The sequence below is a fragment of the Archocentrus centrarchus genome, chromosome 5 (assembly GCF_007364275.1).
Source record: "Archocentrus centrarchus isolate MPI-CPG fArcCen1 chromosome 5, fArcCen1, whole genome shotgun sequence".
NCBI classification, from domain to species: Eukaryota; Metazoa; Chordata; class Actinopteri; order Cichliformes; family Cichlidae; genus Archocentrus; species Archocentrus centrarchus.
In genome coordinates, this window is record NC_044350.1 from 21,671,483 (window position 1) to 21,782,447 (window position 110,965).

At 40.1% G+C, this 110,965-nt stretch overlaps 12 protein-coding genes across 22 annotated transcripts; 3 read left to right on the forward strand and 9 right to left on the reverse strand.

The window, feature by feature from the left end:
• Window positions 1-8,956: 8,956 nt before the first annotated feature.
• LOC115780856 (hyaluronidase-2-like) lies at window positions 8,957-13,690 on the reverse strand. Of its 2 annotated transcripts, XM_030730274.1 has the most exons (4): window positions 13,516-13,690; window positions 11,596-12,568; window positions 11,048-11,137; window positions 8,957-9,704 (listed from the first exon to the last, which is right to left on the reverse strand). In XM_030730274.1, the coding sequence occupies exons 2-4, from the start codon at window positions 12,523-12,525 to the stop codon at window positions 9,312-9,314; spliced, it is 1,413 nt and encodes a 470-aa protein (XP_030586134.1). In that variant the 5' UTR covers window positions 12,526-12,568; window positions 13,516-13,690; the 3' UTR covers window positions 8,957-9,311. The 2 variants fall into 2 exon arrangements, with proteins under 2 accessions (XP_030586134.1, XP_030586135.1); XM_030730275.1 differs by lacking the exon at window positions 13,516-13,690 and having other exon boundaries at window positions 11,596-12,588.
• A 6,149-nt stretch (window positions 13,691-19,839) lies between these two features.
• On the reverse strand, window positions 19,840-24,865 carry tusc2a (tumor suppressor 2, mitochondrial calcium regulator a). The gene is made up of 4 exons (XM_030730276.1): window positions 24,724-24,865; window positions 23,910-24,141; window positions 20,604-20,724; window positions 19,840-20,511 (listed from the first exon to the last, which is right to left on the reverse strand). The coding sequence occupies exons 2-4, from the start codon at window positions 24,050-24,052 to the stop codon at window positions 20,446-20,448; spliced, it is 330 nt and encodes a 109-aa protein (XP_030586136.1). The 5' UTR covers window positions 24,053-24,141; window positions 24,724-24,865; the 3' UTR covers window positions 19,840-20,445.
• A 1,534-nt stretch (window positions 24,866-26,399) lies between these two features.
• On the reverse strand, window positions 26,400-39,833 carry LOC115780923 (ras association domain-containing protein 1). Of its 3 annotated transcripts, none has more exons than XM_030730370.1 (7): window positions 39,541-39,833; window positions 37,822-38,196; window positions 36,628-36,752; window positions 28,118-28,222; window positions 27,733-28,018; window positions 27,523-27,638; window positions 26,400-27,429 (listed from the first exon to the last, which is right to left on the reverse strand). In XM_030730370.1, exons 2-7 carry the CDS (start codon window positions 38,138-38,140, stop codon window positions 27,283-27,285), a joined length of 1,098 nt encoding a protein of 365 aa, XP_030586230.1. In that variant the 5' UTR covers window positions 38,141-38,196; window positions 39,541-39,833; the 3' UTR covers window positions 26,400-27,282. The 3 variants fall into 3 exon arrangements, with proteins under 3 accessions (XP_030586230.1, XP_030586229.1, XP_030586231.1); XM_030730369.1 differs by having other exon boundaries at window positions 37,822-38,180; window positions 39,541-39,832; XM_030730371.1 differs by lacking the exons at window positions 36,628-36,752; window positions 37,822-38,196; window positions 39,541-39,833 and adding an exon at window positions 30,349-30,834.
• A 489-nt stretch (window positions 39,834-40,322) lies between these two features.
• On the reverse strand, window positions 40,323-48,233 carry zmynd10 (zinc finger, MYND-type containing 10). Its single transcript, XM_030730105.1, has 12 exons — window positions 48,034-48,233; window positions 45,110-45,218; window positions 44,883-44,999; window positions 44,751-44,804; window positions 44,447-44,584; window positions 44,259-44,347; window positions 44,059-44,153; window positions 42,871-43,043; window positions 42,341-42,466; window positions 42,132-42,253; window positions 41,920-42,045; window positions 40,323-40,583 (listed from the first exon to the last, which is right to left on the reverse strand). Exons 1-12 carry the CDS (start codon window positions 48,120-48,122, stop codon window positions 40,484-40,486), a joined length of 1,338 nt encoding a protein of 445 aa, XP_030585965.1. The 5' UTR covers window positions 48,123-48,233; the 3' UTR covers window positions 40,323-40,483.
• Window positions 48,234-50,621: 2,388 nt separating this feature from the next.
• On the reverse strand, window positions 50,622-57,666 carry nprl2 (NPR2 like, GATOR1 complex subunit). The gene is made up of 11 exons (XM_030729515.1): window positions 57,254-57,666; window positions 56,935-57,026; window positions 56,647-56,815; window positions 56,458-56,566; window positions 54,380-54,516; window positions 53,984-54,081; window positions 52,560-52,596; window positions 51,838-51,931; window positions 51,631-51,748; window positions 51,393-51,535; window positions 50,622-51,304 (listed from the first exon to the last, which is right to left on the reverse strand). Exons 1-11 carry the CDS (start codon window positions 57,347-57,349, stop codon window positions 51,237-51,239), a joined length of 1,161 nt encoding a protein of 386 aa, XP_030585375.1. The 5' UTR covers window positions 57,350-57,666; the 3' UTR covers window positions 50,622-51,236.
• Window positions 57,667-58,063: 397 nt separating this feature from the next.
• Window positions 58,064-68,827, forward strand: hemk1 (HemK methyltransferase family member 1). Its single transcript, XM_030729717.1, has 11 exons — window positions 58,064-58,349; window positions 59,181-59,354; window positions 59,441-59,532; window positions 59,618-59,711; window positions 59,823-59,951; window positions 64,310-64,374; window positions 64,504-64,553; window positions 64,638-64,743; window positions 67,418-67,513; window positions 67,807-67,917; window positions 68,077-68,827. Exons 1-11 carry the CDS (start codon window positions 58,284-58,286, stop codon window positions 68,105-68,107), a joined length of 1,014 nt encoding a protein of 337 aa, XP_030585577.1. The 5' UTR covers window positions 58,064-58,283; the 3' UTR covers window positions 68,108-68,827.
• A 181-nt stretch (window positions 68,828-69,008) lies between these two features.
• On the reverse strand, window positions 69,009-71,281 carry cisha (cytokine inducible SH2-containing protein a). The gene is made up of 4 exons (XM_030729718.1): window positions 70,952-71,281; window positions 70,633-70,694; window positions 70,002-70,165; window positions 69,009-69,777 (listed from the first exon to the last, which is right to left on the reverse strand). Exons 2-4 carry the CDS (start codon window positions 70,650-70,652, stop codon window positions 69,281-69,283), a joined length of 681 nt encoding a protein of 226 aa, XP_030585578.1. The 5' UTR covers window positions 70,653-70,694; window positions 70,952-71,281; the 3' UTR covers window positions 69,009-69,280.
• A 6,739-nt stretch (window positions 71,282-78,020) lies between these two features.
• twf2 (twinfilin actin binding protein 2) lies at window positions 78,021-84,025 on the reverse strand. 2 transcript variants are annotated; one of them, XM_030729740.1, is made up of 9 exons: window positions 83,687-84,023; window positions 81,069-81,247; window positions 80,264-80,359; window positions 80,042-80,146; window positions 79,886-79,900; window positions 79,580-79,705; window positions 79,329-79,479; window positions 78,963-79,084; window positions 78,026-78,577 (listed from the first exon to the last, which is right to left on the reverse strand). In XM_030729740.1, exons 1-9 carry the CDS (start codon window positions 83,781-83,783, stop codon window positions 78,410-78,412), a joined length of 1,059 nt encoding a protein of 352 aa, XP_030585600.1. In that variant the 5' UTR covers window positions 83,784-84,023; the 3' UTR covers window positions 78,026-78,409. The 2 variants fall into 2 exon arrangements, with proteins under 2 accessions (XP_030585601.1, XP_030585600.1); XM_030729741.1 differs by lacking the exon at window positions 79,886-79,900 and having other exon boundaries at window positions 78,021-78,577; window positions 83,687-84,025.
• A 1,867-nt stretch (window positions 84,026-85,892) lies between these two features.
• Window positions 85,893-91,955, reverse strand: wdr82 (WD repeat domain 82). The gene is made up of 9 exons (XM_030729744.1): window positions 91,518-91,955; window positions 90,434-90,531; window positions 89,865-89,931; window positions 89,670-89,769; window positions 89,415-89,531; window positions 88,730-88,885; window positions 88,496-88,565; window positions 86,381-86,523; window positions 85,893-86,099 (listed from the first exon to the last, which is right to left on the reverse strand). Exons 1-9 carry the CDS (start codon window positions 91,676-91,678, stop codon window positions 86,070-86,072), a joined length of 942 nt encoding a protein of 313 aa, XP_030585604.1. The 5' UTR covers window positions 91,679-91,955; the 3' UTR covers window positions 85,893-86,069.
• Window positions 91,956-91,997: 42 nt separating this feature from the next.
• glyctk (glycerate kinase) lies at window positions 91,998-97,206 on the forward strand. Of its 3 annotated transcripts, XM_030729738.1 has the most exons (6): window positions 91,998-92,331; window positions 92,439-92,658; window positions 93,960-94,346; window positions 94,436-94,587; window positions 94,671-94,846; window positions 94,928-97,206. In XM_030729738.1, exons 3-6 carry the CDS (start codon window positions 93,991-93,993, stop codon window positions 95,816-95,818), a joined length of 1,575 nt encoding a protein of 524 aa, XP_030585598.1. In that variant the 5' UTR covers window positions 91,998-92,331; window positions 92,439-92,658; window positions 93,960-93,990; the 3' UTR covers window positions 95,819-97,206. The 3 variants fall into 3 exon arrangements, with proteins under 3 accessions (XP_030585598.1, XP_030585599.1, XP_030585597.1); XM_030729739.1 differs by having other exon boundaries at window positions 91,998-92,658; XM_030729737.1 differs by lacking the exons at window positions 91,998-92,331; window positions 92,439-92,658 and adding an exon at window positions 92,903-93,658.
• On the reverse strand, window positions 96,330-99,296 carry tcta (T cell leukemia translocation altered). Of its 2 annotated transcripts, none has more exons than XM_030729745.1 (3): window positions 98,934-99,296; window positions 98,797-98,848; window positions 96,330-97,753 (listed from the first exon to the last, which is right to left on the reverse strand). In XM_030729745.1, exons 1-3 carry the CDS (start codon window positions 99,142-99,144, stop codon window positions 97,711-97,713), a joined length of 306 nt encoding a protein of 101 aa, XP_030585605.1. In that variant the 5' UTR covers window positions 99,145-99,296; the 3' UTR covers window positions 96,330-97,710. The 2 variants fall into 2 exon arrangements, with proteins under 2 accessions (XP_030585605.1, XP_030585606.1); XM_030729746.1 differs by having other exon boundaries at window positions 98,759-98,848.
• Window positions 99,297-99,337: 41 nt separating this feature from the next.
• Window positions 99,338-106,548, forward strand: mon1bb (MON1 secretory trafficking family member Bb). Of its 4 annotated transcripts, none has more exons than XM_030729736.1 (6): window positions 99,338-99,356; window positions 101,785-101,879; window positions 101,974-102,570; window positions 102,923-103,715; window positions 104,111-104,258; window positions 105,346-105,573. In XM_030729736.1, the coding sequence occupies exons 2-6, from the start codon at window positions 101,801-101,803 to the stop codon at window positions 105,571-105,573; spliced, it is 1,845 nt and encodes a 614-aa protein (XP_030585596.1). In that variant the 5' UTR covers window positions 99,338-99,356; window positions 101,785-101,800. The 4 variants fall into 4 exon arrangements, with proteins under 4 accessions (XP_030585596.1, XP_030585595.1, XP_030585593.1 ...); XM_030729735.1 differs by lacking the exon at window positions 99,338-99,356 and adding an exon at window positions 101,070-101,174; XM_030729733.1 differs by lacking the exon at window positions 99,338-99,356 and adding an exon at window positions 101,164-101,292 and having other exon boundaries at window positions 105,346-106,548.
• The last annotated feature ends 4,417 nt before the right edge of the window (window positions 106,549-110,965 follow it).

Sequence of the window (110,965 nt, forward strand, 5' to 3'; positions counted from 1 at the left end):
GCTGGGATAGTAAGCTGGCCAAACAGGTGACAAAAGCCACTGACATCAAGACAAGAAAGCTCCTTACCATACATGGAGCATGTCACCCCAAATCTGGCACCCTGAGACGTTAAGCGGAAGGAAGGAGGCTGATCACTAATGAGTGTCGGAACCACTATCCTGGATGAAACAACAAAGATTCATGAGTACATCAGGAAGATGGCTACAACTGCTTAGTGAATACCTCAGGCAGCAGAACCCCAAGAAAGAAGAGGAGCAAGAACAGGAGCCATCATGGAAGGACGGGCCTTGCACGGCATGTACCACTGGCAGATAGAAGAAGAAGCTGATAGTGAAAAATCCTACCAATGGCTGTTCAAAGCTGGGCTGAAAGACAGTACAGAGGCGCTAATGGTGGCAGCACAGGAACAAGCTCTAAGCACAAAATCGATGTAGGTTGGGGTCTATCACACCAGGCAGGATCCCAGGTTCAGGCTGTGCAGAGATGCCCATGAGACAATCCAGCACATAACAGCAGGGTGCAAGATGCTAGCAGGCAGGGCATATATGGAATGTCATAACCAAGTGGCTAGCATAGTATACAGGATCATCTGTGTCAAGGGTGGCTGAGAATGACCAAGCCAAGTTCCTGTGGAACTTCCACATACAGATGGACAAATTGGTGATGGCTAACCACCAGAGGATTCATAAGTAGCAGCATTGTTTCAACCTGCTGTGTGGGACCATTTTGGGATTTAGTGCTACCTTGATGACGGTGGTAGGAAAGTGGTGGATAAAACTGCAATGGTGTGTAAGCATGTATTGCTTATGCTAGCGGCAGCATGTCCAATGTGTTCGCTCAACTATGGAGACATCATCCCTATGCTTCAATTGACACTGCAAGGAAGAGAGTGAGGTAGGAAAGAACAACTTCTAATCCCAACAGCTTTTAAACAGCCTCTCAGGGAAAAGTCAGACAGGGTAAAAGCCATAATGAAAGCACTGGGAAGTTTCATAGTTAAAGATATGCAACCTTATGCCGTGGTAGAGGATGCAGGATTTCAGTATATCATTGAAGTACTCGAGCTACACTTTTCATAATAAATAGCCACATTTCTTTGATTGCATTTCAAATATTGCACTCCTCTTAAGTGGGAAAACAGTTTTTCTATTAAGAGCTATCAGAGAACTGAACAATTTTTTTCTGTGTTTATTTTGAAGAAAGGAAAGTATTATGCGGGTTGATCTTATTCTTCACGTTATGTTGATGGCCTTTGTCTATGATGTGGTCATAAAAATAGCAAAGTTAAAGTTTTTTTGTTTGTACAAATTTAGTGGTGATGGCTTTAAGCACCATCGTCCTCTTTTATTTAATCAGAAAATATTTGTAAGAACCACAGTAAAGTTAACTGATTAATCTAGAATCTAAATTTCAGTCAGACAGTGCAGTCTTTATGTTCTGAACGTGAACAAAAGGTCTTAAAGTTGGCAGTAACATTGAATCTTAGCATCAAGAAAATATTTATTTTTTAGTTAAGATCTGACAGTAAATAACTATTTATGTACTTAGTAGGGATTTAGGGAAAGCAGCACATTTTGGGGCTAAATAAATTAAAAGCATTTTGAAATCAGCAATGTCTCCACTTATTGTACAAAAATCTCACCTTGATTCGACCAAAGACTGTCACAATGATGTGCCTCATTCTTTCAGTTTTTGCATGGCTACATGACATGTCCTTGAAAGTAACTGATGTTTTAAACACTGTAAATGTTGGATTATCTGTTGTTGATGTATGGTATTTCTGGAGTGTTGGCAAATTTCCAACCTATTTAAACCGAACCAAACCCAAAACCGTGACCCCAAAAGCGTGATACGAACCGAACCATTCCACCCCTAATATGTGCGTAAAATTATAAACACAGGTCTTTTGGTTCAGTTGAAGTGCTTTGTAATCATCACGCTGATATTTAAGTAAAGAACTTTAAAGTTTCTTTCCACTCATGCACTGAACACACTTCAGAAAGTGGGCATAAAGCATCTGGCATGCAGATTTCACTACTGCCTGGAGCATGTGACGACAGCTACTGGCAATGGCTTAGCAAAGGAACCAAGTACCACATACTGTCATGTTGACAAGTACAGTAGATATGACAGTGAAGAGGAGATGGTAGAGGCCATGGTAGAGGCCAATTAATTTAACAACCAGAAGTGGATTGGAAAAACTGAGAAATCCAAATGTGAGTTGTTCTTGAAAGTGCTTTTGTGATTACTGTTAAAACTGTTGCTTACATCTTTAGTCCATGAGAGAATTCTGAAACACAGCATTCCTGGAAAAGTTAGTGTTTTCTTTAACAGATACGTGTGAACTGAAAGATGCCTGAGCACATGACTGGGAATAGGTGGGGGCCCTGGAAATCTGCTGATTTCCTGTGACAAAATACATTCCGTTTGTTTTGTTTCTGAGCTTTGCTGACTCACCTCACCATGTCATCAGTTTCTCTGCAGAGTGCTTAAAGAAAAAGTGGACAAATCTATGTGAATGAAAAGAGAGGGAAAGGAACAAAGGAATTGCTTCATTTCCATCTACTCTCGGCTTCCCGTTGACCTTTGCCTCCTGAACGTTACATCAGTTGAAGTCACGAATCATCAGGAAGCAAAAACAATGGCAGGGAAACTGGAAAAACACCCTGCCATCTTCACTTTGTGTCCTAAACCCTTCATGGATTGTGATACATTTGGGTAATCCTCTGACTTGGTAAATTTGGACTGAGGAATTTGGATTGAGGCACAAAAAATTCATTTAATGTGGCTGTACTTGCAAACAAACAAGATCCAAACATCCAGTTTATATGAGAATACAGTTAAAGCTACATCTAAAGTCTCACACTGATGCAAAGTCTGAAACTGTGGAGTGCATACACGTTGCCATTTGCAACTATAAGCTTATTTTTGTGGCTGTATTCCCTGATTAAAAAAAACAGGAGAGTACCATCAATTTCCCTTAACTTATTTGTGATGAATGCACATGATCACACTATAACATGGTCAAATGTAATATAATCCATGTGAGAACTTGCATAAAAGTGGCTACAATAAGAAGCTTTGTTTTTACTTTAAACTGCTAGAGTTTGATAAATTACTCCCATATAAACAATATATTTATAATATAATATATTTATATATATAAAAAAAAAAAAAAAAAAAATAAAAAAAAAAACAATATATTGCTTTTACTGTTCATATTTCAAAGCATGGTTTAGTTCTATTTTAAGGCTGCTGATAATTTAAAATGACTGCCTCTCTCAACCTCAGCCCCATGGACAACGTTTCCCTCTATAAACACATTGCATACATTAGAAAACACATTGTACAGATCAGAGCAGTCCTATTTGGTGTCATATTCATGATCTTAGTGCATTTTTATGGCTTTACAGGAAAACGTTCATCCTTTAAGAAAACTTCAAAGACCAGTGGAAAGAAAACACATCAAAGGGACTGACCTTTGGCCCTGAAACACTCCCAACCACATTCCACACAATTACAGACACCAGAGAATGCCTGCAAAGGAAGCCCTACCCATTTACTGCGGGGATTTGTTATCTGAGCACAGTGAAATATGTTTACATTGCCATAACAGGTTGATACTAAGCCAGCTAGCAAAAATGACCAAAACTTGTCACGATCTGAGGCTGAGTTTTTACCCCAGACAATACTTAATTTAATCTTTATCTATTTGGGAAGGCAAACCCCACAGAAAGGAGTCAATGTGTATGATTTAAAAAGTTAAAGCAGGTATAGTTTTCTGCTGCCATCTAGAGGTCATTTGCTTTTTAAGTTATTGAAGTTTTGAGTTTAAAATGTAGCCTAATTTTTACAAAATTAGAGAAAAACAAAAGCAATGGAAAAAAAAAATTTTTGTTTGAACTGCACAAGCAGCCTCACAGCACAACCAGACAGAAATTCAAGAAGGCGACAAAGAAAATCTAAAAATAAGTCAGAATCTGGAGATGCCAGGGTTATGCTTGCAGCTGTTTCAAAAGTACAGGGATCGCTGACCCCGTCTTCAAAAGTCTCCATTTGGTTGAATGCAATGTACACTCATCCATTCACTTATGGCAAGCATACAGCCAATAGCTCTTCAGTCTAATATCTTTTGAATAGTTGGCTACTCAAAGGATTTCTTGTATAAGAGTTGTTTTGATCCCATCTGCATCTTCCCCAGCTAAAAATAAAAATGTGTTAGTTTTAAAAGTTCACAAATAGCACAACATTTTTGTCTTACTTGCTTTCTTGGGGAGCCCAGTGTCCAAAGGTGGCAAAAACTTTATTACTGTAGTGGGAAGCACTAGATGTCTCACACTTCACAGTCACTACCAGATATCAAGTTACCACATCAGACTCATATAACACTTACATGGACTCATGGTTGCCTAATCATGGAAATGATTTAGTGACTTAAATGTGGTGTAATTCAAGATTTTTGAAGTACACCACATTTCTTTATATTTTTGCTTCCACTGAACCAGACTTTAAAAGTGATCTTGAGTAGTAGTTCTCCAGTCTTTCAAAGTGTTTCTTTGGACAGCAGCTTTCATTGATAGCAGAGGGAGACAGGAAACAGGGAGAAGATACAGGGGAAGACACACGGGCAAGCTGGCGACAGGCCGAGACTCGAACCGTCGCCGCCCGCACCACGGCATTTATATGTGGTCACCTGCTCCACCACTGAGCTACCCGGGCACCCTGGACATTTTATTTTATTTTCAGAGGCATGTTTGTTTGTTTGTTGAATCACTTATCACTGATCTATGAGTTGTTCAAGAATAAAAAGGAAACCGGACAAGTGGAGGACAAAAGAAGAAGTGGCAGACCTAACAGTATCTGAAAGTCATGTCATTAAGAAATAGGAAAAGATCCAGCAAAGACCTGATACAGGACCAGAGAGATGTATCTGGCCCTTCAGTTGATCCATCTCTTGTTCATTGAAGCCTCATCAGGGGAAGGGCAGCTGTCGAGAAGCTATTCTTAAGGAAGGGAATCAGGAAGAAAAGGCTGAGGTATGCCAAATTACACCAAGAACTGGACTGAAAATAACAGGTCTTATGGACCGATTAATCCAAATTTGCTTTTTTTTTTTTTTTTAAGTCAGATTGTTAATATGTCAGTATGTATGGAGGTTAAAAGAGAGGTGCAACAGTGTCATGGATTGGACCTCAACATTACTGAAGCAGTGTGGGATCATCTTGACAAACCTTCAAGAAGCCTGGACAACTATTCCTGAAGAGTACTTAAAGAAATGACAAGAAAGCTGCCAAAGAGAGTTCAGGCTGTGTTAAAGAATAAGGCTGGTCATACCAAATATTGACTTTCAAATTCATTAGAATTGTGCAAACTCTGTTTTAGTTGTATTTCCATGTGTGTTTGCATGTTCCAATAAATCGCTGCACCTATTTTACATTTTCCTAGAAAAATATTTTTAAAAAATGAGGGGTTACTCAAGACAGTGCTGTACATCCACGACTTAAACTCAGATTTAGGAGGAAAAAACTTCACCTCCTCATGAGATAACACAGCCTTCCGGTGTCAAACTTATTACTCTGCACTGTAAGGTCAAACTCCCAGTGAAGTAACAACAAACAAAATGGATTGTACCAGGAAGCTGCAGCCAGTTTGAGAAAAGCTTTCTTGAGTCGTGACTCTGCTCAGTAAACCATTTATTCAAGTATTTTCAACTAAGAAATCTGACTTCATTTACAATACATTATGCTCACTAGTGCAGGTCCGAGCGCCAATAACTGAGACCAACTCAGACGTGACAATACAGAACATGAGTGTATATACAATAAATTCCACAATCCTTTATCATTTCCACCCTGTAACTACATCTTGCATCCATAGTTCACACATGCACCCAAATAAAACTAGCACATGTACAAAAACACAGAGTGTACATCTCACAGAAGGCATGAACCATTAAAGCCTTTTCACATCAAGGATGTTTTTCCCTGCAAAAAACTGAACAAGAGAAACACGACTTCATCTGAAGTATTCTCTAAGACTGCTTACATATCAGCTGGGTAGTAGAAACACAACTTTTAGCATCACTACTTTTGTGAATGTCAAAGGACTTATTGAATTCAAATGTATAACATTTAATTCAATACATCATGTTTCATATGACAGTTTGAATTTTCCTTTTAATCTTCAGTGCAGCTGAGCCACATAGTTTCAGCTTCATGTACTTATTAATGTACATTTTTAGCTTGTTTGGGTTTTCAAGTGTAATAACAATATTTACTGAATTATTTTCTTGTTTCATGAATGTTTAGTCCCACTAGGAATCAAGTTATTACCCTTGAAATCAAGAATAATCTAGAGACTTTACTGTGGACAATTTAAAGTGGGACGTTTTCTCGGCCTGTGAAACCGTAAAGGACAAAGCTACTGTGGCAAACAAAAAGTAGCATGTGGTCAACTGGCAGCCCGTGGGCCACATCTGGCCTGCCAGAGCTTTTCATCTGACCCCTGAATATTGCTGAAATCAAGACTAGCCTAGGGGAAAAAATATGAGTTCAGATGCAAAAGCCGCTGTTCTCCACCTCCGTCAAACATGAGATAATGATATTTTTGCCAATATCACTATAAAGTACCTTTTGGTGTCCTCATCAGAATCAATTAATTATTATTAATGTGTTACAAAATAATGAAAAATTTAGGTATCATTACAAATGTGGATACACTGCCACAAAAATCAGTACAAGGACAGGTTTCTTAATATGAATTTCACTGATTTTATACCATTTCCTTTGTTGGATGTGTCTGCATTTGCTGTCCCACACACTGGTCTGATGCTTTCAAGCAGTTTAATAAGGCAGTAAATGGCACAAAATGAAAATACTTTTTAAATGTTCTTATTACACTTACCAAATTCTTGGGTAAATCAAACCACTTTGGGGGGTTTTTTGCCTCTATTTTTTATTATTTTATTGAACATTTTGTGCACGTCCATAACATTACTGTCCACCCTGTCTTCATGGGGTAATTGCCCCTTTAAGAAACCAACAAATGAAATCAGTAACATTAACACCCTGAATTTGTCTTTCAAACAGTTGAAACAACTGCAGCAACTACAATGAGTAGCTACATGTCCACTTCGTCACAGGAAAAGCTGATTAAGAGAAAAACTTTTTAGAAAGTCAAAATAGATTTTGAAAACAGCAGCATGTGGTCTCCTTCAACAATCAATAACTTTGCTAGCTGACGGTCCCCCATGTGCTTCTTAGATACTAAATTAATCCAAAAATGTCCACCCTGTTATTGTCCACCCTATCACCAAACCATGCATGACAGGGTGGACTTTGTATTGTATAGTTGGGATTTTTTTTTTTTTTAACACATATTTTGATGAGATGGTGATAATTTTACAGTTCTTTGAACTTTTTTCTCAAATAAGCCTCATACTGCTAAAAAGGGTTAATCATTGATGAGTTTTGTATTGTGTTTTTAGAGCAATGAGTCCAGATGGAGCGGAGACAGCAAAGCAATATTGGGAACACCATGATGCTGCCCGACAGAGGAAGAGATGGCATAAAGACAGAAACACTGGAAAGAAGAAGGGTATCCCTGAGCTCAGTGAGACAGAGAAGGGGCAAAATGAAAAAAAAAAAAAAAGAGTGCGAGAAAGAGCGAGTCGAGTATCCTGCTGCGTTAACTTACCGTGGGAGAAAGTGCATCAGTGCAATTGAGATTTTTATTTTTTTTTAAAGTAACATCCTTGTTTCTACAAGATTATATTAGTCAAATGGCAACTGGACCCAAGCAAACAGCCACACAACTTGAGAAAAAAAAAAATGCATGAGAGTTTGCTTACGATACAACGAAGAACTTAATGTAGAAAGTGTCTCTCAGAGGAGCTCAGCAATTTCTCATACACTTCTTTCTGCCACCTTAGACCCTATTATATGTCTTGATTGTGATGCAAGAAGCTTATGAATGTTCATAATTGTTTTGGAATGTTCATCTTTGTTGACAAAGCGCTTAATAAATCTACTCATGTCAGTAGTTAACACATTTTTGTCCACCCTGTAATTTCTCATTGTTTTGAAAATAATCAAGTTATCACAACATTTTCCTAATAAACTAATCACTGCCAAATAATATTGTTTGAAAAACTGATCAGATCGCAGTTTTTAGAGATTTAGAAAGGAAAACACAACTATCAGATTCTTTGAAGACACAAGCAATTTGCAATTATTTCACTATTTTCAAAAGCCTTCTTTTATCAAATAAACATTATTACTGAGCAAGGGACAAACTAGCTATCTGAAAATGTGCATTTCATAATCACGTCACAGCCAAAGGCACAGCAAAGGTGAACCCAAATGCAGTCATGGAAAGAGGCAAGTCTATAGAGTGAAGCAATTTATTGTACAAAACAAAAATAAAATAAACAATGGTTTGGCTCTCTGGGGTTTTCCTAAAGCTGTACTCCAAATCCTTACAAGCAGCAGGAGGGTGCGTAAATGGAGAGGAGCCAATCTAGACAGAGGGAGAAGGAGAGATGAGTTATGGGCTGAAGTGAGCATAACATAAAGGTACGTAGGGAAGCAGCGCAGGTGGCAGTTTACGTGAGGAGTAGTAATGGAAATGTCCAGAGAGAGAGGCAGGTGGCTGGGTTGGTGTGACGCTTCTTCCATCAGGGCGGGCAGGCTACTTCTGTTAGAAGCTGGCTGGAAGACACTTTACCACAGGCTTTCACAGACACTCTGGCGAAGTCAAGAGGCTAGAGCAAACCCTTAAATACCGTAGTAATGAATGATAACTCGCTGCAGGTGTGCAGGCCCTCCAGCCCCGCCCTACAGAGGACGAGGAACCAGCCTGCCAGCCCTCTGAAACAAAGCAGAGAATAGAAAAACACAACCACAGCACACCGATGCATGACACCACATTGTTATAAAAATTTATTTTCATTTGACTTTGTCCTTGACAGAGTGGACATAGTTTACAATGTGCTCATTTTTTTATCTGCTTGCAGTAAATTCATAAAAAAGCGTGGGAGCTTGACCACCATGCATTTACAATAGCCTAAGCTCAACTTGATACAATGGATATGAAATTAGTTGGGAAACTGTAACTTTAGGGGGCACAAATTATGATGTCCCAAAGGCACTTTTGGGTGATATTGACCCAGGTTGCAATTTCCACAGCGGTTCTTACAACATTTCAATTTGCATCATCCATATTTTGCAGTAACTGAAACAAAAGACAAACACCTATCTTCCCTTCACCTCTCCTTTTGTGCTCTTATTTTAGACTTTTACAGTAATGTGTATTAACAGAGGAGCAGACAGACAGTCAGTAATATCAAACACTGCAGTGCTGATGCTGTGGCTCGAGCTGCCATCCCTTTTTGTTGTAGAGGGTCTTTTTGGTCGCAGAGCTCCCCCTGATAGCCGCTGTAGCACTGACACTGAAAGTCTGCTTGAAAACTCATCTCATCCGCTTTGCCGAGCTCGCCGGTGACTGCCAGTTTGCCGCTTTTCTCAGTGATACTGTGGGTGAGGGGATTCAGATGCAGGTAAACATCACTGTTTGGATTTTTTCGCAGACATCGGCCGTGAGAATCGCAGAGGGTCTGGCTGCACAGTTCTGCTGCCGTGGAGACGTTGAGGAGGTATCGGCTCAGTGTTCCCCGCACATATTTATCCAGGTTGGAGCAGGTGGTCTAGGACAAAAAATAAATAGATTGAATCTTCAAAACTCTCTGTATTTTACTTTTCTCAGATGTAAGTTTTTATTATTCAGAAAAGAAACTACAGCTATCTGTTTGATGTAGGCATTTTTTTAAATTTAAATGTGGTTATGACCAATTTTTATGCACCAGTTTGGTCTTATTACTCAAAACTGAGGGACACATACAAAGGTATAGAAATAAAATTAAAAAAAAATAAAAAATAAAAAAAAAACAGAATGGATATTACTGGTAAGGTCTGACTGCTGTTCTCATAAAAAAAAAAAATTCATTTATCAGACGCTGAATAAGTTACACATCCACTGGAAAAAATGGCAAAAATAACCCTAAAGAATTATTGACTTATTTTAACAACACTGTCTTAAAGATTCTTACACGTGAACATAACACTACAGTATCTAAAAAAAAAACATGGACTGAGCTTATGTTAAGGCTAAGCTAACCACAGCTCTGCAGCATCATTTTAGGTCACAGTCACACAGGCCTAAAGACCTAGCAGGGGAAATATGACTGTTCCCTGACCAAGACTGGAGGTGAGATTGGTCACAAAGAGGTACACCGTGCTGCACCAGAAACCTCTTTGTGATGACTTTGGTCTCTAGCAGACTGCCACTGTCATTTGTGAGGAATAAAGCCAACTTGTCTGCAAACACTCATCGCTATTTCCCAAGCTGCAGTGAAACTGTGAAAAGTGCAATGCAAAACAGAATTGGTGTACTGCTCTGCGAGTAGTTGGCGAGTATTTGCAAGTCATATCTCCCACGCAAACTACGGGCGACCACAGCAATCTGCTAGCGACTGAAGCAATTGGAAGCACGTTTTTGGTGCAGCACCCTCTTTGTAGCTGATTTCACTTAGCAACTGCAAAGAGCCGAACTGGATTCACACACTGAAGCCCCTTTGGCATGAATGAAGAACTGAATTTGTCATGTTTCCTCTAACTTGTTATATTTGAAGCATCTTTATGCTTGGACATTTTTGTACTTTTAATTTTTAATGTGTATTGCTTTATTATTTGTAAAATTTTAAGGTAACTAAAACACCTGTTTCCAAAATAAAGACAAACACAGGAAGACTAAAATGCCTTTTTGTCAGATACTTTACTCAAATGCTCCAAAAACATAATATAAGGATTGAATATTTCCAATCAAACTGGTCAACTGTTGCTGCAAAACATCCCCATTTTGCTGATTCTTGATTTCAAGATTTTGGATCAAATGGCCAAAATGGGATCAAAAATCCCTGTCAGTGTATATGTGACAACCAATGCCTTAGTATCTGTTTGTTGCATTATTAATATTGGTGTTGATGCTTACTTTGTTGTGTGCATAAGCTTTATCTCCCCACATGATAATTCCAGCTGCTCCCAGAGCCACACTCTCCCCGATGGTGGACACAAGATCAGTCTGTAAAAGATTACAGGTCAAACAAAAGGAAAACAGTCAATTAAGTTTCAGAGGTTCCGGCTACATTAAGTGAAGTGCAGCACAAGATCTACTGTGTTTATTCTCCTATAAAGAAATGGTCTACAGGGGGTTTAGACTGACTTTTAACTTGACCAACACCCATCCTGCCTACTCTGCACAAATGAAAGGTACTGGGATCCTTGAATGCCAACAGGACAGGAAAGGACTGCAGCTGCAGATAAGAAGCAAACTATGCAGCATGCACTGATATAAAGGGCTTAGTGATAGTTCTATATGTTAGACTTCGATTGAGAATTAATGTGAAAAAGACAAAAGGACAAAATGTGCATAATGTCTGCTTAAGAAATGTTTAGCATCATAGTCAGTAACACAGTCAGTTCAAAACTTCAGTGTGGCAACGGAAAAAGCAGAGGAACCAAATTCATCACTAGCGTCACCTCGGTCAGCTGTTCCAGGGAGTTGGTGTAGGTGGGCCGTGTGTACACAAAAACAGGACGTGCCAACCCATCACCTGATGAGGCCAAATGCATCCCCTCTTTTACGCGGTTCCGCACAAACTGACGTCCGGAGGCTGAGGAACGCAGCAAGCTGCTCATGTAGATAGAAGGGAAGAGGGCTGTGCTCTCAGTCCACAACCATTTCAGCTGGTCATTGCGGGTCACCTCCACATCAGGACAGTGACCCGTGTAGCTCTCCAGAGTGCGCCTGTAATCGTGGTTGTAGCAGTCAGGGAACAGGTAAAAACCCCACAGCTGGTTGGGCCTCAGGTTCTTAGCATTCTTCAGTGTTTCTAGCATGAACTTCTTGGCAGACATCTCAAACTCCTGCTGGGCCACTCTTGTCACCTCTTCATGAGGCCAGGTTGGGTTCTTCTGGTGCACCAGCTGACGAGAAAGTCTCCGGTAAACATCTTTGGTATCCCAGTTACGTATCCAGAGGGGACGCCACTCCTCCCAGTCAATAACAGCTAAACCTGTGGCCCATTTTTCCTGTATGTACTTCTCAACACCGCTTGCCATTTGGTCCAGGTGCTGGTCGAGATTAGCCACCTGTGGGAGCCCCCCATTCACTGGTGTTTCATCTGCCTCAAAATAGGGGTACAAGCCCATGCGCTCCTTGTAGAAGATGGTCAGATTCTGATTGACAAATCCCTCAGTGGGTGAGGCCACAATCTGGAACTGGGCCAGCTGAAAATGAATGTTATGCCGTGGGGCACAGTCCTCAATCAGGGCATTCCAAGCCAGGAGCAGAGGCTTTTGAGAATACAGCGGCCATCTCGTGGGTTTCAGTCCCAAGGCACAGAGGCAGTCCCATTGCAGGACAATCAGCAGCAGAGCCTTCGAGGCTGACAGAGTCCCGTACAACATGTCTTCAGATATGGATGGACAGAAAAGACTGCCACACTCTGCTCTACAATTCACAGAGGAGAATGGCATTTTAGTTTTCTGAATATACTATTTCAGAAAGAGATGTTTTCTTTGCAGTAAATTCACAATCACTCTCTGTGGGCATGTGTAACAAAAAAAATCAATGCTATCAATGCTAAGAAAAAAAAGTAACAAGCATCTTTCCATAGTCACTACAGTTACTGGTGCATATTTACATGCCTCCCCTGTCATCATGACAAGTAAAATACTAACAATGATAACAGAAAATACATTTGACCAATTGACTGTTCTATAAAACTGTTTTCTGAATTATTTCAACACTTTAATGGTCAAAATCGCGGAATTTATGCATTGCCTGTTCAAGGAAGAAATGCTTGGTGAGCCAGTGCAGTGCTGTGTCTCAACTCTGGTGGCGCTGTGTCACATACAATAAATGAAGCAAGCAGTTTGCGCATTCCCATTGCTGTCTCTCTTTATATCGCCAATATACACGTTTGGTTACAGATGTGCTACACATGCTGATGTTCCACAGTTTGTCTAACATATTTGTGATCGGTCATAAATGCATGGCGCATGGACCTCATCTTCAAATAAAGCTAATATATTTTTTTTAATTTTTTTTTTTAAAAAGAGAGACCCCCCCCCCCCCCCCCCCCCAAAAAAAAAAAAAAAAAAAAAAAGTTTGACCTTACATTAAAAATGGTTTTTTGGCATTATTGTGTAACAGTGTGAAGTTGATCAAAGCATAATTAATCATTAGCATAAGACTGAAATATAAGCTTCTATTTTGGGTTCATATATGTGAAGGGTCAGTGCCGCACCCGTCTCAAACCTCACCGCACGTCACTGCATCCAACACGCAAATAACATAAAGGAACTTCAATATAATTACAGTTTGCAGCTCTTTTATTAGCAATGACAAAAGGCAAAGTTAATCAACTTCAGTCTCCCTACATATGGATACTTTACCTTTACTGGCAGACTGAGGAAGTGTTCCCAAAAAAAGAAAAAAGAAGTCTGCAACTTCACTCTGCGTTTTTGCGTTGCTTTGAAAACAAACAAACAAACAAACAAACAAAAAAAATCAAAGCACTTAAGTGTAAGAAAATGACGACATGCAGGTGTGTTGTGTCTTGTAACCTCGGCTCCGCAGCTCCTTGCGGTCCGTAAAATATAGTGCAGTGGCCCCCGCGATGTTGTCATCATTAGCAACTCGTTCGGTCCGGGGTGCCAAACCACTCTCAGGATGTTCCATTCCATTTTTAGAAAAAGGGAACTGGGGGAACGGAGAAACAACCCGGACATCCTAAAAACTCTATCAGCGGCTCTAATGCGCTTCGGCGACGTGTTTCTTCACTTCAAATTTTCAAACTTCAAGTATCAGTTTAGTGAGACGTGCTTTGATTGCGTCCCGTTCTCTTTTTTCACAAGGGTAAACTTCATGACCCGATTTAGCGCCTGAATGAGTCGGTCCAATAAAGTTCGCCTCCACTCCTCCACTCTCTAGGGTATTGAGAAATGTGGAGAGTTTTATTTATTTGTTTTTGGTTTAAAACAGCATTTTTCTCTTTAAAACGAGTAAAATAACAACACTCAAACAAAACTAAAGCAAACTAAATCACCCAGACACGGGACAACCACACCCTTGAGTGAAGACCTCAATCCCAGGAAAACACAGCAAACATGAAGACAAAGGGTAGGGGGAAACCACCACCTAAGCCACCAGTACTGCCACCACCACAGCCGCCAACAACTGAAAAACAATCAATGAAAAATAAAAACCCATTAATGAACAGAAAATAAACACAACCAAATGAACAAAAATGGGGACAGTAACAACCCCCCCCCCCCCCTCCCCCCGCCCACACACACACACACACACACACACACACACACACACACGTAGCCTATATGGACGCCAAGAGCTACAAGTACCTTGAAATCCCACAGGCAAATGGGAACCACGAAGAGGCCACTAGGAAAGCTGCAACCAAAAATTGCCTGCAGAGAGTAAGGCAAGTCCTGAGGAGTCAGCTGAATGGGAAGAACAAGATCCAGGCAATCAACACCTATGTCCTGCCGGTCGTTAGATACACCGCTGGGATAATAAGCTGGCCAAAGGAGGCGATAGAAGCCACTGACATCAAGACAAGAAAGTTCCGTACCATGCATGGAGTGTGTCACCCCAAATCCAGCACCCTGAGACTGTACATTAAGCGGAAGGAAGGAGGCCGAGGATTAGTGAGTGTCAGAACCACTATCCTGGATGAAACAACAAAGATTCATGACTACATCAGGTACAACTGCTTAGTGAATACCTCAGTCAGTAGACCCCAGAGAACAAAGAGGAGCAAGAACAGGAACCCTCATGGAAGGCCCTTGCAGGGCATGTACCACTGGCAGATAGAAGAAGAAGCTAATACTGAAAAATCCTACCAATGGCTGGACAACGCTAGGCTGAAAGACAGCACACAGGCGCTGATGGTGGCAGCACAGAGACAAGCTCTAAGCACAAGATCGATATAGGCTGGGGTCTACCATACCAGGCAAGATCCCAGGTTCAGGCTCTGCAGAGATGCCCTTAAGACAATCCAGCACATAACAACAGGGTGCAAGATGCTAGCAGGCAGGGCATATATAGAACGCCATAACCAAGTGGCTGGAATAGTACAGGTGCTGGTCATAAAATTAGAATATCATGAAAAAGTTGATTTGTTTCAGTAATTACATTCAAAAAATGAAACTTGTATTATATTCATTAATTACACATAGACTGATATATTTCAAATGTTTATTTCTTTTAATTTTGATGATTATAACTGACAACTAATGAAAACCCCAAATTCAGTATCTCAGAAAATCAGAATATTACTTAAGACCAATACAAAAAAAGGATTTTTAGAAATGTTGACCAACTGAAAAGTATGAACATGAAAAGTATGAGCATGTACAGCACTCAATACTTAGTTGGGGCTCCTTTTGCCTGGATTACTGCAGTAATGTGGCGTGGCATGGAGTCGATCAGTCTGTGGCACTGCTCAGGCGTTATGAGAGCCCAGGTTGCTCTGATAGTGGCCTTCAGCTCTTCTGAATAGTTGAGGCTGGCGTATCACATCTTCCTCTTCACAGTACCCCATAGATTTTCTATGGAGTTAAGGTCAGGCAAGTTTGCTGGCCAATTAAGAACAGGGGTACCATGGTCCTTAAACCAGGTACTGGTAGCTTTGGCACTGTGTGCAGGTGCCAAGTCCTGTTGGAAAATGAAATCTGCATCTCCATAAAGTTGGTCAGCAGCAGGAAGCATGAAGTGCTCTAAAACTTCCTGGTAGACGGCTGTGTTGACCTTAGACCTCAGAAAACACAGTGGACCAACACCAGCAGATGACATGGCACCACAAACCATCACAGACTGTGGAAACTTTGCACTGGACCTCAAGCAACGTGGATTCTGTGCCTCTCCTCTCTTCCTCCAGACTCTGGGACCTTGATTTCCAAAGGAAATGCAAAATTTACTTTGATCAGAGAACATAACTTTGGAGCACTCAGCAGCAGTCCAGTCCTTTTTGTCTTTAGCCCAGGCGAGATGCTTCTGATGCCGTCTCTTGTTCAAGAGTGGCTTGACACAAGGACTGTGACAGCTGAAACCCATGTCTGCATATGTCTGTGTGTGGTGGTTCTTGAAGCACTGACTCCAGCTGCAGTCCACTCTTTGTGAATCTCCCCCACATTTTTGAATGGGTTTTGTTTCACAATCCTCTCCAGGGTGCAGTTATTCCTACTGCTTGTACACTTTTTCTACCACATCTTTTCCTTCCCTTCTCTATTAATGTGCTTGGACACAGAGCTCTGTGAACAGCCAGCCTCTTTAGCAATGACCTTTTGTGTCTTGCCCTCCTTGTTCAAGGTGTCAGTGGTCGTCTTTTGGACAACTGTCAAGTCAGCAGTCTTCCCCATGATTGTGTAGCCTACAGAACTAGACTGAGAGACAATTTAAAGGCCTTTGCAGGTGTTTTGAGTTAATTAGCTGATTAGAGTGTGGCACCAATATTCAATATTGAACCTTTTCACAATATTCTAATTTTCTGAGATACTGAATTTGGGGTTTTCATTAGCTGTCAATTATAATCATCATAATTAAAAGAAACAAACATTTGAAATATATCAGTCTATGCGTAATGAATGAATATGTCAAGGATCAGCTGTGTGGCAGGCAGGAAGGGGACCCCAATGCAGACGAGGTAGGTGGATAAACAGTCTTTATTTGGGTGAATGCAGAATGGAACCAGGACCATAACCAGAACTGAAACCAAGAATAAAGGGAACCACAGAGAAACACGGAAGGGCCACAGCAGGGGAGCGGAGGACGACGACGCGACAACAGGCAGCGAAAACACGGGACTTAAATACACAGGATAACAGGGGGAGTTGGAACAGCTGGGAGACATATAATATACAAGTATATAATATACAAGTTTCACTTTTTGACTAGAATTACTGAAATAAATCAACTTTTTCATGATATTCTAATTTTATGACTAGCACCTGTATACAGGAACATCTGTCCCAAGGGTGGTTGAGAATGACCAAGCCAAAATCCAGTGGGACTTCCAGATACAGATGGCTAACCACCAGAGGATGCATCAGTAGCAACATTGTTTCAACCTGCTGTGTGGGACCATTTTAGTGCTACCTTGATGACAGCGATAGGAAAGTGGTGGATAAAACTGCAATGCATGTAAGCATGTGTTGCTTATGCTAGCGGCAGCACATCCAATATGTTGGCTTATTTATGGAGACATCATCCCTATGTGTCAGTTGACACTGCAAGGAAGAGAGTGAGGTAAGAAAGAACAACTTCTAATCCCCACAGCTTTTAAACAGCCTCTTGGTGAAAAGTCAGACAGGGTAAAAGCCATAATGAAAGCACTGGGAAGTTTCATAGTTAAAGATATGCAACCTTATGCCGTGGTAGAGGATGCGGGATTTCAGTATATCATTAAAGTACTCAAGCCACACTTTAACTTTTGATAATAAATAGCCACATTTCTTTGATTGCATTTCAAATATTGCACTCCTCTTAAGTGGGAAAACAATTTTTCTATTAAGAGCTATCAGAGAACTGAACAATTTTTTTCTGTGTTTATTTTGAAGAAAGGAAAGTATTATGCTGGTTGACGTTATTCTTCACTTTATGTTGATGGCCTTTGTCTATGATGTGGTCATAAAAATAGCAAAGTTAAAGTTTTTTGTTTGTACAAATATAGTGGTGATGGCTTTAAGCACCATCTTCCGCTTTTATTTAATCAGAAAATATTTGTAAGAACCACAGTAAAGTTAACTGATTAATCTAGAATCTAAATTTCAGTCAGACAGTGCAGTCTTTATGTTCTGAACGTGAACAAAAGGTCTTAAAAGAAAATACATTTCTTTTAGTTAAGATTCGAAAGTAAATAACTATTTTTGTACTTAGGGATTTAAGGAAAGCAGCAAATTTTGGGGCTAAATCAAAAGCATTTTTAAATCAGCAATGTCTCCACTTACTGTACAAAAATCTCACCTTGCTTCGACCTAAGACTGTCACAATGATGTGCCTCATTCTTTCAGTTTTTGCATGGCTACATGACATGTCCTTGAAAGTAACTGATGTTTTAAACACTGTAAATGTTGGATTATCTGTTGCTGATGTATGGTATTTCTGGAGTGTTGGCAAATTTCCAACCTATTTAAACCGAACCAAACCCAAAACCGTGACCCCAAAAGCGTGATACGAACCGAACCATTCCACCCCTAATATGTGCGTAAAATTATAAACACAGGTCTTTTGGTTCAGTTGAAGTGCTTTGTAATCATCACGCTGATATTTAAGTAAAGAACTTTAAAGTTTCTTTCCACTCATGCACTGAACACACTTCAGAAAGTGGGCATAAAGCATCTGGCATGCAGATTTCACTACTGCCTGGAGCATGTGATGACAGCTACTGGCAATGGCTTAGCAAAGGAACCAAGTACCACATACTGTCATGTTGCCAAGAACAGTAGATGTGACAGTGAAGAGGAGATGATAGAGGCCATGGTAGAGGCCAATTAATTTAACAACCAGAAGTGGATTGGAAAAACTGAGAAATCCAAATGTGAGTTGTTCTTGAAAGTGCTTTTGTGATTACTGTTAAAACTGTTGCTTACATCTTTAGTCCGTGAGAAAATTCTGAAACACAGCATTCCTGGAAAAGTTAGTGTTTTCTTTAACAGATACATGTGAACTGAAAGATGCCTGAGCACATGACTGGGAATAGGTGGGGGCCCTGGAAATCTGCTGATTTCCTGTGACAAAATCCATTCCGTTTGTTTTGTTTCTGAGCTTTGCTGACTCACCTCACCATGTCATCAGTTTCTCTGCAGAGTGCTTAAGGAAAAAGTGGACAAATCCATGTGAATGAAAAGAGAGGGAAAGGAACAAAGGAATTGCTTCATTTCCATCTACTCTCGGCTTTCCGTTGACTTTTGCCTACCGAACATAACATCAGTTGAAGTCACGAATAATCAGGAAGCAAAAACAACATCAGGGAAACTGGAAAAACACCCTGCCATCTTCACTTTGTGTCCTAAACCCTTCATGGGTACCAACTTAATATCAGTACCACCATGCAATATAATACCATCTGAAAAGCATCTGATTGGCAACAGCTTCATTATTCAACAATAATCCCAAACACCCTGCTAATGCAGTAAAAGCATACCTTGATAGAAGAACACACAGTGGAAGACCACCTTTAATGGATTAGTCTTCCCAGAGCCCGGACCTCAACATTACTGAAGCAGTGTGGGATCATCTTGACAAACCTTCAAGAAGCCTGGACAACTGTTCCTGAAGAGTACTTAAAGAAATGACAAGAAAGATGCCTAAAAATGCTCAGGCTGTGTTAAAGAATAAGGCTGGTCATACCAAATACTGACTTTCAAATTCATTAGAATTGTACAAACTCTGTTTTAGTTGTATTTCCATGTATGTTTGCATGTTTCAATAAATCGCTGCACCTATTTTACATTTTCCTAGAAAAATATTTTTTAAAAATGAGGGGTTACTCAAGACAGTGCTGTACATCCAGGACTTAAACTCAGATTAAAGAGGAAAAACTTCACCTCCTCATGAGATAACACAGCCTTCCAGTGTCAAACTTATTACTCTGCACTGTAAGGTCAAACTCCCAGTGAAGTAACAACAAACAAAATGGATTGCACCAGGAAGCTGCAGCCAGTTTGAGAAAAGCTTTCTTGAGTCGTGACTCTGCTCAGTAAACCATTTATTCAAGTATTTTCAACTAAGAAATCTGACTTCATTTACAATACATTATGCTCACTAGTGCAGGTCCGAGCGCCAATAACTGAGACCAACTCAGACGTGACAATACAGAACATGAGTGTATATACAATAAATTCCACAATCCTTTATCATTTCCACCCTGTAACTACATCTTGCATCCATAGTTCACACATGCACCCAAATAAAACTAGCACATGTACAAAAACACAGAGTGTACATCTCACAGAAGGCATGAACCATTAAAGCCTTTTCACATCAAGGATGTTTTTCCCTGCAAAAAACTGAACAAGAGAAACACGACTTCATCTGAAGTATTCTCTAAGACTGCTTACATATCAGCTGGGTAGTAGAAACACAACTTGTAGCATCACTACTTTTGTGAATGTCAAAGGACTTATTGAATTCAAATGTATAACATTTAATTCAATACATCATGTTTCATATGACAGTTTGAATTTTCCTTTTTAACTGGAGACCGCAGGTCCAGGTCTTGACTGCAGCTCTCTGGACTGGAACCAAGACTGTGAGAAGAGGACCTGTGGCTGCACCTCATGGCAGATGAGTCACTGTGCAACTTGTCACACCTCACAGAGGACGATGGGGAAATCGACATGAATACACGGGTGCTCAAGCTTCACAATTCCCTGAGAAACAAAGCAGACAATTTTCACATTCAAAAGAACTGATGGTGACGATACCCCCCCCCCATCACTGCCACAGCGTGTTCCTGGCTTACCTGCGGAATCAGATTTTTCTGAATCCTCTTCAACTTGGACTTCTTTCTGCCATTTTTTGTCACGACGGTCTCCTCGTAGAATTCATGGGCAAGGTCACCATCTTCATCATAGTACAAAGAACTGCAGACAGACAATCCTGTCAGACTGAACATCGGGGTGGGGGTGGGGGGGTGTAGCCTTTACCTCCCTACTAGTAATCGTATCTTAAATGGTTGTCTCACTGAAAACAAAAAATGTCTCACTCCCCTTCAGTGCAACTGAGCCGCACAGTTTCAGCTTCATGTACTTATTAATGTACATTTTTAGCTTGTTTGGGTTTTCAAGCGTAATAACAATATTTGCTAATATTTCAATATTATTTTCTTTTGTCATGAATCTTTAGTCCCACTAGGAATCAAGTTATTACCCTTGAAATCAAGAATAATTTAGAGACTTTACTGTGGACAGTTTAAAGTGGGGCATTTTTTCGGCCTGTGAAACCGTAAATGACAAAACTACTGTGGCAAACAAAAAGTAGCATGTGGTCAACTGGCGGTCCGTGGGCCACATCTGGCCCGCCAGAACTTTCCATCCAGATCCCCCCCGAATATTGCTGAAATCAAGACTAGCCTAGTGAGGAAAAAATATGATGAGTTCAGATGCAAAAGCCGCTGTTCTCCACCTCTGTCAAAAATAAGATAATATATTTACGGAATCCTTTCCATATGTACTGTACACCAATCAACCATGTCACATCATAACCCATTAAATACCCGTCTCTGACTAGTATAAATTATTAAAAGCCTCAAAATGCCACTTCCCATTGCCCGCAAAAGCCTCCATGCCTGTAAAATGAAATTACTGAACTTTACCATAAGAAAAAAAAAAAAAAAACTCTTTTAAAAGAAAAGCATCCAGGCAGATTTAGAGGGTTTTGCATCTGAACTCTTCACGTTCCTATATGCATTTAAAAAAACAAAACAAAAAAAACCAAACAACAAAAACACCTTCGGAAAAGTTGATTGTGCATAGATAAACTCATTGCTCTCATTTTATTGTTTCCTGTGCTCATTATATGTATAATGAGAACAGCTGCACACAATTGCAGCATTTCCATAACAACCGTCAACATAAAGAAGAACATGTAAGTGCAAGAATTGCACATCATATCATTAAAAATAGTTTAAATTTGAACGGAAAATCAAATAAGAATGTATCACTGTTATGTATAATGTATACAATATTAATTTTATTGTACTTTATGAGAGCATCTGGCCCTCACACTGTCCGATGAGAAAAATTTCGGCCCTTGGACAAATGTAGTTGATGGCCCCTGCTCTACTGCATTTGAATCGGTGAGCAGATAAGGCTCATTCTACAATTGGAGGACAATTTAGGCTTCAAAATTTATGTAAAATGTATAATCGATCTATAATTTTCTGTTATGTATTTAAGAAAAACAAATAATAAAACTAAAAAATAAAGATCTGCCCAGCTCAGGCATCAAAGGTACACTTTTTATGAGATATTGTATTCATTGTGTGCTACGCTTGGTGCAGCCCTGTTTACAATACTCCCAACCTGAAAAAGTAGACGTTCAAAATATTGTTTAATAAAGTTTTGACCATTAAGTTAGACAGTCCCCCTCATAATAAATACTCATTCGATTTCAGATAAGACTTAATTTATATTAATTTAAGCAACCTTCAAAATCTACCTTGCCCAACTTTTCAATCATCACTGTTTTTTTTTTTTTTTTTTAGTAATTTTAGTATTTTCATTTATGATTATTTTATTAAAAATTTTATGGTAATAACTCCACACAGAAAGGCCCTGGACCTTCTTGCTGTGAGGCACCAGTGCTAACCACCACACCACCGTGCTACCCCTCCACAAATTGTGCCAACATTCCCACATTTGACGAATTCACAATTTGCTCCCTGAGTCTGTGTGGGTTCTCACCAGGTACTCCGGCTTCCTCCCACAGCCCAGAGACATACAGTTAGTGGGGTTAGGTTAACTAGTGATTCTAAATTGCCCATAGGTGTGAATGTGAGTGCGAATGGTTGTCTGTCTTTTTGCGTTAGCCTTGTGACAGACTGGCAACCTGTCCGGGGTGTACCTTGAAATGGATAAGCGGAAGAAATGGATATGCTAACAGGATTGCACAATATAACCGGGTCGAATGGAAAAATTGTAAGAAGATCTGAGCTGTGGAATGTAATGGAGTGTGAAAGTCAAGGATAAATGTAGTTACATAAATAAAGGAAGGAAACTTTATTTTCTTTTGGTAATGTGGGTTAACAGGGCTGCCTTGGTTAGAGTGATGCACTCAAACTAGTCAAAAAAGACTGGAAAAATACCCATAGTGTTAGCACGTGACGCATGTCCTCTCACTCTCATGATTCCAGGCTAAATAGGTTTCAGTGACAGAGCTGTACATATGTTGTAGGCCACAACTTGCAGTGCATAATTCCTGTTCTTTAAAATATGTTGATAACTAAAAAAACAAAAAATCATTTACCAATTATAAGAGACGTGTCAACAAACATCAAATCAAAAGAAAAAAATGGCTGTTAAAAATGAACTGTTATATCTGACATGAAGTTTGATTATGTCTTGTGGAGGAGGGATGTCTCAAGTAGGGCTGTTATTGTCAACATTGTCGACAATAACAACATTGAAAATAGTTGATGACGAATTTAATTGTCGATAATAGTCGTTTTTTTATTACTGATGATTTTTTTTTTAACGGAGTGAGACGTCTTCCTGTTTCGGCGGCATGTTTAGTCACCGGCTACTGGTGAAACTGTGCCAACTTTGTTTTACAGGGAAGAAAAAGTACTATATATTTTTTTTTATGATTGGAAAAATGGACCGTTAAATTTATATCACCAGCAAACCTGATTCAAGTTTTTGAATGAAGTATCCATCTTCCGTGTGTTTACTAGCACATTTTAAATAACCTTATGCTAAATATAAAAGCTGATAGCTAAATAAGTGCCATTTCATAATTATGTGATTCATAATCTGATTAGTCAACTAATCGTTTCAATAGTCGATGACTAATCGACTATCAAAATAGTCATTAGTTGCAGCCCTAGTCTCAAGAGCTATTTTGTAAATTAAATAATATTTTGGAAACGCTTTTTCAACAACATGGTTTACGTTTCATCTCGGGGAAAGTATTTACACAGCAAACGTATGTTTTAGTATTCCATGCATGGATTGTTTTCAAATTCATGGGTGGGACAGAAAATGTCATCTAATTGTGAATAGCCCATAAAACCACACTCAACATCATATCATTTGCATTATTTATTTACCTCCTCCTGGTAAAAACAAACGGTGTTGCATTCTTAGAGCCTTTCAGCCGGGCCAGGGACTGCTCATTCCCATCGCTTCCTGAATCGCCTCCACTGCCTGAGAAAGGCCAGACACCTTTGGCTTTGGATCCACTTCCTCCCATTCTCAGAGATAAGGCATAGTTAGTCTCAATTTAGAGCATTCAGTCTGCTTGGTGGCCAGATGCTCTTAATAGCTTACCAAGGTCAGAACCTGAAAAGTGAAAGTACACAAATAAGTACATTTCACCGCCTGGTGGCCGAGTGAACGGTTTACTCAGCTGTCAGCTGAAGGCATCGTTTGTTTACTGACTGCTGGCTCTGTTTTAATAAGCATAACACAGGGTTCACCGCAGGGACTCAATTAAACCAAACCCACGGGAACGCCTAACTGTAATAATAATTCATTTGTGTGTGCGTTTTATATCATTAGGCTACACTACTTTAGCTTCAACATAAGCTAACCAACTGGGCCACAAAAAAAAGCCGAACCTAAACGCAACATATGTGACTAATAACACTTGACACCTTACCACAGTCAGTTAAAAACACAGCCACGGTTTCCTACCATAGCTTGCACCTTCTATATTTTACACACGCACCCGTTTGATGTGCGGTGACCTACATTTGGCTAATAACTACCCGCTAACAGCACCTGCAGTGCTGGTTGAGGTGAGCTAACAGGCTGTTAGCTTCGACCACTGACGCAGGTTAAACAATAGGAACCTGGAAAAATCACAGACAGGTCTGCAAATACGCTTCTGCCTCACAAACGGGCTTATGGTAAATATCTTACCTCATCGTACACTAAACCGGCATGTCCTGTCATAACTTTTACTACTAGCTATGTTTAGCTAGCACGGGGTGTTGCTGTCCGAGAGATGATGATGATGATGGGATCAGCTGATCTGACCAATCGTTAAAGCAAAAAAACATCCACAATATTTAACTAAATATTAGGTCGTAAAGGTGCGTTAAATTAGGAGTCTTTTTATGTGTCAAGTGCATGTTCATACTGACATCTAAATTAAAAAGTTAAATATGATGCATACAGTACTATGAGAAAGTGTGAACTGATTCCTTATTTTTTTCCCCATATTTCGCACATTTATACGTTCATATAATCAAATAAATGTTAATATTAGACAAAGATAGCCCGAGTAAATACGAAGTGCAGTTTTTAAATGAGAATTTCATTCATTACGGGAAATCCTTAAATGAAACCTAGGACCAAACCTACCTGGGCCTGTGTGAAAAAGTAATTACCCACTCTTGTTAAATCATGAATTAACTGTGATTAACCACGTTTGTTTTTCGGAAAGCTGGGTTTAATTTCACTAGCCACACCCAGGCCTGATTACTGTCAGATCTGTTGAATGAAAAAAAAAAAAAAAATCCCTTAAAGAAAACCCATCTAACAACATGAAATAGGCTTAAAGATCTCAAAAGGCAACACATGCCACAATCTAAAGAAACAAGAACAGACGAGAAACAAAGTCAGTGATATCTCAGTCTGTAAAGGGTTACAGAGTCATTTCTAATGCTTTGGGACACCAGTGAACCACAGTGAGAGGCATTGTCCAGAAATGGAGAAAACTTGGAACAGTGCTGAAGCTTCCCAGAAGTGGCCAGCCCACCAAAATTACTCCAAGAGCACATCGAAGACTCATCCAGGAGGTCACCAAAGAACCCAGAACAACATTTAAAGTGCTGCAGGCCTCACTTATCTCAGTTAAGATCAGACTTCATGATTTAACGATAAGAAAGAGACTGGGCAGAAATGGCATCCATGGGAGAGTTCCAAGGAGAAAATCACTGCTGACCAAAAAGAACACAAAGGCTCATCTCACACTTGACAAAAAGCATCTTGATGATCTCTGAGACTTTTGGGAAAATATTTGTGGACAAAAGTGGAAATTTTTTGGAATGTTTGCATCCCATTACATCTGGGATAAAACTAACAGCATTTCATTAAAAAAAAAAATCATACCAACAGTCAAAATATTGTGCTGGTAGTGTGATGGTGTGATGCTGCTTTGCAGCTTCAGGACCTGAACAACTTCCTGCAATTGATGGAACAATGAATTTTGCTCTCTACCAGAAAATCCAACCATCAGTTCATGCCCTGAAGCTCAAGTGCAATTGGATTACGCGGCAGGACAATGATCTAAAACACCTCTGATCCTGCATTTCTCACTGCTAAGAGTGGTACAGTCAGTTATTAGGTTTATGGGGCAATTACTTTTTCACACAGGGCCAGGTAGGTTTGGATAACTTTTTTCCCTTAACCCTTTAAATCAAACCATAATTTTAAAACTGCAGTTTGGATTTACTTGTGTTATCTTTGTCTAATATTAATATTTGATGATCTTAAAGTGTGACAAAAAGAACAAACAAGATGGGGCAAATACTTTTTCACAGCACCTAACCTGTAAAAAAAACAAACAAACAAACAAACAAACAAAAACTTAATAGTTTTGATAAATCTTTACTAAACGCAGTGCACATCTGTCACAACATTCTTCAGATTGCTACAACATATAAATTTGTGCATAGACTTACATACAGTGAAAGTGAGCTGAGTGACAAAAGACAAACATTTTGTTTAAAGGACAGAAAAAACAAAGATATAAAGGAATGACAGGCAATGTCCAGTTAATCAGATGCATAGCAATATTCATTCAAGATTCCAGTCAACATAGAGTGACTTGGGCACTGTTCTCACAGACATTCATAGTCGCATACAAATGTCCATACATCAGTCACACTCACAAATTGTCAGTGAAATTCAGAGTTGCACCCATCAGGGGTGTAAAAGAGGTCATGGCAGACTCAGAGCTCGGGTCACATGAAAATCCTACCTTTCAGCAACAGATGTCTGTTTAACTCAAGGGTGAGAAGGGCTACGTAGGTTGTTGAGTGCAGGTAAACGGGATTAATGCATTATTTTAGATATCACCAATTTTGTTTTCTGGAAAAATAACAGGAATTTTTAATGACAAGTTAAAGTGACACAGCTGAGGTACAGGACAGCCACATGATACCCGGTAGCTAAAGACATTAACTGTCTCATCTGCCAGTCTCCAATTCTCTCAACTCATTCTCTCAGGCACATCAGACTCTCCAGGTGTAAGGCACGTCTCATCTCTCGCATCATCTCACACGCACATTCGCGCTAGCGCTCTCTCTCGCTCTCTCTCTCTCTCATAGTCTTGCGCCCTGTCTCACACTCTCGTTCACCAAGAGGCGTTTGGAGTTGGATTCTCTGGGATCTTTGGATGCAGCGATGACCGGTCATCTTCTGGTGATTGTCCAGCCAAAGGGTGCATGCTAAAACCCCCGGAGCATGGGCATCTCAGCCGGGAGTCGAGCCAGTCAGAGCCTCCTGCATTCTAGTGCGAGCCAGAGCATACCGCTGCACTATCTGCTTGATGTGTTCCTCCTCTTCACGCTGCAGAATCCGCAGGAAGTTCTTTAACTCGGGCATGGAGAAGGCATGCCACTGCAAATGAGAGTGGGAGAGAAGTTAAGTTAGTATATGTCAATAAGAACCATCCATTTATGTGGGATCTAGATGTGTTCATGTTTTACTCACATTGACTTCACCAGTTTCGTTCTCTTTGAGCACAAAGCTGAGGACTTTCTCATTCGGCCCAGCGCACAGACGCAGACGGAGGGGATGCTCAGTATCAGACAGCTTACGAATATAAACTGAAAGAGAAAGAATCCACTTAGTGAACACCAAACACTTTCAATTCTTTTAAAAAAGAGAAAGAAATCAGGATTTAATGTTAAAGCAGAATACCTTGGTCATGCCGCTCACTGCGCTCAAACAGAGCAAACTTGCCAGGATTGTCCACAACAGTGAACTTCTTCAATAAAGCCTCGATGACCTCGCGAGCCGAAGTACGAGAACTTATGTGCAAATGCTTGGATGCGTCCTTCGGCAGGTAGAAAGAGGTGCGCCGCTTCACTCCGCTGGCCCTCCTCCCCCCTGCATCATTACCCCCTTTCTTTGGGGTTGGAACAGACACGGGGCGGGCCAGCTTAAACTGCACCTTGATGAAGCCAGTGTAGGACCCATCCTTGTTCTGTTAAGGTAAAAAACAAAAAAACATTAAACTAAAAGATAAAACTTTTACACTGAAAGGTGGGGATTTGTTGTGGAAAAAAAAAAAATCATTGCTCACCATGTTCATGAAGAGATTGCTGTTGATCTGAGCATTGTATTCTTTCACTTTCTGCTGAGTGTCTGCTGTTGTGAGCTCCTGCTTACTCCATTCAATCTGCTCATCCTGGATGGAACAGAAGAGTTACAGTCTTTAACCACCAGGTGTCAGTGCTCCCCTCCAACAAATGACAGGAACAGGCCAGAAACAGCACAACCCACAGATTAATGCAGGAAAGCCCCCTTTTATGACCATGTCTTAGAACATTACAGGGATTTTCCCGCTCAAAATGAGCCTTTGAGGGGTGACTACACAAGTCCATGTCTGCATATCTATCTTTGCCCAGATACAGTTAAGGCAAAGAGTCTGTGGCACCTTACTCAAGAGAAGTCTAAGCATTTTCCTGCCCTTTTTTTGGCCATAACTAAAATGTTATCTTGAGTAAATAAAACCCCACTTAAAAAACAGCTGGTTTAAAAATCATAGTCCTAGTGGTTTCCCATCAGTGGAAGGCCAAAACATCTTTGATCAATGTGAAACTTTATTTATATGCAGGAAAAACCTGTGCATTAGTGTTGAATGAAAACACTGCCTGCCTTCAACGTGTTCATTTTTACAGAGGGTGTTTCTACTGTAGAATCATAAGGCCATTAATATGTAATGTGAGTAAAATTTGATTGCTGCGGGTTCTTCTACCAACAATACTGCTGGAACAAGAGTGTGACACACATCGGTAAAGGTGTTTTTAATTGATGTTCTGCATTTCTACATTTCTAACAGCGAGCACCAGTTGCATCAGACTCCCAACTTCCGGACAACGCAGCAAAAGAGGCGAACACAATGATGTCAGCTCTGTCCAATCCAGTCCAGCGACTCTGATGCCTCCATGTAGGAGGGCTAAAGGGAGGAGGGAGTGAGGGAGGAAGAGGAAGGGGGGGCAACTTGCAGCTGTTTGCAATGATGACTGTGGCCAACGGCTCCACACTGCATTCCTCAACTTGGTATTCATGTAAAAATAGCCACCCCTCATTGGCTCTTGCAAGCAGGGAGAGACAATGCCCTCCTCTGTTTTGCAGTCGCATCCTGTGAAGTCAGCTGCCTCATCAACCGCAAACTCCCAGTCATGTTTCAGTCATGCACACTTGGCCCCCAGCAGATGCAGGACTGTTACCTTAAAACTCAGGCTTTTCCTTGCATCTTCCAATTGAGTTCTGAGGCAGTGCAAATTCAGTGTTCACTGTATAATTATTCATGGTAGAAGCAGGGGTTTCCTCAGGAGCAGTAGCCAATATTTCAGATGTAGCCAGGACTGTCACTTAAGAGGAGATTAAATACTAAAATTTAATTCCTTATAGGCTACCTGTCATTTAAAAAAATCTGTTGAACCACAAACTACCTAAGAAAAATAGAGATGCAGGATGGAAATATTCATAGCCGTAATCCTTAGTGAGATCAATAAGGCTTCTGAGTTAATATGCTGCTGTTAAACAAATCAATAAATCAATATGTGGTGGGAGAAAATTATGCACACATAAACATTGTGTACTGTGTGGCAAGAACATACAAAAATACCTTTACACAGAGGATAGTTTATGGTAAATATTTCTACATTAATCTGCTTTCGTTTCCCACAGTAAAGAAACCTGATACCCATGTGGGTGTGTGTATGACTAAAGACCAAAAAAAAAATGTAAAAATGAAGAAATCCAAAACACCCCATGACTCATGTGCGATTGAGAAATTAATGTGAAAAACTTGAGAGACACAATGAATGGTGGGTGTTTGGCTGGAAACCTGAGAAGCGAGGTGCGTCACTAGAGCATTAGTTCAGCCGTGGGTCTGTGCTTGTTACAACAAGATAGATACACCCGTGTGTGAGTATGTGTGTTTGTATTCAAGAATTAACTACGGTTGATTTGCATTTTATAAGGTTCACACAAGTCTTTAATCTGTTTACTTAAAACTAGAAGAGCCACAACTCCACCCTTGAGTCTGCAGGGTTGACAACCATCTAGTCTGCTGGGGTTCCTTTGAGCAAAACAACTAATTTCCCTGCAGCATCTACAAAGAAGGCTGCCCAGCAACTCATCCCAGAAGTAAATAACTCAATCATAAACCAAACACTGATGAACAGAAATGGGGAAATAACGCGAGAACACAGTTCTGCTTTTGAACACCCACGGATTCACTTCCCTTTTATAGTTAAGAACTTTTATTAAAACCTAAAGTGTTTTTAAAATCATATTTCTCACCTGCTTAACTGCGGGACTGACGTTATCTTTACGGACTTTGGGGAAGAAAGATGTCCGGGCGGTGAAGTACTGCTCGAACTCGGAGTCCGAGTCCGAGTCGCTGCAGTAGCCGCTGCTGGTGGAGCTGCCCCAGGTCATCTCAAAGGAGGGAGTTTTGTCCGAGCTACTAGCCGCGGTTGTCATGCTGACTACTGTTTTAATATCCACTACCAAAGTCAAGAACCGTAACTTAACTTTAAACCACAAAACCCGTAAAAACGAATCGCTTTCGGGTGAGGTTATTTGAGATTCTCAGCTATGTCTAAAAAAAAAAAGAAGTCCTAATCGGCAAATGGTCGCTACCCTGAACGGTTATGTTAAAATATCTCGCAGACGACAAAATATCGCTAAAAAACGTCAACAACTATCAACAAGATTTCACTAATCTCCTCGAACTCAGCCTACCGGCCACGTTCCCACTGTACAAACTGTGTGAAACAGGATGTGTTCACGTCCCCGCCCTACAAGCCCCGCTTCCTTCCCCCCCGATGAAGCCCCACCCAGGTCGTCTGAGTTTGGAAATACACACAAACCGCCGCAGCCGGCAGTGATTGGACACAGAAAGGAAATACCAAATCCTTCTCCACTCAGCGGCACTCCTTCACCCCCTTCTTTCTCTCCCTTTTCCCGAGGAGGGGGGATGCTGCTGCTGCTGCTGTTCCTTCCCCTTCCCCTTCCCCACGGACCGCCGACCTATTCACGTGTTGCAGGGGCCCGCTGGTCCCACCGCACACAGCACACGGTCAGGAAGTGTGGGACAATTTTGAGTTTCCCAGCATGCGGAGTGTGCACGTTAAACTTTTTAACTTATATACACTAAACATAAACTTTAAAACTTGTATAATTTACCATACCAATATAACCTAACAATTATGTAGCTTGGATTATGTTTTTTACACAATGTCTTGATCAATTAAAATTAAATGCTGCTCTGTTGTTTTATTTGACTTTCTTAGAAATATAGGATCCACAGTGAAGTGGAAGATCTAGCCCCCATAACATGGGAGCCTACAACTAGCCTTAATGCAACTCACGTGCTACTGAACTGTTTGGTCTCATTGTGCTGCTGGCAAACTAATATACTTAGTCCCATTGAGAAAAGCAAAGAAAGTAGAGGTGGTAGATCAAAACAAATATGAGACTGACTGTATGTTTATATACAGCAAAATGTATTTATATCTATGCATGATTAAGAGACCATGTAAACGGTCCATTCTCTAAAAACATAGGTGTAGACTAATCAACCAGACACACTCATTAAGTGTATAATGAAAAACTGGTTGTTGTGAAAAATACACTCATTGTGGACATGAATGTTATGGTAATTTGGGGCTTTTAATGATTTCTGTGAACTGTTGTTTTTCCAGGGTAAAACGATTGTACAGCATACATCTTTAATGAGTTTAAAAAACAAGAATTGGTGCACAAGTCTGAATTTATTTGGGATTTTTTTTCTAATCCACACAGGGTCAAAAGTAGACATACAATATGAAATATATACATACACTCACTTAAATCTTAAATTCACTTAACTTCACAAGGCCAAGTCTTATTAACTTCTCATTACTGATCATTACTGACTACAGCTGGTAGTGTCTCTTTGCTGGCATAAAAAGGATTTGTTTGACAGCACTCACTGGATTGACCCATACTCAGAACAATGGGAAAGACCAAGGAACTCAGTGAAGATCTAAGAAGGAGAACTGTAGATTTACACAAACTGAGAACATCTCTTGGAGCCATTTCTAAACAACATCATCAATTTAAATAACCTCTACAGATTCTGATAATATCCAGTCAGAATTATGCCAGAAGCTTGTTGATGGCTACCAAAAACATCTGGTGCAACTTGTTAGGGAAATTGACCAGAAGGCTCAGATTTTTTTTTTTTTTGAAAGCACGGCAGGATGCAGGTCCCCTTCTTATCTTTTCTTTTTATTATTATTCTTATGTTATATTTATATTTAGTCTTCTTTAATATCCTGAAAAATGTCATGACCTAAGGACAGAATTTTGTTCCACTGCATGTAAATGTGATGCGAATGACAATAAAGAATCCTTGAATTCTTGAAGTTAGTTAAAAGAGACGTGCCTCAAAATAAAGCAAATATGAGATGGGTCCTCTCAAGAACTCACAATGGGAATCTTTCTTGTCTCCACTTCCCATCCCCCCCAGTAAATGCAGAATTAGACCCTGTCTTGAGTGTCCACTTCCTGCAACATCTCATTTCTAACACAGACTTTCTGTCTCTTCTGTCTGAGTTGTTTGTCTAAACTCAGGCTGAGATAAGCCGAGCTAATTTCCTCAAACCTCCCTTAGCATCAGACTGTACAGTTGTTACAAGCTATGCAACTGTCCACATGATGAGGGCATTAAACATCACGTGAAAAAAATGTGATACTTTAATTAGGTCATCCATCTTCTTAACAGCTCGTCCAACTTAAGGTCACGGGGGGTGCTGGAGCCTACCTCAGCTGACACAGAGTGAAAAGCCTGTTTTAACTGTTTCAGAAAATTCCATTTCATATTATTTTCTTATTTTTTTCATATAAATATAATATTTTGGAGTCTTCAGAAAATACAAGCCATTTGAATATATTACAGTGGGCTGAGATATTGCAATGGGAGCTTCTCCCAAAAATGGAGCGACAGAACATGTATGTATCATGTACCGTACACTGTACCATACTGTGGCAAATCAGCACAAAATACAGCTTCTTGTTCAGTGTTGCTGTAAAATCCTGGGTTTGTGTAACCAGCAGGACCAACGGCTAAATCAGTTTGTAGTGTCACAACAGTTCCTGGGCTCATATTAAGTAATTTGTGAAAAATGCAGCTCTGTGTTAGATTACTAATCAAAAGAGAAAAAAAAAACTGTTGCAGCTGCAGCCCAGATTTTAAGTATTCTTGTGCAGCAATGGAAACACTTCCTGAGCCACCAGGGGAACTGTTACTATGATGTGACTAAAGACAAAAAGTAATTCAAAGGTTTGCAGATTCTGTGGCTAGAATCATGCTATCAAAAAGCTAAAATCAGACATGCTGACAAAATTGTAATTTTTGCTACAAAATAACTGGCATTTAAAGCTGCAACACAAGTGTTTTTTATTCCAGCATCTATCATTTGTGATAAATAAACTGTGCCCTTTACCTCTGTTCATCTCAAACATCAAATCCATAATGTGTAGTTTTCATAGACTCAAGTAATAACACTGTAAAGAACCTCTATCCAAGAGCAAAGATCACAGTGGTGTAGTATTTCCAAATGGCTTCATCTATTTTCCTACAGGCTGAGGAGCTGGCAGCATCCTTCTGCATTTAGAGATCACTGATGTGAGGGTAAATATTAGCAGATATATATTAGTAAGGAATACTTGGAAGCCTGCTAGTGTGAACTAATTAGTTTTCTGATGCTACACCCAGAAATCCTCCATAATGTTCTGACATCCAGCAGGCCAGGACTGGATTAAAAAACAATATGGGGTGCATCTGAAATTAGTAGTGGTGCACTGGTACAGACACTTAAAATCTGCCAAAACAGATTATTAATCAGCTGTTTTTATCTGGATCAAACAGCCATCATCCACAAATAAATATACTTTTATGCCCAAAGTATGCACGGTTATAGCACAGGTCACAAGTATTATTCAAATTTTAACTAACTGTGCAAAATATTCAACTGAGCAGCCCACTCTTATTGAGCCATGAGTGAAACAGTTGAATGCTAAAAAGCTCACAGAGGGTAGTATTACAAGTTGGTTTTTTTTCAATGCTCTGAACTTGACTGTTAATTTCCTGGCAGCAAGTAGTTTTTCTAATGTGTACAAGTATACATGTACACTTGCAAGTATGCACACCAAAGCTCAAATACCAATATCAAATACAAATACCAAATACCAAAGCTCAAATTTTTTTTTTTTTTTTCTTACTTCCGGCGCCGCGCGAGCAGGCAGCCAGTTTCAGCAGCTCCGCACTAATTTACAGACTGCTGCATCCTAACTGCACAAAGGAGCGTTACCGCAGATCCTTCCTCCCAGCAGCTGTAAGACTTTATAACCATCACTGCTCCCAACAAAAACCACAATAGCCTACACAATGTAGGATAATATATAATATACTGTAAATAGTCCGGCCTGTTAAGGTTCAACACACAGGCACATCATGTACATTGTATATAGTGTTATTATTATTAGTAGTATTAAGGTTAATATTGTTTGTTGATTTTATATATATTCTTTTCTTAATAGTGTGAATTATTATATCTTTATTTATATTTATAATAACTGCGGCTGCTGTTACACCCAAATTTCCCCTCTGTGGGACAATAAAGGCTGTTTCTTCTTCTTCTTCTTCTTCTTCATTTTCCAGCAATGCTTTCATGGCAGCTTGTTATATTCTTTTGATAAGGAACAGGCGCTTTATAGAGTGAAGAATGCCAACTCACAAGATCTAAACATACTCTGTTGAATATCTACTGCGCTGGAGAGTTCCCACTATGGTGGTCCAAAGCAACTTTAGTGAGGGGTTTTCTTCTACTGATGTATATAGAGCAACCGAGACTTGCCTTGAATTCAGGTGAAAAATCACTCAAAACAGAATATAGGATATTTTCTGATTCACTGATTACTGGTATATCCTACTTTTCTGCAAGAGAAACTTAAATAGTTTTGCTGCTTGTTCTGTGTTTACAGTTGTGTTAAAAAGGAAAGTTTTCACTGGACTCTATGCGTGCCTGTGAAAAGCCAAGCACACCCTTACTGCTGCCATAGAAATTAGGATGCTAAATAGCAGCCAGGTGCTGCCAATCAAATACATTTGATTAACTGATCACAAGCAAATGTGATTGCCTCTCTAAAGGCAGAAGATTTGGTAGTTTTCTGGTCTGGAGCATTCAGGTCTGTATTAACATACTGCCACAATCTTCCAAACAAATTCAACACAGCCATTCTGTGTAAGGCTCTGAGAAACTGCAAAACACCCAAGAGCTACCTCTCAGACTCTGTAGGCCTCGGTTAGCATGTTAAATGTTAATGTTCATGACAAAACATTTAGAAAAAACTAAACACCTTGCAGTCACTAAGTCAACCATGAACTGTATACCAAAGTATCCTAGAGTCAAATATGAGGCCATCTGTCCAACAGCTAAAGCTTGGCTGACATTGGGTCACACAACAGAACAATGATCCCAAGCATAGCAGCAAATCTGCAAAAGAATGGCTGAAAATAATCAAGATGTTGCAATGGCCGAGTCCAACTCAAGACTTCAAACCTGACTGAAGCACTGTGGTCTGACGTTACGCCAACTGCATATAAACGAATGCCCACAAACCTCAACTGTGTGAAGCAACACTGTAAAGACAAGTGGATCAAAATTCCTCCACAATGACGTGAGAGACTGATAAAGTCATACAGAAAACAGTTACGCAAGTTATTTCTGCCGAAGAGGTGGTTCTACAAGCTCCACAAGCTACGGAATCATGGGGTGTACTTATTTTTTCACATGACTGCACAGAGTACTGTGAAAAATGTCTTGTTCACATGACTGCATATTTTACTAGCAAAGACTGATCTAAGACATAAAACTCTTGCTATTGCTGGGACAATACCCATCTATATTTATACACACTTCAGTCTTTACTGTCTCAACTGAGTACACATTAGGATAATGAAAGGTGATGACTCTTATCAAATTTTGTTGCTGTAGTGTTTTTTTCTTGAATGTGTCATACTCAAATATGGGTTTTAATGTACAAATCACACCTTATAAATGGTGTTACAGTTACATTTTTTTGTTCCTCAGTAAACAAACTTCCCCTCTGAATGACTTAACTTCCCCTTAAAAATATCATATTTTTAATGTCTGTCCTATCAGGAATTGCAATGTAGGCCAATGCTAACAGCAAATATAACTAAATCTGAAAGGGTGGTGCAACCGTTAGTTAATCCTGTGCAGTTAGTGAATGGGTGTGAACTGTGTGCATTTATTGCTGGGTTAACACGGTTCCTGTTTTCACCATAAAGCAATTAATTTCTTCCCTGAAACACTCGAGCACAGCTAACATGCAGTCTAAACAGTCAGTGCATTAAGTAACGAGCACAATTCAGAGGTCTCAAAAAGTGCATATTATGTGCCATTGACGATGGCATAAAAAGCAAGTGGAACCAACTAGTAATGCAGCTGATTAAGAGCAAAGGTGGCTGTGAAGTTATAAAGGATGCCGAGTCAGCTGTGCTCTTACCACATTTGTATCCGTTTCTATGGTGTGCTCCACGACATATGTGGGGTCAGCCGCGGAGCCTCGTTCCCAGATGCAGTCCAGCTGAATCAGGGCACGGCATCGGTAGTGACATGTGAATTTACAATCTGAAAATTCAGAAAGTCAGTTTAGACTGATGCTGCCAGACATGTGCACGATTAAAAAAAACATTGTGTAAGTGTGATGGCCTCTCGTCTGCTGGATGTTAAAGGTCACTACAGTTACTGTAATTTGGCTTTTACTTGCAGTTTTTGTTTATAGCACAATAAAAATGAATAAAACTATATTGGCAGGTCAGGTGGTAGAGTGAGTCATCTACTACCTGGCAGGTCGGTGGCTTGATTCCCTGCTTGCTCTGATCTGTGTCCTTGAGCAAGATACTGAACCCTGAATTTCCCCACAGCATTGATTGGAGCGTTAGGCTAAAAGTGCTTAGGCATACAAAAAGCATGCACATGAATGAGAAAGTGCTTAAATAGAGTAGAAAATTAGTATGTAAGCACCAGTCCATATTATTAGACACATATAAAATGAATAAAATATTTGATTGAAGAAATTGAAATGGCAATCTCCACTCAGTTAAGCTATGAAAAGATATTGCCAGCTGGAAGACTCACAGTATTTGTCTTTGCAAAGACTTGAATTCTGTGTGTTCTGTATTAATCAGTTTAAGAGTGTGACAATATTTCATATTCAGATTATACTTAAGAGACACTTTGCCCCCCCATGCTTTGCACAAACCACAGCTCTTTATTTAGGTGGGTTTCAGTCAATGGAAAGGAAGTTAGAGACTGAGAAATTTCTGAGTATGACTGTAGCTGAAACTCAGCCTAGATGATGACCAAACCACCAAGTGTATGCATGTCAGATCCTGGGTACATCTAAATAATAAAAAAAACTGTATAGTACTGACATTTATCCTGACCTAAAGGTCACAATTCTCTTTATTTTCCCAAAATGGTAACATGGAGAACATTTATGCTTATTTAGTATAAAGTCTTGTATAAGTCATCAAGCTGGGAAGATTGTCTGGGCTTGCAGGTACTCTGGTGGTTGCCTCTTCCTCTGTGTTAGTAAATTTCCTTTTTCTGTCAGTAGGCGCATTTCATGCATATGCACAAAAGTTTTGACACATGCACACACCCATGCACAAAGAGTATATATGAGCCAACTCACTGACACACCGCAGGCTCTGCTTGTAAAGTCCCCAGATGAAGTCTCCACACAGGTCACACCACGTGGGCTGAGTGTGGCTACAGGGTTGGAAGTTGTGCCCCTCTCCCTTCTCCTCTGTGAGCGGGGGGTCCTGGCTGCTGCTCAGTACTCTGATGATGCCCACACGGCTCAGCAGGTCGGGGACCTTTCCCGGGCTGATCCTCAGGGCGTTAGTTCTCTCCAGGCGCGGAGGTGAGCACGGAGCACGTGTACCTGTCAGCTCTATCTGCTCTTTGCTCGATCTGAGGTCACGGAGTTCGATGAACTCCTCCCAAGACATTGTGTCACTCAGTGCAGGGTTTCCTCCATTTTATCAGTAACTGACGGAAAAACAGACTATATATAATAAGAGTACAACATGGTAAACACACACACACACACAAAAATGTCCTTAACCTTTTAACTTGTGTCACTTTGTGAGTTCATTAGAAATCATCAAGTTAGTGTTAATGCTTTCATTTTCATTTAGTCACAAATTCTGAATGTTGGGCCTCATCTACCAGGGAACTAAACTCTATTAAAAAATATTTTAAAAAATATATTTAGTTGAGAAAAAGTAGCAATGCCACAATTTCAAACAAAATACATCTAGTAATGGATAATATATAAGCCCTGAACTTTCTTATTAGGTAATATCAGCTTAAGGTACTTAAGTATCAAATGTGAAAGTACTTTTGATACAGGAGAATACCCCATTTCCCCATTTACATATGATATTATTAGATTAAACACATAAACAGCATATTAATGTTATATAATGTCAATGTCCAGCATCTTGATAGTGATTTAATCTTAATTACATCTCACTAACATCACATCCTAAATTATACACTCATTGTTTTGTATGTAAAATCTCACGTCTACAAATTCAAACGAATAAAAGATAATGCCCCTTTGACAGGTAGTGAAGTATAAACATGAAACTGCACGAATAAAAGCATAAATGTGGCATTGTTCTTTACTGCTAACTCTCAGTATAATAAAACATAATAGTGACAGTAATCACACTGCCTTTTGTTGGCTCCATCACCTCATGGTTGTTTCAGTGCTGTGATCTAGTTGTTATGGTGCGGCCACATCTCCTGATACATTTTCAGGATGGATGGAAGTCTGCGTGTCCACAAAATCATTCAAACTCACGTAACTATCAACCAGTTTACAAGCTGTTTGGCTTGGTGTTTATTTTGAACTCCTGAGGGGACCCTCTTGCCTGTTTGTTTAAAAAAAATAAATAAATAACAATTCTGGAAACGCCCCGGAGTACAAATACCTTAAAACTTTATTAAAATACAAAACAAGAGCAAATAAACCAAATGTGTACTCTGGCACTAAGCAGGCCTCACATACTGTTGCTTTCTTCTTATGTATTCCCCCCCCCCTGCGGCTATTTTCACGTAGACAAATGTATGTTTGTCTGGAGGTTCGTAATGTAAGCAATCTGTACGCTAACATCTGCTAAAGGAGACAATAATCTAAAAAATAAGAAGCTGCTGCCACATGTTAAACTATGACACGGACCGTTCAATATTTTTTTTCACGAGAAATAAATCAGTTCGATCCTCATGTAAAAATACGCGGGGGGGTAATTTAAGCCTTAATTCCCAAACAGCTCCGTATTAAACGAATCACTTTTGAAAAAATAAAGGCAAATTAAAATCTAGTGTTTTAAGTCTAACTTACCAAAACACGGGTGAAAACAGCCCCGTGGCAGCCGCTTTGTCTCAAAACTTCTTCCATCCGAAGAGGAAAACTTTCCGCTGAAATTTCTGAAGGTTTCCAAATAACGGAGGTGTGCAGTTTCGGCTACATCGCTGGAAATAATCTCTCATCACCGGCCGCTCACAGCGAACGAAACGCCAGGCCCTACTTTTAACGGTAACATCAGAGTATTAAGAGCAGAGCCAGAGCACGTCTTTCAAGATGTTACCCATCTGTTGAGTCGGGCTGCGCCGCAGGAGGAAGCGGCCTATCATGAAAAAGAGAGAGTGAGATGAGACTGAGCTGCACCGACATCCGGAATGTTTTCGTGTAGGGGGTGCTTCTGAGTCCCGAGCGCAGCTGAGCGGGCGTGCAAACTCCCCACCACCACTAAGACCACTATCACAAAACATCACAGATCTGGGCTTTATCTGCCACACCACTAATAACTTCAAAGATATAAATAAATTCTAATTTAGTAAAATGCTCGATCCTTCAAGATTTCCAGAGTGCAAAAAGTCAACAATCCAACATTCAGAGTGAAGTCTGCATAACAAGAATATGAACTTAGAAAGAGGCATCTCTACTGCAACTGGGTGACTCTACCTGAACGCAGTTTGAAAGGGAGTTTTTTTTATGTGCAGCTTTCTGCCTCCTTTGTGTCGCAAAGGTCAAAGGGGTGTTGATGGTGAAAGAGAAGGTGCAGAGCTTCCTTGGCATTTTCATGAAACAGGTAAATGCAGAAGCATACAGGTTTAAAGCTTTATTGCAGTTTGATTACAATAAACTAACTTCTTGCACGGTGCATCGAGATTTTTAGTAATAAAAGAAAGAAGAGTCTGAGTATAAATGTGTCTGTGTACTACAGGAGCAGATTGCTCTCTTCTTATTGGCTCCCATCAGCCTCCAGTCCATACAGTCTCCCTTAGGTGTCAATGTGCAGGTCCCTGTGGAGCTTCTCTGTGGCCTCTGCAATGAGCCGGCAGGCTTGCTTGTGTTTTGGCCAGTGCTTCACCTGACACTCTCTGAAAAAAATGCATAATCAGGAAAATAACACACACATTTAATGTATGTTATAAACAAAATATGCCATTTGTACCCATTATTGAATAATGTAGCCTTGTGTTCTCCATTTGTTTCACCTACGAAATGACTGTCTGGAGCTCATGTTGACTTTATCAAAACCTTAGGAGTGACACGCAAGAGTGGGTAACTACTGAGCCGCTCCCACACGTGAACTTTGGACATTTTTGAAAGAGAAGCAGCAAGTTTCTTTTTTTTCTCACTAGTGGTTAACAGCAGGAATCATTCCCCTTCAGACATGTTTGCAGTACTGGAAGTACTCTGTGTGGCTTAGGCGAGAATGCAGCAGCACATATGAAGCTCCCCCACTCAATACCAGTGAAGGAAATCAATGTAATCCAGCATCCCACAGGCTGTGTAGTTGAGAGCAGGCAGGTTAAACCTAATGCTCATGCCAGTGCTGGACATTTGCTTCTGGGGGGAAACCTCTGGAGCTGAAGAATTGAAGCCAGTACAGCAACTGGCAAAAACTGCAGTTCTACTGGGTGCCACTTGGCTCCAGTAGGGAGTCAGTCCACACAGGCTTTATGTTAAAAACTACCAACTTTACAGCATGGTAAATGGACTAGTTCTTACATAGCACTTTATACAACACGTTTTGCATTTACCCATTTATACAAGCACTTTCTTCTACAGCTACATGCTCTAACATTCACACATTCACTCCGACGGTTGCATCAGAGAGTAACTTGTTTTTGAAGTCTTAAAGAAAATATGTCAAATCTCTGCAAAGCTGTCTACCTTAGGTTCAGCAAGAACTTCAAGAATCTGACTTGTCTTCCATGAGAAAAAGGAAGCGGTTTAACACAGCTAAACGGATATTACTGAGACACTGGGGGAGTAAGCACCCACCTCTGTATGGAGAATGAATAACAACAATGGCACAGTTGGCTGCCTGTGAGGCTGTTACAGTTTACTGGATAAGCTTCATGAATGCATGCTGACCTGGAACCCTTTTACCAGGTGGCTCTCTACAACTTAAAGAAATAAAATGGAAAGAAATACATGGGTACTACATCCTCTCATCCATATGAGGTCACTTCTGGCTTGGGGGCCAGAAGTGACCTCATATGGATGGTGGTGACCAGACACTAACGCTGAAGCTGCAAAATGCAGAGTCCAAATCCACTGAGTGACCTAAAGGTGGTCACGTCCATCTTTTATGCTGCTACTGATTCTTAGATGCGTCTCTGTTGGGTAAGTCTTAGAAAAGTGCAGGACTGCTGCACAAGCATGAAAACAGCTTTGTTTTCAGGCTGAGCTCAGGGTCTGTCTTACCTGTGACAGTACCACTCTCCCTGGCAGCGAGAGCATCTCTTTGTGGCCTCTCTCCCACAAGATCCACACTTGGGTTTCTCAGGGAGTAAACTCTCCATCACATCCAAGTCGTATGTCTGGGCCAGCCTAATTAAAATACACACTGATTATTCACAGCGCCTGAGTCATCTCTCTGGCCCTTCACTGATCAGTGACTGTGTTTTCAGTGTTACCTCTGGGCCTGTTGTCTCAAGTCACTTTCAGATGGGCTAAATGTTTCTTTGACTTGATACTTTGCTATTGCCTTCCACTTCCCAGAATTCTCACTGACAATGTGGTTCCACATTTCTGGGATCTATAAATAGAGAAAAGCTGAGGGTAAATGGACAGGGGCATTGTTTTAGACACAGAGATATGTGAACATTTGCGAGTGTGACTGCACCTGCTCCAAAATGAGCCCTTTTTTCGGAGGGGCTGGATCTGTAACAGCAAGATGAGCCAGGAAACGCTGCAGATCCACCAGGTTTGGCAACTGATCGATCAAGATGTCCGTCAAGAAACCTCTGAGCTGTGGTGCATGAAGGACAGTAAATACAGTGAAGCAAGAATAACAATGTCAGAATCATCAGTTTACACATACTGCACAAGAATAAAATGTGATTACAATAGGACACACGTGCTGTCTGGTTATGTAATTAATGAAGCAGGAAGAGGATGAGAAAGCTTATAATAGGAGGAAACATCTTGGTCAAAACAACCCTTGGAAACTGAATGTGTGCTCCAGCAAGGGAGGAGATGAGATAAGATGCTGGAGGACAATAATCCAGTGCTCACACGCTTCCTAAACACCAGTTTACAGCTAATATCCAGCAGCCATTTGGATGGAGGAGGTGATGCGATTTAAAATCAGTACAGACACGAGCAGCGCATCTAAAGCAATGATAAAATAAGTCTGAATCATCCACAGCATACCTTCAGAAGCTGACTCTTGTTGAAACTGCTGAAGTCGTACTTTCTTTGGCATTGCTCTTTGAGCAGCAGATTGTAAAGGGAAAGCCAGACCTGACCATCAAGTTTGGTCATCTTCAACTGATCCTCTACAGGTATCTTCTGCCACTTGCCATCAATGTACTTTTGTGCTTCACCTACAGTGGGAGACGCAATGAACAGGTTATTCAATGGTAAGACATTTAAGAACAGGCATGAGACTCACTCAAAAAAAAAAAGACTAAAAAGCTTTAAGACACAATTTGGTTGGATCTGAAAGAACCTGGGGGTCTTTTTACAGCTTTTTTACAGTTCACTTTTTAGATCTACCTCCAAATAATATACAAGTGAAGTCTTTGACCCCCACAAAGTACAAAACTCTCAGCATGTCTTCATCCTCTTCATGTTTCCATTGCCACTGTCAATGTTTTTATCTTGCTCATACCATTTTTCTTTTGGTTTCAATTAGCTGGGCAGCTTTTTTTTTTTTTTTTTTTTTTGACTTTTGACTTTTTTTCCTTCTCAGTCTGCCTTCTGGCATAGGCAAGCCTTGCCTTCTCTTCTGCAGCCTGTGTTAACATCTTTGTCTGTGCAGCCTTTGACCTTTGACTCACAGTGTAACTTTAAGAGAACATCCAAACAACACTTTCTCTTTCAGTCTTGTTTGGTGGCTCACGTTGTCGCAAATGATCCCACAATCCCGACAGAAGTGTAACGGGATGAAATTTCACCCGCCAATCAGGTGCCATGTTGCAAATCAAGCCGCTCGACAACGCCGCACTACCGTAACAACTACCGTAAGACAAGACCCACACCTGCTGCCGGCTAGTCAGATGTAATGAAGCACAGGAGCATAGGCATGAAAAACAGAAAAAGACAGAAGAAAAACAAACAGGTGGATTACTGATAAAAAAAAAAAAGATGGAAATCCAACAAAAGATGGGCAACGCTCATGCCTGTAACAAACAAAAATTCATAGCATAAATAGCATGGCCTTTTAGATAAAACACTTGTTTCCCTAGTGAGTTAGATTAGCAGATCAGCACCACTCTCATGATTGTGATAATTAAGCAGCTGTGGTAAACAACACAGTCAAGCTCTCTATTAATTGCACTTTTTTTTTAATAAACACAAAAAGCAATGTGACTGGTTTCCTTATTTTCTTTACGATACCTTCTCTAGAGCGACTCCAGGGGCAGCGGTCAATCAGCTGAACCAGCACACAAGGCAGGTTATGTATGCACAGCATCCGATTGATAACGCTGATGCTGCAAAGACACAGAAAACACATTCATTTTGTCAGCTGCAGTCTGTTTCTCAGTGCAATACTGTGCTCATTCCCTCTAAAACAAGTAAATCCCCAGGCGCCGTACCTCTCGGCGTGGTCTGTAATGTAGCGCAGCACTGACACAGCTTTCAGGGAGATTTCAAACTCCAAAGCTGAACTCTGCACCTGCAGCTCCTTCAAAAAAACAAAACAAACAGCGTGTGTAATCACTGTCAATTCGAGAAAGACATCTGCAAATGTGTCAAACTGAAAAAAACCCCTACAAACTCTCACCTCTATAGAGCGTATTTGTTTGACTTGGTCATAGGTCACAGAAACATCCCTGATCGCTTCGCTTGCCAGCAGGGTGAGTTTACGGTGGCAGTAATCCACCAAATCGAGAACAGAGTCATCAGCTGCATCACATGAATCCTGCACAACAAGACACAACCTCCTCAACCTTTTTAATGATGCTTAATTTACAACGATGTTTGGAGAGAACAGAGTCTGTGCTGTTATGCTGTGTGAAATGTTATAAGAAACTTAAAACATTAATAAAAATATATAAAAAATTGGGGATATTTGAGTTCTTACTGACCTTGTGAAACATTATGGTTTCAAGTAGGTTTATGATTGTGGCTTCATGGTGGATCTAGAAAGGAGATATAACAGAACACATGAAAAAAAGACCAATGCGAGCTGATCATTTAATATCTCATGGAACACTCACCACCATGTAAAGAGGAAAAGTGTTGTCGGGATTGAAGTCCTGCAGCTGGCATAAGATGGGAAACACTTTTTGCTTCCACACCTCGACAAGGATCATCTCATGGACCAGGACGGGAATCTACAAAGGGAACGGAATCGCTCACTTCAAGACAGTTCGCACACAACTGCAGGGCTTGTCTAAAAGCCCCTGACATTTTAGTATCGTGTATGTGCAGTGGTGACAGTCACCTTTCCAAATGACACCAGGAGGTCCTTGACAAACTCATCGTGCATGGCAGAGGCATTCAGTATTGCCTGTATGTTAAGTTTCTCAATATATTCATGCTGCCTGAACCACCTATTAACACACAAAGAGAAAAAAAAAAAATCATTACAGAACACAGAGTTTGGGTATGTTTTGTGATTGGCTCCATTATGAACCACCCAGACCTCTCAGGCGGTCTAATATCTGTCCTTAGCGACTTATTTAAACATGAAGCTTCACCAGATATTGTCAGAACATAATGAGGAGAGGACCCAAAAGCAGGACGCACAATCTCTGTGTGCAAAACAAGCTTTATTGATTAATAAAAATGTGAACAAAAGGTGCAGCACAAAGCCCAGTGATCCAACTAAAGACACCAAACTGATGGATAAGGAAACCGACAAGTGAAAAGCTGGACATGAGCTGGTACAGGTGGGCAAACGAGGATAGAAGAAAAATGAGAAGAAAGAATAAACCAAAACAGGAACCAAAACTAAATGAAATAGAATCCCAGGACCATGACAAACATCTTAAGTTTGCTCTAAAAAAAGTCAGCTCTGACTCTCAGTTCCTTTAAATTGAGGCCCAAAACCTTTATTATAATGAACTATAAACTACTGATTTAAATGTTTTTCATACAGTTTCTTATCAGTCTGAACTGCATTGTCTCATCCTAAAGAGATGATGCAGTCCAGACATCAAGTATTTGAAAAGACACATATTATTGGGCTCTCTGCTTCAATGCATTCGATTTGAAACAAAAGATACTACACCGAAGCGCCGCCAATTACAAAAATTATAGTCTCAGTTTTGATCTGTGTTGGTTTTAATCTGTATTATTTCAAGAACTGTGTTGCAAACTGAGCTCTTCTGACACCATAACTTCCAAGGCTCAAAGGTAATTGGCAGCTCAGTGTGTTTTTGGCAGATGTGTCCTTTTTGAAAGCCAGTCAAGAACAAAATGTCTTAAGACTTAATATGAGGAGTAAAAAAGTGATCATGCAAGTGAAGAATATAATAATGTGGGTAAAAAATAAAAGTCTATCAGACTGATATCAGTGGTAGGTGGCTGAACAGTTACAGGATACAGATGTACATGCTTCCTTATTAAAGATCAAGAGATGACTACAAGATCAGAGCATCAGGGGATTCACCAAAAGATGCAAACCACTGAAAAGGCCAGTTTTCTATTCATAAAAAAAGGAGAAAGAAACCATAAAAAACAAGCAGAATTGAGGAACAAAGTTCTGACAGCAAATCCACCTCTATCAAAATGATGGAAAGAGGAAGTGCAGAAAATAGGAACAGGTCATGAGTCGTAGCATCCTAAATGTGATTCTTTTTCGACTCGACTACACTGACATTTACTGGCAAGTTTCTTCATATGGGAAGATTTTGGGGGGAAGACAAGGGACCCACACACATTTTCACACAGACAAAGAGTGTTGTGACCTCAGTCAGCAAGTGCATAGCCTCTCTTATAGCGCCATACACAGGCAGATAGGCTGATAACCACAAAGGAGCCAAAAGGGGAAAAGGAGGAGGAAGTCAGGCTATGGGGCACTAAGTCAGCTTTACTTGCTGTCTGAAACAAAGCAGAAAACTTGTGTGTGTTCTTGTGTGTGTATTGACTCTATGAGGATAATATTAATATTAATGAATTAAGCTAAACAATAAGTGTTTGAAAATAATAAAGAATAGCTGAGAGTCTTATTGTATTATATTCCAATTTATCTGGGCTGGATTATCCAATGGGGATGGGCCCAGGGGTCCATACCACTTGGGGGCCCATCCAAGTTGCACTTGAAATCTTGACACTATTTTACAATAAAATATATGATATATTTGATTGAATACAGTAGGCTTATGAAAGGAGAAAAAAAAGGAGGAGAGGAGGAGAAGCAGACAGACACTCAGAACCCACTGTAGATCAAAGGATGATGACAAGACAGCATGAGACAGGAAGGAGATCACAGCAGGGAGACCGCACAGCTGTGATGCCTTAGTGTCACAGGGTCTTTACTGGAAACAGCCTAGACTACCTACAACCAGCACTTGGCTGAAGCTGGGAAGCTGCAGGGCTTAAAGCTCGTTGCTTTTGCCTGGCCATACAAATCCTGTTGTACATACCAGGTACTTCATTTAAGTAATTAAAAAAAGCTCTAGCTGCTACATTTTCCATTTAATATTAAATCCTTTAAGGTTGGACTTGTATTGTGATGGTTACTTGTCATTTCCTAGTGACATACATAGTAATTTTTGATTTTGTATATGTCCAGGGGGTCTGTACCTTGATGATCCAGTACATAGGCTGAATTGTTACCTGATGCCTGATTTAGAAATTGATGCCTGATTTAGAAACTGATGCAGAAAATGTACCAACTGATGGACAAAACCATCAGCATAAAGCAGGAAGTATCTGAAGCTTGAAATGACCTGGGTAATTGCCCCCTCCAATGCTCAAGCCTGCACTCTGCATGGGTTCACAGCAAAAATGTTATCGGCCTAATTTAGTAATCATGCAGATGCAGACATTATGTCTGCATCTGAAGTGCTGATCTATTTCAGCTGTTTAATTTGTAGTATTGAGAGCTTTGATCTGAGCTTTTTTGCTATATTTTAGAGAGGATTCCTTTCAGTAAGTTCCTTTAAAGATCACTTACAAGCTAAAAATAAACATTAAAGTGTTTAAAACATACACAGTATATAATGTACTGTGTAAGTAAGAAAGGATGTTTCAACTTCTTAAATCATCTCTGGTAAAACAGCATATATCCTGCTTCTAAATTCATAATAATGCCTGTTGAAAAACCATCGAATGTAGTCTCTACTAATCTATAACACATAATCGATCACGTTACAACTGGCTCTACTAGCTACCCTAACTCAGTTAGCTGGGTCATCTCACCTGTCTGAGCCCACTTTCTTGAGGGAGAAAGGTTCCAGACTCTGGATAAAGCCCTCTGCTTCGACGGGAAGAATTACCGATGTATCCATTATGGTCGAGATGTAATAAATAATTTTCCCTGTCGATTCAATAAACCGATTAGTGTTGTTAACAGTTCGATGTTAGACACGTCGAGTGTTTTCGACCGTTGTCAATGGTTACGAAGGGGTCACGCACAGAGTGCAGTTTGTGTTTGCCGCCATAGAGGGGCAGTAGAGCCTCAAATAGACACAAAGCAACACAGCTGTTTTTCTGGCACGCACATGCACTCATTAAAATTGTTTTGAAATCAGTTATAACAATAAAGACGATCCATATATAATGACCTATTTAATGAAATAGGTCAGTATGACGCATGAGACATTTTTTCCCCTACAAACATCCATTCAACTTAAAGTAATGGAGCTAAAGTAATTAACTAAAACAAAATAAACTACAACTATAGTAATATAATAATAATAACAATAACAACAATAATAATAACAACAACAACAACAACAACAACAATAATAATAATAATAATAATAATAATAATAATAATAATAATAATACAAACATTTTTAACAATAAAACTAAACTGAATGGAAAACAAAAAATTCTGAACAAAAAAAAAAGAGTAAAAAATAATGCAAAATTAAAAAAAACTGTAATAACTGATCACAGCTTCACCCAAGTGAAGTGAGTTTTTAGTGTAGCTAGTTCCTATGGCTGTTTTCATCATACTCCAGTTTCAGCTTTTTGGTGACTCGGAATTTCCCCTTTATTCAAACTCCAGGGTGGGCAGCAAAAGAGAGATGTGCTAACCTGCGAATATCCTCGTGATGACAGTCTTTCCTGCTTTCCTCAGAGTCAGTGGATGAAAACTTGCCTTTAGTAAAGTGTCTGTCCTTCAGAGCTGACTTTTGAAAGGTAAAGCCAGCATGCTGTGCAGTCCCACTTGTATGCAATATCTTCATGGCAAAAGTATGAATTTAAAAATATACGATCCATAGTATTTGGAGGAATTAATATGTAATAACAGCTTTCACGTTGTTGGTCAAAACTGCCATCCATCCATCCATCCATCTATTTATTGATTTATTTATCCGGGGCAGGATAGTGGGGGCAACAGCCTAAGCAGAGAAACCCAGACCTGCCTCTCTCCAACCACATCCCCCAACTTATTCTGGGCCTCCTCCCAGTAGGACATACCCGAACACCTCACCCAGGAGGCGCCCAGGAGTATCGGGCGACAGCCAAGGGCCGAAGCCCGGCGGACCAATCCCCAGCTATCAAGGCTGGCGATTGGGACAAAACTGTGCCATTTTATGTATTGCTGTATTGTAATAATATAGGCCAGACATTCGTTTTATACATATATTTTAAATGGATGAAATCCTAAAGTTGTCAAATCACTAGACACTTCATTAAGTACACCTTACTAGTTCTGGGTTGACCCATCTTTTACCTTCATGGCACAGATTCAACAAGCTGCTGGAAACATTCCTCAGAGATTTTGGTCCATATAGACATGACAGCGTCACACAGTTGCTGCAGATTTGTCAGCTGCACATCCGTGATGAGAATCTCCCGTTCCACTCCATCCCAAAGGTGCTTTACTGGATTGAGATCTGGTGACTGTGGAGGCCATTTGAGTACAGTGAGCTCATTGCCATGTTCAACAAACCAGTTTGAGATGATTTGAGTTTTGTGGCATGGTGAGTTACCTTGCTGGAAGTAGCCATCAGAAGATGGGTACTGTGGTCATAAATAGATGGACATGGTTAGCGGGAATACTCAGTAGTGTTTAAATGATGCTCAACAATGCTAAGGGGCCCAAATTATGCCAAGAAAATATTCCCCATACCATTACGCCGTCACCAACACCAGCCTCAACCACTGATGCAAAGCAGGATGTTTTCAAGTTGTTTATTGTCCAGTTTTGGTGAGCCTGTGTTAATTGTAGCCTCAGTTTCCTGTTCTTATCTGACAGGGGTGGCACCACGTGTGGTCTTCTGCTGCTCCTTTATCTGCTTCAAGGTTTGTGTGTTAAGAGATACTCTTCTGCATAGCTTGGCTGTAACAAGTGATTACTTGTGTTACTGTTGCCCTCATATTAGCTCAAAGCAGTCTGGATATTCTGCTCTGAACTCTGACATCAAAAAGAGAACTGCAGCTCACTGGATATTTTTTGGAGACGGTTGTGTAGGAAAATCCCAGAAGATCAGCAGTTTCCCAAATACTCAGACTGGCCCGCCTGGCACCAACAACCATGTCACGATCAAAATCACTTAAATCACATTTCTTCCTTATTCTGATGCTTGATTTGAACTTCAGCTGGTCGGCTTGATCATGTCTACATGCCAAAAACCCTCTGGGTTGCTACCCTGTGACTGTTAATGCAAATATCTGATCAGCCAAACAGTTTAACAGGTGTACTTAAGTGAGTGTATATAGAGTAAAAAGCACTCTAAATCATAAATATAAAACTTAAACACTCCGGTTAAATAAACATACATAAAATCTGTATTAAAAAGTCATTGATGCCAGTATCATTTAAAGCATTTTATTTCAAACATTTGACTGTATCTGCTTGTTCCACAGATTCTTTCCCCACCTTTATTTTTATGGCAGCACAATTATATTGAAAAGTTACATTTGAAAGGTTTTGACTATTTTGTAAACACTTATATGTAATACAGTTTGTCACAGACTAATCCGAAGGTTGGTGGCTCTCTGAGTCGACGCGTTTGAGTGTCCCCAGGCAAAAATACTGAACCTCAAACTGCCCCTGATGTGCATGTGAACGTGCCTTGCTGTTGGTATGTTAGTCGGAATGTTGGTTATGCAGTAGCAATTAGATGAATTTAGGTTATTAGTAGAGTCAAAGCATTAAAGACAGTAAAACTGAGTATGAAACCAACATAAATATTTTTGCTTTTGTTCCATTTAATAAATGACTGCATAGCCACATAATGAAGGAGATTAAACTGTTTAGTAATCTTAGATTTTCACTTGATTCAAACAGATGTTGATCCCAGTTCTTTGTGAAAAGAAGGTGAAACCTTTAAGAAAACTAAGCAAAGAAAATTACAAAACACTACTCATTTTCTAATTCGAGGAACCTCCTTCTCTTGTTCAAGGCACTATTGGCTGCTTAGGCACTGAAGTATCCTTCTGTCCCATCACTTCCAGCACACAACAATATTGGGATCATTTTCCAAACGTTCATCCAGTTCCTGGTAGCTTATCCCTGTAAAATCAGCACATTGTAAACAGACTTGCTTCCCACCATCAGTTCTTACTTTTGTCAGACAATCAAGGAGAGCTTCAAAACCTGCCTGTTTTGCAGCAGATCTCATCGTAACTATGACAACCGGTATAGAGTCGAGGAGGCCTGCTTCTCTCATCTCGGATAACCTTCACGGGATACTTCTGCAGCCGTCGAATAAGAGATTTCATTAGTCCAAACTGGATCAGCCTCCTGAGCAGAAACAAGTGACGTGACACACATGTGAGTCAGTGTCACTCTGACCTGAATAAGTCTTTTCAGGAACTGATAATGTGAGTGACAATGACCTCTCATCAACCCTTTGAAGCTGTTGCGAGTAACGTGAGCAAAGGTCTCGAACTGTTGTTCCTGGACTCAGACCACAATAGAGCTGGAACACATCTCTCAGACTGGCACGTTTCTGACCTGACAGTGACAGGGCAAAGCTGTGAAGTTAATGTCACAAAATAAATAAAGATTAACACTTGTGTTAAATGGTCATGACCCCAACTAACCCTGCTTAGTGACGTAGTTAAGGCACTCCTCTTGAATGGATTTGTCATCTATGAGGCTCTGGACTTTGGGGGTGGTGCAGTACACATTAGAATACTAGAGGAAGACACAAAACAACCACCAGACAGAACATCAAAATTCTTCAGGAGATAAATTTATTTGATAAAATAAACACTGTGAGGAGAAGTCTCTCACTGGTTGCTTACTGAATCACTGTTATAGTTTCATGTAGGAATGTAATGTCTTGGTGTCTGTGTTGAGATACCAATGACCTACATAGCTCCTCTTCCCAACATTTAAAAGAAAGGCCCTGCATAGTTAACATGCCTTCTGTCACTTGTAAAACCCGCCATAACAGCTTGTATTCAGAGTGGTGCATGGAAAAGAATGTGCAATACATATAAACGGCTTACTTTAGGAGTAAATGCACCCTTTTATCACAAAGGCCTTCAGAGCTTAAGCTTGCTTTACATGTTTCAACTTGTACTGTCGCACTCTATTCTGTGCAAAAAAGAGCATTTCTGCATAAGTCTCCTGAATGTTTTTCTTGCACAAGTCTGATTTCACAAGAACAAAACATAAAAAACTTTCCCGAGTAAAGAAGAAATAATATGAAAAGAAAGCCAAAATTTCAATTAAAACTAACATCCCATAGGTGGCTGCAATGGTCATTAATAAAAGACACTACACTGCATATATGTGTGGCTTGAGATTAGTTGGGTACCTGGAATATTGACACCAGAGTCACGACACCATAGTACCTGTGAAGTTAAAAATAGAGTAAGTACAGCTTTTTGAAGTGTTTTTTGAATTAAGTACATGCCATGATTCAGTAGCTTGAAGAACCATCTTTAACTGCAATAACTTCAAGTAATCACTGTCTGTATGACTTTATCAGTCTCTCACATTATTGTGTTACAATGTTTCAGTTCACTGAGTTTTGCAGGCATTCATATGTGCACAGCTCTCTGAAGGTGCCACCAGAGGACTTCAGGTACTGTAGAGGGCCATTGCGATACCTTGACTCTTTTCTTTTCAGCCATTCTGTTGTAGATTTGGGCAGACTTTAGCTGTTGGACAGATGGACTCACATTTGAATCTAGAATACTTTGATATACAGAGGAGCTCATGGATGAGTCCATGACTGCAAGGTGTTTCAGTTTTTCTTTCTTAAGAAATTTACAAAAATTTCTACATTTCTGTTTTTTTTTCTGTCAAGATGGGGTGCTGAGTGTACATTAATGAGAAATAAAATGAACTTTTTTGACTTTAGCAAATGGCTGCAATGAACCAAAGAGTGAAACATTTAAAGGGGTCTGAATACTTTCCGTATCCACTGTACTTGTTCAGTCTTTTTATAGATTAAGATTAAGATTAAGATAGTGTTTATTTGGCACAGTTATACACAGTACAATGCACAGTGAAATGTATTTTGTACCTGCAGCCATATATACACACACATATAAATAAGAAGAATAAAAATAAAAATAAGTAATTCACACTATACACTATACACACTTTTACATGGAATTATAGATTATAATATTTACACTGTGCAATAATAGTACTGACATGATCTTTAACATTTAACCTTCTAGCTAAAGCCTGTTTACTCTAAGGTATAGCTTTTGGGTTTTTTGCAGTTCCTCTGAGCATTGCACGTCTGACCTTAGAGTTAATTTCCTGGGACTTTTGACCTACAAAAGGTCCTGGGAAGATAATTGGATTGTGTTAACACACACCTGAATGCTCCAGACTAGCTAACTATCAAAACCTTTGCTTTTATAGAGGTGCTCACAGTTGCTGATGATCAATCAGTCAGCACTTGGCTGCTACTTACCCTCTTAATTCCTATGGAAGGGGTAAGTAAGGGAATACTTAGTTTTTCAGAAGAATGCACAAACTCCTGTAAAAACTCTTTTTCACATGACTGCAAGTCTTTTCACATTAAAGAACATCTTACAGCAGTTGTGTCAAGAAGCAGTGCATCATGTCAAAAGAGCGAATGGATCACAAACTGCAGCCCCCTGAAGAGCTGGTGCTCTTCTTAAAATAGAAATAAGGTAGCAGGTGATTCTGGTGCCTTAATTTTTAAACTGTGTGTGAGCTTACTGTAGTATACAATTTTATTTACTAAAAAATACTCACAGGAGATTTTGCACTGCAATACGAACGAGATTCAGCTCCACATCTGCTTCAGCGGAGATTTTCTGGATGTGTCTAAATCCATCAATGTAGGGAAGAATCTGCAGTTAGCAAAAAAATAGAAAAGGGTTAAAGGCATGTAGGAGCTATTTGCATTATTGTGTAACAGAACATTTAAACATGTTAACTTATAAAAGCAATAAAACATTACTGTACCAATAAATGGCACTTTCTCCTACACTAACGCCTTCAAATCATAAAACAAAGGATGTGTATATCACTCCAAGCATGGTTGATAACAAGTGTTTGAACACTGATCTTTCTCCTAGTGCTTCCTAGAGCATTATCTCAACGTCTGTTAGGAGCGGCAGCCACATGTTGTTGACAGTGAAAGCCTACCTGTTGAGTGGTGAGATCCCACTGAGATTTGATAAAATGGTCTTTGCACTGGGTAAAGACTGGCACGTCATATTCCTGGACTATTGGGGGGTCCTTCCGCAGCTGGATCAACTTTAGGTGAATGGTGTTAGACTCATCTTAAAATGGATACAACAAACAAGAGTAAGAGTAGTTTAAAAATAGCCTGATAAGCACTGTTGCTGCCAACCAACCTTTGAATGCTGCCTGGTAAATTATTACATCAAAACTTGACTCAAACATTAGCTAACCATGCCTATCTCTGAACTTCTAAAACAACAAAATGTGTTTTGCAGCACAGACAGAGCAAAGCTGCCTGCACTGTTTTGTCTCGACTTACATGTACTAATCAATCCAAACAACCATAAAATTTCACTCTGGATCAGAGCCCAGCCAATATATTTGTTAGATGACATTGGGTTATAACAAATATCAAAAAACAGATTATTACAGAACATAATGTGTAACAAATATGCTTGGGTTCATTTATTAATACTATAATCACATGATTTGTCTAGCAGAGCATCTGCAGGTCTATAGTTCACAATACTCTCGGTCTGTAACACAGTAGCAGAGTACACGTCACAGCTGAGCAGGCGGGGGTGTGGAGTCATAGGGTTTGTTATTATTAAGCTGCTAACTTGGAAAATAATTTACTGGAAAGTTATTAAGCAATGATCCCATTATTTGTGTTTTCCAATGATTTTTTCAACTCCCTAAAAATTCAATATTAGCATCAGCCCCAAAAGTTCAGCACTGATCAGGCTCGATGATGAGCCTCTTTTATTCAGTGGCTTTAAGAACCATATCAGCATCTTACAAACTGGTTGGAACAAAGTGAGAAGCTAAACAACATGTTTCTACACTACAAAATCAGGGCTGTTTCCTATAACACACACCATTTGACCTTCATCACCTCCTTTGGTATGTACTGTTGTGGTCAGAAGTTCACATATTCTTTATCATGGGCATGAGTGTCATGGTAATTTCAGGATTTTAATTATTTCTTTGAATTGTCTTTTGATTTCAGGTGAAGTTGAAAAATTTGGAGGCAGACCTCCTTCATTATTCCATCCACTTTGTACAATGTACCAGTACCACTGGCAGAAAAACAGCCCGAGAGCATGATGCTACCACCACCATGCTTGACAGCCGAAAGCCTCACATTTACTCCGCCAAACATACCTCTTATCATTGTGGCAAAAATAGCTCAATCTTTGTCTTGTCTCACCATAAAACTTTTCTCCAGAAGGGATTTGGCTCATCCACGTGGGCAACTGCAAATTTCAGTCGAGCTTGAAGATTTTGATTTTGGAGCAGGGGCTTTTTCTTGGTCGGCACCCTCTCGGTCGATGGCGATGTAAAACTGGCTTCACTGTGGTCAGTGATGCTGGTGTTCCAGCAGTTTACAGTTCATGGCAGGCTTGATCCTTGGTGGTTCCTGAACATCTTACCCTCAGATGAGAGGTAATTGGTTGACAGTTTGGGTCTTTTTCCAGACCTTGGCAAAGTAACTACTAAACTACAATTGTTTGAACGGATGATCTTGGAATCTGCTGTTGTTTGAAATGGCTCCAAGAGACCTTCCCAACTTGTGTAAGACTACAGAACTTTCCCAATGTTCTGAGTATTGTTGAATTCAGTGAGTGCTGTCAAACAAACCATTTTTATACTGGTAAAGAAAAACTACCTTTTGAAGTCAACCGTGATCACTAACAAGCAAAAGACACTGTAGAACCTTCAGCACTGCCTATTAAACAATTTAACCTCTTTGTTAAGTGAGTGTATGTACATATTTGAGCCTGTTTGGATTAGAGAAAATCCAAAGGAAATTCAAATTTGTGCACCTAATTCTTGTTTTTCAAGTCATTAAAGATGCATGCTGTACAATCATTCCACCACTGAAAAAGAACTGTTCAAACAAATCCCAGAAAGCCCCAAATTACCACGACATTCATCCCTATGATGTAAACTTCAGTCCACAGCAATATGTTAATAAGGTAGATGGCTGCTTGCCACAGATAAAACTTAAACATAACCAGTAAGATACCAAATATTACCAATGGGTAGGGTGCAGGCTCCTGTGGCATTAAGATCTTCTAACAAAGTCGACATGATGGGTAAAAGCTTCTGTTTGCTTTCCTCATTAGATATAAAGCCACTCTCCAGCTGCAACACAAGACAGAAAAATACTGGATCATCCCTAAGAAAGCAATCCCTTCAACATTTGAAAATTCATTGCTCCCTACCTCCAGAGTTGTAAGGTACCCAGACAGCTTCTTGACAATAGGCTCAAGGGCACAAGTGTTGGTCTGGGCATCACAAACGAAGCCGAGGTTAAACAGGAGGGCATTTCGGCTATACTTTTTATGTTCGATGCACACGGGGCAGCCAATTAACTTTTTTCCCATTGCAGTGCTACAACAGATATGATATTGAAAAAAACAGAGACTAATTACATTAATGCACAACATTATTTATATATTAAGGACTTCAATCAAGGCAAGGAGAAAGAAGAGCAGTTTAAGATTACATACACTGTTATTAATTTGTTTTGTAGTTCTGGCTTGGTGATGATATAAACCTGAACAGTGTCAAAGAGCTCTCGTGAGATGTACTCCTCTGGGACCTGACAAGAGAGGACACAGTATGACAAACTATATCCAATAAGATACAGGAGGTTAGGGGGATTATGCAGAGCACGTCAATGCCAAAAACTATCAAGGATTAAAAACACATACACTCAAGCACAAACAAGGTCACAACTAGAACAGTTATAAAGATAATCATAACAACAGTAATTGTAATTTTTATTTTTTTAAACTACTTTATCAGACTTATTATCCGCACACTTACCTGATATGTTATTTTGGGGCCCAGAGTAGGGTGAAACTCACTGAAAAATATGCATTCTATTCGAGTGGGCATGCCCATAACAGACTTTGTCTTCATGGAGAATTAACCCAGAGGTTTGAAAACCTGTTCACCTCTTTAAACCCACCCCAAATGGAGTTAACAAGGTCTCTTGTGTGTCTCCTGTGGGTCTTCCCTGTCCTCTCTGTAACAGCAGCAGCAGCTAGCATGTAGCTTCAACGTTTAAAGACAAGCTAGTGACATTTAAAATATTTTTAAACGGTTCTAAAGTTAAAAGACGTCCTAGAAACTCTGATATTAGTGCATTAAGCAAATGTTATGGTCAACTGGTTATCAAAATATTTAATAACTCGACACATACATGCAAACACATAACAGGGAAGAACGACAATAAAGTCGCCTTCAGGGACTCCCAGTAAATTATCCTTCCTCCCCCCCAAAAAAACGGACTTCGTAAACACTGTGTAGGTTACATAAGATAGAAGAAGTCGTAGCGTATGCAGCAGCAATAACGTTTTTAAATTAATATAAAAATAACATGATTTAATTTGTATAAAAACGTTTTAAAGTTTGGGGCTATGAGCAATCGCTCAATACTTTAAAGGTTGCTAAAAGTAGTATTGACCATCAGGGGTTAATAATATTTACAATTACTTATCTTAATGCAAGAATTTAGCTTATGTGTGTTATATTTATCAACGCTATATTTCATCCTACTCTAGAGATTATCATATTTTTTACAGTCCGTAAAGGCAATGTTATTCAGTAGAGTCAGCGCTGCGCATACTGCGTCGCAGGCTGAGGGGCTTTCTTTGCCATGTGTAAGAATCATTGTGAGTCCTGCCGGTTAGCTTGTTTATCGCCCACAGAAAATGTTTAAATTTCATACAGGACGATGATAGTGTGGTATGCTGTGCTTAATAGACTATTGCCACGATCCAGCGAGTACAACCTGAGAGCGTACAGGCTCAGGAAACTCAGTGAATAACGATACAAAGACTTAATATCAGCCATGTGGACAAGGTTGCTGAGTACGAGCTACTACAGATGTTTTGAGTGCAGGAGTGGTGGACCAAAGGTAACTGCTTTTTATTTTCCCGGAAGTCTGCGCACTGCATGCAATGTGTTGAACAAACAAAAGGCACGAGAGTATCACGGGGTGCCAACCAACAGTCATAACCTGTTCCTGCTTTCTACTACAAATATTCATATTACAAACTGTTGCACAAATCAGGCTAAATTGCTCATTTAAAAGTTGATCTGCATTAACTCAAGTGGACCAAAGTTTGTATTTTGTTGTTGTTTTAATAAAGTGTAAAATAAGGTGCCAAACACACCCCACAGAGGTAGCAGAGCCCATTCTCCCTCAGAATTACTCAACCCTTCAGGAAGTCTTTCCTACCTTTCTCTAAATTAGCTCTCCTGTTTGTGACAGGTAAGCACACCTGTCCACAGACCGTTCTTTATCAAACCTTCCTCCTGTTGTCTCTTAGATTTGTATTCATTAAGGACACTTGCATTACTGTTTGCTAGATTTTTTAGATTTATCTATCTATCTTGACCTTGAAAGAAGCAGAAGATAAGTTAAGAAGCTCTGTATCACACTTTTCATAGGCACACTTGGAAAAAATAGGATTATCTTCCATATACAACTTAGAGATTACAGCTTAACCCCGCCGTTATGAGGAGGAAGTGAAAATTATTTATGATCTGTCAGTCAGACATGTGTCATAAGTAATAGTCTGTCAGTGGTGTCTGAGGTTTGTTCTAAAATAAACTGTAATGATTTACAGGCCAGAAATTTCCCTGACCAAATGCTGAATGGGAAATCAACAACAGTGTTCAAAAATCGCAGTTGGTTTCTGTATACTTAGAGACTTTACTTAAACATTAAACATTATGCTTTTAGGGAATTTGGAGGTCCCGTGCTGTCCATACATGCAGCACTCCAGCTTTACCTGCAGGCAAGATCACACCACTTCAGGCGGTGAGCTTATGGAAGAGGCACTTTGAGGAGAACGGTGTGACGGAGCCTGAACAGTCCAGCCAGTACATCATTGCTCATCTGCTCGGAGCCAAAACTGTAATTTGATAAATCTACATTGCCTTAACGCTTGCAGTGGCATGTAATACATTTGGATAAAATTCACATAGCATTTCTTTATCCAGATAGAAAGTCTTGAGCAGGAGAGGTTAACGCAGTTTCTCAGCCGAGAACAAACAGAGCAGATATGGAAGCTCTGCACCAGACGTCTCTCCAGGTGAGTTTAGGTGTAGGTCTCTCTGGTTATTTGATTTATATGATTTTCAGTAAAAAATATTAACACAGTTACGTGTTTGGTGTAGAATGCCAGTGCAATATGTGATTGAGGAGTGGGACTTCAGGGACCTGATTCTGAAGATGAGGCCTCCTGTGTTCATACCACGACCTGAAACTGAGGTTAAAAAAAACAACAACAAAAAAAAAGGCAGCGTATGTTCACACTGAAGACCCAGCGATTGATCGCACATAACCAGAAATGTGTCTTTTATTTCATCTTTGCTGTTGCAGGAGTTGGTTGAGCTTGTGCTCACTGATCTGCAGATGAAGAATGTGTCTGCAGATGCTCAGCATACATGCCTGGAAGTGGGATGTGGATCTGGTGCCATTTCTCTTAGTCTGCTGAAGAGTCTGCCTCAGGTGAAATTTCTCTTTGTCATAAGAAATAGACCAGTGGATGTACAATTATAGACCTCAGAGGAAAAAGCTGTTTGAATTATTAATGAATTATTAATTACCCCTTTCTTTGGGTCTTTGGGTCACCAGTTATTATTATTTCTATCTAATTATTTCACTAATCCGGTTAAATATATACAGTTAAGGTGTCTCATGTAACTTTGCTCAAGATTTGCCCACCATATTGGATGTGATACAGCCACTGTTTGGCAGTAGGGCTGCAACGATTCATTGAATAACTCAATTATAAACAATCCTCGACACAGTTTTTTTTTTTTGCTTCGATGCATCATTTAATTCACAAGTCTGCGCCATGAAAGCACGAGCGTTTTGCCCACGTTTGCAAGTAAAAACAGTCCTGCAATAGAAATGTATGTAGGAGCATGTGTGTGAATAAAAAGTATTACAACATTAAGTCCATGCACAACAGCAGCAGAGGTGATGCTTGCACAGTGTAACATGGAGTCTGTCTGCACGCAGACTGGGAAAAAGCTGGCAGGAGTCCTTTATCCAACTACCTGTTCAACAAGCTCCAACATGAAGTAAAGTTTGCAGCTTTTTCCATCCACCACCGTTTGTTTTACATAGTGAAAATCTGCAGTAAAGATACAGCAGTTACATTAAAGTATGCAGGTCAAGTGTTAACTTAGTCTGATATGATATTTAAATCAGGCAGCTTACTGAAAGCTTACTTGCAGCAAGCAGGGTTGAGTCTAAAGGGGGCCATTGGGTGTACAAGACCATATTTATTTCAAGGCTTTAGTAACATTATTTTGCAGATTAAGATTAATATAAAATATAAGTAAATTATTACATCAATTAAATAGTATTAAGATTTTAAAATGTAAAAATAAAAGCTTTTTATTTTGTAGGCCAGAAAAAATATGCCTGGGCCGGTAAAACTGTGAGCCACTGACCTGGGGCTGGTGGGTTGGGCATCAAATTATTATTGACGGTTATTAACATCTACACCATCCGAGCGTCTGTTTTCTGCAGCAGGAAACGTTGCATCAAAGCACAGGACAAACCTGAGAATGCTAATATGCTCACTTTTCTTCATTGCAGCCACAACGTGCTCCTTGAAAGGGTTACAACCACTCACTCATTCATTAGCACACCTAAACACGCAGGTGCAGACAAGCACGCACAAAACACACGCCCATGATCTCAAACAAATCTACATCATGTAGGAGATACACTGTTATTGCCAAAAGTATTCACTGACCCATCCAAACCAGTGAATTCAGGTGTTCCAATCACTTCCATGGCCACAGGTATATAAAACCAAGCACCTAGGCATTTGACATTACTTGTGATTATTTATTTATTTTTGCATTTAATAAAATGTTTTTTTTTTTAAAAACATTTTATTATGGCACATAAATACATAAATACAGTGATAGAGTTTAGTTGATTTGACAGATGTTTTATGCAGTTACACTATTAAAAACTGCAGTTACAATTTCTAAAATGGAAACCAACGAGCAGTTAATTAATTAATTAAAAAATTTTTTTTCTTTTTCATTAATTAAACAAAAGTATTTCTTATTCTGTTTCTCGATTAATTGACAGAATAATCGATAAAGCACTCAATTACTAAAATAATCAATAGCTGTGGCCCTATTTGGCAGTGGTTGCTGACTCTTGCTGGGTGGAAAAAAAAACCCTCCCTGTGATTGCGTTGGCTGATTGCCACTTGAAACTTGAAAAAGTGTGTCTCATTTTTCAGTTTCACTACTGCTTGGAAAGTAGCTGGCCAGTGTTTGAAGATAAGTCCATCACTTCCATTCAGACTATGACTGCAGCAATATGCTAGCAACCAGAGCAATCACAAGGAGTTTTTTGCCAACCAGTTGGGGAGTGCACATTTTCCCCTTCATGACCCGTGGTTACCAGATGGTCACTGACCAGTCTCAAAAGCCTGTGTGACTGAGGCCTTATTTACTTGATTTAACACCATCACCATGATTGCCACACGTCCAAAGTAGCTGATGTCGTGTGGTTAGTGTTCGTGCGGCTGCAAAATTTTAATACCTAGACATCTTTTTGTTCCTCATCTATGTATGTCAAATAAGGTTGTATTTAGAACATTTGTGGTTTTGAGTGCAATTGTTAACATTGACTTTCATGTTGACTTTCTTTAGGAAGACATTTTCCTGTAGCAGCAAACATTTTCAAAATTAATGATATATAACAAGCAAATGTCAGCTTGCTTGCCTGCTGAAGTAAGATGCTGAGCACGATGAATAAGTTATATTAAAAAAAAGACAAATTAAGAAAAAGAGCAATATAAGTTGTTGGGCTGCCATGTGTTGCCAGAACAGTTTCAGTGCATCCTGGCATTAATCGTAATTAATAAATTGTTGAAACTCTTCTGGAGAGATGGAGCACCATGCTCACCACATGAACATCAGGTAGTGACAACAGTAAATGGCATTTTTGCTGATAAATAAGCATGTTAGCATTGCCTTTATGAGCATTTTGCAATGCTGACATTATTTCACAGGTTTAGCAGTGCTTTCCTACAATGCGGTCAGACACTTGATGGTCATTTTCTTTTTTATTCTAATTACACGCTGCACTTTTAAGGTGTAGTCTAAGACTCAAAGTTTTAATCAAAGTGCTTCTCTAACTTTTGTTCATCATAGCTTTCGTGTAAAATTTGCAGTGTTAGATTTTAACATGTAATCGTTTCTTATACTCTATTAAGTGCATCCTGCAAGAATGAGCAGTTGAACATGTGTACCTAATGAAGTTTACTGTTGACTGCATAATAAATAAGTCAAAGAAGGCAAGCTGTGTGTCACTTTTTTCACACTTGATGATAAACAAAGGTTAGGGAAGTGGTGTTAGGTAGGTGAGGGAATCCTTAATATTTATTTTTGCAGTGTAGTGGGAGAAAATGAGTCACCTCAAATTACCAGATTTATTTTTACTGTGACCTCGCTTACACTCAAACTGCTTTTACTGCTTTTCGGTCCGTGTTAATGTCCTGGGTTTTGGATTTAGTTTTTTTTCAGTTTGTGGACTTTTGAATTCTTTGTTATTTTTTAATGTTCCATTTGGTTCTTTTTTTATTCTTGGTTGGCGCTTGCTTAAGTATCTTAAATCTTGGTTCTTGTTTCAGTTACTGACTATTTCAGTTAGCATTCTGCTTAGAGTTATCTAAGCTATCTTGTTATTTTTGTTATTTTTGTATTCAAAGCCTCAGTTTGCTTGTGTTCTTCATCGTGTCAAACTCACTGCCAGGTCTGTCTTTTTTCTTTCTTTCTTTCCCATTTGGATTTTTTGGACTTCTTCTAGACCCCAAATAAAGGTTTGTTTGCTGTTTGTTAATGCTGTCATCTGAGTTTGCATTTTGGGTAAAAAAATGCCCAAAAAAATTAAAGTCTTTTTTTTTTTAGTGACAGTATATTATCAAGTTAATTAAACTTCTGGGATATTGATCTGTTAAGTTGAGTAGCAGAGGGGGTTGTTAATCAATTTTAGCTGGTTTGGCATTAATGAAATTAATAACAGCTGCACTAGAGGTACAACCCTCAAAACAGGAATGATTTTACAGGTGGAGGCCACTGACATTTTCCCCTTCCTCATCTTTTCTGACTGTTTTTTTTTCTCTTCTCACTAGTTTTACATTGGGCTAGGGCTAGGGCAGGGGTCGGCAACCCATGGCTCCGGAGCCACATGCATGTTCGTGCCAAAGTGACCAACACAACCACATTGGCTGACTTGCAATAAATGCTGGTTGAAGAATGGGATGCCATCCCACAGCAGTGTGCAACCAAGCTGCTAACCCGCATGAGGAGGAGATGTCAGGCTCTTGTGCATGGTTCTTCCACATTCTACTGAACCCCCTGTTAAATGAATAAATTGTTAAGTTGCTAATATGTCTTGTTTCTTCAAACGTCAATCATCCAATCCAATAAATGACATAAGGGAGGTTACAAGAGTCAATAGCAGAATAAACTGTTTGACATTGGTAGATATGGCAGGTTTTTCATGGGCATAGCCCACATACTCCACTCTGCTGCTCAACCTACAAATGCATTTTCCTTACATTTAAGGGGAAATAAACGTGCTTTCCAACAGTATAAGATTTATTACCAAGATCATTTGAACATGTAACTCTGTTGTTCAAACATACACGCTACTCTCCAGCTGTATTGTGATATTATGTCTGGTTTTTTCACTCTCTTCTGTTAACGGAGTATAATGTAGTAAAAATGTCCCAATTTTCCCCTGCACACAAATACAGGAAAACAGAGATCTTCTGCGTAAGGTTAGGTTGTGTTTATTAATGTGTGTTTTGTTTTGCTTTCCAGCTCAAAGCTATTGCCTTGGATCAAAGCCAGGATGCAGTGGATTTAACAAGGGAGAATGCGCTAAGGTAATTGCAGCATAACCCATGAAAACTATCTTGTAAATGTCCTTCAGCATTGATTTATTCTTATTATAAAGATTGTATTCCATTATTATACATATTTCATAAAAACTGTAAAAGGATTTTCTTCTGCAGGTTGGGACTTCAGGATAGATTACAGATTCATCATATTGATGTAATAAAAGGTCAGTGGAAGTTGTGCCGACATAATAAATAAATAATAAAACCTAATCTCTCTGGTGATAAAGTTTTATTTTGTGTTTTGGCAGATGCAGAAACTCTTCTGAGAATTATTAAGCCTGTTTCAGCTTTGGTCAGTAACCCTCCATACCTGTTTTCAGAAGACATGGCATCCCTAGAACCTGAAATTTTTAGGTGACTAAAAATACAGTCAGTCTTTCTCAATTTATTTATTTTTTAAAAATCTGTAATTGTTAACATGCTTTATTAAACTAGAACTAGACTAGTCCAATAAAAAATAACACAGCATGTACAAATCTTTACAGTGGGTTGTAATGGTTGTGTTGTTCAAATAATTCACAGGTGGATTCAAACTGATAAGATACAACAATCATGAATAATTACAATATATCATTAAGCATTCGTAAACGAGCTTTATAGGAGAAGTTACAAATATGAAGTTATACTTACATATACTTAGGTATGTATATACAGGTGCTGGTCATAAAATTAGAATATCATGAAAAAGTTGATTAATTTCAGTAATTCAGTTCAAAAAGTGAAACTTGTATATTATATTCATTAATTACACACAGACTGATATATTCCAAATGTTTATTTCTTTTAATTTTGATGATTATAACTGACAACTAATGAAAACTCCAAATTCAGTATCTCAGAAAATTAAAATATTACTTAAGACCAATACAAAAAAAGATTTTTAGAAATTTTGGCCAACTGAAAAGTATGAACATGAAAAGTATGAGCATGTACAGCACTCAGTACCTATTTGGGCTCCTTTTGCCTGGATTACTGCAGCATTGCAGCGTGGCATGGAGTTGATCAGTCTGTGGCACTGCTCAGGTATTATGAGAGCCCAGGTTGCTCTGATAGTGACCTTCAACTCTTCTGAATAGTTGAGGCTGGCGTATCACATCTTCCTCTTCACAATAGCCCATAGATTTTCTATGGAGTTAAGGTCAGGCAAGTTTGGTGGCCAATTAACAGGGATACCATGATCCTTAAAGCAGGTACTGGTAGCTTTGGCACTGTGTGCAGGTGCCAAGTCCTGGAAAATGAAATCTGCATCTCCATAAAGTTGGTCAGCAGCAGGAAGCATGAAGTGCTCTAAAACTTCCTGGTAGACGGCTGTGTTGACCTTGGACCTCAGATAACACAGTGGACCAACACCAGCAGATGACATGGCACCCCAAACCATCACAGACTGTGGAAACTTTGCACTGGACCTCAAGCAACGTGGATTCTGTGCCTCTCCTCTCTTCCTCCAGACTCTGGGACCTTGATTTCCAAAGGAAATGCAAAATTTACTTTGATCAGAGAACATAACTTTGGAGCACTCAGCAGCAGTCCAGTCCTTTTTGTCTTTAGCCCAGGTGAGACGCTTCTGATGCCGTCTCTTGTTCAAGAGTGGCTTGACACAAGGACTGTGACAGCTGAAACCCATGTCTTGCATATGTCTGTGTGTGGTGGTTCTTGAAGCACTGACTCCAGCTGCAGTCCACTCTTTGTGAATCTCCCCCACATTTTTGAATGGGTTTTGTTTCACAATCCTCTCCAGGGTGCAGTTATTCCTACTGCTTGTACACTTTTTTCTACCACATCTTTTCCTTCCCTTCACCTCTCTATTAATGTGCTTGGACACAGAGTTCTGTGAACAGCCAGCCTCTTTAGCAATGACCTTTTGTGTCCCTCGTGTAAGGTGTCAATGGTCATCTTTTGGACAACTGCCAAGTCAGCAGTCTTCCCCATGATTGTTTAGCCTACAGAATTACACTGAGAGACCATTTAAAGGCCATTGCAGGTGTTTTGAGTTAATTAGCTGATTAGAGTGTGGCACCAGGTGTCTTGAGTATTGAACCTTTTCACAATATTCTAATTTTCTGAGATACTGAATTTGGGGTTTTCATTAGTTGTCAGTTATAGTCATCATAATTCAAAGAAACAAACATTTGAAATATATCAGTCTGTGTGTAATGAATGAATATAATATACAAGTTTCACTTTTTGAATGGAATTACTGAAATAGATCAACTTTTTCATGATATTCCAATTTTATGACCAGCACCTGTGTATATATAAAAGAGTATGTTGGTCTCACTGGGTAACCCACAACCAGAATGAGAAGAAAACAGATTTGCATACTCTACGCTGTAAAAAGAAAATGTCTGGGAACATGAAAGCAAACAGAATGTACTGTTTCAGCTTTGTATCTGCAGTTCTTTAACAAATACCATGAAACCAAAAAACAAATTAACAAACTGTTTAATACATGTTATTTATGAATACCTGACTGCTCTAAATTATTAATTCTGTTATTTTCAGAGCTGAAATGGAAGTTACTGCCACACTGCTAAGCCATTCTAATTGCTAGTACAACTTCATATACAGTATAGCTTTTTTTTTCAGATTTTGCAAATAGTTTTGTAGGATAACACACAAAATTACTTATCAAATGTTATTTATTCAGTTTATTCATTTAAATAATAAATGATCATAGGGGAGGATATTTGCTGTTATTGTTTAGTTTTTAGCTGTAATTTGCATGTTAATTAGCTTCAAATTATAATCATGCATTTAAGTGAAGTAAAGAAGTTATAAATATTTTTTTTAATAATTTTTAAAAAGACTTGAAAATTGCAGCCTAGCTAAATTTGAATTAAATACGTAGGCTGGTCGCTGCATTTTGGTTTTGGTTTTGTAAGAGGCTTTATGTAAAACCTTTAAATATGATCAAAAATAAGATTAGTGCATTAGCATATTAGATTCCCGCGGATCCTATTTTTTTTTTTATATGTGACATTGTGTGGATTCATTTTAGTGATATGTTTTTGCTGTGTGCTGCTCCCAGATTTGAAGACCCTGCTGCTTTAGATGGAGGCAAAGACGGCCTAAAAGTGATCAAGCAGGTTTTAACCCTGGCTCCACAGATTCTGTCCAATCACGGGTAAAAAAAAAAGATGCTTACACGCAGACAGACACACCTGCGTTTACTTCCTAATGACAAAATTGGCTTGTCACAAGAACAGCATGTTCTGAAAAACACATGTATCGTGTTGCCTCTTTAATGGGTTAAGCTTTCTAAAAGACTTCCAGTGAATGCACTGCACTTGCAGACATGTGTCACTCTTATTTCAGAGTTACTTTTCATAAACTTGTCTTGTTGATCATTAAATGTTACCTCCTTTTGTGTGTGTGTGTGTGTGTGGTTTTTTTTTTTCCCCCTCTGGTGAGAAACAGTCGTCTTTACGTGGAGGTAGACTCCAGACACCCCCCGCTCATTCGACAGTGGGTGGAGGCGAACGTGCACGCACTGCAATTTAAGGAGACACGACACGACATCACTGGCAGGTCTGTCTATAAAACCTCTTCACATCAACATCAGCATTCAAATCAAATGAAATCATTTTTGTCTTTCAGTGTGAACCCACTCTTGAGGCCATCACCATGATTTGATTCAAGTGTCTGGTGTTTCAGCATCGGTGACACCGACTTGTTTTTGTTTCTTAGGCCTCGATTCTGCATCCTTCAGAAGGAATGAAGTCAAACAAGGACCACAAGCAGGATCTGGACTGAGAAATTGAGATCCTATTACGTTGGCTTTAGCTCAGGTCGCCACTGCCTCAGCTCCCCTACCCCCACTAAACCACCAAGCACGCGCTCACACTGATCTGATAACTCCAGCATTCACAATTTGCACAAGCACACATTGTTTTCATGTCACCGCTGCACTTTTAATCTAGTAAGAGTCGTGATCACATCCTGCGTCACAATAAAAAATGTGTGCGAGATGGCACAAAAAAGCAGGCTCCAAAGCTGAAGGTAATTACCGAAGCTTTTCTTGGAACCCTCCCTCTCAGAAGCTCACCCTCCTCCCAGGAAGCATTCAGTGGTTCTGTGAATCCACTGACGAACGGTCCTCCCCTCTGCTTGGCCACTCGCTGACTCAGATGCAGGCAGCATGCATTGTTGAGCAAAAGCGCACATAGTGTGGCCTTTACTTCCTCACACAATCTGCTTCTCTCGCATACTTAGAGCTCAAAGGCCACTAAGTCTTTGTGTTTCAAAGGTGATTTAAGGGAAAATATTTCCTAACAAGTGTCACAAGAGCAGTCGTCATGTGGGGGTTGGTGATGGCGATCGCAGCATTTCTATGTCAGGAATAATTGCCATTTTAAACAACACAGATGAATAAGAAGTGGATGACACATCAAGAGTCCAGCTGGTTATTTTAATAGAAAAAAATGTACACATGTAAAAGATACAAAAGATGCTTTACTGAGAAAAAATAAAATGGCATAAAATGTCTCGGAATCAGTGTACTTCTCAGGAAACTATGTACATTCAGAACTGATGAGGGTAAAAAGATATGGGCAATTTCCATATCCATCATAAAACAGATTACAGTACTGCGTTTTTCTCATTTTCTTTTTTTTTTTTTGTTGTTGCGGGTTTTTTTTTTTTTTCTGGTGTGCTTCGCCATCCAGTCCTTAACAAATTAAGTCTGAAACCAGACACGTCAGTATCAGCTGAATTTGTACATATTTTGTCACCAAAAACATCACCCTGTGTCCAGTATGTTTGCAACTGGCCTCCAACTGCTGAAGCAGCAATGTCTCTTACAGGTACAAATGACCTGTTTGACAGTTTTTTTTTACTATAAGTAAGCTATATATCACTATATATAGTGATTCAGAGGATACCCACCCCCTTCTCAGACCTTGAAGGGATAGTCCTGTAAGTAACGCAGCAAGGGCCTCGGGAGTGGTAGCTGGTCAGGGCAGTCAGTGTGTTTGTTAATGATGAGACGTGTGAGGTGCTGCAGAGAGGGGAGGCTTTGGGGCTTGTACAGAGCCTGCTTCAGTTTTAATACTACTGTCGTCTCCTGAATAACTTGCTGAGAAGGTTTGGAAGGGGGCTCCTCTTCCACCTTCCTCTCCTCTGCCTTTCTCTCTGGTCCCATGTAGTGCTGCACCAGACTGGGAACACTGGGGAAGGACGACAGGCTGGGTCTGGCCGGGGAGCTGGAGTCGAGTAGAAACTGGGCGCAGCTGTATTGGATCCGTATACTCGTAGGTCCGCGTGCGGTCCTGACCGAGAGGGTCAGCATGTACAGAGGGTGACTGCTGTCTCGTACCAAAAAGGCTCCTTCAGATGCCTCTTGAAGTGCAGCATGGGCCTGAGCTGCAGTTATAGCTCCCCAGTACCATCCTACACACACAAATTCCTCAATATTAGTCACTTGAACAGGCCGTGCTGCCCTGTCTGAAGCCTAATGTTTACTTAGCACTGAACAATCAACTAATCTCTTAAAGCAGATAATGAAATGTACCAAACAATACCTGGAACAGACTGTGGATTTTTAAGAATCCCTTTTTTATTTCCTTTTTTTTTTATTGGGATTCAGCACAAATCTGACGCCTTTTATACTTTACCTGAATTTTCTAGGTAGCAGAAGTTGCTGGCAATGGCCCTCAGATCTTTTGTGGGGTCCCATCGTGGACTGGTGCTTTGGAGGCAGGTGGTGGGGGTTACAGTTCCTGCCCGCATACCCCGAGGGGATTCAGTGGACGGGGTAGTGGGCAGAAGAGCTCCAGGACTGGAAATCAGATGGAAGATATGGATTAGCTGGCATAAACAAATACAGCAGCACAATTGTTTTTAAACCAGGAATTTTATTATGTGTAGGCCTGTTTCTGGATACTTTCCCCAGATTTATAATCACATATACTTTTTGTTTTAATTTCTGACTTTATGACGTTATGTGCCACTTCTTATTTTTATTGCTGCCTAAAAAAATTGAACTGCATTGTTGTTATTGTGTTAGTATTAATGCCTACTTCTTTTTTTCTTTTTACTTAAACCAGCATTTAGTTTAGCTGTAACAGGCTTACATTTTTCTTCTTTTCACCTGAATAATAATAATAATAATAATAATAATAATAATAATAATTAAGGTTCGTACATAGCAACTTTACATGTCGCAACATATACTAATTTCCTGGTAAGTTTTAATAATAATGACAAGAAAAGAGAAAACAGAGACACAAAGAAACGCCAACTCACCCGGGTACACAAAGAATCATGCTATTTCTTCACTCCTCTGGGCTAAAATCCGGTCAGGCTTTCTTTAGAAAACAACGAAAACATGCAGAGACTAAAATATGTCTAAAGAAAAAAAGGTAGGGGGGAAAAAAAACAGTTGGGCTAACAAACAATACGCGGTGACATCGGTTTCATATATGAATAGGTCGATTGTAACCCGAAGAGCTCCGCGCACGCAAACAAACAGGCTCCGATCCTGTAGTTAATACTGAAACAGTGAATCTAACGAGCAGCAGAAAAAAAAAAAAAAAACTAAAAGCGGCTTTAATGTAAAACATACAGCTCTCTGTAGCAGCGCTTTGGAGTGTGTTGTCGCCAGAATGAGATCCCGATGTGTGAAGTACGGAGTGTAAAGGCTTGGCTTTTAAAATTTGCCGTTTCCTAGAAGTCTATTCTGAGAACTCGCAGCACCGGCGGCTCTGACGTCACGACGGCCGCACAAACTCCCACTCCGCACCAACTGCCGCCGGTTGTCTCGCTTCGCGACCGCTATAGCTTCGCTATAGCTTCGCGGACTTATCGGGTTTATTTTTAAGGCTATTTCCCAGGATAACTGCGCCGAACTGCGATATTTTTCTCAGGCAGCAGAGCGGAGCGGCGCATCTTTTCCATCGCCTCCCCCCCACCCCTCCCGTTTCACCCGGCGGCTCCCTTCCTTCGCTGAACCTGCGCTCCGCTCCCAGGAACCGCGCGGCAGCTTCTGCCTATTCGCTTTCCAGGAATAATTGCAGAGTTTGACTCCGCCCCGCCGGGCGGCCCTGACAGAGCCTTCATTCTGGGAATTCACCGCCTCAACATTAAAGATAATAGGAATGCACACTGGCTGTTTCCAGTAATATAGATTTCCCTCGATCCTGGTGGAAAAAACACGGCGAGAGGTTTTCTAGGAGGTTTAGAGTAATTACGCTCGAGAAAACAAGTTGTTATTGTGACAATAAAATATAAACGGGTTAAGGCTACTGGAGAGTCAGAGAAAAGCTCATTGTGCTTCAGTTTGTGGCTCCTAATAACCTTTTTTTTTAGTGCTGGTTTGCGTTTCTGATATATTAGAAGCACATGCAGCTCTAGACTGGCCTGTAGTTTATTTGCAGTTGCAATTCTGCTTATTTTATCTCCCCTGATATTTTCTCGGGAGTGTATCTAGGAGATCCTTGCATCGCCCTGCTCCTTACACCCTTGTGCATGTAGGTCTTATATCTTGTTTCATTAACTAGAATCCGGCCAAATAAGGGTTCTTGCAGATGATACTGATGCTGGGTTTTCAAGTATTGTTGTAAATCTGTGGCACGTCCTGTTCGGCTTTTCATAATATTTATTCTAACATTAGTCAGAGACATCACTCAGACACATGTGGTAGATTGAAGGCAAAGCAATATCTGAAATATGCTGCATCATAATCGTAGCTATACTCAGGGGAGCGTGCTGATCCCGAATAGCTTTTTCCCAGAAAACCTGAAATGAGCTTTTTTTTTTTTTCTTTCTAAGAAGTCTTGTGGACTTTATCTGCCCCTGCTGGGTGAGGTTGAACAAATACTTTTGGGGATCTTAGACAAAAAAAAAAAAAAAAGAAGAAGAAGAAAAGCAAAAAGCATATTTCAATTTTTTTCCTTTCTTTTGGGGAAAACACATTTCATGTATGTATCAAGAAAGCAGAAAGCCTGAAGCAATACTCCTTTTTATAGTAAAAGAAACCAGGGGCAGACAGCACATTACAGCAGTCACATGTAGCTCATTAAACCACACAAACACAGAAAAAACCAACTTTAAAGAAATTACATTCCTCATAAATCACTTAGTGTGAACGGCTGATACTGTGGCCTTGTTTATAAATGGTCTGTAATTTATAACAATCCTTGAGCACATTATAAAAACAGGCAGGTTTGTTAGGCAGACATTTGAGATCAGGATAATCTAGTTTGGTAACTTTAAGGTGTTTTATGAGAAACGAGAAGTTTACTAAGAATTTCCATATGAAAAGATATACTCACCTCTCCAGCACCACTTTGAAGCCCCCCACCCTCCCCCCTTTAAAAAAAAAAAAAAATCACAGGAGATAATTTCATAAGTTTGTGCCAGCAATTTTGAAGGGTCATAACATAGTACTAAAACGTAAAAGGCCCCAGCTGTGGTGGTTGTGTGTGTTCAGCTTCATCTGAGTGTCATTTTATGAAGCAGACAAAATGAAAAAGTACAGGCCCCTCGATGTTCTAATTTAGATCAATTTTTTTAAATTGCAGAGTGTATTTTTATATGGGTTTTTTTTTTCCTTTTGAAATAATCACTGCAGTCCCGACACATGTTACTAGAAAGCCAGAAGCATGAAATAAAGAGCCTGTGGTTGCTGTGTGTGCCGAGGGCTTCATGTGCACGCACAGTGCAGTTGTTTTCTTGATTTGTGGACTAATTGTTTGAGTACACGATGGCATCTTAAAATCTGTTGTTGCTATTTTGAGCCCACCCTCAAAAACCAGTCTTAAATGCCAAACTATTCACTTTACTAACCATGGAAGACAAAAGAAACTAGAAGAAAGGATTGTGTCGGAACTGTGCAGGGTGTATCTGTTCAAGACTTGGAGAATCCAGCCCATGTTCAATTTGCCTAATTTGTGTTTTAGTCCTAAAAGAAAAAGCAGAAGGGCTTCATGCCTCTTTTTGTTTCTCTCTTTCGTAGCACTGTGGCACATTGTAGTTTTTTTTTTTTCAATTTTGGTGATAAAATTACAAAGTTACAGTCTGCTTATCTTCAAGCCACTCGAGGCTGGATGGATACACTTGTAGCCTATCCATCTCCAATCTACAGAGCAGATTTTTTTGCTTCTTCTTGTAGCATCGCACCTATGCCTACTAAAAATCTCTGTTTATAAAAAACAGAAATGGCTTACTTTTTCTTGAGTGTTACATAAAGATTGAACTCACCATTACTGACTCAATGTATTTTTTTTTCTTTTTACTTTTCTGCAAAATGCAAATTAACCAGCAACTGACCACCTGTATCCACATTTTTCTTAAATGCCCCAGCCTTTGTTTGGCACATTTGCCATGTTTCAGGTCCGCACCAAAATACAGTGGCTTGCAAAAGTATTCATACCCCTTGAACTTTTCCATATTTTGTCACATTACAACCACAAACAAATATATTTCACTGGAATTTAATGTGAAAGACCAACACAAAGTGGTATACAATTGTGAAGTAGAAAGAAAATTATACACGATTCAAAACATTTTTTACAAATAAAAAACTGAAAAGTGCAGTGTGCAAAAGTATTTAGCCCCCCTGAGTCAATACTTTGTGGAACCACCTTTTGCTGCAATTACAGCCGCACATCTTTTAGGGTATGTCTCCACCAGCTTTGCACATCTAGTGACTGAAAATTTTGCCCATTCTTCTTTGCAAAACAGCTCAAGCTCAGTCAGATTAGATGGAGAGCGTTTGTGAACAGCAGTTTTCAGATCTTGCCACAAATTCTCGATTGGGTTTAGGTCTGGACTTTGACTGGGCCGTTCTAACACGTGAATATGTTTTGTTTTAAACCATTCCATTGTAGCCCTGGCTTTATGTTTAGGGTCGTTGTCCTGCTGGAAGGTGAACCTCCGCCCCAGTCTCAAGTCTTTTGCAGACTCCAACAGGTTTTCTTCCAAGACTGCCCTGTATTTGGCTCCATCCATCTTCCCATCAACTCTGACCAACTTCCCTGTCCCTGCTGAAGAGAAGCAGCCACAGAGCATGATGCAGCCACCACCATATTTGACAGTGGGGATAGTGTGTTCAGAGTGATGTGCAGTGTTAATTCTCTGCCACACATAGCGTTTTGCATTTTGGCCAAAAAGTTCAATTTTGGTCTCATCTGACCAAAGCACCTTGTACCACATGTTTGCTGTGTCCCCAACATGGCTTCTGGCAAACTGCAAACGGGACTTTTTATGGTTTTCTTTTAACAATGGCTTTCTTCTTGCCACTCTTCCATAAAGACCACATTTGTGCCGTGCACAACTAATAGTTGTCCTGTGGACAGATTCCCCCACCTGAGCTGTGGATCTCTGCATTTCGTCCAGAGTCACCATGGGCCTCTTGGCTGCATCTCTGATCAGTGCTCTCCTTGATCAGCCTGTAAGTTTAGGTGGACGGCCTTGTCTTGGTAGGTTTACAGTTGTGCCATACTCTTTCCATTTCTGGATGATGGATTGAACAGTGCTCTGTGAGATGTTCAAAGCTTGGGAAATCTTTTTATAGCCTAAGCCTGCTTTAAACTTCTCCACAACCTTATTCCTGACCTGTCTGCTGTGTTCTTTGGACTTCATGATGCTGTTTACTCCCCAATATTTTCTTAACCAACCTCTAAGGCCGTCACGGAGCAGCTGTATTTGTACTGAGATTAGATTACACACAGGTGGACTCTTTTTAGTCATTAGCAGTCACCAGGCAACTTCTGAATGCAATTGGTTGCACTCACAGAAAAGGGGGCTGAATACTTTTGCACACCACACTTTTCAGTTTTTTATTTGTAAAAAATGTTTTGAATCATGTATAATTTTCTTTCCACTTCACAATTGTATACCACTTTGTGTTGGTCTTTCACATTAAATTCCAGTGAAATATATTTATGTTTGTGGTTGTAATGTGACAAAATATGGAAAAGTTCAAGGGGTATGAATACTTTTGCAAGCCACTGTACATATACCCTTTTTCTTCTACAATAAAATTAAATCTGCTAGCGAGCATCCATAAATCTGATGCTTTGGGCTTATACTGCCTAAACTAAATCAAATACTCTTTATACATTTTGCAGTATTGTCATTGTGTCACCACCCGTTCACAAATGTATTTTGATCATTTCCAGCTGTGACCAACCAATTAATTTCCACATTCCAGGACAAGAATTTTTATGAGCAACAGCTCCCTGAAACAACGCCCCATACCTACTGCATATGTGTACTGATATCATGAATAAAATTTTCCCATGTGAGCAAAGCTCAGATTCTTACTATAAATTAATATCAAGCTATAAAAAAATGAGTTAATAAAAGCAAGTTATAGTATCATATCGTCTTGAGACCCGAGTTCTTGTTTAGGATGCAGTTTTAATCTCTTGTAGCTATTTGAGATTAGTTGGACCTAATAAGTATAAAAACTCAGAATAATCTTTGAATAGAATATTTTTTAAATACATCCTCATATTCAATTCACTCAAATTCAGTTTTATTTATATAGCGCCAATTCAGAACAACAGTTGCCAAAGTGCACTTTATTTTATAAGGTAAAGACCCAATGACCACACAGCCCCCACTGAGCAAGCACATGGCAACAGTGGAAAGGAAAAACTCCCTTTTAACAGGAAGAAACTGAAGGCAGAACCAGGCTCAGGAAGGAGCAGTCATCCGCCGCTACCAGTTGGAGGTCAGTGGAGGGAGACAGGATGAAAGACACACTATGGGAGAGAGAGCCAGAGCTTAATAATTACTAATGATTAAATTTATTAAGGTTGTATAAACACACAGGCGTGAAAACAGATCAACGAAGTGTGTTATGCTGTCATATGAAGACAGCATAACACAATGAAGGCACCACTGCTTAACAAAGTGTAAAACACTTCATTGAGTATAAATTAAGTATGAGATGCTGAAAAGCCAAAAGGTAAGGTAAGGTAAGGTCTCCGTATGCAGGATTACAGGAGGATACAGCATTAGATGGCTGTCATCGCTGAGCATATTTTACTACATTCTGAATGTAGTGATGAATTTCTTCATTCTTTTTATTTTTCATAATTACTGACTGATATACAGTCATGTCAGCTCTACTTTTAAACTGTTGGGTTGTTTAAATCATAAGAAAACATTTCATTTTACAGATCCTTATATGGGTTTTTTTGTGTGTGTGTAAAAAGTTTCATTTGTAAAGCGACTAAAACTGCCATGTAAGTGTAATTAAGTAAAAAAGTACAGCAGTAAAAAACACTCCAGTCCATTGTTTGTGTAAATGCACTTGGCTACATTCCGCCACTAGAAACAGCATACCCAGAACTTCCAGTGATTTAGTAAGTGAGTGATGTCTAGGAAACAATGAATAACTGTTGTCCTGTGCTCAAGTGGAGAAAGGAAGATTCAAAAGGATTCCGAGAAAAGCCTTGCCTGGAATCGCCAACATAAATTCATCCGTGGTGCATTAGGAGAAGAAAAAAACCTTGAGTGTCCACATTTATTCAGAGAAACAGTCCTGAAAAGAACTGCTGGCTGGCCCTGACCGGAGAAATTGTATGTCTTTTTATTTAAACTATTTGATTTAGTAGATTTAACCGACCAAAGCTGTGAAATTGTTCCTCTGGCACGACTTTTGTGGATTTCTTTTTCTCCAGATGAATGTGGTAATTTGTTATACAGGCAGGTTGGTGTTTAAAAACTAAATCATGTCCCTGAATAGATTGATGCAAGACATAATGTTCAAAAGACATTAGAAATATTCTGTTATAGGTAAATGAGATAGCAAATAGCTTAACATCTAACGGACCTTTTCCTTTTGTGACACCACAAGGCTGGCTTTTGTGCATTTGTGTAAAATGCCAGAATGGTTTAGGGTTAGATATAAAATGTTAGTAAGTTTCACCGTCCCTTATTTTCTCCTTTAGGACCAACAGAAGGTCAAAGTTGCTCTTTTCCTTGTAAAAATCTTGAAGATTACTTTATATAAACATAGACATGCTAAACATCAGCATCCTTGCCTTGTAATAATAATGCTGATGCCCATCTCCATAGAGGTAAAAGTATGACCATAGGTTATTTCATTTTGTTCAGTGGCAAATTAATGTCAGGCATCGTTAAAAAAAAAATGCCGTAAGTCTATTAGTCAGAATAAATACCATTAGAAAAGCCATTCTACTCAGGAGTAGTACAAACAATGCAATGAATAACTGGTGATAAATTAGCACCTGTGCTAGCACGTGTACTTTGTCATGGCGTGTGGAAGACGCAGCGGAGGCGGATTACGAAGAAAAGCTTGCAGTTTCTTCATAATCCTCAGGCTGATTCTACAGTCGAGGTGACTGCAGCTATCAAAATGAATCTTTTGACCAACTCTTCACTGCAGGCCTTGGTTACAGATTTGTATGGTCTGAATACAGAGGCCAGAGCTCAAGCTGAACTGATTTTTATCTAGTTAACCGAACACAGTGGGGTCTTTCAAAAGCTGGAGCTTGACTTCTCTTCAATGAAGAGTGCTGAATGGAAATACCAGGAAGATCTAATACCACAGTATAAACAAAATTTTATTTGGAATTTCCTTTCATATCATTTTTTAAAAATTATTATTCTTACAAACATTGTTGATACAAAACTTGCACTGGAGGCAAGATGAGGTCTGAAATCTTTCATTATGCATTTGTAATTGGGTACTGTGTATTATGTTGTAAACTGCAGATTTATTTCACATAATGCAAGAACAGATTTGCTTTAAGAAAAAATGAAAAAGCTGTCTGTTTCAGCCTGATTCCTTTTCAAATGCTCTATCAGTTTGCCTGATTCGTCTGTGATAAACTGACCAAGAGAGGCACATTCAAGATAAGTTATCAGAACATTTCCACTAAAAACACATTCTCTATATATCACAAGTGTTTCAACACACAAACGATAGAGGAACTGCAACACTGTGTGTGCTCCTCTTGTCCTAATGAGGTGTTACTGGGTCTGGAGGAACAGAGGGGAAGGCCAGGAGCTGCAGACGTAACTAAAAGAGAAGATTTATTTGCCTCTAGCTGTCCTGTATAGCCTCTTCTGTCCCCTTAATAAGGCGCTTGTGTCCCCTTTTTCCTGCAGGGCCTTGGGGCTTAGCAAAAGCCTGTTTGTGGGCGTGCTGCTTGGGATGGACCTCATCATACAGAAAGTCTGCTGTCAGTTCGTCTCCATCGTCGATCTCCAACTGCACAAATAGCCACAAAAAAACCAGAACAAAACTGCAGTATTTAAACATTCATTTTAAATTCAGCTTGAGGTTGTAGTCGGGATTTCAGAGGCCTAAAAGGTGGTAAAGTCATATCACCTTAAAGAAAACTCTTAATTTCTTAATTATACTTTATTTATTAACAGTTCAACAATCGTTCAGCAGAATAAATCCTACATAAAAGTATTTTGTATGTTTTAAAAATGAAGTCAGATGTAGACATACTGAGTCTAAAATCACCTGACTCAGCCTCTAAAATACCCAACACACGGGAAACAATGATCTCAGTTGTAGCTACAACCTATTCGAAAACAATGTTATCTAATATACCATCCCACCATCCCCCTATCAGTCCATCTGTTACCTTTTTAGCAATCTCCATATGGTAATCTTTCTCCACTTCCTCTAATAGTCGGCTCTTGCAGCTGGAATACAGCATCCGCTCCTTAATGCTGCAGCTGTACCCTGGCATGGAGTATATGAACACTGGAGACAGGAAAGCATTATGAGTGTTTATACGTACATATTTAAGATTCATTAAAGTGTGCTTTAACCTCCACAAAGCAGCAGCAGCAGAAATACAATCAGTATTTGTTTGCACTGCTCACAGTTCTTGTACACAGTGTGGCTAATATTAAAGGATTACTATAAATATCCAGTGCTGTGTCAGTATCTTTGCACAGATATAAAATACAGGAGTATTATCACAGTACAAGGATCGGTATCACACCAACAGATTCCAGGTAGTCTCCTTCGTGGGAGTGTTTGTAAAGGAAGAAGTGGTATCTGGGAGTGTCTTTGGGAACTCTGCGGGGCAAATCTCGAGTTTCTGTTGGGTTAGAGTGGACCAACTCAATCGTCTCCTTCTCTACATCCAGCCTCTGAAACACAGTGAATAAATGCACACTAAAAGTCCGTTCCTGATGTTAGTTTTTAAGTAATTCTGAAGGCGTCAGGCTTATATGAGCTAATTTGGCTCACCAGCTGTACGTAGTTGATGCGCCTTTGGGCAAGTTGCTGTAGGGCTCTTTTGGCTGCATCCTGTAAGGGAAAAGCGAGGCCCTGAAGAGTCTGGTGTTTACTCTCAACGCTGATCTCTGTCTTCACCTGCAGAGGGCAGCAAGCAGAGGGGCATCTGTGTTTTCAAGCCTCTAAAAAAAAAATCCTGGAAGTATTTAATGTGTTTAATAGCAACATTTTCTGTACTGCAGAACATAAAAAAACTATCAGTTGGTATGACCAATAAATTAAACTAATGGAATATGCCAGCACAGTTCATCAACATACCTGTTTAACCCGGCCCTGAAAAGACAATCACAACAAACTATTGTAAGTAACATGAAAGACATAAGCAGTCTGTGACCCATGTTTCAAAAGAAGCAGCTCACATGCAAAGCTGTGTGCAATGACGACAGCACAGCTGAAGGCATGTTGACCTTTTACCTCTGTAATTTTGATCCTCTGGAGCTCCTGCTCAGCTAATGTGAGCGGGGCGGGACCTGAGCAGGATGACACATGGTGCTGGTAGCCCAGCAAGCAAATGTCCTCCTAGTGTTGCAAGCAAAACAAAAGTCCTTTACTGGAAGCTCGGGACAAACGCCACTAAAACATGTCATCAGAGAGGGTTTGTCACAGTAAGGTGGAATAAATTTAGATGGCTCTCACCTCAGTGGTGCCAAATATCTCATACTTGATGTGGCCACCTCCAAACTCCTTCTTCACTGTGGCACGGGTGGCAGCGTATAGCATCTTTTGTTTAACCTGCAACCACCAGAGAGGGAAATGAATGTGTCTGTAAATGCAGTGCTGCTGGGTGAAAGCATGTAAAAGAGGTGTTTACGTTTTGGGTAATCTAGACAAGTTTTGTTTTGTTTTTTTAAAGTGGGCCTTCATAATTAAGCAAGTGAAATCACAGACACTGCAAAGTTACTTTAATGGAAATCAGGACTCATCATTTTATTGCTGGGATCTGCTAGGACTGAGATAGTCCTCATGAATTAGGCATCTTTTTGTCTAATAAAATCTTTTTTTTTTTTCATTCAAGTTTTTGATTATTGGTCCGTGTGTGTGTGTGTGGTTTTTTTTTTCATTTCATTAAATTAAACCTTACTTCTTTTGATGTTTAGTAAAGGCCTAACACTATGCATTCAAACATCTGTTTGAATTATTCAGGCAGCAAAAGTTTCCTGCTCAAAACCAGAGAAGGTTAGTTTGGTGCTGCTTATGATTAAAGCAACTCATTAATCTGCTCATTTTAGTTTTACCACCAAATTATGGGGAGTTAAAAGGATGCTGTGACCTCTGTGACACCCCCCCCCCCCCCCCCCACACACACACACACACACAAACACTGCATATGGAAATGCAGTATTAAACGGGTGCAATACTTCTTCTTGTAAATGCTCAGCACTGATGTGCTTATGTGGCTTTAGTTTCTGGCACAGAATAAAGAACAGTTGGGATTTCTTACTGGAGACTGGTCCGGAGACCATGAAATAAAGACCCACTCGTAGCCCAGTGCATTGCGGGAGTCCAGGCGGTACAGGATGTAGCAGGGCTCCTGGTCATCGAGGAGAGGAAGCAGAAAGCGATCGTAATCCTGGTCCCAGCTCTTCTCTAACTCTCTGCAGGCCCCCAGCACCAGCTGCTCTGAAAATCAGACCACTACTCATCACATACCTCAGCCCTCTATATGTAGCACATCCTTTACACAGCATATTCACACACTGTAGGCCACTGTAGGCCAATCATTTACACAGAGAATTGTTGTTTTTGATTCTTAAAAAAAAATGCCATTGGCTAATTATTCAGTTACTTTTAGTCAAAAAAAACAAAACAACATACTACAGTAGAAGGTGTCTATTTATAATAAATGACAAAAGTAAATCTCAGACCAGATGTTTATTCTATCGCTGCTTTTAAGCATTTTTAAAACACAAATTTCAACTCATTTTCAGGTGCATGACTCTTCTTAAAGAGATAAATTGCTTCTTAAATTTCCAAACACGTTTCTCTCATTTTTAAACAACTGGTGCACCTTTAAGTGTAAGATTTATTAAGTTGAGAACAGCATGAGTACAGTAGAAAGAATTAAAGTGCAAATGCACGTCAAGAAACGAAGAAAACAGTATCATCGACCATCATCTCTGGTCAGCTAGAGCTTAAGCTAACTGACAGTTATTCGGTCAATGAAAAGACGAATTGTTTGATCTATAAAATTTCAGAAATGTGTTGGCCACTATCATCAGAAAAAGAAAACTGAATTTCCTTCTTAAGATGGTTACAAATGTTATAATGCAGAAGTGCAGCAGGTCTCAACACAAAGTTGGGAAGTGGGAATCATATTTACTAAGTAACTTTATCCTATATAAAGTCACATGACTATTGTGAGTCTGACACCCTCAACTGTTGTGGTGAAAGAAAGAGTAGACCAACTCTGAGCTAAAAATATCCCTGGATTAATTTCTGACTGACATGATAGTGGGATAAATCTCTCCATGGCAGTGACAGACACTCGTGAAACCCACACATTAACCCAAAGTCTGATGCCGCTGTGGGGTGCAGGGGGATTTCCTGACCGTCTCTGGGGGCATGTTGCTATTCTGAGCTGTATTCCAGCTTTGCATGCACATATTTTCCATCAGCCAGTCTGTCCCATCTTTGCAGATCCATTTTAGTTAATAAAACTAGATTCAAATGATCCACCTTAGGTGGTGGGCCTTGGCCTTGCCTTGTCTTTTACTACCAGCACGGGAGACAGGAAACCATGTGTCATCCTGAGGCAGCGGTGACGAAATCAGCTTGAATAATCTTGTTTCTCTTTTTGACATGGGAACAAACGTGAGAGGAAGCTGGTGACATGGTAACTGCAGCAGCGCGCAAACATGTCACGTCACTCCAAATAGCAAGTGATTCCACAGAGTCATCCACGCGCTTTAGTCAGGAAATAAAACAGGCCTGATGCCCCTCTGCTGTGTCTGTCCATCTGAGTCCCTCCAAATATGAGGGCGAATATTTAACGTGATAGACACAGTCCACAAAGTTAGCCCCAAAAAGTCCCAGAATGCCTCCACCTTGAATCACGTTACAGTGTGACATTGATCAAATACCAAAACAAGATGTAAACACCTCATGAACGCTTCTGTCCGCCTCCATAATCAGCCACCTGGACACGTATTGCCTAACTGACTGTTTTTCACAAGCTGCTCAGCTGACAGGCTGAATGACTGCTGTCACACAACAGCTGCCACCGTCTGCGTTTCCTAGACCTGAGACACACTATGTTGCAATTCTCGACTTTGTTTCCTGCTTTCATCCTCATATGAGTTGATGATCTGAGAGGTTTGTGATTCACAGGGTGAAACTCATGCCTTTCTGGAAAATACCATAATTTGTCATCACTGAGAAACCCAGAAGGTCGTTTGACTACATTTGTTGCTGATTTGAGGGTATTTCCAAAATCCTGTTAAAATGTTTTGAGCCCTGTCAACCCTTCAGGCCTCTAAAGTCCTTTGGAGCAAACAAAGTGGAACTGTTCATAGATGCTCAGGGAGATAACCTGTGATTAGTGGTCCCAAAGGAACATCACTGATTTAGCCCTCTGGCAATAAGACAAGTGATCAAGTGCCTGACGTTTTCTTTGTTTCATCATTTTCTCCGAGAAAAATCATCCTGTGCTTCATCTCAGTTTAAATTGAATGTCTTTGATTGGTGGTCAGACAACCCAGAGTATTTGAATACATCACCTTGGCCTTCAGAATATTGTGATTCACATTTTAAACATCATGTAGAACAAATGATTCATTCATAAAGAAAGAAGAAATCTTAGTTGTGTCTGTAGTTCAGTTTTAAAGGGACAAACGCTTGGGAAACATTTCCTTATACGAAGATCATGTTTTACCAGAAGACTTTTGGTATGTCTATGGGTAATTTGACATCTCTGGACAGTTTCCCATCAGATTTAAAGCAATGGTGCTACAACATGGTGACACACAAAACTAACATCATGCCTGATTTATATTTAAAATGTCAAGCCTCTAGAGGCCTTTATTTTTGGCTGCTCATTTTACACGGTCCTGGGTTACTCACCGTCTTGGATGCGCACCTTGATGAGGCGCACTGTTCCACCTCTGGCCCTGGCCAAGAACTGCCGCAACTCTGGTGTCACCACTAGCGCAAGAAACATGGCGGGTCAGCAGCGTTTTCCTCCCGCCAGGGGCCGGCTGATAGCAGGATGAAGAAACAGAAGCAGGAGGCAGAACTGGAGTTCCGCAGGACCAGGCCAAAAATATTCAGTCCAGCTTAGAGACACTGAAGTCCAGCCAAAGCCCAGTGCATACACGTCCTTCGCTTCAGTTGATGAGTACGAGCACAGGACTGCTGAAGAAGAGGATCACCGTGTGTCTGAGGTTGTTGAGAGTGTGCGACAGTATGAGAAGGGACATTGCTTAGATAACTAGGACAGTATCATGTGCACACAGAGGGGGAACCTGATCACCTCTCCTAAATTTAGCTCCCACCGACCATCCTGGTCTGGGTAGCTACTGGCTTGTGAAAAGCCAATCACACACCAAGACCAAGTGTGGAGCACGAGAGCATGACCTGCAAACCTAATTGCCAACTTCTGAATGGTTACAAAGAAAAATGTAAATGTTCACAATTACAAACAAATTATTAATCACAATAAGTCAGGCCAACACGCAGCACTGTGTAGGCTACTACTGTTTAACCATGGAAATATGTGGAAGTTAACCGCAATTATGCTCTTTTTTTTTTCATTTTGCCTTAATTTAATACAATAAAATGAAATATTCAATAAAGTGAATTACAAATGATGAGTTATGATGGTGGGGGAAAAGTGGTTGTTTCATCTTATTAGTGCATTAAAAAGGTTACCCAGATGTTCCAACTTCTATCCTCTCTATCAGCTGTGACTTTCAACAGATTGTGTAAGATGTTTTTGACGTTATAAAATACCTGATCACTCCGACAGCATTTTCTCAGTCTCTGAGAAACACATTTTAAAACTGACAGCCGAGGCTAAAAATATCTCGAGCTATGAATCATGTTTGTCCTCCATCGTGTTACACCGGAAAGTTAATCTCACTAAATCAAAGTCATCACTGAAGAAAAAAAAACAAAAAAAAACAAACCTAGTCATATAAATGCACTAGACCAAATACTGCCAATACAATGTGCAAATACTGTATGTACTTTCTACATCATAAAATATGGGGGGAAAAAAATTAATTCACCAAATCTTCCTGGTGTATGAGTTTGAAGTGACTTTCTCAACTAATACACCAAAGAACTCAGTTCTGAATTCATACTTTTACATATCGTTAGCCTAATAGCATAATAGCCTAAGTCATATTTTGGCCAAAATTGAGATATCTATCTAAATGAATCTACACTGTTAGCAGAGTAGAATTAGGTAGGTATCTCAAAATATGCCAAAATATGACTTAGGCAATTATGCTATTAGGCTAAGGATATATTTACACTGGCTAAATCTGAGAACTACAGCCAGCAGCCACTTTATTAGGTACATGTGCTCATGGTCTGAAAAACAGGTACATTGCAAGCAGCAGTTCTCTGGGTCAAAGTGCCTTGTTGACCCCAGACATCAGGGGAGGTCCACTCGTTACAATCAAGGTTACCAAAAGAGCATCTCTTAGTGGACGACACATCAAAATTTAAAGCAGATGGGCTACAGCAGCAGCAGCCCACAGGGAAATGTTATCTGACGGTTCAGGATGCTGGTGTAATGATGTAGGACAGCTTTTCTCTGCCCCTTAGCAGGAGCTGAGAATTGAGAATGCCACAGCCTGAGTATTGTTGTTCACAAAGTCCATCACTTCATGAGCAGTGTACCAGTCTTTCTGATGGCTGCTTCCAGCAGGATAATGCACCATGTCACAACTCAAACTGGTTTCTCGAACATCACAATGAGTTCACTGTACACAAATGACCTCCACAGCAACCAGATTTGAGTCCAATATAGTTATTTGGGATGTGATGAAGATTCACATAAAGGATTTGCATCTCTGCAGCAACTGTGTGATGCTATCACATCAATAGGGACCAAAACCTCTGAGGAATGTGTCCAACACTTTGTTGAATCTATGCTATGAAGAATCAGGGCAGTTCTGAAGGCAAAAGGCGGTCCAAATTGGTAATAGCAAGATGTACTTAATAAAGTGGCCAGAATATGAACACCTCAATTCACTGGTAAAAAAAAAAAAAAATCAAACTCCTTAAAATAAATAAAAAAATCAGACACAAAACCCAAACCAACATCTTAGAAACTCTTTAATGTTAAATAGAAAAACATATATAAAAAAAACCAGAATGCACAACTGATCATTTCTCTAAAGCCATTATTTACAATTTTCAATTGATTTTTTGCTCTCTGAGAGGTTCATACAGAGCTGACGGTGCTGACCCCTGTTGGTCACTCTGCTTCCCGTGGTCATTCATCAATGGTGGGGAGCCAGAATGCCTGAAAGATTAAATAGATGAACAATTTTTGTTACATTTCAGCCATTTGAAGCTGTTTGTGTGTCTGCAGTTTACAAGAATAAATAGGCTTAAAAAATTATTAAATGGATATTGTTAACAACTGCATTATAAAAAAAAAAAAAAATTAAGATTATGCAGAGCTACATCCAATTAACACTTGATCTAAGTCTTATGCTTACACTGACACAGCACACACACAAAACTGTTAAAATGCATCTAAAAATAACCTTCATGTAAGCCCACATTTCTGCCTCCACTCACCATGTTGGAGCATGCGCTTGCAAACGTCATGAACTTCGGATTGAACTGCAGGCAGGTAATCGGGCCTGTGTGCTTCCCATCTAACAAAGCCACCTTCATGCCACTCTCGGCGTTCCACACGTGGATCTTTCCATCCTCAGAGCCTGAAGCAGATGAGCAAAAATGTGATAATCATTCAGTCAGTGCCATTACATGATCTAACATCATTTCAACAAATGTTTTAATTTGTCAAATAAAACTGGACTTCTGTACAAAAACAAAAGCTCATTTCTCTTCTGCTAGTCCTGAGATCACTGTAGATTTTGTCATTACTTGAGGATGTTACTGCTTACATGCACTCTTCCCCTCCACCAGGTGATTCTTTCCTTACTAGTCAATGAATTTTATCTGCAAAAGTGGGATGCTTCTCCTTAGCAGTTAGAAGGCTCTGCTTGACAAGCTGCCGAATTACTGATGCACAATTTTTTACATTTATTTATGTCTGGTCACAAGACACTGTTAAGTACTGTACAGAACATTATGAAACTATGTTCTCTTATTAGAACACTTTATAAGGTTGCCTTTGTGTATCAGCATACACTCTTGCACACAGTCTTTTAATTTATAAAAATGTCTTGTCTGTTTTATTTTACAGTACTAATTTTAACTACTTGCTGAGCTACACTCTGTTCTCTTGCATATTTTACTGGTGATTTAAGGTGACAGTAACTCCGCCTTTTTATAATGGGGGGGGGGTGTCTCTCACACACACACACACACGTTCAATGTCACAAACACCCACAATCACTTAATTGCTTATGAAAGAAAGAAAGAAAGAAAGAAAGAAAGAAAGGGCACGCTCGTACTAGTGTGACTCCTATCAGGAAGTGGCCAGTACGTCCAGTACCAATTGCTCACAGTGTATCTGTAACAGTAAATATAAAAAGTCCGTTCACCTCTTCACACAATTTCCCCAGAGTCAAGCACTGTGTTTATATAAGAGTTCTCCATGTAATGACACTGCCAAGCTCAATTCAGCCAATTCTGGTCCCACGAATTCACTCTGGAGTGATCAGAGCCAGTTTGTGCTGGAACTCCAGCGTTACCTCCTGGTCCCAAACGGAAGCGGTGGATACTCCCAGAGCTGAACAGCTGAGCGGCCGATTGGTTGGTTTCTGAGTTTGGCGCAGAGTGTGAAGAGCTTCAGCATCCAGGTGGTGAGCAAATGGGAAATTAAATGATAAAGGACCGAAAGTGCTGACAGGCTGCAATAGACACTGGACATGCCAGGAAGAGCACATCCTTTCTTGTTTAAGCCTTGTGATTAGTGGTCTGTTCCAGTTGAAAAACTTCCCAGTCGGAATTTTCAACAGGAATTCCTCCCTCAAGTCGGATCACTCCCACCAACGCCAACTTAACAATCCAACATGGTATGTTTGGTACAATAGTGCCTTCGGATTACCATTCCGATTGCAAAAACTGCCAGACATGACAGGTTTAAAAAAAAAAAAAAAAAGCACTGCACTGTACTGTACTGTTTGTGATGCATGAATGGCTCCATCTTGCTAAAGAGCAAAACAAATCCTGCTTTTCTTTGTTTTTCCAACTTCATGACCGGAACGCACTCAACTCAGGAGTGACGCCACTCCCAGCTCCGACATCCGGGGTAAATGGAGCGCTGCATTAGTTTGGGGTGTGTTTGACACTGCGCAGGCATGCATGACGTAATGGATTTTCGCCAGCTACCGAACAATGGATTGTATCTTTTAATACTGTGGCAATTAAATAAAATGTATTTTAATGTTTATTGTTACACGGGTCTCTAAAAAAAGACCCCCAGCTACCTGTGATAATAATTACACCTGACAGGACTTCTGTCCTCAGTGAGCATAGAAACCTTGTGTCTGAATATGCAAAATATTTGCCAGAGAGTATTAACAGAATTCAGGGGTAGGTTTTTGCACATGTGTTAATTTGCTTGTCTACATGTTGCTTCCATATAAATCCAAATTAACTGAACTTTTAATGCTTGTCAAAATCAAAATGTAGGTTTTGATCCTGAGACGAACTAACGCATGAAAAAATTATTATTAAAACTAAGGCACCAGCAACACAGAACTGGTCATCTTAACTTACCAATCATAACAAACTGGGAATCGGGAGTGAATGAAGCCTCTAGTGTCACGCCTTTACTGTTGTTGTAACCCTGTGCGTAAAACAGGATATTCAGTTATAATGACCATCGATAGTTAATATTTTGTTATGAAATGGTCTATAAAAACAGGCAGAAAATCCATTTTATTAGTTTGTTATGTTTATTCTATCCAGTACATTTTTCCAGATTGTGCATCGTAATAACTTGTCTCTTACCCCAAAGGAGTGAAGCACAGCACCCTTAAAAGCATCTAAGATGCGTAGGGCCCCACCATTTGTAGAGAGAAGAATGAGTTTTCCATCATTGCTAAACTTGAGTCCTGTCCACTCGCATGTTCGATCATACTGAAGCTTGAAGGTTGCAAAGGGACCCTGTGGACAAGAGGTGGCATGACCATTCAGTACTTTTCCCTCTCAAGAAAAAAGAAAAGTAAACAAACAAACAAGAGCACTGCTGAGCAGGTGCCAATGCTCAGCTGGTTTGGATTAATAACGGGGAGGGGGAAGGGTGGCCAAAATACTGTTATAGTAAAGTCAGTGAACAAGTGTGTGAAGTTTGATGGGTCTAGCTTGAACAGTACGCATCTATGATGTGAATTTAAACATCCTAGGTGAGATTGAGTTATTGCATTCACAAGATTTTCAGAAAAATTGACCTTGACCTTCAGGTCAACGTGGCTGATTCAAACACACCCGAGATTCTTAGTAGAGGCATCTGCGGTGTGAATTTGAACATTCTAGGTTGAGTCATTGTTGAATTATGGCCAGTGTTGAAGATTATGCAGAACAGATGCTGTCACTGCCACCAAGGCTATGACAATACCTCGACTGTTTCTTTGAAACAGCTGAGCTAAAATTTACTTTGAATTTCAGGCTTCTCTAGTGAACTAATATCTCTTACCTTGTCAAATGACCGCAAATCATAAAGTTTAACCATTTCTGAATTTATTCCAGCAGCAAAAATGAGACCCTCTGGATCAAAGGAGCACACTGGTTTCCCCTGCAGGTGCATTAGACCCTAAAATTAAGTGACAAGTGACAAGAGAAGGTCAGTATCAGTTATACGCCTCTTTCCCCAATATAACACTATAAATTACATACAGGTGCAACAATATTTAACGCTTACCTAAGCCCAATTACTACCAAACAAACTCACCTGACAGTTCGGTGACCGCAAATCCCACAGTCTGATAGTTTTATCTAATGAGCCAGAAATAAATGTGTCATCCACAGGAGACATGGAGAGAGATGTCACTCTGGTCCCAAAAACAAACAAGAAACAAAAAGATCATAACTGGGAAACTTTGACCGCAACACTGCAATTCAAACCAAAACAAAATCCAGTTCTCACCTTTTGTTATGCCCCGGAAAGTAGCGAATGTATTTGTTGTCATGAAGGGACAAGTACCGTATAGTATCTTGGAGAAAAGGGGGAGGAAAAAAAAAAAAAAAAAAAAAAGAGTCAATCAAAAGAAGAGAAGCCTGCTGCCAAGTTATGCATTAAACAAGACCATCAACTGCAAAAACCACACCACCTTCCAAAAGTGAAGTTAGAGGCTGATGAGTAAACTCAACCGTGGGCAAGGCAGTCACTTGTACAGTTAGCTCCTGTATTGGGCAGAATCACAGACCCTCAAACTGTACAAACAACTACCTCAGACCAAAGTGAGCAGTTTCATCCCTGCAATCCACTGGCATGCAGCACCCCGTCTACACCAACCATCAAACAATATATTGTCTTCCCTTAAATGTGATAACTTAAGCATTAAATGCACAATAAATATGCCTCCTTGTTTGCTCCTATACTGCCGTTATTAATGACTTTACCAGTTATTTTTGACATCTCGTTATATAAAACAGGCTCAAACCTACGACACCACCAAACTAAAGCTGTGCAAAAGTGTCGGTGCATCAACATACCATCGATTTTGTTGGAGCTGTAGACCACAGTGTTTGCAGCATGTGTGTACCTGATCAGATCCACGCCATACTTTTTACTGTATAGTGTCCTCTTGGGTCTGCAAACAAAAACACATGACAAATAAACAAACACAAATATGAAAGGCAAAAATCAAATGTCAATAGTCAGGTGTGCTCTGTCAAGTAATTAACCATATGTACTTTTAAAATAGCTGCTTGCCATTTAAGAAATGCACCAAAAACATTTAATTAAAACCTTAATGGGCACAGTGCTATTTATTTTGTTTGAAATATTTATGCAATGAATGCTGAGACTTCTGGACTCTTCAGTGCCATGAAATTGTTTGAGTGAACATTTTACAACAAATCTGAGTCAATTTAAGTTAACTTTATCCCCCACCCCCCCAGAAGTTCACACAGACCTTAGAATAAATAGCAATTAATAAATAATTTACAAAATACCCAAACAATTACGCTTAAAAACCTCACCACTAATCTGCCATTTAGTCACAAGCTGTTCATTTATCAGTTTATTTGACAGAGGAACAAATGAATATTTATAGTGGTTATACTTACCTAAGGGACCCTGTACCACCAGTTAATCAACACAAACCCAGAGAACACCACATGTGAGAGGTCAGGTAAAATCCTGTTATCCTGCCGAACAGCAGACTATACAAAAATATCTTCTAGATCTTCTAATATAACCTATATATTTTCCTCTGAATCCAATTCTGATTAAGAGAGCAGTAAAGGACTGACACCAGTAACTGCCTCTATTAACGGATACGTTATTGATGAAAATAACATCCCAATATATACAAGGTTTTAGTCTGCAGACACACATACAAGGTCCTTCAGATATTAAGGGTTTAGTTCGAGCCAAGCAATTTTATTTACAAGCACAAAACTGCAGACACTAAAACTAACAGATTTATTTATTCCTTTTGGTGCTGCAGGCGCTCAGAACATGTTACGCTGAGCATCAACGCAGTGCAGTACGGGCCTAGCTAGCTAGCATAGCAAGCAGCTACCGTCAAAAACACAGTAAAATAAAATAAAGATCAGCAGTAACTGCTCTTACTTTCCCTCCTGGCAGTCGTACAAGACTAGCGAGTCATCGTCGCTGCTGGAAATAATCGTTTCTCCATTCGAGCTGAAGTCGAAGCAATTAATTTTGTCTGTGTTTTCGCGAAACACTTTAGCAACCCTGAAGCTCCGCAGCACATTGTCCGTCAGCTTCATGATGGCCTGTGTGTGTTTGAGGGGAAGCGCGCCCTCGTTTTTGATTTAAACCCAATCACTGATGCCACTTATGAAATTTGTACAGATATATTAGCTGCGGCGACGCCAAAGGGTTCTTTCTTTCTCCAAAAAAAAAAAAAAAAAAAGTACAATTCAAAACCAGCGACAAAATCCCGCCTGGGATACTTTTCTGTCCTCGGCGGAGAGGAGGAGGAAGGAGAAGCGCCGCCTTCGCCACGTCGGTGACGCGCGTATTCATCACCTGACACGCGCATCCCCCGGAAACCACGCGATATGGCATGTAGTTATCGCGGTAGTTGCATTATACCGTAAACCCAAACAGGAGTAACTATCTTTATGTAGAACGCTGCTGCTCACTAGGGCAGTTTAAAAGTAAAATGTTTTCTTTTGTTTTTGTTTTTTTTCCGCTGTATCAAACTCTGCTGTAGTCGAATTTGTTTCAAATTGCCTGTCTGAAAAAGTAACGCCTTCCTGCGTGACTAGCACTTTCCTGGCACTGTTAGTGGTGTGTGTTTATCAGTTGGCTGCAGTCAGCTTCAGGTTTGGCTCCTCCAGGCTGCAATGTGAACGCAGGAGAAGCGAAGAATAAAGTAACAACGACACTTCTGTCTGCACAGAAAGGAAAGTCCGGGGTATGATTAATCCAGTTAAAAGCTCTATTTGCATCTCATTTGTTGATTACAAAGATAACAAGTAGTGTGGTATTTGTCTAATCCACACTCTCCGGCCACTTTGTTAGGTACACCTGTTCACCTACTTGTCAACGCAAATATCGTTACGTGGCATGGTTGTTGGTGCCAAGACGGGCTGGCCTGAGTATTTCAGAAATTGCTGATCTACTGGGACCTTCCCACACAACCATCTCTAGAGAAAATGTCCAATGAGCCTTGTTGATTCCAGAAGTCAGAGGAGAATGGCCAGACTGCTTCAAATTGTTGGGAACACTGGTTACAACCAAGGTATGCAGAAGAACATCTCTAATGCACCAAAACTGGACAACAGGAGATTGTAAAAACGTTGCCAGGTCTGATGATAGTCTTAGTTTTTGCTGTGACATTCAGATGGCTTCGTCCTGTCTTGTATCAACAGTTCAGGTTGATGGCGGTGTCATTGGCACACTTTGGGTCCTTTAGTACCAGCTGAGCATCAGTTAAATCATGTCAAACTGGTTTCTTGAACAGGACAATGAGTTCACTGTACTTAAATGTGATCACAGTCACCAGATCCCAGTCAAATAGAGGACCTTTGGGATGTGGTTAAATGAGAGATCCACATCATGGATGTGCAGTCAACAAATCTGCAGGAACTGAATGATGCTATCGTGTCAACATAGATCAAAATCTCAGGAATGTTTCCAGCACCTTGTTGAATCTGTGCCTAAAGGCAAAAACGGGTCCAACCTGGTATTAGCAAGGTGTGCCTAACAATGTGGCTAGTGAGTGTATTTCTTAGGGTATTCATTTATACATTTAGTTTCCATCCTTAATCTGGCTACTGATGAAAAAAAAAAAGTCTCATTAAATAACCTTTTCATTATTGTCTTGACTTCTTGCACATGTTTCTGATTGGATCAAAATAAAAGGGTCCCAGAGGCTCAGATCTCATCAGTCCTAAAGAAGGCCTCACTGATAGTTGTGGCTTTCAAATAGAGCGTACAAGTGACCTTGTGTTTAATCAGCACTAAAAGTTTTGGTATCACTGAGTGTAATGCAGTCTCTGCCAAAAAAAAAAAAAAAGAAAGAAAAAGTACAAATTAAAAGACTAATGCGCAGCTGCATTGTCAGCACTTCCATGTGGCCTGTGATCCTCTGAAGTCAATCATTACACACAAAGTACACAACTCCAGTCAATCTCTGGCCAAATGTTTTGCGACACTGCCTCACTGCTGAGCTAGAGTCCACATACAACAGGCTTCCACAGGAATATACCAGCTTTATATCCCATTTTCAGCCTTCACAGGTAGGTACAGAAATGCAAACCTAAATGTATTTATCTAAGTAACGTTTTTATAAGTATAAACAAAAAGGGTATGCCTTATTTCTTTCAGAGTAGTTGAGCGATACTGCTGCTTTATTCCTGCAGTTATCAGATTTAACCATAAATAAGGCTTATAAATAAGTGTAATGATGTGTAATTATGAATAATTATAATTGCGTCCTAATAATATATGACTATTTCCTTTTTCTTTTTGTGTTGTTTGTGGTTTGTTTAAATTGTGCTCTCTTTACAAATAAGTTTAAAAAATAATGTAATCCTTTAGGACATTTCTGCTCAGACCCACTGAGCTATCCATGGCCCGTGTCCTTTCCTTGTTCCGGCCTCATCCTTTTCTGGGTCTCGTGGCTGGGCGAAAACCCGCATTCTGCAAAATGTCAATGGACACGCGGGCACGTGAAGTGTTTGCAGCTGCAGTGGAAGCTGTGCAGCCAGATACTGTGGTCCGGCAGAGTATAGAGCGCAAGGAGGACTCTGTGATTATTAATGGTCACAAATTCACACTCAATCACAACCTGCACTTGGTGGGCTTTGGGAAAGCTGTCCTGGGAATGGCTGCTGAGGCAGAGAGGATTATGGGCGATCATTTGGTGAAAGGAGTCATAAGTGTGCCACATGGGATTCAGCAAACATTACAGCAGCATGGGAAAGGGTAAGCAAATACATTTAGCGCTAAAAACAACTTAAAATCTTCCTCAGAGAGCAAGATTAAATATGATCATGTTTCTTCTTCCGCCACAGCCATCTGCTGCTAAAAGAAAACAGTCGCATCAAAGTAATCGAAGGAGCTAGACACAACTTGCCTGATGCTGATGCCCAGAAGGCAGCTGAGGAGATCAAGCATTTAGCCAGTGAACTGACAGAGAAAGACTTGCTCCTTGTACTGATTTCAGGTCTTAATTATTGTTAAAAACAATAATCGTCACACATATATAATTAAAATATCTTTAACACAAGCTGGTTCATCACTGTTTAGGTGGGGGTTCTGCATTGCTACCTGCACCCACCCCGCCAATCACCTTGCAGGAGAAGCTAGATGTTACCCGCAGCCTTGCAGGTGCTGGTGCCACTATTCAGGAGCTGAACACCATACGTCGCGCCCTTTCTTTGTTAAAGGGTGGAGGGCTTGCATATTATGCTCAGCCTGCACAGGTAAGAGACTTTTATTATAGCCATCTGTTGAACAGTCTGGTAATTTGTACCTCAGATATCACTCTAATCATTTCTTCACAGGTTGTTGCACTGATACTATCTGATGTGATTGGGGACCCTCTTGACTTGATAGCTAGCGGCCCCACAGTGAGGAGTCATGTGTGGCCTGAGGAAATTTTGTTAATCCTTGAACATTACAAACTGTTAAACTCTCTGCCGACATCAGTAAGGGAAGTCCTTGGCAGTCCAAATCCCCGGTGGAAAGAGAATAAGGACGAATCCGATACATCAGGACATGTTCTCAACGTTGTGATTGGCTCTAACAGTGTTGCCCTTAAATGTGCTGCTCTCCGTGCTCGAGAGCTAGGCTTCCGCCCTGTTGTTCTTTCCCCAGGCGTGTGTGGTAATGTGAGGTATGTGTCTAGACTTTACGGCCTGCTGGCCCGCTTTGCCTGTTCTCGAAAGGAGCCTCCTCCCGAGATTGCCACTGAGGTGCTGAAGCTGGGCCCTGAAGTAGGTGTTGAGAGTTGGGACCTCTGCCGTACCATGCAGGTTTTGGATGAAGGGCGTACGGAGGGATGGGGTGCCACATGTCTGTTAGCTGGAGGCGAACCCATTGTGGAGCTAACAGGCAAAGGTCGAGGTGGTCGAAACCAGGAGCTGGCTATGCGAGTGGGACTGGAGCTGAGAGACCTGGAGCTTCCACCTAATGGGCCAGTATTTCTGAGTGGGGGCACTGATGGTCAGGATGGACCCACTGAGGCAGCAGGGGCGATAACTGATGGAGGGTTGCATGATGAAGCGCAAGCACAGGGGCTGGACATCAACAACTTTCTCGTCAACAATGATTCTTACACGTTTTTTTCTCGTCTTTCTGCTGGGCAGCGTTTGCTTGTACCTGGCCTAACCTGCACGAATGTCATGGATGTGCACATGCTACTAATTCCACCTATACCTATAAACATCAGATAATCCCTAAGCACAAAAAAATCAAATAACCTGAACTTGTTTTTAAACCCTACGCAGATATTTTTGTTCCATATATATATATATATATAACAGTATTGTTGTTTTATATTACCAATCATACAGTATGCAGCAAAAATTTCCTGGGTTCTAATCCAGCCTGGGGCCTTTCTTTGTGGAGTTTGCATGTTCTCCTTGTGTCGCTCCAGGTACACCAGCTTCCCTCCACGAGTTTATGTTAAGTGATGATTCTAAATTGACCATAGGTGTGAAAGTGAGCATGAATGGTTGTCTCTGTGTGTTTACCCTGCAACAATCTGGTAACCTGTCCAAGGTGTACCCTACCCCTTACCCTGTAACAGCTGGGATTGGCTCCAGCCTCCCCCACTTGACCCTGAATTGGATAAGTAGAAGAAGATGGATGGAGAACATGACTTGGTATTAATATATTTCTATTCCCTACTTAATCTTTTTTAGCCAACACAGCTCTTGCACTGAAAAACATTTACAACATCAGTATGTTCAATTATGTATTTATATATAGATTAAGTGTATACATTTAATGTAAAAAAAAAAAAAAGTCATTTGCACAGCTTTGGTGTTGGTTTCTTTGGCTACTTAAAAGCATCTGAAATACAATATTACTCTATCAGTTCATCTTACAGGGACTATGTACATTATTTTAAAATTGTGAAAATCCACATTAGGCTTCTTGGTAGGACTAGTGGGATCCTGTTGAAATGTGGTGTAGCTCAGATATGGTGTTTTTCCCCCTTTGTAGCCATAAAACTACTGAACACATAGCAGTTATGTGCACTTTGTCTTATGATCAACGACCAGTGTGACAGCAAAAGTCCTTTATGTATTCTTTAATACATACACTAATTCTTCCAGAGGTGATCATTACTTTTGTTTACTTGTCACCAAACAATTCATATTGGTACAGAACTGGATAACTTTGGCTTTCATGAAGAATGTATTCCTCCACTGCCCTTAAGTTTTGAGCTTAATTACAAATTCCTTATAAATGTGATCTTTTGCCAAGATAAGATTTAAACTCCTTTTGACCATTTAGCATAGACTTTAAATAATGTAAATGTATTTGTGAAATCGTTTAAGTTGTGCTGTAATTTGCTCTCTGTTTGGATGGTTTTCAATGATTATTTTACATTGAGGCAATGTTAATAAGGTAAAAAGTCAAAAGGTGGTGGACACTTTCATCATGAGTGTGCAATGCACCTTTTAAATATGAAACACAGTGGCTGTTAACATTTTTAAAAATGAAGCTATAAAACAAGAACTGCTTTTACTGTGCCTGATTTCAAAGTTACCATAGATGACCATTTATAATACAGCAGAGAAAAAAAAAAAAAAAAAAAATCACACTGTCCACAGCAAAGAATGGTTTGAATCATAAATATTCACACACACACACACACACACACACAACACTCAATGCAATGCTGGAGCAAATTAGTCCTATATATGTGTATCTATATATTACAAAAAATATATACATATATACACACACACACGATTCTGTGTGTCATTACTTGAAAAATGCTGATTTTTTTTTTTCCTTTCACATGCTCTTCAAATCAAATACCATCTTGAATCAGGTACGTAGCATTAAACCACCAAGTGACCAATTAAACAAATCCTTTTAGTTCTTTATGCACAATAACTGACCAATATCAGCACTGCATAAACAGTGGACATCACTGTGACACTGTTGAGATGCAGGGTCAAGTGACTGGTAGAAGGTCAAGCTGTCTTGACATCATCTTCATTGCACACAAGATGATGCTTTATTATTAAAACAAAACAAACTTGTGTGCATTTGGTGTCTGCAAACTGTCCAGCCCTCACTTGGATAAAGTCCAAAGATCAAGGTCCCGTTAATCCCGATGAATCTTCGGACCATCCCCTGCTTTATCTTCCCTACAAGACAACAAAATCCAACACAGCCATTTAAGAGTGGTGAAACATGCACCTGCCAGTCACTTTTTTAGGTACACCTGTCCAACTGCAAATATTTAATACGTTGGTCACATGGCATTAACTTAATGCACAGCTTGGTTGCTGGTGCCAGACAGGCAGGTCTGAGTACTTGAAAAACCGTTGATCTGCTAGGATTTTCCCACACAAGCATGGCTCGCGTTTGCAGAGAATGGTCTGAAAAGAGAAAATATCCAGTGAGCTGCAGTTCTCTGGGCAAAAATGCCTGGTTTATGTCAGAGGTTAGAGAAGAATATCCAGACTTCTTCAACCTGATAGGAAGATAGAAGGACCTCAAATAACCTCTTGTTAGAACTAGGGTATGCTAAAGAGTATTTCTAAATGCACAGCATATCTAACCTTTAAGTAGATGGCAGCAGAAGACCACACTGAGTGAGACTCCTGTCAGTTAAGAACAGGAAACTGAGGCTACATCTTACACGTGGTCACCAAAATTGGGCAACAGAAGATTGGAAAAACGCTGCCTGGTCTTAAGAGTCTTGATTTCTAAATCCACATTCAGATGGCAGAGTCAGAATTTGGCTTAAACAACATGAAACCATGGATCCATCCTGCCTTGCATCAACAGTCAGGTTGGGGGTGGGGTGGTGTGAGGGCAATTTTCTTGGTACACTTGGGGCAACTTAGTAACACCTGAGCATGGTTTTAACACCAAAGCCTACCTGAGTATTGCTGGTGCACCTATTTTGTGATGCTATAATATCAATATGGACCAGGATTTCTGAGGAATGTTTACAGCAACTTGCTGTATCTGTGCCATGAAGAATTAAGGTAGTTCTGAAGGCAAGAGGGGGTCGAAAGCAGTACTAGCAAAATGTACCTAAAAGTGACTGGTGAGTGGACACTGCTAACGAACATTGTTGGTTATAAACCAATTTTGCAGTAAGAAGCAGACTCTCAGTTATGCAGTGGAAGAGCGTAGGCTACCTGCTTCAAGTCACATGACTCCATAATCGGACACCTACCATCCGCTCGTGTGTGGAGCTGTATCAGGTGTGCCTCCGTTCTGTCCAGTCCCTGAAAATCAACACACAGCCATCAAGCTAACGTGGCTAGCGCTCATTTAGCAGACAATGCTCCGGTAAGGACCGGGTAAACCCACCTTGTCTGTAATACATATCGTTCACTGTATTCCCGTAGACTTTCCACGCGAAGTGAATGGCGATGAGACTAAAAATCAACCAGCTGAGGAGTATTTTGAATATGGATACTCTCATGTCGTTGGCTAGCCAGTCGTCCACAAATTCAGAGAGAAACGATAAGCAGCTGTCAGCAATTCGGGACAAAAACTCAAAGTCCCACGGCTCCTCCATAGCGCCCGCTTATTCAGCTGGTACGAAACTTCAATGAATAGGCTGAACTATCTGTTTGGTGATTTATAAAGCAGCACTCTGTTTTGGAGGTGTCATGTTCCCCATCTCCACCGTTACGACGTTTACGTACAGCGAGGAGAGGAGGGCGGGAAATCGGACGTGACGTGCTACGTAGTGCGCCTGTTTCACCCCGTACACAACAGAGCCTTTCAGTAAGTGATACACAGTATCCGAAATTGTTAAGTTAAGAGACATGCGTGGCTAAAAGGCTAAAAATTCGACACTATTTGCCTAGATTATTTTAACGCTCATTATGTAATCCCCTTATTAACTTTCCATTATTTTTTATTTTTTAAATGCACTATTAGTTCATTTAGCACTCACTATACCTTAGCTAAACTGTCTGTGGCTCTAGCGTACTTTATGCAAACGGCAGAGCCAGACCATGAAGATGTGGGAAAGAACTGTAGAGGGTTAAGAAGAGAGGTGACGATCAGTGAACAGCAGTGTGGCTTCATGCGTTGTTTGCTTTGAGGGTGTTGATGGAGAAGTACAGAGGAGGTCACAAGGCGCGCTTCACTGTGTCTTTGCGGATCTAGAGAAAGGGTGCCGAGAGAGGAACTGTGGTGCTGCATGAGGAAATCAGAAGTGGCAGAGAAGTATGTGAAGGTGGTTCAGGACATGTGTAAGGACGGCGAGATAGTGAGGTGTGTGGTAGGAGTGAAGGATGGGTTCAAGATGGGGATGAGATTAAATCAGGGATCGGCTCTGAGCCTCTTCTTGTTTGCAGTGGTGTTGGACAGACGTACAGATAAGCTCAGGCAGGAGTCTCCGTGGACTACGATGTTTGCAGAGGACATTGTGATCTGTAGTGGTCTCCAAGCAGATGGAAAAGAGCCTGGAGATGTGGAAGTATACTTTGGAGAGAAGAGGAATGAAAGTCAGTAGAAGCAAGACACAATACATGTGTGTTATACCTTCACTTAATTTGGATGGTTGACCTGGGGTCAGCCATCCACAGCGATGGACAGGTGAAGAAGAGCGTGCAGGCAGGGTGGAGTGGGTGGAGACGAGTGTCAGGGGTGATTTGTGGCAGAAGGATAGCAGCAAGAGTGAAATTGAAGGTTTACGAGAAGGTGGTGAAACCTGCTATGATGTATAGTTTGGAGAGTGTAGCACTGACAGAAGAGCTGGAGCTGGAGGTTCGAATATGTTCACTGGGAATGACCAGAATGGACAAGATTAGAAATGAGTACATCAGAGGGACAGCTCAGGTTGAGCAGTTTGGAGACAAAGCTAGAGAGGCAAACCTGAGATGGTTTGGACATGTGCAGAGGAAGGATCATGGGTATAGTGGGCAAAGGATGATGAAGATGGAGCTGCCAGGCAGGAGGAAAAGAGGAAGACCCCAGAGTGGGTTCATGGGTGCAGTGAAGGAGGGCATGCAAAGGGTTGGTGTGGCAGATGAGGATGAGATGGAGGCAGATGATACACTATGGAGACCCCTAAAGGCAGCAGCCGAACGAAGAAGAAGAATAGGACTATTTTACCTCTAAGTGTATTTTTCTGATCCTGGAGACAACTGCTGTATGACCGGGACAGGAAAGTGCATCTCTGGTGTAAAGATAACGTTTAAAATGAAACATCTTTAGTAGTAGTAGATACCAGTAAAACCTGCAAATAAGCAGTGGTTTAATCTTTTTTTTTTTTTTTTAAAAAAAAGGGGGGGGGTCTATATAGACCTTTTTCTCTCTTAGAGAACATGGAAGAATGTAATGACTATGTAGCTACATGTTCTAAATGGTTCTCCTTTTTATAGCTTTAACCTAGAAAGCGTTTCGTTATATTTTCGTTATTTTATTTGCAGCACTCATAAATAAATATGCTGCACGTTTGGCTGAAATTTGTGTCGCTGTTGCTTCAAGTTTCTGTTAGCAGCGTACAACGAGGAGGGCGGGACCAACCGAAGCCACCGAGCGCGTTGATTGGTCGTGTGAAGTTGTCATCAGAGATTCCGGATGTCGGCTTTAGTAAGGGGAAAATTTGTTTTCTGCTTCTCATTCTTGACAGCTTGTTTGCAGCGGGGCTGTTGATGAAAGTCGGTATAGAAATTAGACATTCAGTCCAACACGTCGACGGTACAAAACCGTAAGTTTTACTCTTTCTGTGTCTATCCGGCTAATTTTAGATAGCCACGATTGGCTGCATGAGCGCTGTTAAGCCGAGGCCATGAAATTGATCTGTGTTTGTCGCTTGCTAGCAGACAGTGTTAGCCATGTAACTACAGTCAGCGTTTACTTATTAGTTACTTATTTGAACGATACGCTTTACAGGCGGTCTGCAATTTATCATACATACTAACATAAGTTATTATTATACAAATTATAGCTCTCTTTCCCTGGTGGTTGCTTAGTTCAGTTTCTCCGTGTTCATGTGTAGTGTAACAGTAGACAAGCTCCTGACAACTGTAATATGGTTTAAATTCCACAATGTTAGTATCTTGGAGTAAGGCTCCTCTGTAATCATGTGACCTGACCACTGGTACAGTATGAGTGCTGCTATTCATAAGAGACTTGAGATGCGGTGTGTCTCTGATTTATATCTGTAAACACTAAAATGACACTAAAACATCATTTCCAGAGATTGGGATGGTATCATGGAAACAGCCAATCATCAAGAAGGAGAGGCACCGGGAGTGAAGATTTGTGATCACCCATCTGAGAGTAATCAACCTGGTAAATAAGCAATGTAATCTCTCTTTGAAGCTTGTCTGATTTTAATCTTCATTTTCATCAGTTACACCACTAGTTGGTTTTATTTTCATTTTAGCTGACTCCTCAGCAGTCTCTTTCTCCCTCTTGGGGAATCACATGTTTCCTGATCCAGTAGAGAGAAATGGCAGCGCTGCTATTAGCAGAGTCGAGCCTGCGCTTTCGCACCTGGCAGATGTTATGGTGGAGGATCCTGGTTTAGACGAGGAGCTGCCTTCTAACCAAGCAATGAGACTAGAGCCTGAACAGACAGAAAACTCTGAGTGCCAAAACAACGTGTCCGCACAACCGCCTGACGGAGGGACTGAGGATGACGCCACTGACAATGACCAGAGTGATTCTGGGGAGTTTGTTGTTACAATGCTGGCCAAGGCTAAGCTTGAGGAACAAGGTATAGGGGTGAAGGGAAGGTCGTCCCCTCTCTTGGAGGCAGGCACGCAGGAATCTTCGTCATTTATGTCTCATCGTGATGAGGATGTTACAGCTGACAGCTGGCGGCAGCACAGGAAACATGTGTTTGTGCTAAGTGAAGCTGGTAAGCCCATTTATTCCCGATATGGCAGTGAAGAGGCTCTTTCATCGACAATGGGAGTCATGATGGCGCTGGTGTCGTTTGTCCAAAGTGGAGATAATATCATCCGCTCAGTCTATTCAGGTGAGAGTGTTGGGCATAGTTTTTTTTCCAGCATAGCTTTTGCTACGTTTATGTTTATGTCCTAAAAGTTAACAGGAAATCTGACTTTTTCTTTTTTATTTTTGTTTAAATATACCAAAGGCAAGTGTAGCTCTGGCTCACTGTAGAGGAAAAGACAATTTTTGCCAGTTGACAAAGTCTCCTGGACCATAGAGGCCAGTGTGAAATGTAATGAGCAGAGATAATCTCATGCACTCCCTGTATTGTTTTATTTTGAGTCTAGGGGATGTGAGGTGTTCTTGGGTGCATTTTAGTAGACATTGATTGTTGTATATCTAATATTTGCCCATGTTTCGTCCCCCCCTTCCCTCAGACGAGCACACCGTAGTGTTCCTACAGAAAGGGCCCCTAGTTCTGGTGTGCGTCTCCAGCAGTCGTCAGTCTGAGCAGCAGCTGCGGGGAGAGCTCCTCTATGTGTACTATCAGATCATCAGCATGCTCACCCAGGCCAGTATATCTCGTATCTTTGAACACAAGAAAAACTATGACCTGAGGAGACTCCTAGCAGGCTCAGAAAAGATTCTGGACGGTCTGCTCAACTTGGTGGATTCTGACCCCAGCTTCCTGCTAGCAGCAGTGCACTGCTTGCCCCTAGCCTCCTCTCTCAGGGATGCTCTCAGCCAGATCCTGCAGAAAGCTATCACACCCAATCTGGTTTTCTCCATCCTCATCGCCAAGAACCAGCTGCTAACCATCGTCCAAGAAAAAACCGTCATTGAGGACACGAGGCTGGAGCCAGCTGATGTTCACCTTCTGCTCAACCTCATCGGAGCTTCCTCTGCCTTTCAGGCCGGCGAGATCTGGACTCCCATCTGCCTCCCACTCTTCAATCCTGACTGTTACTTTTATGCATACATTTCTTACCTGGACCCTCCAGAATGCACTGTTTGTTTGCTGCTCCTTTCGACAGACAAGGAGGCTTTCTACTCTGTAGCTGAGTGCAAGAGAAAGATAGAGGAGGCCATGGTGGCTCAGAACTCCCTGAGCCTCATTGCCAAAGCCCAGACATACAGTGTGAGCCAGGTGGGCGTCTCAGACCTCAGACACTTCATGTACAAACCCTTTGATGTGCCAGACAACCACCGTCAACTTACTCAGTTCACCAGGTGTGTGTTTGTATATTGTTACTGTTCATGCAATTACATACGGCTGATATGAGCCGAAACTAGTGTTTCATGTTTAAAAAAAATAATGGTAAGTTAGTGATAATTGTCCCCCATGACACCTTATTTTCTCCTACCGTAGGTGTATGAGTAATAAAATAATGTAAATACCTTTTCTTTAGGAATAAATAGTGCACTTAAGTCAAATTATACAAGTAAATAACAGTCATGTTTAAGATAATGTGCAGAACAGTGTTGAAAAGTACAAAAATTGCCCTGGTAGATATTTTTAGGCTTTTTATAATGTAATTTTGTGTATTTTGGTTTGCATTGCAGTGTTATTGAGCATGATGTTTTTCTTGTGTAACTTGTATCCTACGATGTTTTGCTGCACATAGCCCAGAGATGGAGGCACCCTACAGCAGTGAAGAGGAGAAAATGAGACTGCTGGATCTTTATCGTTATATGCACGGCCGCATCCACAGCACCTCACGACCCCTCAAGCTGATCTACCACGTTGCTGAGAGGGAAACTCTGCTAGCCTGGGTATACACATTTGTTTGTGGTTGTATTCTCTGTGTTACTGAGTTTGTGTAACATTGAAATGATGCTTCGAGAAGAATGATACTACACTCATTGACCGCTTTATTAGGCACAATTAAATGGATTTTTCCTGCATGCGACTTGCACAATCAAATAATGAAATGAAACTTGAATCACTTCAGATCCAAAGTGTCACTAGTCACCAAAGTGTGCCAAGAAACTGTATCCCACACCATTCTGACCCTAATCTCTGAAAGTCGCAGCAGAGATTGAGACCCATCAGATCAGTTTCCTGTTTTTAGCTGACAGCTAAAAACAGGGCACCCAGTGTGGTTTTCTGCTGCTGTAGCCCATCTGCTTCAAGATTCAACATGCTGTGCATTCTGCATACCTTGGTTTAAATTACTGTGTTTTTATCAGCATGAAGCAGTCTGGCCATTCTTCCTCTGGCATCAACAAGGCATTTTCTCCCTGACAACTGCCGCTCACTGGATTCTTCCTCTTTTTCAGACCATTTTCAGACCATTCTCTGTAAACCCCAGAGATGGTTGCTTGGGAAAATTCCAGTAGATCAGCAGTTTCTGAAATACTCAGACCAGCCTGTCTGGTACAAACAACCATGCTACGTTGAAGTGACTTAAATCGCCTTTCTTCCCCATTCTGATGCTTGGTTTGGGCTTCAGCAGGTTGTCTTGACCATGTCTACATGCCTAAATGCATTGAATTGCTGCCATGTAATTGGCTAATTAGATATTTGCGTTAATGAGTAGTTGAACAGGTGTACCTAATGAAGTGGCTGGTGAGTGTACCTATCTGTTTAATATGAAGCTAGAACCAGTTATTGTTCCAATAAATTAGCTCAAAGCCTGGAAACTGGGACTGACAGTACATTTATTAGTGAGCATTTTAGAAGGTGAAGAAGTTGTTTCCCTGCTTCTAGCTTTTATCCTCAGCTAAGATCATCAGGTCCTAATTAAACCTTCGTATTTAATGAATGCTTATTGATTTTCTCATGTAACTTAGCAAGAAAGGTAATAGCTGTATTTCTGATTTCTAAATGGCTTTCTTTTGAATGCTTTCTTTGCTCTAGATCACAAGTAAATTTGAGCTGTACACTTGCTTCAGCCCCCTGGTGACAAAGGCCTGTGCCATTACTGCTATCACTAAGCTTCTAAGATGGATTAAAAAGGAGGAGGACCGTCTATTCATCAGATACCCCCCAAAGTATTCAACCACTCCAAACCCGAGCAAAAGCTCTCGAGGAGGCAAATCTGACCAGCAAGACTCCACAGATAATGGCTTCTTATCTCTTCTATAGGACTCTATCAGCACTAATCTAAGTGGCTCTGCCTCATTTAAAAATAGTTTATACACTGGTTTTTGAACCCTCTTTTGACACCCATGAGACCGACAGACTTTGACCACTGGAATCCAAACACTACGTTTTACACTATTTAAAGAGGACTGGTCACTTTGAAACCAGTATTATTAGTTTGCAAGAAAGCATGTCATTGCATCGCTGCTTTTGAACAGAAACAGTCAGGGCAAAACAGCATTAGTAGATTTTAAAATGAACTTGCAATGATATATTTAAATGTTTTTATATTGTTTTATTACAGCAACAAGAACTTTTCCTCATGAACAGTGAACAGAACATATGTTTACATATGTTATGAGCTAGTATGAGGAGGAAAAATTAAGTTAAGCTACCTTTATCAGACAAGGTCATACATATCCTACCCCCCCACCCCCGTCATCACAGAAATGATGTTACATAATATGTTACAAAACGGGATATGCAAGCTGTTAAAGTGTGTTCTTTTGGGGATCAGCATAAACTGGAATAACAACTGGAACTGCCAGAGGAGGGATAGGCCGCCTTGCATCGTGCAAGGCTTCAAGCGGAGAGATTTCCCACCTTCATCTCTGTGAAAGAATTAGAAAATTTGTTTTTCATCTCACTGAGGCTTTGAGTTTTATTTATGTTACATTTTGTGCAACAGACAAGTAGGAAATCCCAGTCTGATTATTGTCGATGTTAAGTGTTTCCATTGGAAAAAAAAGTAGACCTTATCAGTTTCTTGATCATCTGTTAGGGTCAGAAGATGCCACTGATCTCATGTTTTGTTTTGCAGATACCTTTAGTATGACTCCTAACATAGTTAGTGCAGGCATTATTTTTGCATAATAGTTTCCTAAAGATGGTCTAAAAAGTTGTCATCTTTGTGTCCACTGAGGACCTTCCTGTTAAGTCTTAAGAGTTTGTCTGTAGTGTTACAAAATAAATCCCAGGATGCACAAAAAACACACTTGTCCTATTGGACTTTTTTTTTTTTTAATCAGATGACAAACGGAGAATAAGTAATCCTTGGATTAGTATCCTAATAATTTCTGTTTTCGGGACAGAACCAGTCACTGGAAAAGCAGATAAGCTAAACATGCAGTTATGGGAAAGTCATCCACATATAAGCAATTGTTCTAATAAATTAAGAATAAAATGTAAAACACAAATATATGAATTAATTAAACCTTACAAATTTTACTGATATGTCTTCTATTAGTCACATTTGTACAGTAGAGCACATTAGTAGCTGGATTTTGAGCCTTTTTTAGAACGCAGTGTGGCTTCACAGAAACCAAACTAGTGTTAAACATTTATCATCAGGAATTTTTGATTGATTGTCTTATTTCAGACATATAAAACAACAAACCAATATACATATATTGGCATATATACACAGACATGCCTATGCATACACATACATAGAAACGTGCACATACAAAATCAAACAAAATCCCCGTCCCTGAAATGGAATAGGAAGAAGTATGTACATACTGATTAATCCCTACCCCATGCTCAACACTCTATTAATATACGAAAGTTCACCTTCACCCTTCACCCTCTATACACTAAGCGCACAAAAATAAGTGAGAGCAAAATAGAAAAAAACATGCATAAATATAGATATACCTAAATGCGATTAACTTTCCCAGTTACCCTAATAAATTTCATTAAAGACTTAATTATCCTTAATCAATTTCATACTCTTCCAAAAGCATGTTTCAAAAGTATCTTTTGAAATGAATAATGCTTGAACATTGCTGTAGGCCCACTGGAAAACAATTTGACTCCAGAAATGGAAATACAAAAGGTTTTAATTGTTGTGCGTGCCTTAAGAGTCCTCAAGGTCAACTTTCCCCTCAGGTTATAATCCCCCCTCTCTGTGAATTTCCAGTCAAACAGCCAAAAACACCTTGTTTAGTCTAATGGTAAATATCTTTTGTTTAATGTGGTGTGACTCCCAAGAAGTGCAGGCTGGTAACAAGAACAAACAACTTGTTTCTGTCCAACTTTCTACGATTGACAGTGTTGTAACAGCACTTTGGTTCAACTTAGTCAAAACTAAAGTGCTTTGGTAACGTGCTGGGCCAACGTGTGTCACCAAAACAGCTTCAAAATGCCTTGGCTTTACACCCCATGGCAAAAATGATGGAACCTTTCAGTTTGTAGCAAATAAACAAATCACACATATGACACCAAACAATTTTTGATCAATAGTCGAGCATTCTGGCTTCTTGAAACATACCTCGAACAAACCAAATTGTTTAAATCACTGGGATAAGCCACCAGTTTTAACACACAAACAAAAGAAAACAAGGTTACAGCGGGCTAAAGAGAAGCAATCTTGGACTGTGGATGAAAGTGATGTTTGCTGATTTATCTAATGATGTGATCAGAACAATTGGGCAGTATAAAAGTCAGTTCAGTGTGCTGGTGGCACATGTGCATCTGCAATGGACAGACATACGGACAGGCAGAGGAGGGAGAGTTGAGTTAAGAGGTTGCAGGTGAACAGAAAGGGGATGATCATCAGTAATGACTGTTCTTCATCATTACTGATGAAATTCGGGCAACTACTGTACACATGTCCTTGTTCATGAGATGGAAATGAGGGAAGCAGGACAAAGAGTCCAACCCAAGTCTCTGTGGCCAGCATCATCATTCAGAGAAGAGAACAGGTAATTGTTCCTTGCTGTACGACATTTGGCATACAGTATGCTGTACTGTAAGTACTGTAATGTCCATTACAATGCTTTTTTTTACTGGTTGTATACATTTGTAAGTGCATTCCCCCTTTTCTAGAATTGAAAGAGGGTGGAAGGACTTTCTCTCAACAACAAGAAGCACTCATTGTTGACACGGTCCTTCAAAATACAGTTTCACCGTGAAATCCAGTGATTGAAGACGACAGTGCGTCTCTATCTATTGTCTGTGTCATCCAACGCAACAGACTTAGCATGAAACACTTTTTTCAGAAGTCTGTATTTCTCTATCACTTACAGTCAACTACCATCCGTCCATTCTCTTCCACTTATCCTGTTCAGGGTTGCAGGAGCCTATCCTAGCTGTCAATAGGGTGTGAGGCAGGGTACACCCTGTGCAGGTCTGTCACAGGGCTAACACAGACCGAAAGACAACCATTCACACCTATGGGCAATTTAGAATCACCAGTTAACCTAACCCCAGTAACTGCATGTCTTTGGACTGTGGGAGGAAACCCAAGCAGACACGGGGAGAACATGCAAACGCCACACAGAAAGGCCCGGGCCAAGGTGGATTCAAACCCGGACCTTCTAGCTGTGAGGCTAGAAGGTCCGGGTAGAGAGTGTTTGAACTGCATTCATGGAAAAAGCACCATGATTATATTTTCATAGATGAAGCAGGGTTCAATCTGGTGAAAAAGAGGTGTGGTGGTGTTGACGGACAGCCCTACACCAGGGAAACTTTGTTGGAGGCAGAAGAACACACCTGTCATGATATAACTGGAGTCTTGTGCTGCCTTGCAAGGGAAAATATTGTGATGTGGATGAAGTCCTCTGGCCAGACCCTGCATGAAGACATGATGTTACAGAATGAGTCTCAGTGACTTACAGTAATGTGCTTTCAGCTGTTATCTACATTCATTACTGTCTCTTCACTCTATGGTATTTTTTTGCTGAATACCCTTAGAATAAACATTTCCTGTTAACTACATTCCCTGGATGCTGTGTCTTAAATGATCTGATATAGTGTCTAATGTTCTGTGACGAATGTGTTTTTACTTGCTGTGTCTATGATCCGCACACACTGTTTGGTTTTGAACACAAGACAACAGATTTTTGCAGTGATAGTTTGATTTTGACAGGAAGGTCTGAGGTTTTGTGAGTGTAGGTTGAGTTTTTGGATTTGTGTTTTAGGTTTTGAGAAAATGGGTGGTGGATTCTAGAAGTGTGTTTTAGCAGTTCAGGAAAACAGTAATTAAATGAGGTAGCCAGCAGCTGAAAATTTATAGTTGAAACTGAAAACCACCCTGCAAGACTGATCTGCTGACTGCTATTCGAGAAAGCTGGAACCAGCTTGATGGATAGTTTTTTTGTTGTTGTTGTTGTTATTGTTGTTTTTTTTTAATGTTTCTATTGATGATTCCATAAATCTTTCCACAGCATTAAGGGATTGTATCAGTTTCTACATTATATTAAAATAATTTCAAGATGTTTTACAAAGCCTGAATGTGCAGCTAATAAACAAAAATAGTGATTTATTTGCTACAAATTGAAAAAAAAATCTGAATGAACATCCTGGAAGTGTGCTCCAGTTTTTGCCAGGGTTTTTTTTTTTTATCTTTTGGTTATACGGGAGGAAGCCACCTCCATCTGCATAGAAATGTTGGGTCAATATCACCAAAAAGTGCTTCTGGGACTTCGTAAATCGTCCAAAAAAAAGTTTCAATTTCCCAACGAATTTCATATCCATTGTATCAAGCTGACTTTAGGCTGTTGTAAATGAATGTTGGTCAAGCTCCCACACTTTTTATGAATTTACTGCAAGCACATAAAGAATGAGCACATTGTAAAATATGTCCACCCTGTCATGGACAAAGTCAAATGAAAATAAATACATTTTCATACCAACGTGATTATACAATGCACATTTTCAGATAGCTAGTTTGTCCCTTGCTCAATAATATTTATTTGGTAAAATAAGGCTTTTGAAAATAGTGAAATAATTGCAAATTGCTTGTGTCGTCAAAGAATCTGTGATAGCTGTGTTTTCCTTTTTAAATAAAATCTCTAAAAACTGCAATCTTATCACTTTGTCAAACAATATTATTTGGCAGTGATTAGTTTATTAAGAAAACGTGAAAAGCTTTTACTAACTTGTGACGATAACTTGGTTATTTTCAAAAAACTGAAAAATTACAGGGTGGACAAAAATATGTTAACCGCTGACATGAATAGATTTATTAAGAGCTTTCTCAACAAAAGTGAACATTACAAAACATAATTATGAACATTCATAAGCTTTTTGCATCACAATTTAGATATATAATAGGGTCTAAGGTGGCAAAAGGAAGTGTATGACAAATTGTTTCTCTGTGAGTCCCTTCCTAAGTTCTTCATTGTATCCTACACAATCTCTCCTGCATTTTTGTCTTAAGTTGTGTGACTGCTTCTGTCCAGTTGCCATTTGACTAACATAATCTTTCAGAGGGCAGCACGGTGGCGTGGTGGTTAGCACTGCTGCCTCACAGTTAGAATGACATCTAGAAGGTCTGGGTTTGATTCCACTTTGGCCTGGGCCTCTCTCTCTCTCTCTCTCTCTCTCTCTCTCTCTCTCTCTGTGTGGAGTTTGTATGTTCTCCCCAAGTCTGTGTGGGTTTCCTCCCAAA

Excerpts from the sequence above, each read along its gene's own strand:
- LOC115780856 (XM_030730274.1), bottom strand. The coding sequence starts at position 12,525 with ATGTTGTACGGGACTCTGTCAGCCTCGAAGGCTCTGCTGCTGATTGTC. Across the intron at positions 11,138-11,595 it reads CCCTGGAACAGCTGACCGAG|ACTGATCTTGTGTCCACCAT; the intron begins GTGACGCTAGTG and ends AATCTTTTACAG. Across the intron at positions 9,705-11,047 it reads AAGCTTATGCACACAACAAA|ACCACCTGCTCCAACCTGGA; the intron begins GTAAGCATCAAC and ends TTTTTGTCCTAG.
- tusc2a (XM_030730276.1), bottom strand. The coding sequence starts at position 24,052 with ATGGGAGGAAGTGGATCCAAAGCCAAAGGTGTCTGGCCTTTCTCAGGC. Across the intron at positions 20,725-23,909 it reads TTTGTTTTTACCAGGAGGAG|TTCTTTGTACTATGATGAAG; the intron begins GTAAATAAATAA and ends GTCTGTCTGCAG. Across the intron at positions 20,512-20,603 it reads AGAAAAATCTGATTCCGCAG|GGAATTGTGAAGCTTGAGCA; the intron begins GTAAGCCAGGAA and ends TTTGTTTCTCAG.
- LOC115780923 (XM_030730370.1), bottom strand. The coding sequence starts at position 38,140 with ATGTCTTGGGAGGAGTTCATCGAACTCCGTGACCTCAGATCGAGCAAA. Across the intron at positions 36,753-37,821 it reads GCAGAGCCTGCGGTGTGTCA|ATTGTAAATTCACATGTCAC; the intron begins GTGAGTTGGCTC and ends CTGAATTTTCAG. Across the intron at positions 28,019-28,117 it reads GCAATCTCTTCATGAACATG|AACAAGGATGGGTCCTACAC; the intron begins GTGAGCAATGAT and ends TTACCTTAACAG.
- zmynd10 (XM_030730105.1), bottom strand. The coding sequence starts at position 48,122 with ATGGATACATCGGTAATTCTTCCCGTCGAAGCAGAGGGCTTTATCCAG. Across the intron at positions 44,348-44,446 it reads AACAAATACGCTCTATAGAG|GAGCTGCAGGTGCAGAGTTC; the intron begins GTGAGAGTTTGT and ends GTTTTTTTGAAG. Across the intron at positions 40,584-41,919 it reads GGAGAGTGGTACTGTCACAG|AGAGTGTCAGGTGAAGCACT; the intron begins GTAAGACAGACC and ends CATTTTTTTCAG.
- nprl2 (XM_030729515.1), bottom strand. The coding sequence starts at position 57,349 with ATGAAGACAAAGTCTGTTATGGGCATGCCCACTCGAATAGAATGCATA. Across the intron at positions 57,027-57,253 it reads GCCCCAAAATAACATATCAG|GTCCCAGAGGAGTACATCTC; the intron begins GTAAGTGTGCGG and ends CTCTCTTGTCAG. Across the intron at positions 54,517-56,457 it reads AGCCTGCACCCTACCCATTG|ATGAGTCTAACACCATTCAC; the intron begins GTAATATTTGGT and ends ATCCATTTTAAG.
- hemk1 (XM_030729717.1), top strand. The coding sequence starts at position 58,284 with ATGTGGACAAGGTTGCTGAGTACGAGCTACTACAGATGTTTTGAGTGC. Across the intron at positions 59,533-59,617 it reads TGCACCAGACGTCTCTCCAG|AATGCCAGTGCAATATGTGA; the intron begins GTGAGTTTAGGT and ends TGTTTGGTGTAG. Across the intron at positions 64,375-64,503 it reads ACAAGGGAGAATGCGCTAAG|GTTGGGACTTCAGGATAGAT; the intron begins GTAATTGCAGCA and ends TTTCTTCTGCAG.
- cisha (XM_030729718.1), bottom strand. The coding sequence starts at position 70,652 with ATGATTCTTTGTGTACCCGG. Across the intron at positions 70,166-70,632 it reads ATGATTCTTTGTGTACCCGG|TCCTGGAGCTCTTCTGCCCA; the intron begins GTGAGTTGGCGT and ends TCTGATTTCCAG. Across the intron at positions 69,778-70,001 it reads CTGCTACCTAGAAAATTCAG|GATGGTACTGGGGAGCTATA; the intron begins GTAAAGTATAAA and ends TTGTGTGTGTAG.
- twf2 (XM_030729740.1), bottom strand. The coding sequence starts at position 83,783 with ATGTTTCTTGCGCTAGTGGTGACACCAGAGTTGCGGCAGTTCTTGGCC. Across the intron at positions 81,248-83,686 it reads CAAGGTGCGCATCCAAGACG|AGCAGCTGGTGCTGGGGGCC; the intron begins GTGAGTAACCCA and ends TCTGATTTTCAG. Across the intron at positions 80,147-80,263 it reads AGATATTTGGCACCACTGAG|GAGGACATTTGCTTGCTGGG; the intron begins GTGAGAGCCATC and ends TTGCAACACTAG.
- wdr82 (XM_030729744.1), bottom strand. The coding sequence starts at position 91,678 with ATGAAGCTGACGGACAATGTGCTGCGGAGCTTCAGGGTTGCTAAAGTG. Across the intron at positions 89,770-89,864 it reads TTTCCGGGGCATAACAAAAG|AGTGACATCTCTCTCCATGT; the intron begins GTGAGAACTGGA and ends TTTTGGGACCAG. Across the intron at positions 89,532-89,669 it reads TGCGGTCACCGAACTGTCAG|GGTCTAATGCACCTGCAGGG; the intron begins GTGAGTTTGTTT and ends ACTTAATTTTAG.
- glyctk (XM_030729739.1), top strand. The coding sequence starts at position 93,991 with ATGGCCCGTGTCCTTTCCTTGTTCCGGCCTCATCCTTTTCTGGGTCTC. Across the intron at positions 94,347-94,435 it reads TTACAGCAGCATGGGAAAGG|CCATCTGCTGCTAAAAGAAA; the intron begins GTAAGCAAATAC and ends CTTCCGCCACAG. Across the intron at positions 94,847-94,927 it reads ATTATGCTCAGCCTGCACAG|GTTGTTGCACTGATACTATC; the intron begins GTAAGAGACTTT and ends ATTTCTTCACAG.
- tcta (XM_030729745.1), bottom strand. The coding sequence starts at position 99,144 with ATGGAGGAGCCGTGGGACTTTGAGTTTTTGTCCCGAATTGCTGACAGC. Across the intron at positions 98,849-98,933 it reads CGATATGTATTACAGACAAG|GGACTGGACAGAACGGAGGC; the intron begins GTGGGTTTACCC and ends GTTGATTTTCAG. Across the intron at positions 97,754-98,796 it reads GCTCCACACACGAGCGGATG|GGAAGATAAAGCAGGGGATG; the intron begins GTAGGTGTCCGA and ends GTTGTCTTGTAG.
- mon1bb (XM_030729733.1), top strand. The coding sequence starts at position 101,237 with ATGAAAGTCGGTATAGAAATTAGACATTCAGTCCAACACGTCGACGGT. Across the intron at positions 103,716-104,110 it reads CAACTTACTCAGTTCACCAG|CCCAGAGATGGAGGCACCCT; the intron begins GTGTGTGTTTGT and ends TGCTGCACATAG. Across the intron at positions 104,259-105,345 it reads GGGAAACTCTGCTAGCCTGG|ATCACAAGTAAATTTGAGCT; the intron begins GTATACACATTT and ends TCTTTGCTCTAG.